The 141,000-nt window shown below is 46.5% G+C and overlaps 6 protein-coding genes and 1 long non-coding RNA gene across 12 annotated transcripts; 3 read left to right on the top strand and 4 right to left on the bottom strand.

Annotated features, from left to right (window-relative positions):
- Window positions 1-547: 547 nt before the first annotated feature.
- On the bottom strand, window positions 548-2,753 carry foxb1a (forkhead box B1a). The gene has a single exon (XM_076038111.1). The coding sequence runs from the start codon at window positions 2,599-2,601 to the stop codon at window positions 1,645-1,647; it is 957 nt and encodes a 318-aa protein (XP_075894226.1). The 5' UTR covers window positions 2,602-2,753; the 3' UTR covers window positions 548-1,644.
- Window positions 2,754-32,662: 29,909 nt separating this feature from the next.
- Window positions 32,663-42,531, top strand: bnip2 (BCL2 interacting protein 2). 6 transcript variants are annotated; one of them, XM_076037912.1, is made up of 12 exons: window positions 32,665-33,880; window positions 35,863-35,958; window positions 36,097-36,164; window positions 37,069-37,245; window positions 38,707-38,889; window positions 39,074-39,176; window positions 39,472-39,603; window positions 39,682-39,768; window positions 39,851-39,949; window positions 40,676-40,711; window positions 41,152-41,178; window positions 41,880-42,531. In XM_076037912.1, the coding sequence occupies exons 1-11, from the start codon at window positions 33,585-33,587 to the stop codon at window positions 41,162-41,164; spliced, it is 1,290 nt and encodes a 429-aa protein (XP_075894027.1). In that variant the 5' UTR covers window positions 32,665-33,584; the 3' UTR covers window positions 41,165-41,178; window positions 41,880-42,531. The 6 variants fall into 6 exon arrangements, with proteins under 6 accessions (XP_075894025.1, XP_075894024.1, XP_075894027.1 ...); XM_076037913.1 differs by lacking the exon at window positions 41,880-42,531 and adding an exon at window positions 41,300-41,408; XM_076037910.1 differs by lacking the exons at window positions 41,152-41,178; window positions 41,880-42,531 and adding an exon at window positions 41,300-41,409 and having other exon boundaries at window positions 32,663-33,880.
- A 264-nt stretch (window positions 42,532-42,795) lies between these two features.
- On the bottom strand, window positions 42,796-44,316 carry gcnt3 (glucosaminyl (N-acetyl) transferase 3, mucin type). The gene has a single exon (XM_076037915.1). It carries the CDS (start codon window positions 44,204-44,206, stop codon window positions 42,923-42,925), a length of 1,284 nt encoding a protein of 427 aa, XP_075894030.1. The 5' UTR covers window positions 44,207-44,316; the 3' UTR covers window positions 42,796-42,922.
- A 1,445-nt stretch (window positions 44,317-45,761) lies between these two features.
- On the bottom strand, window positions 45,762-58,611 carry LOC142896464 (uncharacterized). Its single transcript, XM_076038142.1, has 16 exons — window positions 58,135-58,611; window positions 56,149-56,352; window positions 55,971-56,039; window positions 55,785-55,827; window positions 52,934-53,079; window positions 51,792-51,986; window positions 50,536-50,622; window positions 50,244-50,442; window positions 49,909-50,132; window positions 49,584-49,826; window positions 48,352-48,597; window positions 47,557-47,752; window positions 47,151-47,356; window positions 46,975-47,075; window positions 46,567-46,738; window positions 45,762-46,483 (listed from the first exon to the last, which is right to left on the bottom strand). Exons 1-16 carry the CDS (start codon window positions 58,313-58,315, stop codon window positions 46,101-46,103), a joined length of 2,895 nt encoding a protein of 964 aa, XP_075894257.1. The 5' UTR covers window positions 58,316-58,611; the 3' UTR covers window positions 45,762-46,100.
- Window positions 58,612-61,009: 2,398 nt separating this feature from the next.
- Window positions 61,010-62,134, top strand: LOC142896389 (uncharacterized). Its single transcript, XR_012928343.1, has 2 exons — window positions 61,010-61,302; window positions 61,527-62,134. It is a non-coding gene; the product is annotated as an uncharacterized LOC142896389 (long non-coding RNA).
- Window positions 62,135-73,967: 11,833 nt separating this feature from the next.
- On the top strand, window positions 73,968-98,483 carry otud7a (OTU deubiquitinase 7A). Its single transcript, XM_076038008.1, has 12 exons — window positions 73,968-74,089; window positions 77,626-77,779; window positions 80,349-80,534; window positions 80,618-80,836; window positions 82,887-82,988; window positions 83,489-83,616; window positions 84,732-84,844; window positions 86,461-86,588; window positions 86,835-86,984; window positions 95,291-95,405; window positions 95,971-96,055; window positions 96,731-98,483. The coding sequence occupies exons 2-12, from the start codon at window positions 77,695-77,697 to the stop codon at window positions 98,411-98,413; spliced, it is 2,994 nt and encodes a 997-aa protein (XP_075894123.1). The 5' UTR covers window positions 73,968-74,089; window positions 77,626-77,694; the 3' UTR covers window positions 98,414-98,483.
- A 9,173-nt stretch (window positions 98,484-107,656) lies between these two features.
- On the bottom strand, window positions 107,657-132,619 carry klf13 (Kruppel like factor 13). The gene is made up of 2 exons (XM_076037889.1): window positions 131,562-132,619; window positions 107,657-115,283 (listed from the first exon to the last, which is right to left on the bottom strand). Exons 1-2 carry the CDS (start codon window positions 132,004-132,006, stop codon window positions 114,961-114,963), a joined length of 768 nt encoding a protein of 255 aa, XP_075894004.1. The 5' UTR covers window positions 132,007-132,619; the 3' UTR covers window positions 107,657-114,960.
- Between the last annotated feature and the right edge of the window lie 8,381 nt (window positions 132,620-141,000).

The raw sequence follows: 141,000 nt of genomic DNA, 5'->3' as shown, positions 1-141,000 counted from the left end.
AATAAAAATTCCGGACAGCCCACCGATGCAGGGTGACTGGAAGTTACGAAACAGCCCGGCGACCGATTGAATCCCTCTGGATGACACGAAACACTGAGAGTGTGTGACAGTATCAGTTGGCATTTTGCAAATGTTTATTGTGTTAAGCCTCGCAGCCCGATGAATGAACGCGGTTGTCTGCGCGGTGACCATGGCATCGCGGCTGCGCGCATCCTAATGCAGTGCACGATTCATTTCAGTGCACACTGGCTAAGTGCGGCTCTCTCTCTCTCACACACACACACACACACAGCGGAATCAAACAGGTCTCAATGGAGGAGAGAAAAATCCCATTTGTAAATGCGGTTTAATTAACTGTATTTGATCACGTTTGTACTTGGAATGTTTATTTTTTACTTTTATTTTTGTTGGTGTGGTTATGAAAGTTAGAGCGAATTTGGTAATAATACAATCAATTCATTAATTAAATAATAATAATAATAATAATAATAATAATAATAATAATAATAATAATAATAATAATAATAATAATAATAAAGAAATTAAAATCTTCACAAGCGTGGGTTGTTTACTTCACTTTTAATGAGAAAATATTTTGATGACCATTTTTTTAAATCCAATTCACTGCAGACTGCACACCTTTCAAAAGCATGCATGCTTGGGAAAAAACAACAAAAACAAACAACATTGATAACAACAACAATAACAACACAAATTGTTTATTTTTTTTTTTAGAATGCATGCTTTACCTAAAAAAAAAAGTACAAATTTACAGCATCTGATACACATGGTCACCACAGCCTTTTAAATTAAATGCTTCACAGAACATTTTTTTCTGGAAAATAGATATCTAAAACATAAAACTAAAAAGTGCATTTTACAACATTTCAGAATCAGTTATTTGAAATATTCACATCTTGCATTTTGAGAACTTCTCACAATACTACTTTTCCATTTTGAAAAGATTTCATAATTCAGTTTGCTTTCTTATTTTTCCTCTTCCCTTTTTTTTTTTATTATAACAGGACTGGTAAGAACCAATCTAAATCCTAATCCTATTTGGCATTACCTTACCCATCAATCCAGTATTTAAAGCAAAAGAAAAACATTACACAAAGCCATTGCCTCGCAATTTCATTGACATTACAGTGGTCACACAGAAACGGTGCAAAAGGGTGTTGTTGTTTGTCTGAACGAAGTGAGGGGGGGGAAAAAAAGCAGCGCCACGGGAATTAACGAGCATTTCCGAAATGTTTCTGACACCGAAAACAAAACTCGGCCCAGCTCCCTCCCTCGGTGGGGCGCGCATCGCATCTCACGGTAAACTGAAAAATAGAACTATCAAATAATATCATATATTCAAGAGCAATACTTTCGCTGTGCGATTCTGTGCTGGACTTTTTTTTTTTTTTTCATGACACGGTTTAAAGCGACACATTCAACACATATACACGAGTACATGGATATGCAACTGCAAGTCGCCTTGATAGTTTTCCGACGACTGAAAATAGAAACTTTGGAATTGATAAAAGTGAGGCGAGTCACGAGTCTTTTTTTTCCTTCCCCTCCCCCCCCCCGTTTATCCTTTCTGATTATTATTATTTATGCATTTTTCAGGGGGGGAGGGAGGAGGAGTCCGCTTGGTCAGTGCACGGCCACGGACTGCAGCGTGGAGGGGCTCGTCAGGTTCTCGCTGGGCGTCGCGGGGCTGCTTTGGCTGGTGGCTGTCTGCGGGGACGTGGGGCTCAGGGACTGCGGAGAGTTTGAGAGGAAGGCGGGGATGTGCGGCGGTAACGCCGAGAAACCCGCCATGGAGGTCGGCGTGGGCTTGATGGGCACCGGGATGGCGGGCAGCGACTGTCCCCCGTGACACAGCGACTTGATGGGCATGCCGTACGCGCCGTAGTCGCCGCCAGCCATGGAGATGGGCGCCGCCGTGTCGATCACGCCGCCGCTGTTGTACATGTGCGGCCACGCCGTCGTCAGCTGGTTGTGCAGCGGGTAGCCGGCCGACATGGACTGCATGGTGGAGAAGGCCAGGCTGCCCGGCCCGACCTTGTACTCTCTGGCGATGATGTTCTCGATGGCGAACGGGTGCTTGAAGGTGGACGACTGCGACACGCCCAGGTTGTAGGTGGACATCTGCGGCAGGTGCGTGGCCGTGCTGGCGGCCAGCGCGCTCAGCCGCAGCTTGGCCTGCTGCTGCAGGTAGTGGGCGGCGTCCGACTGCTGCTGCTTGCTGGGCGCCAGGTGGTCGGAGGCGAGGAGCACCTTGAACCTTTTGCGCCGCCGCAGGAAGCTGCCGTTCTCGAACATGTCGCCGCAGCCCGGGTGCAGAGCCCAGAAGCTGCCCTTACCTGGCTGGTCGGGGCGCCGCGGGATCTTGATGAAGCAGTCGTTGAAGGACAAGTTGTGTCGCAGGGAGTTCTGCCACCGCTGCGTGTTTTCCCGGTAGTAGGGGAACCTGTCCATGATGAACTTGTAGATTTCGCTGAGCGGCAGCATCTTCTCCGGGCAGCTCTGGATGGCCATGGCGGTGAGCGAGATGTAGGAGTAGGGCGGCTTCTGGTCGCTATACGTGTTTCTCCCCGGACGAGGCATCCTCGGAAACTTGAAAGAGAACTCGGGGGCGAAAAATGAAAGGGAAAAGAGGGAGTAGCTTTCCGATTAATTCCCGGGCGAAAGGTCGTCGCTCTTCGTGAAAACAGGCGGCGGGGAAAGTTTCTGCAGCTGCGTCGTGCGTAAAAAGCGGCGGTGCGGTGCGGTGCGCCTCTCCGGTGTGCGGCCGGGCCGACGGTGCACATTTATGGGAGGCTTGACGGCCGCTGCAAAGTCTCTCTGGCGAATCACACAAAAATGGAAAAAGCGGGGGAAAGTAAGTGAGCGAGTCCCCGCTAGCAGAGCTGAATGGGCTTCATCAGGCTGTCCCGCCGTAAGAGCAGCTAAGTGGACGCCTCCATGGCCTTCCTCCTGAGCGTCTGATAGTTTTATGTAGTGACATGAGCAGAAAAGACTCCTGTAGAGGCGCTCCATTAATGTGCCACCTCTTTGCTATCACATGACAATCGCCGTTGGAGGGGAGGGGAGGGGAGGAGTGAGAGGAGGTGGTGGGGGAGAGGAGGGAGAGGAGGGAGAGGAAGGCATAATCTGGTTTCATTTACACCTATTTACATGGACACCTTGGGCCAATGGAAAATCATTTCCATTTTAAGGCAGAAAACGGGGTGATAAAGGTTCGGCCAGTGGGATTGAACCGCGGTGGCACCCGTCGTGTGAAGGTATGCGCTGACTTCTTCACCGTGTTGTTTCGTTTTGATTATTAGTATTTGTTTATTATTTTTTTTTTAAATATTTACATTTTTTTGTTGTATTTGAATAAGCATGATTTGTTTTTATTAAGTAGAGATATTTCAATGGTGGCTATTGTTTGTATTTATTATTTGATTTTTGTTAACAATTATTTCATTAAGTGTATATTCTTATAAAAAAAAATAAAATATTGCCGTCTGTCTTGTAACGTGTGTTTGTCTGACGCCGCTTCTAATTAAAATATGCGCTTTTAAAATTTCACGCCACATTATTTTAATGATAATTTCCTTCCCCTCTATTTCTGAAATTTATGGTCTAATCTTGTTTGCGAACGGCAAAAACAATTTGCTGACAGCAAGATTTGGCGCGCACAGTCGACTGTTAAGAGTTTGTTTTTTTCTCCCCCATTTTTTTTTTTTTTTTTCTTTTTTAACCATGCGCTAATTTGGCGCAGAGCTGAGCGCAGGAAGTGGACGATATGAAAACATCAACACAATGCAAACAAACCTTTTATTCAAACCGAAACTTCATGAGGCAATCAGGTCCATTGTGTTTATGTAAAGAAGATCCAGAGGTACTTCACAAATGCAAATAAACCCTCGAGGATGGTGTGGCCAAAACTGTATAAAATATCCATAAGTCAATTATATGAATGTGAAACCCAAATGGGAAGCCTATTTTGAGCTATTGCTATTCAAGCTTTTGGGCCAGGGCCACCTTTCCGCTCGGAGGGTTCGCAATGGCCCGGGACCACACACACGCACACGCAGATTTGCTCATAATTTATGCTAATTTCCCCCCCATAAATCCACAATGCGCCCCATCACCAGTCTGACGGATTACGAAAAGAATCGCATTGCGGGGGGACACCGAGCTGTTTTCACCCGGCAAACACGCAGCAGTCAGAGAGGGAGAGAGGGAAAGAGAGGGAGGGAGGGAGGGAGAGAGAGAGAGAGAGAGAGAGAGAGAGAGAGAGAGCTGCTGCTGCACAAGTGAACAGTAACAGAGGGGTGAAAAAAATTACTCAGTGGCAATTTAGAAATTGTTTAAGTAAATGTGCTGAACGCATTCGTTTAATTGGATTTATCGCCGCGCCGTTCATTCGAAACAAACACAAAAAGCGCGTGAAGAATACGCCCGTTGACGTCAAGTTTGAGACTCGCAGCGCGCACCCTTTTCCCCGCAGAGTGCCTTTTAACACCTGTCATTCCCCATTAATGTTCCGCTGAAAGGGGGTTTTGTCCAGGAGGAAGTGGTCCAGCCGAGCCGATAATGACAACACACTGCCAACTTTTAAATATCTTCTGACAGCCCGGCTTTCCCCCTTTCTTCATTTTTAGAAAAAAGGTGTCATATATCTTATAATGGCCGGCCGATAGGCGCTAAAGCATCTGCATGAGAAAAAAAAAAGTAGGAAAATGTATAAATTAATTAAAAAAAAAAGAAAAAGAAAAAGAAAAGAAAAGGAAAAAAAAAGAACAAGCAATGGTCTTGTTGTGCGGACCTCCACTGCAGGAAGATTGAGCTTTTTTGCATTCATTTTGTGCAACAGTGAATCTGGCTTCCGGGACGTTACAAGTGAACCTGCAGCACCTTAACCAGCCGAACGAGACACACACACACACACACACACACACACACACACACACACACACACACGGTATGGCTTTTTGAGCTCCAGGGTTATAGGATATTGGTAGGCCCTTTTGTTTCCCCCCCCCACACACCCTCCGTCCAATGCACACAGTGAAAATACCACCATGACTCTGGGTCTGAATGGAGGTGGTGGTGGTGGAGGAGGGGGGGGTTCTCTCTCTCTCTCTCTCTGAGCTGCCCCCCCCCCCCCCCCAGCCCCCAGTTCAAGCAGCAGTAGATCAAGTCTGCACTATGTTTGGTCATTTGTAGGACGCAGAACAAAGGTTGGGATAAGCCAAATTGCATTGCACTTGTGAACCGCGCCTCAGCCTGAAGTATCCTTTATAGCAGGGGGTGGTGGTTCGGTTGGGGGGGGGGGGGGGTTACACACAGAACAATTTTGTGTGAGTCTTGTGGGGGGTGAGGGAGGTAAAAGAGAGAGAGAGGGAGAGAGAGAGGGGGGGGGCGAAAACAAAGAGCACTTTTCTGAAACATCTTAAAGTAGAGTAGTGAGGCGTGACATTCCCAGGGTGACGGGACACAAAAGCTGAGGTCATGGGGATGAAAAAGAGAATCAAACAGCCACTTTCACACGTCTGCCCTCCTCTGCTGCGACACCGCCGCAACCCCTCCATCACCCCCCCCCCACACACACACACACACACACACACACACGCACACACTCACTACCCTCCCCTCCCTCCCCTCAACACACAATAGGAAACAAATGTTGTTAAAAGAGGATCGATGCCATTCATCCCTAAAGCAGCGAATGATAGCCAAACAATATTGTCACACACTGCAGCGAGTTGAGATACGCTGCCACCCAGACCCGCCGACAGGAGGCTGTGTGTGTGTGTGTGTGTGTGTGTGTGTGTGTGTGTGTGTGTGTGTGTGTGTGTGTGTGTGAGTTGGGGGCGGAGAGAGACAGGGGGGGTTAATATGACAGCTTGTTATGCACAGCGCAAAGGGCTGTAACGGTTCACAAATTGTGATTGAGGTATTATATTTATAATGTTTTATATTTAATTGGCGAAACATGTAATATATAACACACATATGTACGTATAGATACACATAAGATAAAATTCTGTATATTGTATATATTATTGTAATATATACACATACGTATATAAAGACATATATATATATATATATATATATATATATATATATATATATATATATATATATATATATATATATATATATATATATATATATCCAAATTATATTTAGATATTTTTCCCCTATTTTTATTAAATTATTTATTTTATCAAAATAAAACAAATTAATATATGCAAACATACACACATATGTATATTTATAAATACACACAAACACACATACACATCTATACATATAAAATAATAATGTAAAATAACGTAAAAAAAAATGTAATAATGTAAAAAAAAATTCCAAACAATAAAAAATCAATTATGATGAGTAAAAATATTATGAACATTTCTATTTATTTCCTAAATCCTTCCCAATTTTCCAGCTGTGTCATCAGTGGTGAAAGGTGCACCTGCAGCCTCAGCGATGAGAAGCAGGTGAGGACTCGCTGCCTGCCTGCCTGCCTGCCTGCCTGCCAGTCTGCTGCTGCTGCTGCTGCGAACGGCCACTCTCCCAAAAATCAACCAATCGGTCCGTGCGACTAATTAAGTCCGTGGTGATTTTCAGCCCCCGGAGATGTTTTACGGTGCAATTAAGGACGCGCCGCTGATAAGGTATGAATATTCAGCAGAATGACAATTAATTAGCCGACAGAGGGCTCTCACCGCAGCCTCCTCGGCTGCAAATTTAGCCCATACGACGGGGCTACTCACGCCACTCAGAGGCCATCTTCACACGCTGCCCCTTGAATTTTTTTCATTTTTTATTTATTTTTTTTCTGCTTTCCCGCCAAAGCAAGACATAATTAAGCAGATCTAAATGCGCGTGTTTGCAAAACAAGCGGCGGTGTCGGTTGGGTTTGTTTATTTTGTCAAACAGCCGGATTACGACGGCGGCAGCTGCTCGCGCCATTAGTTCTCTCTGGGTAACATCATACCTGAGAAGGGGACCTCGGGGCATTCAAAGCATATGCTCGGATTATGCGTAATGGTCTAATTACAAAGCCTAAATTAGGCATTCATTATGCAGCACATCATCGGTAACGGATAACTCAATCGTGCAGCAGGGGGAGGAAGTTAAATTCAATTGGTTAATTGAGTAAAATACTTAAAAAAAAAAAGAAAAGAAAATCAACAAAAAACATATTATTGAAATATTTTTCTTTAACTCCGCATGCTTGGATTGAAAAATATTGTTATTGTATGATTAAACGTGTTTTTCTTCATTTATCAACGAGGCCTGCTCACAGCAGCAGTTTCACTTTGTGACCGTCAGATGGAGTCTCTTCATTCCTGCCTACTCCATTATGGTTGATGATCTTTTGCAACTTCAGGTGCCCAGAGCATAATCACATCCATCTTATTGTGGTTTTATAAATATTGTGCTTAAATTACTCACAATAGTTTAGGGGGAGGAGGGCAAAGACGGGCACGTTTATCCACTGTGTTACCATAAAATCGTGTCTGCGGGAGACATTTGTGCATGAAAAATGTGCGTGTGTGTGTGTGTGTGTGTGTGTATGTGTGTGTGTGTGGGAGGGCTGTGCCAGTTCATTGACTCCACATGGCGAGAAACAGCAGGAGTGATGAGCGCGCTACCTGAGGTCCGTGTTTGTGCCGTCGACTGTAACCAAAACAGGGGCCCTTGACCCCGTTGCATAATTCATCAGCGACAGGACGGTGCCGCTCAACGCTCTCATTCCATCATTTAGCTTTTGGTGACAGATGACACGGCGGCAACAAATCATCCCATTAAACTGCACATGATACTTAGCCGCGTGACAGATACAAAGAAGAGGGAGAGGGGAAGAAGAAGAAGAAAAAGAAGAAGAAAGTGGGCGCGAGGATGGCGTGATGGCAGGATAGAATATGAATGAGGCCCAAAAAAAAAGGGAGATGTGGGGACAAAAAAAGAATAATAACATAAGCCCGTTTCAATATTAAAAAAGAAAAGGCAGGAGGTGCCATTATTTTTTGCACGTGCCCGTATAATGAAGCAGCGGCAGGCGAACAGTTACCAAGGAAGTTTGCCGTCGCTGTGCACACATGTTGTTGGAATGGGAGAATAATGCAATATTAAGCAAAGTGAGATCATGATATATTTACGACAAATTCAACAGCCGAGCGAACTCTCACCTTGAAGCGGGGATGATGAAAAGGGCCGCCACACGAGAGGTGTGAATTAAAGCGGGGCCGATCAGACGGAGACGCCCTTAACGGAAGGATGAAAAAGAGGCGGCAGCCTTTGAGATGAATCGCTGAGCAAAAGGAAAGTGGCGACGGCGATGGCGGAGGGCAGAAAGAAAGAGAGAAGGAGAGAGAGAGAGAGAGAGAGGAGACTTTGCAGCCGGACTGTTATTTACCGCCGGTGCACGGCGCAAGTGACATGTGACATATGAGCAGCGGAGATGGATCAATACATGGGGGTCACTCCAAGTGAGTTTACAAGCTCTCGAGGTCAATGTTGTGTGCTTAACCCTGAACCTCTCACCCTTTCACATGTGATTACTTTTTTTATAGTGGATACGTGATACTAATGATGGGAAACAATTGGAGCCCTTGATAAAGTCCCACTGTTTGCCATTAACTGAAGGCCCAGCGCCTCATTTTAAAGATCTCAATTAGATAGGGTAGAATAGAAAACACAAGTATGTGTCTGCAGGTTGGCCACTGAAATAATAGAGTTAAGTGATTGTCTTTTCACTTATGTTAGGCATCTATATTTGCATAAAAAGGAAGTTGCTATCTTTCTACAGCATATAGTGCACGATGTGGATCAGCTCAGGTTTTGTGATTTCCTCTGGTGGTATCACAGCTGGTAGGAGAAAGACATGAGATCAAGTTATTGATCTAGTTAGAAAACAAGAATAAACATGTAGGTGCCTAAATGTACATTTTATTTCAGTATGTAAATAATTTTATGAATAATTTGCTTTAGAGAACCATTTCATGATTTATCTTTAATTTTATTTAATTATAAGCTGGAAAGGAAGTATTTTATTTTGAAAAGTGACCCGCAGCTATTTTAGGACGAACAAAAAAAAAAAAATGGCCGAAATGTTTGATTGAAAGTGGGTCAAGCCGGAGTGGTCGGGGATCCCAAAAATTCTTTTGACCTCATCTTGTCGTCGTTGCCTCAAATCAAAAACTCAAGATGATGAGATTATGAACGATGTAGTGGTGCTGGTATGACGGACGGACATCGAAGACACCTGAGCGTCAAAGGTAAAGAGCTGCTACGTGAATGAAAACCGTGGAACTACAAACATCAGGGTTTTTTTTTTGCCAGATTCAAAGGCTAAAAATCACAAGACATGTTAACTTGAAGAGCAGTCTGATTGCAGTTTATTATTTGATAGCTAAAGGTTCATGGCTACGATCATTAGTATAACACTTAACTACCGGTGTCATTTGTTTGCAAAAACAAAAATGCCACTAGATGCTGCTCAGCCTTTCACACTGGGCCTTGAATAAAGTTTGTGAAGTGGAGGTAAATGATAACAAAAGTAAAGCTTTGAACTTTCAGAATCAATTCAGGGAAAGTTGACATTGTTATTCATCCTGAGCAACAGCGTCAACACCGCCGTCCTTTGGGGGTTAACGTGCAAGGCGCACAACAGAGGCAAATTCCTTTTTTTCTTTTTTTTAATTGTAAGCTCGTGTGGTTGGAAGGCACGGCCCTTTGTGCGGCTCATGCTCATCCAGACCTTGGCAGGGTTCACAACACACTTGGCCAACTGGGAACAAATAAGGGGCATTTTGTCGCCGTCTTTTATCTTATGCATCGGGGAGCTGTGCCTGGTCTCCAAGGATGGCGAACGGAGCCAAAGACCAAGAGCTGCACAATGCGCAATAATAACAATACAGGGCTGTTTACAGCGCGCGTAAACAAAAACACACGGCAGAGGCCGGTGACGCCCACGGGGAAGGTAACGGGCTGAGGGAGACGGTGCCGCTGTGTTTCCGCAGCAAGCGGACATCTCGCCGTCACAAAAAACAAGGTGCTGCTTTTGGCAGCATGAGACGCTCGTGGGTTTCAGCCTTGCATGAAAGATAGTGAGCTCCACAGAACTCCTTGGAATTTCTATTCTATTCTATTTTTATTTTTTTTTAGTATATGCACCATAGAAAGTAGCCGCACTTCCATGACAGTTTTTCGAAAAATAAAAGCAATATTTCCAAAAAACTCCACTTTGAGGAGGATGAAGGCACAAAACATTTAGCATTTTCCCTTTAAGTGAACAGGTCACGTGACCCCGTACATCAAAAGTGTTTCCATGACACTTTTGCGATATACCACTATATCGATACATCTGAAAAAGCACCTCATGACGGCGTCAAAACATTTTAGCCATATCTGAGAGGTTCTTCGTTTAGGTGCTTCCATTACCAGTTTTCTATTGCGATATTTTGGTTTTGCGCAATCCTAGAGGTGATGGAAACGCAGCCATGGGTCACTAGGCCGAGTCGAGTTGTTTCAATGAGAATCTCGCCAAAGCCGTTTCCATGACAGCGACTGTTCGCAATGCCTCTTCTTCTGTGCTTTTTTTCAGAAGAGTTGGGCCCAATCTCTTGTCACCTCTCATACCTCTGGCCTCCATCTATGGCAAGAGTGTTAGAGAAGACAGTATGTTTTGTTGCAGAGTTGAAAAAGTTGTCTCTCGGAAGTTGCCAAGACGGACGAGCAACAGACCAGCGTCGAAGCGCGAGCGCCTGGCTTCCCGTGTAAGGTTAATGAGTTTTCCTGCCACCTGGAATTTGTATTTTTACAAGCCACCGCAGCCGCGTTAAGTCCTTTTGCCGGATTAACACAATGACCGATTGCCGAGTGCCACCTCTATTGATATATTTTAATTGCTGTGTGATATATGCAGCGGTACGGCTCAGATTTGCATTGCTAAGCATAAACGAGGCTCCCAGTAAATCAGCGGGCGCTTTAAAGAGGAGGGCAAACAAGCAAGGCGGCGTGGCACGGCGCGCCTCGCACCGCTCCTTTATGGTTGACCAGCTCAATGTGCCTCCTGCTGAAAAGGTAATGTGCATGACACATTTGCAGGCACTAATTCATTTGTTTAGTAATAGGGGAGCTAACCTGCGCAGGAAAACATGCGGGCACACTGAGGGAAAGCACAAAGTCCTGTTAATCCAGAGCTAATCAAAAGGGCACATACAGAAACCTTGCAAGAAGGAAGTGTGTGTGTGTGTGTGTGTGTGTGTGTGTGTGTGTGTGTGTGTGTGTGTGTGTGTGTGTATGTCGGGGGGTGGGGCTCTGTCATATTAATTGTGGCAGCGACTTGAATATTTGTGTACTTTGAAGCACACTCACAAGGCTGGGCAACAGAAGCGAGGTGGCGTCATTATCCCAGCGAGGACGGAAGACCCGGGCTGGCAGCCGAGGAGCCCGCAAAGCGTCACTAATGTCTGAAAAATATGGATCCGCGTGTCGAACATCTCCCGTCCGTCGACGGAGGAGATTGTGGCGGAAGCAGCTCGGCGGCCGCCGACATTCAAGATGTGTTTTTGAAGGGTGGCCCAAACTGGTGGACTGTGTTGTTGATTACCAGACACTCGAGAGACGGCACTTGAAAATAATGCTGTTGACACTGACCTGTTCCAGGAGCAAGCACTCCAGATGGGATAAAGCATTGGAATTATAGAATGGAGGGAATACACACAGGGGGCTGCGTGCATACAGACAAACGCAATTACATTCAGTGTGTGTGTGAGCGAGAGGTGGGAGGTGGGGGGGGAATCAGTCTGGAGTTGATTTTCTACACTGTTTTAATACACTGATGGAAACGCAAGGGAGGGATCCTATAAAATGTCAAGTGCAGCTGCATGCCAGCGGGGAAAAAAATGTTATTGGTCACAGTTACCGTCGGCGCAGACCGAGTATTAACAGCCTCGTCAGCTGGGGAGATGTTCAGTTCCCCTGCCTAAACCAAAGCTATTACAATCCCAAATAATTAACTTTCAGCAGAATGGCCAGTTGTCGTGACAACTGGGATGAGAGGATCTGCATATAGAGCAAATTCAGTTGGAAAAGGATCCCGGCGAAGATAATAAAGCCGCTTCCTGTTTCCTAAACTCCGCCGGGCAAAGTATTGTGATGATAAAAGACGCGGCGCAGGGCATTATGTTTTGATAGAAACAAGGCCCCGCTGATAAATACGGAGGCTTTGATTGAAATTATTCTCGCGCGGCCGACAGATATCTTGGATCTGCTGCGGCAGCAGGGAACGTGCCCATCACACTCTTGACCTTAATGCAACAGCCTGCGAATGATTTTTTTTCTATTTATTCCCGGGGAATTTTGCACCAGACTTTCTGTCAGTCTTTTTTTTAAGGGAGAATATGTTTTTGGTTTGTTTTTTTGTTCTTTCATTGTTCCTTAGATAAAATATCCCGGTAAACAAAAAATAATAACTGAACCACAATGTGCTTTTACAGCCACAAGATAAATACTGACTGCAATCCATTGACAACATCCACGCAGAGTGCTCCATGAGACATTATAATGCAACAAAAAATGTATCATTTTTAAGTTGAGAGACACAAAAATATCCTCTTCTCCCATTTTCTTTTTCAGCTATGTAAAGACCACCTTTTTTTATTCTAATTTAATGTAGGTTGGTAAAAACTGATTAAAGTGCTTTGCAAAAACAGGAACTATGTCATTAATTGGATGCCACGGCACACTTGCATTCACATCATTAAATTCATTCATTCATTCATTCATCTTCTATACCCGTTTATTCCTATTCAGGGTCACGGGGGTCTGCTGGAGCCTCTCCCAGCTGTCTTAGGGTGAAGGCAGGGTGACACCCTGGACAAGTCGCCAGTTCATTGCAGGGCCACATAGAAACAAACAACCATTCACACTCACATGCACACCTACGGACAATTTAGAATGTTTAATTGACCTCACATGCATGTTTTTGGAGTGTGGGTGGAAGCCGGAGAACCCGGAGAGAACCCACGCAGACACAGGGAGAACATGCAAACTCCACACAGAAAGGTCCCAGGCCCGGGCCCCGGAATCGAACCCACGACCTTCTTGCTGTGAGGCGGCAGCGCCAACCACTGCGCCACCGTGTCTCATTAAATTCAGGTTTTTTAATAAGACTTGTTTTTTTTTACCCCCTAGACACAGACGTCCCTCTTCCCGTGTCCTCACACTCACTGACAGACTTCTACAGGCGCTAAACCAACTCAGGTAATATCGCTTAATAAATCAGGACCAATAAAAAGCATTTAATTGCAAGCGTCAACATGATTAATTGTGCACTAAAAACCCATGTGAGATCTTCCCAGTCATGAGGGCAGTTTTGCATTTCAGCATAACTGGCACCAAGACAAGCGAGTCTGTCCGCCGACGAGTATGAATATCAAATTAATAATTAGTCATGTAATTTCTCCTCAGGAATTACTACGCCTCAAACTGCTTGGAGAATTTAATTATTAGCAGCCTTTTTGTTTCCATGTCCCTCTCATTACTGTCAGGATTGATGTAACATAAACTTCATTAAAAATTAAAGCTGGAGTCTTAATTATGAGGCTGTGCTGACTGAAGTTAGAATTAGCCAACTCAGTGATGTGCAAATGAGAGCATTATTTAAGAAACATGCTGGAAGTAGTTATGCTAATTTCAAGAGTTCACAGTAGCAGACCTTTTCACTCGCAGTTGCATATTCATTAAACACACTATGCAAATTTAATGTAGCAGTCTTAGTAATGCCTTGTTAATTTATTCAGATTTATTGAGTACGACTTGTAAAAAGTACCAATTTAATTACCCCATCTCCTTGGAAGGTAAGGAATGTGGCCAAGGTTTTAAACTGTGTAAATCAGGATTAGCGTGGTTTGATGGAGAAAAGGGAATGAAAGGACACCGCTGTTTATTTTCACGTTTGGGAGACAGTGTTGATTTACTTGAGATGCGATCCAAGTGAAAACAGCTAAAGCGCACTCGAGCAGACGGAACGGGCAACGGCTGGCAGCATGTGCTTAGCATCCTCGCTACACATTAAGGCAGGCTGCTGGTGTCATGTGGAGGAGATGCAGTTATTGTGTTATGGCATGAAAAAATGAGATATACTCAATCCAAAATTAGACTAGTCAATGCCTTGGAAGCAATGTCAGGAATTAAAACACTACTCTAAAGAGAATTTACATGTCCTATATTGCACCCAATCCAGAGCTTTTATTTTCACACTGGACTCCAGTAGACCAACCTCACACAGTCTTATTATACATAAAACCACACAGAGGTCCAGAAATGAGACATTTTTAGCACTCTGTTTACAACCACCACCAAAAATTATTGTTTTTAGCTTTGTGCTAAAACTGATATTTTCGCACATGCCAGGAAGACACAAATGAGGCATCAGTGCCCCATTTTCAAAGGTTAACATTTTGCCTAATTAAAGATTGAGTTAAAATGGCCCATTGTGGCTTTGATTGACTTTCTATAAACATTTTTTTTTTACCTCCATCCCTGGGTCCGCTGACGTAAGCGCCTCCTGGCGAGCGGCAGCAGAAGAATGGAGACATGAAGCAGGCACGGTGTAGGAACGATGGTGCCGACGCTGTGCGGGCTTGTCTGGACTTGACAGCATTTGCAGAACCAGGTGGAATTACACCGTCTGAAAAAGTAGAGGGTGAAACGTTTTTTTAATTCCCAATATCAGTCACACAATTTCATAGAGTCAGCATCAAGTGTGACTGCGCTGCTGTGGTTGTCACTTTTCTTGTGCAGAATAAAGAATTAATTCCACTCACTTCTGAAGACCCCAGCCGATGACTTTGGCTTCTCAGAAGCTGAAAGTTGCAAACAAACAAACAAACAAACAAAGTTAAACTTAAAAACAAAAATGTTTTGCCTCCCGAATTCAAAACCCTTCCATAATCAGTGAGTCACGGCATGCAAAATTCCGGTCAAGGTGACAATTAAAAACAACACGGCCATAAACATTTGCATGCGGAAGCGCGTTTACGGCATTGGATTAAATCCAAATGTAGAGATTTACTGCGTGGCGAGCGGGGCGTTAATTAATATGCACTTTTAATTCAATATGTAAGCTCCTAAAGAAGAGGGTAAACACGTCTGCAGACATCTGGGCATGGCTTGTTTAACAGAATAAACCTTTTACTTTATGGCCACACATCCTCACAGAGCAGGATCCCTCCAACGTACACTGGACTTTAAATAAAGGACAGACAGGAAATGGGAAGTGTCGTGCACTGTGCAACCAAGACCATCTCGTTAGTTTGACTGGTCAGTTGCCACTGACTCCACGCCGTGGTCCTCCGGGACTCCACTGAAGTGGAGAAAAACATCCTTGGGGTCCAGCGATGGAGGAAGCCAATCATTGCAGGGGGGTGGGGGGATGGGAGGGTGGGGGTTAGAGGGGTTGAAAACAACCTGCAGACAAGCACTGAGGGACTGTGACCGCCGAGGAGCAGAGCTCACTGACTGCAGTCGCCACTCCAGGAGATAATTACTCAGGCTGGGCGTGGAGCGCTCCTGTCTGCTCACCACCAGCTCGTCCCCATGAGGTCCCCTGGGGTGTGTGCATGTGTGTGTGTGTGTGTGTGTATATGTGTGTGCGCATGCACGCACCGTGGGGCCTCTATAAAAGGCAAGAGGTCTTTATGAAAATCTGCTCTTCTTAATCTGTCATAAGCTTGACGCTGGTCCCCAAACAAAAATTCAAATGAGACGGAGGATGTGTGAATAAACACTCTTGCAGCAAATACATACGGCAATGGAAACATTATGGTCTCCGTAATTAAAAACACAAAAAGGGTGGGTGGGTATGGGTGGAGGGGGGCAGCAAATGGTAAATTACGAGTGCATGAAATGGCCACATACACTGCAAACTATCGGCAAATGTCTCCTGCAAAGCCTTTTGCATGTTTAGTATTAAACCGAAGAGAGAGAGGAAAAAATATTTGCACGCAAAATCGCTGGAGTTTCATTTACTGCACGCAGCACGCATGAAACATATTGCTCTGCCTGCAAATGATGATGAAAAAAGGCAGAAAGACTATAAAGATAAATGAATGTTGTCTTTTAATTGCAGCACTTGAAGCTTTATTAGGCGTTAAGTGAAAAAAAATTATACATATATATATATATATATATATATATAAATATATACAAGTATGAAAATGCATTCTGAGTCTTTATTAGAATTTTATTAGGTGCCTTCATAGTTTTCAAAAGACATAATAAATATACATTTGTGTCCGACCACTTAACAGTGAGTATGAACGGCATACATGATAAAATAATTCAGCAAACTCGGTAAACACCAATATAAATATATTATAAATATGAATTTTGTATGAGGCGTTTAACTCATCCTAATTTCTAGAGCGAGCGCCAGCACACGTCCAGACGAGGCAGTTTCCTTCCCGCTCACTCCCGGAGCCTCAGCGCTGAGGTCAAAACGAGCGCGCTGACAGCGTTCATCCCCGCTGAGCCGCCAACCTGCAGATGACTTAATATACGTCCTCCATCATCTTGAGGGCGATCATTTCCATTCGTCCTCACCGAGAGTGACAGATGTGAACCATCCCATTGACCATAATTAATCTGTGTTTAAAATGAGCGGGCCAGGCGGGCGGGCGGGCGGGCGGGCGGGCGGGCGGGCAGGCGGCGGCGACGACGACGTAGCCCAGGGTTCTGAGGGCCCGTGTCGCGCGGCCGTGCGTCTGGCCCCGCGCGTCTCGCTGTAATTATCCCATTGCCATGAATAATGGGACAAGAGGGATCAGAGTGATGCTTTGATAGAGATGAGATTAGTTTAATCAAGTTCATTGCTTGGGCCGGCCAGTCGAATCTCATCATCCCAACCTCTCAAATCAGCGATCCCCCCTCGGCCAACCCCGGCAGACCTCCTTTTACACCTGCCACATTAGCCAGAACAATTTACGACATCGTTAGCTTTAAGTGCTACCTCCGTTAGGACAATGCATGAAGCAGAGCCCATTGTGGCACGGAGGGCGCAGGAGAAGAAGTCCTGAATATGTGGCTCGACTGATGTCATATGCTCCGAGGGCACATTTACAACATAGGATAAAGATAATATATATGACAATAATTATATATATTGCGCTGTAAAAGTGCCTTAAGCCTTTTAAATTCAACCTTAACTTGCACGTCGGGCATAGTCCAGGTACCACTTACATCTTGGCGGAGTTATTATTTTTCTATTCTGAAGTGCGTTTAAGGGACCGGTGCGTCACGTTTACTGGGAGGCGTTGGCATGAAAGAGATGCAAAACACATAAGCAGGTTTTTAGTTGGATCGACTCAATAACAACAAATGACTATTGTGTTTTCCCCTCAAGTAGTTGGAATTACATTAAGAGCAGCTTCATTTGTAAGGAGGCGGCCATGCTGCCAGATATGTACAGAAAAGAATCACACAGACAAACAGCCAAAACAAATCAAACAGAGGTTAAAATTAGCACCAGGAGACACAAATCTGCTGTGAGCAAAGTGTGCATAAGTGTGCACGGGCACATTTCAATCATGTGTTGTAGTTGTCATGTTGTAGTGTGTGTTTTTAGATTGCGCGTGCTTAATTTTCCCAAAAGTCAATTTGCAATTCCCCTGCACAGAGTAAAGAGAGTCTGAGGTCCTGTCCACACGGGAAGGTTTTTTGGTGGAAACGGTAAAGTGTTTAACCGTTACGGCGTTTTGGGTCCCCCGAAACTGTATTTTTTGAAAACGGGTCCCAGAGTTGTCACATCGTTGCCGTCTGGACAGTGAAAACGGCTTTTCCATGTAAAACAATGACGTCATCTCACCGTCACTGTCATGTGACCGGAAAAAACTAGGCAGGCAACGCATTAGCAGCGGCACAAACAAGTGAGCGGAGTTGTCTTTGTATCGCAGGCGCTTCAAGATTTGTTGGCAATATTACCACAAAACCTCAGACTCACCTTTTTCCCCACTACTCGCCGTTTTTTTGTTTTCTGCGGCCCTGTTTGCACTTGGTCACTTGTAACTGTTTTGGGGGATTGGATCACGAGAACGGATCTCGCAGCATCTGTTCGCACTCGGCCATTAACATGCGTCTCGAGCGTGCCATTTGTGATCGCATCACAATTATTTTCGGATCAACAGTGGCTGGCAAATTTTCGGATGCGACGTCGCACATTTAATCACATATGTGGGAAACTGCGACCGCTGCTCCGCTGACAAAATACGCTAATGCGGAATGAAATTTATTAGCATGCTAATAAACGAGTCCAACAAAAATGATTCGTTTTCGCTTCTTGTTTGTAACTTTGTAATGACGACGCCGGGAGGTGGGGCGCCAACCAAGTACGTACACGGGAGAGGTGACCCTAACCCTAAACAGGGCCTGTGTGTTTCATGTGTAGCGGAAACGCCCCCTTTCTAAATCTTGGGTCCGGTGGCTGTGTCAGCGTCTGTTAACAGCGCCACGTTTGGGTGTGGCATACGCATTACATCGTTTTCACCCACCGTTCCTTTTCCATCTGCCAGCGCGCGGACGCGACTTTTTTCGACCCCGGGAAAGAAAAAAAAAAAAAACGGTAACGTTCCCGTGTGGACAGGGCCTGAAGCGACCCTTCCTGCAGGTGCAAAATAGCAGTGCACAGCTAGCAGCAGTACTGTTGAGCTTAGCACCACGCACAGTAAATGCACTGCAATGAAGTGCCGTGCATTTAAGTATGCTAATTAAAATATGGGTTTTGGGACAGAGTCCCCACTTTCAAAATCTTCTTCCATTAAATGCTACTAAATCTTACACACAGGGCTTTTAAAATGAAAACTGTGGGTTTTTCCCTACTTAGCCACTTCTCATTAAGAAGCCAAACAAAGAATTCATCATGATAATGTGATGCAGCTCCCCTCCTCAAGGCAGATAGTCACGCACAGGAAAAAATAAAGGTGAAGGGCAGTGTGGGTATTGGCGGGCGACAACAATCATGTTTGTCAAAAAAACAAAAAAAAACTGACAAACCCGGCATGAGAGAAAGGCGAGGGACCCCCGGCGGTGATGTCGGCTATATGGGAGCGATGCGAAAACACACGTTGCCCGCAACTTTGCAAACAAAGTCCAGACACTCCCCAGTCGCGAGGTTGACTTTCTCCTCGCTCATGTGTATGCACGTAGTTTGGCCAGCGGCCCCCCTCCACACACAGACGAGACGAGAGATGAGACGCACAAAAAAAAAAAAAAAAAAACACTATTACAGCACAATTTAGGAGCCATTCATCAAATAAGACATTAGGATTAATTAAGCCTGAGGACTGAATTAGCCTCCCTCCTCTCTCATCAAGGTGTACCCTTGGCCTGCGGTTGCAGATGGGAAGGGTCCTCACACAGGAGGTGAGGCCGGTGGGGGCAGGGACTTTATAGAAATAACATTCATGCTGGGATTTAAAAAAAAAACAAAAAAAAAAAACACTCTCTTCATCCTTAATTGCCACACATCAATTTACATATGATGTGTGACGATAAAAATATCCAGGGGGGGAAACTGAACCCCGGCGCCGTTCATCAGGTATTAGCTGAGTGGCCTTGATGGGGGGAGGAGAAAGTCGACAAAGGAGCGTGCACGTCAAAGCGCACGTGCTGCCGACTTCCTTTCAAAACAAAACAGACATTATCCGTCTGGATCTTCCGAGTGGAAATCCATAACGAGACGGACTGGCCCCTCGGTAACCAAACTGCGTCTGCTTTATGTGTCATGACGGCTTGTAATAAGTAAAGACTCCCCCCCGCCCCTCCAATACCCCCACTGCCCACCCCCACTGTGTACAGAGACGGGACACGCACAGCGCGTCCGGCAACAAACACCGAGTTCATTAGTCCATAGCATGCTGTCCCTCACTGGAGAGGGTCGGCCGCTTTTGATGAATGGGCCGTGCAGCGTGTAGCTCGGGGGTAGGATTCAGCGCCTCGGCGGGGACGGAGAGAGACAGGGGGAGAGAGGGATGGAAAGAGAGAGAGAGAGGGGGGTGGGGGGGGAGCCACCTCTGGTCAGAGCCAAGAAAGAGAAGAAGCAACGAGAGAAAACAAGGGAGGGGGGGAGAAAGAGAGAGCTGAATTTGGATTACCCAGGAGTTCCTTCTCCCCGGAGTCCTGCATCCGAGAGACATTAGGAATCTAATGCGCTATTATTCTCCATCACCCCCCTAAGCCTGAAACATCTGTCCTTGGGGTGTCTCCGGTAATAGACAAGGGCTTTCGGACCCTTCTCCAAGACAGGATGGCATCCTCTTCGAGGGCCCTCGATGTCCCGCCGACTTAATCTGCGGGCACTTTCATAAAATTGACATTGCCTAGAGAGTAAAGCAATCAGCGGGCACAGTGCTACGAGAGCATTTATATTTCAGCCGCGCTTCCGCAGCCGGCGGCAGAGAGCTGACCTTTAGGAGGCCGAGCAAAGAATGACATTTCTCCCTCCCGCCCCTCTTTTTTACTTCTGTCTTGGCAAAGATTTTTCTGCCCTTTTCTCCAAGGTTAGCAGTAGTTGGCTCTCATTCCCTTCTGCACACTTGACTTTTAGAATTTTTTTTTTTTTGTCTACCTGTGGATGCTTTGTGCCTCAGTTCTACATGCTGAAATCCAATCCAATCCTTTTGGAGCTTTGGTTCAGATTGTGTACTGACAATTCCCCCCGTTGCATGTATTCCCTAAATAATGTTGTAAATCGCAAACGGCAATAAATTGGCTGGCATTCCGAGGCTGCAAAATAAAAATGCAATGGAAAACAAAATCTTTGAATGAAACGTAAGTAAAACAATTATTCACTACCTCCGTCCAGGTCCCTTTGGGGAGTCTACAGACTTTAAAAGTCAATTTTTAAAAGTACGTTTTGTAACTATATTATTCAAAACTACTGAACTGATCGCAAATATCAGATGAGAATGATTGGGAAATGTTATTTTCCAGGGAATCAGAAACACTTACAATTGTTCATTACAGGGGAAAACAAGGACACAGCTTTGAATGAAATCTTTTTCATGCAGTTCCATTCCTTATCATGCAATTAAATAAATGTTTCTTTCAAGTTTAAAGACACCATTGTAAGTGTTGTTTGCATCTCATGATAAACAGCCCTTTAAATGTAATTTTGTAAAAAAAAGAAAAAAAAAGAAAAAAGAAAAAGAAATGTAAAAATTACTATTAATTTTATTTTAAACTTTTTCTTGAACTCAATGCATTTTCCCACTTGGGTGGTTTATTTATGGGTAGTACAAAGGATCACACTTATGCAGCATGTGCTGCACATTGCGGGTGGTAATCATGCAGAAAAAAAATACTTCTGCATCTGTGCAGTGTCACAGAATAATTGTTTTCATATGACGGCAGATGTAATATTCATGATACTCATTTTTAACATGAAAGATCTGTTAATGGAGGCATAGTATTTGATGTTGTATTTTTACTAATTGAATTAAATCTAGTCAAAGAGCAGAAATATTTGTCTTAAAGGCTTTTGGGGCCGGGGGCTCTGATTATAAATGCACCCCATTAAACAAAAAGAACATATCTCCATCCATTAATTATTGATGAAGAGAAGAAAAGGAGAAGAAATACTACGGGTACTCATTAATTTAAGAGAAATAATTTCTCATGGTTACGCAGGGACGGCGTGGCGACAACTCCCAATAGATCCGTCGCGCAGGACAGCGGAGAAACTGGGAAACCTTAAAGAGGAAGTTTCTGTTGGGGAAGGGATGCGATGTGGGGGAAGGAACAGATGGCCAAGCCTGCGCTCCTCACTCCTGCTGCTGTTGAGCAATTAAAAGTTTTGGGGCTGTTTTTTTGCCCTCCCCCACCCCCTTTCCCAAAAGTACAGATTGCAAACATGACAAGAGGTCAAATATCTGCGAGGGAAAAAGGAGTGGAACAACTGTTCACCAGCGGGCCGCTCCAGCTTCAGCTGGCGCGCGAGCAGACGAGTTGTTCACCTGAACCAGGGGCCGGTAATCACACCCCACCACCCCCTCCCCTAGCATCAGAAGTGAATAATTAGTGCAATAATTACCCGGCTTAGTGTGAATATGCAAGGCGCCCTCTCTGGCGGTGCCATCCAGAATAACAGGTGCTGGAAGTGCCTCGAAGGGACAAAGATTAAAGATTATTTCGTTATCCCGGGTCTCCTTCAGGCACAGCGCCGTTTTATCCTGCCATCCACGGCGAGGGGGCCATGAGGGGGCTCATTTTCCTCTGGCGTGGCAGTTTTGGGACCTCAGCATGTGACAGAGAGTGAACGTTGTTTAATCTAGAAGTGTGAGGTGTCCTTGAGCCTTTTCCCGGACACTCCATGTCCACATAACCTCTAGCCATGTTGTAGTGCAGCTACAATGAGCTTTCATCATCGCCACATTGCTGTTTCCAGGTCATGAAGAAATATATTTGTTGTCAAAAAAAGAAATAAATAAATATATTTTGTGTGTGTATAAAGACAGAAAAATGTTGGTATACAATAAAGATTTTTCAATCTTTTCCAGCAATTTCACTACTGGGCCAATATGACCAGTTACTGCACTGCATGTGTGATTTCAGAAGCAGCCCATTGGCTGTATGTACTCTCTGTTTTGACTTAAGCAATGAAGCAAGTGAGCCCAGGGCTGTTTGTTCTTGTAAGAATTACTTAAAGACTTGTCAAGATGCCACAACTTGTGCTTGGGTTCCCAGGCTCTTTCCGTGTTTGTTATTCCGCCTTCCTGTGTGTTTTTGAAATGACTGCAGCAGGTGTAACGGAGCTTAAACGTGACGGATTAAATATTTGTTTCCAGTGCTTAACAAAGTGCCGTCCTGGTTCTAATTGCAGCGGAATCGTCCCAACATATCCAGCGAAACGGTAATAAGCCCCCCCCCCCCCCCCCTCAGCCCACCACCACCACCACCACCACCCAGCTGGGATATTACTGAGTCCCAAAAAAGGGATTCAGCAACATAAAGCGGTGGATTTGTACGGGATCTCAGACCAGAATATGCGAATGTCTATGCAAAATCAAGATGAATGTACGACTGAAACAGACATCGGTTGATTATAGTATAAGTGTGACATCCTGCACTTCATCTTTTTATTGTGCCCTGTTGTCTTATAATGTTGCATCATTAGTTTCCCTGACAATGATTTAGCGTTCAGCCATCCACCCCATTGACCTGCACTCTGTTTAAACGTAACCTTCTTTAAACCCCGGCCGTCATTTGTCACCTTTGAGCTGTCAAATACACGCAAATTGGACTGCGGCCGGAGGAGGAAGGGGTGGGGCAAAGATAGGGTGCAAAACACAAAGCGGGGTTGCATCGCTTCCATTTACATGGCCGGTGAAAGGTGAGTAAGTTGTTCCTGAAAGATTACCGCCCCTAATTTCTTTGGGGAGGATGGGACCTTGATACCGCTGCCAAGCCTGTTTTTCAGGTCAGGGCCCTTTGAATGTTAACTAAGACCCAGGAGCAGGTCAGCAGGCAGGCCAAGGGACCAAAGGAGTGTGTGGAGGGGGCAAAAAAAAATGCATCCTCCTTTGGCCAGCGAGTGTGCAGAATGTTGCCATCCATCTATGGCACAATGCTAATGACCCATCCCAAGAAAGGTCTGTGGTTAGAGGAGAGCCATCCAGGTACAGCTCTCCGCGGGCGCCTTCCTGCTGCTCAGCGCAACGCCAACTCTGGAATATGTGCCAGCAAAAAGATGGGCACACTTGCCAAAAAAATCCACTCCAGCACATCTTTGTAATGGGAGGTGAAAGCGCTGCGGATGCACTCACAACAGCCTGTCAACGGCCTTGTTGTCTGTGAGCTATGTGCTGCGGGAAACTACAGTGTGATGCCAACCAGGGAACCTGCTGCAGTCAGTTTTTTGAGGGGTTTTTTTGGTTTGGTTTTAATTTGTTGTGTTTTTTGTCGTTGTTGTTGTTGTTGTTGTTGTTTCGATTTTGTGCCTTTGTTTGTTTGAGTTAAACAGTTGTAACACACAGTCAAACTGGGAGAAACACGGCAAATGGACTGCCTCAACAGAGTAAGTCGGGTACAGATTAAATGTCACCATTACAGCATATGGTAATGTCAGTGTGAAAAGGATATAAAGCAGAGTGAATAAGAATTCATTTGAACCATTTCACTTTTAAAATCTTAAATATTATGTGTGTAATTTAAAGACAGACGGACAGATATTATATTATTTGTAGATATTCTATGAGCTACAAGAAGTTGGACCGTGTTTGGGGGCAGGGGAAGCAATCTAAACAACACCATGCTCAGGGTCTTGTTGCAAATATTAGAACAGTATCTGTACCAATTGTAACGCAAAAAAAAAAAAAAAAAACGCATGTGGTAACCTCCCGCATTAATAACATGGTTACTTGGTTTCATGTGCGCAAGACATTGGTATTGTTTGCATACTCGTATAGACACTTCAGTAAATTCACTCCGGGCCAGTTCATGTGACATAAGGTTAAAATGCCAGATGTTTGATTTTCAGAACATACAAATGAATTGATGTCAATGATGCACTGTACTCTGCACAAACGTAACCCATGTACAGACAATATTTGCTAGTCACAAGGAGATATTTTTTTTAAAAATGTTCAACTGACGCGCATGGATAAAATAGCAATACGGGTTCACTTCAATATTTATTCTTTCAGTCCACAATTGGAGCCTAATCTTCTGTGTCCGAATTAATTGAGTTGCGTGTTAAAGCCCTGTGCGTTCATGTCTCTCTGAGCTAAATGATGCTTGAACAGCGGTCGACATTGCTCAAAGTAACCATATGGTTTTTCTGCAGAAGGTCACCATTGTCTCTGAGAGGGGTTAATGCCAAGCGCCTAAACATAGTCAAGAGAGACATGCATATTAATGAGAGCCTATTCCCATCTGAAAACATGATCAGGTGGATGGGAAATTATTTTTCCATAAAGGCAAAACACAGGTTTTTGTTTTTTTTTTTAGAACTAGATAGTTCAAGCATTTAACAACGCAACTATCACATTCGACAGAACCGTGACAAGAACTAAACTTACATGTATAAACACTGGCGATACAATCTCATATGGACGCTCAAGGCCATTCTAACATTGTGGAAAAGTCTAAAGGGAGTGAGGTTTCCCCAACAAATGTGCACTTGATACCAAAACAACTATCACTTTATCTGAGAATTAGCAAACAGTGATCATTTGTGTGACATAAAAGGGGCCAGTGCCAACACACGCTGCAATGATAAAATATTGAACGGTCTATAAAACATAAATGTGAATTCTTGCTACATCTGTCTCTTGCTAATTGAGTTGCTACCAAGAATGTTAGTACTCTGGAGAATAATTTGTCAGTGCAAAACATCGAACGGACCAATTTATTGGTTGCTGCAGGCTGTGGAGTTCCAACAGTCTTTGATCAACCTTTTTAGGTCAGTATCTCTCGAAATACAGAGGGAAGAATTACATAGCAGAGAAAATATTTCATCTTTTTTTCCCTTTTTTTTCTTTTTTTTTTTTTTTAAAGACAAGGAAAAGTAGTTTCACTGTTTGGATGTAATGGCGAATACACTGTTCAGAGGGCTTAAAGTCAAAGCAGGGAATACAGCAGGATGACGTTTGTTGTTTTGTTAGGATGGTAATTTAAACATTTATCGTAAAAAAGAAGTGACAGAGTGAGTCATTATAAGTTTTCCTTTATCCTTGCAACTGGCTGGATCTGAGATGCATACGCTGACAGTGGCTGGTGGGCTTTTCACAGCAAATTAAAACAAGGCTTCAAAAGCTTTCCTGTTGACTGAGGGGTGCATCCGTGTTTTATTTTGAAATATCCCTGGCATTTTTGACAAAAGATGCACAAACGGTTGTTTGAAGGCCTACTCGGGTGTCAAAATGTTATTTCGCTTAAGCATTAGAACTCATACCGAGTTGTGAAGTGAGAGCGTCGTCAGTAAACCTGAAACTTGGCAAATCTTCTGTTTCCATGGCAATAGTATCAGACTTTGTCAGACACTGCACACGTTGGGTATGGGCCGTCACCACTTAATCAGACAGTAAAGCAGATGCAAAGAAAACGCAATATAGTTAGTTACACACTGACTCTAAATATACAATTACAAATTAATAGAACAATTTAGTGATTAGAACATATCACAACATATTGTTACGGTTCATTCAATATTGCAAATTATTCAAACTGCCATATTTTCTTCAATATTTATACATATTTTCTAGACCACAATAGAAAAGTGAGTAAATCTAATGAGTAAGTGAAACTCAACCCACCAATTATTTGTACAGTTATAACAAATACAATGAATTCTACTCTATTTTGAAGTTGTCAATGTCCTTTCTGAGTGATCCAAAACTAATTTAAGACTCTTTTGTGTTCTTGGGCACTGGCCACCCCTGAGTGTTTGCCGCTTCTCTCCTAACAACCTCTAAAAGACCATGTTTACTGTGTGTTAAATGACTGCTGGCACCCTGGGCCTCGTTCACAAAGGGACACACAACAGATCCCATTATGACTTTTTACAAGGACTTTTCTGCCCGTTGGCCCATGTTGCCAAGCCTGAGAGTAACAGGTGACATCTGGACAAATCAAACAGACGAGGGCTCCCGCCACTGGCCTTTCTTAAAGTAAAGCACAGAATGGATGTCCGTTGCAGAGAATATCTTCAAAGTGCGCAGGCACTTCCCTTATTAAGCACATTCACTGAGACAAATGGCAAAGGCTTTGTGCTGATAACCTCCTTGCCCCATTCATTACACCTATGAACGGTCCCTTGCCGGAAAGTGCAATTATACTGGCATTCATGGAGCCATAACTGGGACAAATAAAATGATGAATTGCTTGGACTAACTTGGAGGTACCTTGTAGATGTAGCCACAGAGGAGACCATCACACAGTCCGTCTTAAAGGGATAGTTCAAAGTTTTGCTATTTTCATATTCCTCATACAAGTCGGTACATTCCCTTTAATTAGGAATGGGGGGATGGCAGAGGTAGGAGGGTGTCAAGAGACGTGAGCTGCGCAGCAGTACAGGTCTACCACCCTTAAAACTCCTCAAACACAATCAAACCGCTCCAAAATGCTCTCATGGACGATTTATGACTTGCACGTTCACCACTACACAAAAATAATAATAATAATAATACTGTATAATAATGACACATGAAGCAAATACTGGAAACTTCTTCCTTGAGTAAACTAGTGGGTGGCGTGGCACAGTACACAACTCCGACAGTGGCGTAGTTACTTGATTTGTGGCCGGAATAAGTAAGGTTCTGGGTCAGAGTTTGTGGAGAAATCATTATTCACCAAGTCCAACCGCAAAGTCCACCACCGCTTCTTAACAAACATGCCGTTTAATGAGTAGCTGCACTATGCATGTGCTTTTGAAATCACTCTGCCCAGCAGATATGTCTGGAATGTAATTCCTACGATAGCAATGTCTCATTATGTTCAACGTGGTGACTGTGCAGATCTCAACTTGTCCATGAGAGCGTTTTGGAGTTGTTGGATTGTGTAGCGGTTGAGTTTTGAAGGAGGGAGACCTGTACCATTCACTTTTATTTTGCTGGCTGAGCAGCTTACGGAAACACCGGCAAATTTGCAAAAACTTTCAGCTATCCCTTGAACACCAGGTCATTGCATTGTTAGTTGATCGCTTAGCATTGCTTCATTTTATCAAGCAAAGCAATTCTCTTCCTATTGAAGGTGGTGTCCACTAAAATGTGGCAGGAACAAACTGACACTAATCTAAAACAAACTGCTTATGCTTAAAGTTGAAACCTCACCGCAGAGCAAACATCTGCATTACAAATCACATGAATGTAACACGCGCTGCGCTTTTCACTCAGGAGCCCTGAATTACTAGTTGACAACAAACGCAATAAACTAAAACATGTTTGCTTGGAATATATCCACACTGCATAATGGTGAGGTCACACAATTCATTTCTACTCAAAACATTTCAGCGAGGCTCCAGGTAAGATGTAAGGCTTCGGAGCGTGCCACATCATTAGCACACGCGTGTGCAGCATCTCCGAGGACCTTTAATTTGAGTAGGAGAAGTCTGTTCCTGCGCTGTGAGGTTAAAGAGTGGGTGACAAGTGAAGAAATTCACAGCGGAATGCATTAATTAGATAGACCTAAAAGCATATTTATCAAAGGCTAATCCGTATGGGAATTGTCTTGGGAGGGGATCTAATAAAGACAGGACAGGTTAATAGAATAAAAGGCCTTGAATACAATGTGTGCTTATACATAAAATATCAACCCGATCCCACACGTGGACCAGTCATTAGGATGTTACGATTAAATGTTATGGCAAGCAGATCCTTAGCGGGCAGAACGACCTTTATGAGGTCTGACTGTGACAGTTGGCTCGGCGTGTTCACTCTGATTAGAATGTCAAAGCCTCTGACTTCATTCATCTCGCCATTTGAGAGATTCCACACCAGACCGACGGGATACTTGCCCAGCAGGAAAAGGCCGGTTGCATTCATGGCCCCATATCATTTAAAATTCGCTGATGTTCTCCAACAATAATGAGTCTGTAGCCCGTCTACCCAGAAATGAGGAAAGCTCGTCCTTTACTTCTTTGGTTTGGTCCGTTTTGTTCCGAAAGCGTGTGCCAAATAAGATGGTTCTGGAAAGCAGCTCTTTGTGATGTCAAAAAGAGAACCAAAATCGAACTTGATATTGCCTCCTGGCAAGTAATGATGCCCCATGCAGGTGTCTAAGCCTCCCTCTGAAATATGTGGCTGCTTCTTTTTATCCCCTCCCAAAAATGTGAAAGGACTTTAGACTCTGAATCCGAAATTGCAGTTAAATACTTTTAGGGTTTTGTGAACATTCACAAATGCATTTGTTTTTGTGAGGGATTAATTGTGTAATTTTCCTCTAGTGCAATCTGGGGGGGAAAAGATCTCAAAATGGGGATATTAGGGGAAGAATAAATTGAATGTGCCGGTATAAAATGTAATAATAAAAAAAAAAAAAGGGGGTTGCGGGGGGGCATTGCACCATTGAAGAAATAAACAGCCCGGCCATTCTAACCGCTTCATCTAAGCGGTGTCAATCACAAGTGAACGCGTGGAAAGGCCCCCGTCCCGGCCGGCGGTGACTGATGGCCCGTCAGCGGCGACTGAGACGGAGCGAGCTGATTGAGAGAGATCATCTTTACGGGGGAGCCATGGAATCGCTAACAGGATGTGATGGCTGCGCGTCCGCCGAGGTTGAGCCGGGAAATAAAGCTGCTGGGCTCGGCCTGCCTCGCCATCATTCACGGAGGTAATGATCTCTGTCTGGCTCGGAGGTAAGTAATAGTCTGACTGTGTGTCACAAAGGGCATGACACAGCACCGCAGCAAAGCTGAGCTGGAGGAGACGGAGACGCCGCGTTTAATAAATCTTTGCGGCAGCTTCATAAAGATCTTTGTTTTTTAATCCGATGTTCATATCTGGATTTGTTACCAGGGACGTTTTTTTTTTTCTTTTGGCGGGGAGGCTGGAAGTGTGTGTGTGTGTGTGTGTGTGTAGGGGGGGGGGGGAGGTGTCTGGAGATTTTTTGGTGGAATAATGTCAGATGAGAATGATCGCTCCACCACATCAAGTATGGAGGAGACGTGATTTTTCCTGGAGAGCCAAACAGTGTGTTGAGAGGACGCGCAGTCGAAGATCCAACTCAATTATCTTTTGTAGGATAATTAATCAATTCAGTATGCACAACCCAGTCTCGGAGGCGTCTGAGATAATTGTTCTCATTGACTTGAATAATTATTTGTTTGCTGATTTAATTATTTTCGCATTTAGAAAACAAATGAACTGTGCCTGTACATAACACACAGCTTTTGTATTGTCTGTTGGTACAAAAAAAAAAGTCAGACTGAAACTGTGTCTAAAAAAATAACAGACGCAGGATCTTCTTCACAATTTATGACGTGTGTGTGTGTGTGTGTGTGTGTGTGTGTGTGTGTGTGTGTGTGTGTGTGTGTGTGTGTGTGTGTGTGTGTGTGTGTTGGGGGGCAGAGGTGCTCAGATTGCAAACATCAACTTAAAGGGAGGTCAATAAAAGATGAATTGTTTTCCGCCTCATGCCAGCGCTGCAAACTGCAGCGAATCAGAGGCTAATATTTCGCCACCACAAGGTCGGCCCCAGGTTACAGACACCCCGTCCTGCGGTGACGGCTGTGCCAGAAAAACAACCGCCTCTGAGTCCTGAAACGCAGGGCTTGACGAGAGACACGGAGGCCTTGTGACTTCTGCAGCAAACAGCACAAATTACTAGGGTCATTGAGGCGGCTTGCGCTATTTATCTCTCCGTTTTAAATGTTTTGCTCATTTGTTTCCATTAAATATTTCATCCTCCTTAAATATTCATTTAACTTCCTCTTTAAATTTTTTACCAGTCTCTTTGTGGTTGCTATCTTTTTGCCTCCCTTTTAGGCTCGGCAATCATTAATAATAAGTCATCTACACCCAGAAAGAGATTGCATAAAACATGCACTTGAATTCTTTTTGTCTTTTCTCATTAGTGATATACTTGGAGTAGCCTAAATACTTCCCGCTACCCCACTTATGGAAATTGGTTGGAGATCCCTCCTAATGATTGTGGTTCACAAATAGGTTACATCTTCCATCTGTGATCCCGACGCTCATTCCTCCTTTCATGGTGAGAGCACAGGTCTGCTGCAGCACTTCGGGAGCCTTTGTGTTTCTTTGAAAAAGGAGGAATCCAGACAGTAAATGCTTCTTCAGCTTCTGTTTAAACCAACTGAGAGGTTCAAGTATGAACAACAACCGCTTCTCACCGACTCTTATTAAAAAGAGATTTACCAAAGTGAACAATGTAGCACAAACATTACAATGCAGTGTTCTTTCAGTGCTCTGGGTCTACACAAAGTCTCCTCATAAAAGAAATTTTTTGCTTGAAATTTCCCAGAATATTTTTCTAGTAAATATACCTCGGAAATGAATACAAATTCAAAAATACAATTTCCTTTCCAAAATAATTTGAGGGTTATTTTTACATTTTTTTTTTTTTTTCATTACTTAAAATGTGGCACTGCTTCCACGGAAGTGTCTGTGATGAATTCTCTATCTGTTTTGCATGAGTTTTATGTGACAGCCAGGCTCAGTAGATTCCTCCCGCGCTAAAGAGGGAACATTTGTCTTAATTTGTTTGATAATTGCAAAATGACTCATTAGCAAACAGCACCACGTTGGAAGGTGGAAGGGTAGCATAAACTCGCAATTTGACTGGATTATCCTTTTGTGATGAGGCCTAATGATCCAACAGAGTAAATAGCAGTGTGTTAATTAGAAATTACACTGAATGATGTGCTGTGCACAGAGGAGGCATTAACCAGGCAGTATCATTAACAGTGTAAAATCTGAAATTGTCATTTCTTTTTAACCAGGCGGAGGTCTGATAGTGAAGTATTAATCACAAATAAAGTCAAAAGAAATATTATATTTTGTTTGCTGTCTTTATTTTGGATAACAATTGAAACTAAAAGCTGTGATGCCTGAAAAATGTACCAATATTATTATTATTATTATTATCATTATTATTATTATTATTATTATTATTGTTATTCATTTTTACCAAATTGTGAGCAAGAAATGTTATGTTGATAAAACTGAAAAGTAATTTGTTCTACATTTCATTTCATATGACGCTATAAACCATTTGTAGTAACTGTAAATGAAAACCTACTATATTATATAGGTACATTATATATTAGTCCGGGAGTTCATTCGGCAGCGCTGTCCTCGGACTCAAGTGTTGGGATCAATCATCTGCCGCCATCTAGTGGCTCAACCGAGTCACTGGGTTTACGCGAATGCGAACGACAGACAGACACAGACAGACAGACAGACAGACGAAGATGCACCTTACGTGATTTTTTGTTTGTTTGTTTGTTTTTTAATGCTTGTGTTGTAGTCTAATCGACTCTCCAGATATTAAACATTATTTTTATCTTCTTTGATCTACCTAATTTAATGCTAGGACCATATGTAGCTGATCAAGTCTGTTTTAATTGCAATGGGTCTGCCTCAACTGAGGGTGTTTTATGATATAATGAACTGTGTGTGTGTGTGTGTGTGTGTGTGTGTGTGTGTGTGTGTGTGTGTGTGTGTGTGTGTATGTGTGTGTGTGTGTGTGTGTGTGTGTGTGTGTGTGTGTGTGAGAGAGCGGGTGGTGGGGGGGGGGTAAGAATACTTTACTCAATTCAATTCATTATACACAAAATACAGATATGACATAAATAAAGACATTTTCACAATACTTTTAATGAATTTAATTTCCGATATTACTTTATTCATGTAGTTTTTCAATGTAATTTTCTTCTAAAGTATTAATAATTACCAGTAGAGGGCAGTAAAGCCAACAGTGACAACGTGACACCTTTTGCTAACAGCGAAACTGGCCGGGTTGCCAGGTTCGCTGGATTGTACGTTTTGTTTTGTTTTTAAATGAATTTTACAGCATAAATAATATGTTTTTGTGTGATAAGTGTTTACTTACCCAAGTCTCGGTTTGTATAATATTGTATAATACTTCATAAAGTTAATTGAAGCAAATCGTCACGCTTGGACGGGTAATGTTTCAAGACATCGAAAAAGTATTTCAATGTCTAAAATAAATTAGAAGCTCAAGGCGAGAATTAAAGACCACCATTGCCTGGACAGTTAAAGAAATGTATAATATATTGGCATGATTTACCGGCGAGTACTTGTGGTGTCAAGCACGTGTGCTTGACAAAAAAATAAAAGTTAAGTTCATATACAAACCAACATTGAAGGCAACTGGCAACTCGAGGCGGCCGATTTTGGGCAAAGGAACAACCCAAGACTTCTCTGGGGAAGTTAGCGTTGTTAGCAGACAACCGCTAGTTATGTTACTGAGATTGACACAGGAAGAGCCGGTGCGCTAATTCGAAAACAACAACAACAACAACCGACTTTATACTCACATGGATGAATGGAACAGTTGTCCCCCGAGTTACGCTCGCAAGTAACGGCTCGTTTGACTTTATGGAGAAACTTTCGCCGGTCTTTTAGCTGCGGCTGAGTGACGCTAAATGTAGCCTCCTGCGCTAGCGTGACTAACGCCTGGCCGCAGGAGACCATTCCGACTTGGAGGAAGCGAAGGAGGAAACTGAAGTCGGATCACTGCGCACTGTTGTCTATGCAACAACAAAAAAAGCCACCTGGGTCTTTTTGGAGGTCGCTTAATACAACTGCGACGCGTTCGGGAAGTTGAAAGAACGACTGTCTGCGATCCTTGTGCGATTTAATACGACTCGCTGGGAAGGATATGCAGTTAGTAGACAAAGCTAGCGGAGCTGTCAACAACAGCAGCCGAGTCGCTTAGGTGCAACTCGCAGCAGGCGAGGACTACTTTACATAACTGCGGAAGAAAGTGCGTTAGTTAGCCGAGCGACTTCTAGTCACGTTTTGCGGCTCTTTGGAAGATACGGTGGGAACTTATTGGCATCGGAACTTCTCGAGAGTGAAGCGGCGGTGAGGGCTGATATGAGCTCAAACAGTAGCACGGCGAACTACGTCCCACCCAGGAGGATCCATGACGAGGTGGGACAGAGACGCACGTCCAGTCCCTCATCCTCCGGAGTATCGGGGGAAGGGGACGAGGAAGAGCTGGACGACCTGCACCACAGGACGGCTCTCCCGCTTGAACCTTGCGAGGAGGCACAAGAAGTCCGAGCAAGTGGAGAACATCAGGAGCCGAGTGGCCCGGACAATGAGGAGGCACAGATCGGAGGACGGTGTTCTACCCCGACCAGGCTTCCCCAGTCTGGACCCGTTGGGAGGTCAGTGCGTGTAAAATCATAGCGTTAAGAACTCCGTAAAGGTCAAGTAGCTGATAGTTTGATAAACCAGATGCACGCATGTTTTCTTCCCCTCGGTGATCAGCTGCGTTTCGACCAGATGGTTGCGGTCATCACTGTTGTCCAGATCCACAATGATCACACGAATTGAATGTGCAACCTTCAGCTTGGTTTTACGTTCATGAACAGACTGTGAAGAAAGATTTGCACTAGTGCAAGTGTGTACAATTGTACATATAAAAGTGAACCGTGCATTTTTCATAAGCACATCAAGAAGTTGGTCTACTACTCAGACTGGAACCAAACATACCTGGAACGTGTTTCCTGAGTGTTTTTCAGGTGTGAAACACCATTGCCATTTGATACATTTCAGAATATGACACCTGTTCTTGGCCTTGTCCTTCCTTGATTGGGAATCGACCAAAGGTCTAATATTTAGTTGTTTTGTTTTTTTTAAAAATCACCCTTGCATTGTTTTCTGAAAATAATGTGTCTTAAGCCTGGCTGTGAATAAACTCCCCAGGACCGAGGAAAGATCAGCCTTGGGTTATTTTGCTTGCGCCACCTTTCAGAAAAACTGTGCAAAAGCCTCCAGTTGTGGGAAGGCAGCTCTTTGTGTTGTCATCTTGGGAAGTGATCTACTTCTCTCAGGTTAGTGGCAACACCCCCAGCCAGGTGTGCAGTCTGTCCATTGAGTCCACCTAGTGGCCACCTTGTTTCTTTGTTCCTGAACATGTGGAGGCTCCAACAAAGTATCAGTTTCCTCAGTTTAATACTTTAGATACAACATGAACTACACCAATATATCTGCAATGTTGCCAATGCTCTGTTGGTTTTTGGGTGAGACAGCAAGAGCTAAACATCACATACGCAGCGCACAGCATCTGTTTGGCCAACATGTTAAGAAGACGATGATGGAGCAAAAGGAGTCAAATGCCAACGTGCCGTGTGTGCACATTGCTGTGTGTGCGAGACTGGAAGACATCGGCTTGACAGCTAGTTGTCAGGTGCTATTTATTCATCTACCAGGTGAAAACAATTTATGATGTTGTGTGACATCCTGGAACTGGTTGTTGTGATGATCAGTGCATTTTTCCGCCTGACTGAGAAGATGGAACTCACCAAAACCAGTCTTCATTTCAGACGGAACATATTTGCTGATCCCATGCTGATGTTGAACTACTCATCATCTGCAAGCTAATTGAGCTCAGAGCTGATTTCATTTTGATAATCAAATTCACTGTACCACGGCTCATTTCACAAAACTGCAGTTTGCCACAGTGATTCCATTTTTGACATTTTTCTTCTGCCTTAGCTGAATTTTTCAAACGTGATGCCGAACGTCGTGTTATTCAGACGCAAAGAGCTAAACTTGGGAAATGTTGAGCATCAGATAACCCGCGTGCTTCTGTGTCTGGCTGCGTAAATACAGGCATGTATGTGATTAATGCATCAAAGGGAGCTCTGTATGTTCAAATGATCTGCATTAGTGAGTAGCTTTATGGTTTACAAACTTAGCCTTCAACACAAGTCTGTAAGCTTTTCAAGACGCCAGTGATCTGATTAGGGGGCCGCTTGCAAGCAGATGTGGCTGCGCTGTTCCTCCACCAAAGTGCAGGACTGTGGAGCACAAATAATGTCACGTCATAAAGTCAATGCTAAAGTATGTTTTTGTTTGCTTTTGAAGAGAAAAGAAAGGACTGATGTTATCATAAAAACTGCCGACTAGAACAACCTACTTTATCTTATATCTGATAAAGTACAGTGAGAATTTCCCAAATCACAAGCCACTGTTCACAGATTAACAGCTTTATGTTTGAATGTAGTAAGTCATGGATTTTCTTATGAGGCCCTGACCTTGTTTGTCAACATATTTATCATTTAAAGGCTTTTAAATAATGAATTCTCACGGTCTCTCTCAAAACACAGCATGTGAACTGATACATGTGTCTGTCAACTTCCAGCCTGGAGCGCCAGGAATCTGTTGCCACGACAGAAGCTCGTCTGAGGATGGAAGGAGTTGAACTCAAAGAGGAGTGGCAGGATGAGGACTTTCCGCGGTACGCCTGATCTTCTCCTACGTGAACAGGATATGTGGTTCCTGGTTCGCAGCTTTGCATCATCAGCATGTGCGTTGTGAAAGTCACTAGGACTGTGACCCAGCTGACAGTGTGAGCTCTTCCTGTTTTGGTTGCTAGGCCCTTACCAGAGGAGGAGGAGCTTGATGACGAGCTCTTTGCTGGAACTTCGGAAGAGGGAGACACAGGTAATTCTAGTTCAGTCTTAAAAAAAACACCCTAAACAGACCTCGTTTTATAGCCTACGTCATTGAGAGGATACACACACTTTAATTCTTAAAGTGTGTTACTGTAATTCTTTCAGACAGATTCAGATGAGGAAGTGGAGATTGGAGATTACAAAGTTTTTCTAGAATCAGCGACTTGTATGCATGCAACTTCTCGTGTGTGTGTGTGTGTGTGTGTGTGTGTGTGTGTGTGTGTGTGTGTGTGTGTGTGTGTGTGTGTGTTACATTGCATTACATTAACTGGATATTAGGCTGCTGAGTAACGTCTTCCACCCAGTCAGAAATAGCACACGCATCTGGAAGTGACTTGCCATTCACCAAACTGAAATTATTCAGGAAACCTTCACAACCCTCTGTCATTGGTCCCCTTGCATAGCTGAACAAACTGGCTCACTCTGCCACACTGCGGTCCTTATCACTGTACAGCAAATGTCTAAGTTGTAAGAGGCTGTCGTGTCTGTGGACAGTAAGTGACATGATGTCAAACCTGAACTACTAAGGCTTTTTATTGTGATTGGCTGAACTTCTGGAAATATTTGCAACCGTGGCAAATGAGAAACGCCAAGAACTTACAAAATATAGTTTCACAACTAAGTTGGCTTTTTTTGTTGTTAGATTTAATGATAGTTTGGTCAGGTTGTATCTGCTACTCGAGATTCTGTGTCCTTATTTTTACCATTCCGTTCATGACATCGTTTCCCACTTTATCATCTGTGGTGGGCCTAAAATGTCCTATCCCAACTGACTAACCACATATTAAAATGACCATGACCATTCAAGAGCTGGTTTTATAATGAGCTGCATTACAAAAGCCTTAGTTTTGCAAGAGACTGAAACATGAGTGATTTTGCCCTCTCGTAAACAGGCTATGCGATGAACCGCGGGAAAAAAACAAAGAAGCGACTCTCTGCCCCGAACATCAGCCTCAGACTGGACCGCAGCGAAGGCTCCCTTCTCTCCGACGAGCTGGACGAAAGCACAGAGCTTGACCTCGACGACATTGACACGCCATCAGACAACAGCAATGAGTTTGAGTGGGAAGGTAAGAACCTTGGGAATGTGCCTTGTTACCGTTTGTTTGAAGATCAAAGTTAAGATGGACCTAATTTGGCTCAGTCGACAGAATTTGCCACATGTGTTCATTACTCAGCTTTGAAATACTTCCATGCGTTGCGGGGGCCAGATAAGTGGCCGACTGCCATCAAAGCAGTGGCGAAAATGTGATGTAATTGTCCTTGTGTTTCCACACTGCTGCCCTCCTCTTTTTCGCTTGGAAGAAATGTTTCCATGCTCTGGCTGGAAACAGGTTGCCGGCCAGCAACAGGTCAGCCTCTGTCTGGCGGTAAGATGTCTGGAAACTTCACTTTATCTTCATTTATTTTGTCCATCGACCATTTGTCCAATCAACCCCTGTCACCCGATGATGGCCTGCTCATCACACATTCAAAGGAATCACGGATGCTTTTCAGTTTATTCCTTCATTTTCAGTTTGCTTGGCATGCCACTTTACACCCCCTCCCTTTTTATTATTGTGTCCCTTTATGTTAAATTTTGATATGTAATTGCCCGCGTCAGATATGAAGCGTTGGTAGCACTGATTCGTAACGAGCGTAGATATAATTGGTGCTGCTAATCAGTGTCAGTGTTATTGGAGGTGTGCTTGTCCTTTTACAGCCTCAGCAAGCACAAGATAAGCCTTTATTGCTGAGAAGAGAATTGTATGGAAGTGTGTGTGTGTGTGTGTGTGTGTGTGTGTGTGTGTGTGTGTGTGTGTGTGTGTGTGTGTGTGTGTGTGTGTGTGTGTGTGTGTGTGTGTGTGCGCGCGCGCGCGCTCTCAATGAAAACTGTAAAACTGAGGGAAATATACCATAACGTTTTATATGCTAGACATATACATGGGTGTATATATATATATATATATGTATTCATATACATATATATATACACAGAAAATGATGAGTTAAAGTTTGTTTTTCCGCTGTTACTTCAGTTGAGCTCGTCGTGCTCTTATCGTATCACAGAGATCTTGTCAAGTGTGACAGCTCCGTTTTTTTGTGCTTTGTTTTGATTCTGCTTTTTGCATGGATGATAATAATCATCCCCACTTCTGTACCCAATTTCACCCTGCAGCCTCCAGGGACCCAGCATATGTATATGTCTTTCTGCGGTGGTTCATTCTGTCAGTTTTATTGACACTTAATGATTGCCATAATTTGCAGAACAACACAACAGCAGTATTTTCTCTGTGAATATTCTTTTTTTTTTTTTTTTTAATGATTTGGGCACAAAGCATGACGTCAAATCAGAAGAAATAAAAGACGGCAGCACACTGCAGGTGCAGTTTGATTAAACTGCACGGGATGAAATTATTCTAAAATGAAAATGAGAAATCAAAAAATCTGGGAGTAGGTGGGCAATGAATGGATCGGAACGGATGTGATTCTGTCATTACAGAAAGTGGGTGCACTTTTCAAACTGTGAATGCCTCTGCTCGTGCTTTCAGATGATCTCCCCAAGCCTAAAAGCACGGAGCTGCTGCAGAAAGGCGTGGAGTCGATCCAGGAGTTCTCTGCCTCGGAGGAGCGGGAGGAGGGCCGACGCTGGCGGGTCTTTCGTATCGGAGAGCAGGAGCACAGGGTGGACATGAAGGCCATCGAGCCTTACAAGAGGGTCATCAGCCATGGGGGTCAGTGGCACGGCACTGTCAAATGTGCTTCATGACGCACACTCATCTGACTAGCTCCTTCTTTAAACGCTACGCTGCAGTTTACTAGTGTGCCCTGCAACGCGAGGCGACTCGGTCTGTAAATGAATGAAAAAGTGTTTTCATACTGAAACATCAATTTGTGACGCTTGGTTTTTCGACGCAGGTTACTATGGAGATGGTTTGAATGCCATCATTGTCTTTGCTGTGTGCTTTATGCCTGAGAGCAATCAGCCAAATTACAGATACATCATGGACAATTTATTCAAGTAAGTGTTTATTTGAATTCTCATCCAGCATGTGATCAGAAGAACGTTTTGCCGTGAACATTTCTGGTACTTTCCTAGAAGGACTGCGCGACATCCATCCAGTCATTCAACTCACTAGTGAGCTGTTTGTCTCACTGATCCAAAACTATGTGTGAACACAGTATTCAGGATTTTTCCAAACCCGTGATCAGCTTCATTCCGGACGTTACGCTGAACCCATTCCTCGTCAGTATCGTCCGAGGTTCGGGTACGACGGAGCCTCCAGGTTCACTCTAATCTAACCGTCTTTCCGCAGGTACGTGATTGGCACACTGGAGCTCCTGGTGGCCGAAAACTACATGATTGTGTATTTAAACGGGGCCACGTCCCGTAAAAAGATGCCGACGGTCGGCTGGCTCCGCAAGTGCTATCAGCAGATTGATCGAAGGTGAGTTTCAAGCCGCCGTTGTTAAATCAACAGGCAGAGACGCTGTGTGGAGTTTCTGCTCATCCTGTGCCGCCACAGGTTAAGGAAGAACTTGAAGTCCTTGATCATCGTCCATCCCTCTTGGTTTATTCGCACCCTGCTGGCGCTCACCAAACCGTTCATAAGGTGAGTGCGTCAAGTCGCGTCGGCGGTGTGAACCCTAAATCCTCAACGCGCAGATTTTCCCATTTTGTCCTTTCATCAACAGCTCCAAGTTCAGTCAAAAAATCAAGTATGTGTACAGTCTGACAGAACTGGCAGAGCTGGTCCCAATGGAGTACGTGTCAATGCCGGATTGTATCAAGCAGTGAGTACAATTCACTCAAAATGCATGTACACAGTGACTCGCGTCAACGGTCACATTGACTCTGACTTCTGACTTCATCACACAAGTGTTGTCATGAGCAACAGGGCCGTGTTAGAGCCCTTCTGTCTTCCCTAAAGAGCTCCTGTGCAGACAGGAATCTCTCTATGGTGTGTTTTGTGTGTGTGTGTGTGTGTGTGTGTGTGTGTGTGTGTGTGTGTGTGTGTGTGTGTGTGTGTGTGTGTGTGTGTGTTTAATTCTGCTCTTCTACCTCCAAATCGGTCGTACCGGAGTTTGACTCATTTCGTCTGTAGGTGGTGCTGCAGCTTAGCAGCTCAGTAGCTCAGTATTCAGCCTATTCAGTGTGACAGGTGTTGTTTTGTTTTAGGCTCATTGCTTTTATGATATAGTTCATAACCCACTAAAGCCCAGATTATTAAATGGCAAATTAGCCTAAACAGATGAAGTAGTGTAGTTTTTGGTCATAGCTGTGTTTTGGTGCAGGTCATTTTGTTTTACAATCTTCTACTCTCACCTTGGTCTTGCTGGCGGCCTGGCATGACGTGCTTTCACTGCACTCAGTCAGAGAACCTGCTTCTCTGTTGCATTTCAGGAGGTCTCACCGGAAATATCCATCAGATATGTTATTCCCCCGCCCCCTTTGGATGTTTGCTTGCTATTGGCTGTGTACCTCTCCCTCTCTAAATCCCAGTTTCCCCCCCTTTTAAGGTTTGACATGGAAAAAAATAAGAAAAGCCGGAAAAGGTACATGCATTTCCACCCGGAATCTGTTTCAGCAGTTTATTTTTCTTTTGCATTTCGCAAAACTAACAAGTAAGAAAAATAAATATCATAAAATAAAAAAGCAAAAAATGTAGAATAAATAAACATATTGCAGTGCAATTTCTAATCATTTAGTCATATGCTGTCACTTGCTTGCAATAAAAAAAAAAACATCTGTCAGATTTTTCTTTTTTTGTATCGCTCTTAAAACAAACCTGTACAGTTGCAGCCTAAACATTAAAATTTGCCCACTCCAGGTTATGGCAACAGCATATTCTTTATATTCTTTATTATTAAATCTCAAAGTGTACATCATCACAAATCTACAATGTTGGCAAAGTTTAAACTAATTTTGTTTTAGGTGATATATTGACAGTGCATGATACTGAAGTTTCACCAGGAAGCATTTACACTCATTTCAGGTTTACTGTTTGATCCCATCTATGCGGGTAAGTTGGTTTATAAGAATGGGTTGGAACTTACAAGGAAGCTGCTCACCTCTCAGTCACTATGGTGTGGTGTGTGTGTGCGTGTGTGTGTGTGTTGCTGTATACCTATTTCCCCATACAGACACTTCCCAAACACCAAGCTTGTCTCACAGCTCTCTGCATGACTCACATCCTGCTGTTGAGTAACACCAACCACCTCCAAAGAAATATCTGCCTAAGGATGACTTGCCCTCAGGCAATTCATTTGCAGACTTAAGACAATGTATAGCAATAAAAAAAAGAAACAAGTTGTCGATGATTTACGCAGGCTTTCAAGCCAATTGACATGCTGCAAGATGGAAATGACACCAAATAAACTTTAATGAATGCTGTTTGACCTTCAGAGAAACTGGTCCAATTGGCCAGTTCATGGAGTGTACACTTCCAAGACACCCAAATTGCATTTGTCTTCCAAGGTATAAAAAATGTACTAGGAAATTCACAGTATTGTTGCCTAATGTTGATCTTTGCACTTTTAAAAGTTGAAGTTTTTTTTTTTATATACATCAATAATATGGTCAATTAAACACTCGCCTGGTAAGTTAATGATTAATGGGTTCTCAAACTTGGTGATAATAGTCAGGACATTCATTTTTATTATAGGAGTTTGTTGGTCATCTGTCTCCACTCCCTGCTTTGACAGCAGTTTACTCTGTGTCCAGGATTGACCAGGACATGCATGGCAAAGTGGAAATGGCTGCTGCTGCTGTTCCGGAGTGACCCAACCGGCACGACACGTTGGTGGAGGATCACGATGGATGAATGTTTCAATCCGCTGCCACTTTTATGTTCATATTCTAGCCGAAGTGGCTGGAGGTTTTGCCATTTGCAAGTGCCTTTTTAAAAAACCAATACAAACAAAAAAATAGCTATGCTGCCTGTTACGTTGTGGAAGCTTGGTCATTAATGTTTTGTCCACCACATGCTGTCTGAGATGTTTTTAACCTTTTTAATTTCCTGGAGATATATCATGTCAATCCTAGTTTGTCTGTGTTTCCTAGTTACTGTTGTTAGCCACACGTTATCATAGGCACTCTGTTACAAATGGTTGTTGCATGTTCAGCTTTATTACATTTAAGTATGTATTTATATACAAAAAGGTGACAATGGAGAGAAATTAATATATTTTTACGATTGCTGATTTTTAAACCACATTATAGGTGTCCAGCCCATTAGAATGGCACTTAAAAGAACAAGCGTTGAAGGCACCTTTTTTTTTTTTTTTTTTGGTTGTTTTTCACTGTTCACTGCTGACATTCTGTTCAAATCCTGCCGGGGGGAGGGGAGGAATAAACCTTTATTTTCTATCCCTCACCTGAATGTGCCCTCTGATTTGTAAAATTCAATTGAAGTTTTTGATAGTTGAAGTGTGGGTTTGCAGTGTATTTAATTTCTTTAACAGGTCAACTCATGGGGTGAACTTTTTTTTATAAACTTGTACCATCCTTGCACCAAATGATTCAAGAAAAGCCATTTATTTACTTATTTGTTCATTCATTCATTTATTGCGTTTTACCCTGATCCCACTAGATGACGTTCCAAAGATTTCATTGAAATCAACATTAAATAGTAGAAAAAAAAGAATACCAAAAGGACACAATCTCAAACAGCATCAGTATTTTAAGGAATTCAACATTTACAAATATACACCCTCTCCCCCTCCCCTCCCCTCCTCCTGAGTGAGAAACGCTCTCGAGGTGCTATGCTACAGAGTGATGCCGTCATGACCCACCAACATTGACAAGTGGCCCAAAGCCTTGGCGTGTAAAAAGGCCTCCAGGCACCTAATGGCGACGTCGTCCACATCCGGGTCGAACTTGTTCGCCAGCAGGTGCCGTTGGCTCAGGAGCCACGGGATGTCGCCGGCGCCATACACGCACACGGATCTCCTGTACGTGCCGGTGCACGGCTCGTACGGGGCCCCCGTCCTCACGTCTCCGGCCAGGTAGCTCCACTTAACGGCGCGAGCGACGGCCAGCATGTCCGACGTGTCGTACTTGCTGTTGGCGGGCAACGAGCCGGGCACGGCGTGCATCCTCTGGAGGGTGGCCCACAGGTGCTCGTCGGGGCTGAACGTGTCCTTCTCCCAGTCCAGCAGCTTCCGCGCCTCGCCGTCGCTCAGCAGGTGCTCCACGAACTCCCTGGACACCACGAAGTACGCGTTTCCCGAGAACATGGGGCTGCTGATGGGCGGCGGGCTCTTCTTCTCCGCCGTGCGGACGACCGTGCCGGTGGCGGCGTCGTGGTGGTACTGCCAGCGGCCCTTCTTCGAGCCGCTGGTTTGCTCCGTCTCCATGCTGTTCCTCCCGTTCAGCAGCTTCAGCGTTCGCACCATCTCCCTGTTGGTTTTGATGGGGAAGTCTGTGCCGCACGTGTTGAGCAGGTACCTCCACCGGACCGGGGACTTCAGCAGGTCTTCCATGCAGTTCAGGTCCGCCTGCACCCGGGACCAAGACGCGTACACCACCTTCTCCAGCTTGGTGGCGATGAAGACGTTCGGGAAGCAGGAGGCGATGGCCTCCACGGCTGATCTGAACTTTTGGGGGGACTTCTGGTCCACGTGCACGCAGTATGTGTTCTGGGGAGCGTAGATGGCACGCAGAAGTCTCTCGAACATCTCCACCTGGTCGTGGATCACCACGGAGTACGCGATGGGGAAGTCCCTCTCCTCCGCGCTCAGAGTCTCCGTGATGAACCCCCTGCTGTCAACGTAAGTCGGGCAGTGCTTGGTCGCGTTCAGGTAGAACTCCTCGGATAAAACCCTTTTTCTCACCCGGGCTGCCAGGAGATCGTTTAACTCCCGCACACCCGGGTCCCCCTGGACGATGGCCATACAGGCGGGCAGGTCGCCGGAGAACTGCTTGGAAAGTCTGGGACCAGGCTTCGGCTGTCGGCGGGAGTCAGTTTCCCAGAGGAGCAGACACAGCAGAGCTCCCAAGAGGAGGAGAGTCAAGATCTTCGAAAGCCTCGCCGACACCATTTTACGCATCGTCTTCTCACGACCAATTTGTCCAACTGGCACTCGGTGGGAGGTCGGATTTGGACGTCAACCTGAACTGCGAGGGTGTGCCAACGTTGTCAGCCTTGCATCGCTGCCGTCCATCATACAATGATTGGAACCAGCTGTGTCAACAGCGCTCACTTATTTATTGACTTTCTAGTTCCATTTTCTTTCAGTTTAGAAAACTGAAATTTTGGTTTGCAATGTAAAATATAGAACTATAAAATATAACTGAAGGATGATGATACACAAAATTCATTTGGGAAACTGGTGTCCAAATGTGACAACCACTTTGAATAAAGTAACATTATTTTTGTGTCTTCTAGGGTTCTTTTAATCCAAGATTTTACCAGAACAACATCTTCGCCTTTGATCTGCACTGCCTTTATTAACCAGTCTCCCGTGTTCCCCTGTTGCCAGATTATCTGTTTTGCATCGCACCAGTAATCCAGCGCCTGTCTCCTTGTTGTACTCCTTCGTTCCCCGGTTGACAACAGCCCATCTCCGACCCTGTCTCCGCCTTGTCCTCGGACCGACTCCCCGACTCTTCAATAAACCTCTTAAACTGCATCAGTGGTTGTCGTGCATTTGAGTGCACCAACACCTGCCCTAGTTAGGTATTAAGAATTTAGTAACCCGTTTTATGAACGTTGTCACACAAGCACACACATCTGTTAGTGCAGACCACAGCTGAAGTTTGCGGAACTAAAGTTTAGTTCACAAAATTTAAAAATTCAATACTTCATTTCTTCATTTCATACATTTTAACCAAGATCATGGTTGCAAAAATGAACAAGGTCCGTTTTCTTTTCTTCACAATGGTTGCAAGTCATTTTTCAAAATTACTGCCACAGACGATTTTTAAAAATCAGTTTCATCATCAGATTTCTCTCTCATATCCAATTTTGAATTCTTATATTATCAAGTTTATATTGGCATTGAGGGGACAGCCCTGAGAATACAGGCATTTCCCAATTGTCGTCAGCACCTTCAGTTATAAAGACAATATTCATGGGTTAACTTATGTTGACGCAAAGATTAAAATAATATTAACCATAAACCAACCAGACAAGTGAACCACTCCTTGTGTAAATGCTAATGGTTGTTGCTGAACGCAAACAAAGCAGTTAGTAAGTAGAAACATACAAATGTTCACTTTTATACCAACAGCTAGCAGTGCGACTACCTTCAAGGATAAGTGTCAGTAAATATTTGAAGTGATTGCATGAGTAATTTCAAAATGTCAATGTAAATGCACTAGATGTGACTTTGGGGAGGCACAGCGGTGCAGTGATCAGCACTGGCGCCTCGCCGCAAGGAGGTTGTCGGTTGGATTCCCAAACTGAGGGCATTTCTGCGTGGAGTGACACGTTTCTTGTGACCACGTAGGTTCTCTCTGCTCCTCGCACTCGGCTAAAGTTTGCCGCTATGGACTCCCGCAGCCCTTGAGAGAGTACGCTGGGCACAGGATAAGGGGTGAGGGGAGACGGATGGATTGTGCATGTGTGGATAATCTTTCAGGAAAGAAAATGATCAGAAAGGCTTGTTTTAAACTTTCTTTTCACAGCAAGCAATGCAAATTTCACATATATGCACTTTCATTTCACATGTCATTTCACTGCTTTGCAAACATCTCTAAGAAAAAACAGGACAGGTTTTCAATTTGCTTTTTACCCACCAGTCTCTCCACTGAGAGAAGGCATTAAACAAATATAGGCACTTTGTAGAAAGACTCAAAAGCGGCAAAATCCAGAATGCTACCACACTCTCGTCTAAACATCAAAGTGTTTCGATCCTTTATGTCTGACAGGATATAACGTGGCTACAACAAAGTCCTCAGTTTATGCAAACCGTAAGTGGTGGGTTTTTACTCTCACTCCCTCTAAGAATGATTGAGACATGTACCCTCATTGGTGCCCTGGTCTGCATCTCTGTCCGGCTCGTGGATAAAACTGTAGCGTCGATACACCGTTCCGCCTCTGCTAGTGTACACCACGTCCACCTCGTCTCCGCTGTCCGGCTCCGGTACGCCGTGTGGCATGTTGCTGCTGGCGCTGCCACTCAGTCTCTCGTAGTGCTGGCTCCAGCAAAGCCTTTTCCTGCCACGGGCCTTGACTAAGGCGAACACGGCCAGGGCCAGGGCCAGGGCGAGCAGGAGAGCGACGGGCAGGGCCGCTGAAGTGTGTTTCAAAGCTTGCGACGACATATTCACACCACTCTCCTGATCCTCCCCGGGTTTGGAGTCGGGGATTTCGACACACAAATCTAGTAGGAAGACAGAGGAGGTCTTAGTTGGGCCTTACATCCACTCATTTTTTAAAATTGAATTCAATTCAAGGTTTCTCTACCCGAGCGGCTGTCGCAAACACAGCAATCTGTGCTGTTTGTTCCTTCCTGACAGCAGCGGGCACATCTGTTCTCCACCGCATGGAGCGCAAAGTCTTGGTGACAAGTGAGGCACTGGTCCGGTCTCAGGCCTGTACAGTGTCTACAGGAGCTGTCACAGGGCTCACAGGAGTCCTACACACAATAAAGGGGTCACTGACAGTGTGTGCATAAACTGTAAATTCATCAGCTGTTAGCACAGATAGGTCTTATTGACTCTAGGACTTTTATTAAGGCTTTTTACTGCCTTTATCTAGAGCGTTTCCTGGCAAAGGCAGAGTGCTGACAGAAAGCAATTGCGATGATCTAACCACTTTACAACACTACTTCCTTGACACTTTACTGACCTTTACTGAAATGGGAGAACTTACCTCCAGTGCAAAGTACAGCCCTTCCTCACATTGTGGATAGCAGACTTTATCCTTTAGAGTGCTGCCTCTATCGCAGGTCAAACAGTCCTGCGGTGAGGTGCCTGCAAGACAAACAATCGTCAGTCCCTCCTTCAACTCTTGGACCACCGGCGCGCCACGGCTCCCTTGATTCGTACCTGTGCAGGTCTGACAGCTGATGTGGCACTGCGCGCAGATGTCGTCGGCTTCATAGAAGCGTTGTGGGCAGCGTTCCACACAGAGATTGGTGCCCTGCAGCTCCAGGAGCGGAGGTGAACATACCCGGCAAGAAGAAGGGCCAGGTCCTGTGCACAGCTCGCACGATGGGTCGCATTTCTCACAGCGGGAGCCGTCTCTGTAATATCTACAAACACAAAGACAGAGAGACGTGTAACATTCAGACAACAATAATTTGCAAATGACTAAAGTGACACAAGGCAGACAAAGACATTACCACACATGGTCTTGTGTGTGCTTAAGGGGTGTGTAGAGGACTTCATAGTTCATTACTGAGGTTTTTTTTTTAACAATGACAAAGTAAACAGACAGCTGGCAGCTTTGTACCCTGTGGGACAGTGTGTAACGCAGAGCTCAAGCAGACGCAGGTATCCCGGAGAGCACGTGAGACAGTCTTGGCGCGATGCTCCGGTGCAGGAGGAACAGGCGCGGTCACAAGGCAAACAGTATCCCAGCTCTGATCCGTCAGCCACTTGACGTGCGGCGTATGTGCCGGCCGGGCACTCGCTCACACAGGTCATGTCTGAAGAGAAACACAGCCACAATCATTTGTTATACTTGGAATTCCTACACAGTGATGAAGTAATTTGTCAATGTGTAATTTTGCTCACTATAGGTGGAAAAACAGAGTGAGATCACATTGGGAGAATGTTGTGTACGGCTCAAGCAAAAAAAGCAAAACAAAAATAAAAACAGTTTAAATCCAATAAGAGATCACAAGAATCAAAGCCTCCATAAAATCTAACTTTTGACATCTTAATTTATTTAGATTTTATATTAGTAATTTCTATTTATACAATTTAAATTGTTTGCCAAGGTTAAGAAAAAAATTCAGACAAAAAGGCCTTGTATCAGAAGTTCAACATAACGTAGTTTCCATTTGTTCGTCAGTATCCAAAGTAGCTTAAAAAAAAAAAAGCTCTATGATCATATCAAGCTAAACGTTCAATTGAAAAGAATATTTTTCAAATGCTTTTAAACAATAGATTTTAAAGCCAATCGTAAATCTTATCTTAAAGCCACCACCGTCTGCCGAGACTGCTGAATGCAGAAACGACGCAGTAAATGCAGAAGAGCAGAGAGAGAGAGAGAGACGGAGAGAGAGAGAGAGAGCGTGCTCACTGTGGAGGAAGGTGGGGGTGGCGCAGGCCTCGCACTCATCGCTGCCTGGGCCCTCGCAGGAGTAGCAGTGCCTGTGGCAGCCCATGCAGGTGAAGCGGTCGTCGTGGAGGTAGGTCCTGGGCGGGCAGCCCGTGTCGCCCGTCACGCCGCACAGCAGCGTGTTGGGGTCCAGCACGAGGCCCCTCTCGCACTGGGTGCACTGGTTCGCCTCTGGGCCGGAGCAGCGGACGCACGTCTGGTGGCACTCTGCACAGGCAGGAGGGAGGGCACGAGCACAGCGTTCGTCATGGAGGCTTTGACTGCGACGCCTAGATGCTGTCAGTTTGTTACAATTTCAACCAGAGTTCAGTGGAACCATGCTGCCGTGTTCGCTGGTGGAGAAAAATTTGTGCATTTGAAATATGCTGGATTAAGAATCAATCAATCTATCAATCAACCACAACCCACATCTTCCCCTTCTGCACGTGTTCTGTTGCGTCCAGGTCGAAACTGGATCGCTCCCTCTGACAACCATCCAAATTTAGATGTTATTTTTTTTCTTGCCAACAGTCAACACAAATACTGTTTAACGTAAACTCACAACATCATACAGGCTGTAACTCATAATGCAAACTGTTTCAATTCAACATATGTTTTTTCACCTGATGGAATATGCTCTAGATTTATAAATCAGCAGCTTTTGAATTTGTGTGCTTGGTTTTTGCCATCATGGCATCAGTGTCACATTTTAAATGAGAAGCTATTTAAAATGCTCATTATTTGAAGTAAATTGTGCATTTGTCATTTAAATGTTTCATATTAGGCCAAATTAATGCAATGTCTTTGTCTGGTTTATCATTGAGAATATCCATGAGAATAAAAAAAAAAGAAAAGGTGTCATCACAGCGGGCGCACACGGCTCTCCAAGGTTACTGACAACACACCCAGGCAGGGTTTCATTCCAGCCTCCACAAACTTCCTTTAGTCTCCTTTAATCAAGGCGTGAGGTTTGGCAGGACAGTGAAAAAGGGCCTGAGATATGTGGTTACTACTAACAGATGTTCACTTCCAGACTTGTGTGTGCATTCACAGACTTTTCACACGTATGCAGATTTGCTTTGACTTGCAAATTGGAATACAGAAAAAAGGCACATTTGGTTACACACACAGATTGTGATACGATACCACGCCCGTACTTCAATATCATTTGCACCTTTTTTTCTGCCCAGCTGCTCTCCAGATTAACAATTTACCTTGGCATTCCAGAGCTTCGGTTGCGTAGTAAGTCCCAGTGGGGCATTCTTTAGAGCAGCTGCCTTTATAGAGTTCGGGGCTAAATGTTGAGCAGGTCTCACAGTCGTCCGCTAGGGGCCCTGAACAGCTGCCGCAGGTGGGGTGGCACTGGCCGCAGCGGCCCTCCTCCATGTCCTCATAGTAGCCTGCAGTACAGCTGGCCTTGCACGCCCCATTATGCATCAGGTACAGGAAAGTGCACTCTAAAAGAGAGCGGCCGTCGAGCTTAAACAAATATCGAGAGTTATTTCAGCGTTCGAGACCCTCGGCAGCCGCAGAACTCACTGAAACACGTCCTCTCGTCCGAGCACACTTCGCAGTGCGGGGAGCAGCGTCTGCAGGTGCCGTCGTCGGCGGGGAAAGTCCGCAGGGAGCAGTTGAGCCTGCACATCCCGCTCTCCAGGTAGTGGCCGTCGGCACAGGAGAGGCACTGGGACTTGTCGCCGTCGCACGTCAGGCAGGAGGTGTCGCAGGCGTCGCACGAGCCCTCAGCCGTCTCGTAGAAACCGCTGAGAGTGAAACACGTTTGTTCAAACCGCAATCCGATAAAATTCAGTCAAGGTGCGTCTGCGGAGGTGAGCGGTCAAAAAATTCATAATTTAGATATGACGATATCTTACTCTGGGCAATTGGACCAGCAGCGCCCCTGGTGAAGGTACAGTTCATTGCCGCTATTGGAGCAGCTGATGCAGTTATTGCTGTTCCCCCTGCAGGATTCACAGTTGGGCGAACATTCCTCACACAGGTAGGTAGCAGGGTTTCCATAGGAACCAGCCGGACACTGCACCACACAGGAACCGTCCTGGTCCAGGAAATATCCTGCGACGGAGGAAAGTCTTAACGTCGGACACCGAGAGACGGGACGCTTTGAATTTGTCAACAGAAATTTGCAACAGAAAGAATATGTGAAACCTTTGAAGCAAGAGGAACAATCCAGCGCTTGTGGACCAAAGCAGGTCTTGCAGGACGCGTCGCATGAGTGGCATTCAGCGTATTTACCTGAAATTAAAATGGAAAGTAACAGGAATTGAACACGTCTAGAGAGGCATCGTGGCCTCAAAAGGTTTTTGTCTCTCATTTGTACTAATCAATTATGATAAAAGTGTGATGGTCTGGGTTTTTTCTGTGTTCGATGGTGGTTTGCTCTTCTTATTTCCTCCTGCCTTTTGTCTCTGCAGGCCAGGCTGCAGCTGAGGCACACCTGTCGCCAATCCACACTAATCAAGCGCTCCAAAAAAAAAAAAACACCGGCTCAGGCCCCACGTTCGCTTCATTATGTTTGAACACATTCTTGACTTCTTATTGCACTATAAACACAGGTGACATACACGCACAGATTACTCATCTAAATAAATTGCCTCCCCAGTGTGGACACAGGATCCACCTGTGGCAATATACACCAACGACCCAAACGTCCCATATCATGGATGTCGATCCAGTTCACACAAATAGTTTGTCGGAAGATACGTTCATTAGAACAGATCAAGTTGGCAATTTATTTTGTAAAACAAATTCCAATTTGACAGCCAAGCCATTGAGTCAACAGGTGAGTTTCAAGCTCTACCTGCTTTCTCCTCTAGAGGGAGTCTGGTATAATAAAGACAATGAATCCATACATGCTTTACGGCTTTCAAGAACACAGCACTCTAAAGCTCAGCACAGTCAACTATTTTATTTGGTTTTGTGTAGTTTTCCATTGTGTCCTTTACGATGTTCGAGGCAATTTAATAAAAATCCATGATGTGCTGTAGACTGAGCCATGGCTTCCATATGGCCCTTGTTTCATCTGCCGGACTTGGCTGTCCTTAACAAGCAGACTGTGACCTTCAGGAAGCCCATACATTTCTGTCACATGGCCTAATCCATACGTTATATGGTAACTGCTGCACATACACCTTCCGAGGAGCTACTCTGTCCAGACAGCTGAGAAAGCCGGGTTGCATCAGTTCATTTTTCAGTCTCCTCCAGGCAGTCCACAGCTGGTCCACAACAAACAACTGTGACAGCCTAGCGGCGATGCTAATGTGATTCACATGTACATTTCAGTGCCGCTGCATGGAAAATTGTTCTGTGAAATTGGACAAACTGTGTGTTTATATATACAGTATTTGCATTTATATAGTGTTAGTTTTAGATCATTCGCTCATTCTTTAATTTACAACGCTTACCGTTGTAGTACTGCCCGAGCGGGCAGTTCACCATGGGACACTGCCCATGCAGTGGAGGGTTCCCACCACGACAGAGGTCACAGTCGGCAGACCGAGGCCCTCGACATGTCTGGCAGGAGCTGTGGCAAGGCTGACAGCGCCACCCGCTGGAGTCACTGAAGGTCTGCGGTGGACACTGTTTAATACAGGCTTTTCCTAACAGTGCAGAGAGACAGAGGACGAGTTGACAACACGCCACTTTATTTTCAAGATTAACTCCAACTCCAGCAGAACGACAACAATTAAATAGTATCTGTTTTGCTTGACCCTCTCTTTTTTCAATGTACACTGTTGCCCGTCAGGGTGGAACATTTGGCTTTTGGACACACAGTGTTTTTCACTTTCTCAAAATGTGTCAGTAATCACTTTTGACCAAGTGCAATGATTAAATTATGTGCCCCGATTACCCCAGTGAAATTAATTCATGCATATCACTAAAAAAAACAGGACTTCACATATGGAAGCTTAACTTAAAAACATGAGCAAATTTGATCAGCAACACAGGACTGTCTCTGTCTTACCTTAAGATTGAAAAACACAACAATACTTTGACGCCTTTTGTTTTTTTCATAAAGTGATTGCATTGTTGTTAAAAGTCTAGATTTTAAATCATTCTCCACTGACTCATCCTACACATTTTCTTTTCTTTCGCACCCAATCCAAATCCAGACACTTTGACGCCTGGCTGCAGTATCGTCGAGTCATTGAATCACACGCCAGCTGCTTATTTGCAAATGTCAAAATAAAATCACTGCTATATTCTGCTCCTACTTCTCCTTCCTGCTATTGTAGGAATATTTTTATGCTAAGGTCCTCATAGTGAACAGTCCTCCACCTGGTTTTGCACGAAAACAATTTTGCATATCTCGTGTTACAGATTTGCTGACATGGACATGATTTGCAAACCAAATGAGGGCTCAGAGTGCCCTCATTATTTTCTGAAAATAAGAATGATTGGTTCCCTTCGACACGGTCGCTCAGGGGTGCATTAAACGCAAACAGCGCAATCGGCAGTGGCATAAGGATGAAAGAATCATCTGATCTTTGTACAAGCTGGTACTACGCCACATACGCATACAAATCGCAATAACGGCTGCTGGTACCATTGAGGAAGTATCCCGGCTGGCAGGCGAGGCAGCGTGTGTCACTCCGGCAGTCCGTGCACGGCGTCGGACAGGCCAGACACAAACCCCGGCCCGAGTCCTCGTAGGTGCTCTGAGGACAATGCCTGCGACACTGGCGTCTGAAACTGGGAAAACAAAAACCAACAAAAAACTACTTTCGACCCAAGTTCAAGCATATTCAAGTTCAATATTGATTTCTCTTTTGGGACCGGGCCCAGTCTGTGCGCATGTGACATCAATCAAAGACAGATGACAAAGGGCTGAGTCACGCTCACCACTTAACAGAAGGGCTTTGCTTTTGTTCACAGAGCAAACATACAGAATAAAGCCTCAAAAGGTCTCACGGTGAAATTCACTTTTATTTCAGTCGGACGACCTTGACTGAAATAGTTGGAATGAAGCGGAAATGAATGAATATGTGAAATCATGCTGTGGAAATAAGTTTTTGGACACCCCTCGCATTTGTGTAAACTCTATTAAGAATGTCTGAAGAACTCTGAAGTCCAACTTTCTTTGACTGCAGCCACTCACAAACCCACTTGCACTCTACTGCAGTGCCCTATTCATTCTGCTTTACAGAAAATATGTGTTTGTTCTATCTTCTGAAACTACCTCATGCAGTCACGTGGAAGGTTAAACAAAGCAACCGTAAAACCAGGGATTTTATTTGCACATTTAAATCTGACGACTGATTTTATTGTTTGCCTTGTTTTTCAGTTTTGTTTTGGGGTTTTTAGATCTCTAAAGGTTTTACAAAAATGGGGCTTTGCATAACACATACAGAAAATAGATAATACGGGGAACAGATTCCGGAAAGCCTCTCTAAAATCCAACAACAAGGTTTTTGCGTGCCAGTCCTTCCAAAACCACAAGGACTGTAACCGGAGGAAGACGACAGAGTGCACTCTGTGAGCACGGCACACCTGCGCCTGTATTGTTGACTTCAATGGCGGCTCAGCCAAAGAATTCACTCTGTCAACATCAGCGGCACTTGAGTCACGGCCGAGCCAGTGGAGAAGAGAGACGCACGCTGCTTCTCTCCGAGTCCGACTTTGCTCCATTTCACTTCTAAATGCAGAAAGTTAATTGGTGTTTTATTTGTAGCCCTGAGGCACGGGGAGACTTCAGTCATTAACCTGTCCTGTCAGTCCCTCGAGGCTTCAGTAAGCTATTCAACAGAAGACGGCTGTCCTACAAAAAGCAGTTTAATGGGGGTCGGGATACTGAGGTGCAAAACTTTAAAAATGCAAAACACTAATTAATGACTGGCTGACTGGCTTGAATCAAACAAGAGACGACAGCAAGGAGCCGTTGTGTGTGTGTGTGTTTTGTTTTTTGGTTTTTTTTAAGCAACACAACATTTGTTGTCTCCTCTGGAAGTCTACAATCCCGGCCAAGCGAGCCGCACTTGCAAGCACGTTGCCGTGGATTTAGGCGGCGGCGGCGGCGGCTGTTTGAGAAGAGGAACAGCTGGCGGCGACACCCAGCGTCCATCAGCTCTCTCGCAATAGTGGCTTTTGCCATTGTGGGCTTGTCTCTGGTGTGGAAACACTAAAGTGCTTAGGAGACCACAGGGTGTCCCAGAACCCCCTCAGAGCAAATATTAGAAAATCCATTCCAGCACAGCGTATCAACACTGCCGAAGCAACTGTTGCTCACTGAAATGGGCGGCAGGAAAAAAAAATGCGCCGCAAGTGATCCTGAAAAGTTGAGAATGTCGAGGCGTAGTGAGAGCCGGGAACAGCATGTTTTAGTTCATAAGAGAGGAGCGTAAATGTCAGTAAATACCAAGCATCCGCCTCGCTGGGGCTGTTCTCAATCCTCTCGCCGTCTATTGTTAACTTTTATTAATACAGCCCAAACCAGAGCTGTGCGATGCACAGAGAGGTATTGGGGTTTGGTCAATGACAGTCTCATCCTGATTCATGTCCACCACATGCCATATTGGATTCATTTCTTATTGTTGTTAGTGTTTGCCTCACATGGAGGCTCTGATACAGCCAAACAGACACAGTGATTTCTGACATTTTTACTGCAAAAGCAGCAGCTGCGCCAATACACAGAAGAAGATGGACTATAATTGCATATATCTAATTGCACCTACATAAGAGCAGGGAAGTGCAGTGAGGCATTGCATTTTCTGATGTCTTCTATGCTGTCTCTCACACAAGCAGGCTGTGAAGTCAACATGATGCACTCTATATAATACCGCCAGTTGCTGGCTCTGCTGGCTATGCTGTCTTCCACTTTTCAGTCTTCAGTTTTCCTTTCTTGTTGCCTTTCTTCCCTACGTGCAAATACTCTGTGGTTACTCTTTGGTTAAATCTATGAAATAGTCCCCCCTTAAACTAAAAAAACAAATAAACAAAAAAAACAAAAAACAGGCTCAGGTAACAGCGCAGGACTTGGAAGAGAAAGTAATCTGTCTCATCTGATACCTACTGGACTAAACTCTGGGGGAAAGCAACACAATTGCAGGTCTGTTCCAGTGCAACCCGTGTCACAGACTGAGACCCACTGATGTAAATTGATCAGGTTAGTCATGAATATTTACTCCCAACATACATTCTTACTTATCTTTATAATGACTATAGAGCGAATACTATTTTTTTTGCATTGCCAAATGATTATAAAGAAAAAAACGTTTTTCAAAATCTTAAATATCTTATCAAAACTAATAAATATGTAGTTTTACAAAAACGAATAATAAACATACCCTTACTATTCAATATTAGTTATTTAAAATATGTGAGAATTTATATGAGTCCCTGGTTCAGGATGTGTGTAACCAGACGAGACAATAGGAAAGATAAAAGGCAGAAAAACTCACAGAAAGTAACCTTCAACGCAGCTGTTGCAGATCTCAGGGTCCTCTGCGTGCAAGTGACAAAGGGTGATTAATTAAAATTCAGTTCGAGGAGCAAACATGAGCCTCAGTGGCTCATTATTATTATTTTTTTTTATGTGCCACAGTGGAATATTATTACTGCAGCAGACTCGTCCCCTGCGCACTTACCTGTGGAGCATGTTTTGCAGCCCACCTCGCAATTAATGCACTCTCCCGTATCAGGATCCTGCACCTGTCCTGGAAGCAGGCAACCAGCAGAAGAAGGGGGAAAAAAAGTCAGTCAAGTCAATTCCGTCGGCTGTACGCACAAACTCACAGAGAGCTTTGTTTGGTTGCTCTCGTTTACCCATGTCACAAGACGCCGTCTGGCAAACCCCGTTCTGCAGCTTGTAGCGCTCACGACATTTGGCGCATATGTTGCCATCAGTGCAGAGTTCACAATTAGCGATGCAGGGCAGGCAGGCATAGTGACCCCTGTCAGGGTACAGTCCCCGGGGGCAGTGTGTCCGACAGCGACCTTGATGGAGGAAACGCTCCTGTCCGTTTTCATCTAAGGAGGGTGAGGAGGAAGAGGAGGAAGAGGTGGAGGAGGAAAAGGAAGAGGAGGTGGAGAAGGACACAACAACATGAACTGAACTCTGAGTTCCCTCTTTTAATGACAGTGCCATTAGCCATATGGAACCCCATATCCAGGTAATGCCTCTAGCACAAAAATGTGAGCCGGAAGCAAAAGAAAAATAAAAAAAAAATCCTAAGCTTCTTTTACGGAAAAAATAAATAAAATGCAGGGGACCCAAATGGGTCTGACGATTACATGAGATGAGGTGGGGGGGGAAGATGAAAGGACATGTTGCTCACCGTGTGGAAAGTCCATCACCTTCGGTGGCTAAATGACAGCAGCCATGCGCTGTGCACAAGCCACACAAGGCTGATTTGGGAGGGAGGGAAATCATTTTTTTCCTCATATCATTCAGAGAGTAAATCCCGAGATGATTATCGGAGGGGGAATTTATTCCGTTGGTTGCAGATGTTTTGCATGCTGGATTGAAAAGCGGCGGCGGTGCATTCGGATGTTGATCCGTAAATGGGATTGCTTCATGTGAGCTGGTTGGCTCCAGGCCTGCACACGGACGGATCACCTACTGGCTCCACCACGCTCCAAGTTTGTCTGCAAGAGCCGTGTGTCAGATTGTAGCGCTTCCGATTCATACACGCCAGCACCTGCCAAAGGGCCTGGCTGTGGCCCCCTGAGGCATCATGGGAAGGAGCTGAGTCGTGGTGTTGTCTCATCCGCTCAGAGGAGACTTGTGAGACACGGGCCGGGCGAAGGGGCAACAAGCTGTTCCTCCCCATGCCTTCCGGTTTGCTCGGCGTCAACGCCGCAACAAAGCACTCGAGCCAACGGGGAAGGGACCTTTGGCTTTCAATGCTTTGACAAACACCGCAAGGACACACACCGGGCTCCTATTCTGACTATTGTGGGAGAAAATCGAGGGCACCTGTGCTTGTTTGTGCGTGAGTGTCCGCGAAAAAAAGAGCCACGGGGGGAGATGCAGAGAGGGAGCGACTTGCAGGTTTGGCTGGTTCAGCCCACTGAGGTGCGACAGTAATACCTTCAGCCCCTGCGGGGATATTTTTTTCCCAACCTCTGATTAACAAAGGACCCATTCTGCCTTGATCAGATTACACCAGCGAGAAAAGGGATCACACCTCCACTTCTTACCTATATGACAAGCTAGCGTGCCTGCTTTGATATAGAAAAGCAAAAACACACATTTTGTGCAGCCGATCTGCATTGTTAATTGGTAAACGGTCAACCAGAGCGGAATACTCCAGCTCCTATGAGTCCAGAAACCTTGACTAACTTTTTTTTAAGCAGAAGTGCTTTGAAAGGAAAAAAAAAAAAAAAAAAAAAAAAAAAACAGATCCCTTACAAACGGATTAGTGAGTAGCATGGCATCCTTGAATGAGGCATTTGGAGGAGCTATAAAGGAGGTCTTATTCTAGGGTAGGTTCAGAGGCTACGCAAGTCCAAAAACAGAACACACAAATGTAGAGACGCGGAAAAATGTGTCATATGATGGCAACAACTTCCAAGCAGCTTCTCCTTCACCCTGTCCTTTGTCACCTTATGTAAAACACCAACTGCTAAACATGCAGAAAACAGAAACAATCAGACAAATAAACAATAAGTTGGAACGCAAATCACGTCCAAAAGCAAATTTGCGTTTTCGCCGTGATTGCTTTTAAAGCATTGCGAGGCTGATCCGATCATTTTTATAATCGTCATCATCATCATCATCACCATTATTATTATTATTTTCTTTCTCACCAACTCCACAGGTAGCGCATTCGAAGAGCTCGTGTCCGCTGCACTCGGAACAGGTGGGATGGCAGAGGACACACTGGCTCTTCAGCACAAACTGTCCGCTCGGACACGGCGACGAGGGCGGCTTGCATCCGATGAATCCGACGCCGTGGGCGAAGAGCAGGAACGCGGCGAAACATCTCATGGCCGTCTCCGGGGAATCGCAAGCAGAAATGCTGAGAGTAGTGGGGTTGTTTAGGGAGGGAGGAGGCGGCAGAGGAGGAGGAGGAGGAGGAGGAGGCGGAAGCGGAGGAGGAGGGGGGGACGACGACCGGGGCAAGGTGCCTGAAGACGCAGTGCCTGTGGCGGCAGGAGGCGCGGATGGAGACTGGCGGTCAGTCGGTCCGATCGATGTGAGGCACAGAGGCGAACACCCAGCCCACAACTTGCCGAACCAGTTTGTTCAAGTGAGACAGTGGACAATGAGCTGGGACTGCGGTGTGCGTTTAGTAAATGATCCAGCGAGGGGAGGTGGTGGAGGTGGGAGAGAAGAGAGGGCGAGCTTTGTTAAAGAATCCACACACTGGTCGACTGGCGATGAGTATCTCAACATCGGGATTGATCTCCAGTAACAAGGCCTGTTTGAAAATGTTCAGTGCCGTTTAATTGTAGAACTCGAACAGTGTCGTCGTCTTCCCCCCTCACTGGTTTCCACTTCATGTGATCCAGTGAGTGGTTGTGGCAAATTAAGGCACAACCACTACAGCTTGCACCACCAATCAAAAAAAAAAAAAAAAAAACTGCACCAACATTCCAGCACACACTTGAGCTTTTTCTTCAGGCACTTTGCTGGAACACTCGCTGGACCTTCAACATTGTGAAAATGCCACATTTATTTGTTTGTTTGTTTGTTTGTTTGTTTGAATATTAAACATTTACTTTAATTAGCAGGGGTATGTTTCCCAAAAATGCCATGTTTGGCACAACAATAAGGTAATAATAATAATAATAATAATAATAATAATAATAATAATAATAACAACAACATTTTTTTTATTAGTTTATTCATCTTTTGGTATCTGCTCTATGTTCTGAATTGTTGGGAGATTGGCTCATTAGCACCTGACTGTCATCGCCTGCTGATTGTGGGAAGCCTGAAGATACTGTGGGGATATTAATGGGCCTTGTCACTCGTAAAGGTCTTCTTAATGCAGCAACTCATGAAGATAAGGTTGATTGATGTTGAATTTGATATCTCAAAATAATACTCAAAAGCATTTTGACTCACAGTGCGCAGCAAAATTATGTCTGACCTTCTGAAATGGCTTTGACTGTCCGATTTAACTCAAATTATATCTTAAAAGGTTCTTAAGGTCTTCAAACTCATAAACTTTTTGCGGCTCGGACTTATGAACCTTCTGCAGGATCAGAACTGGACATCCCCTTCCTGTTTTTGTCAAGTCTTTGGCTTTCCGCTAATGCCAACTAACATCAAAACAAGCCTCAAAATGGTTTGGAGTTAAACGTTCAGCACACCTGTAAAGTGTTCTTATTTAATCTATCAGGGCAAACAAAGCAGGTCATTTGTCAATTTAAGTTTTGTGGTTTGCTGTCTTGGGTGTCGGATTGCCGAGAGATCCGGTAACTGCTGTGAGACATGAATTGTTATGACCTAATTGTTGAGCCATTCTCAACTTCAGAACCCATGTTGATTGTCATTCCAGATTGTGGCAAAAACTGCTACAGCAGGGCTCATTTAAAACAGGAAATGGTGTGAGCTAGATTTGCACTAAACCTAGCTTAACCTTTGTTTGTCAAAGCTTTAACCTTCAGCCTCAGGTCAAGTGATGTGAGTCTTGAAGGCTTGGAGCTTACAACTCTGAATAAACATGACGACATGAGCAACCCTAACATGATGTCTTTTTCCCTTGAGCTGTCTGAGCTGAGCTTTCTTAAGTGTGTTTATTGAAGTTTTGACCAGTGTTGATGATGTCAGAGGGAAACTGATGATTTGTAGTCACAAATCATAATTGCTAGCATAAGACGCTCTTAAAAAAGAGGGAAAGACTCAGCGCAGGTGTTTTGACCTGTGGGACTTACCCTTTAACAACTTTATTCATTGGCGCATTGATTTTCTGGTGTGTAAGACTTCAAAACATGCTGACTGTCAGGGATAGATAATTGAGATGGGGTGCAGCAATGCAAACACATCCAAACACAATCTTTGAGGGACTGGCTAATTTGCATATGAACAATATCCTCGGATTAGTAGTGTTTACTATCTTAACCATGCACATATCCAAAAAATAATGGGATCTTTTGTTGATCATTGCCAGGAAATTAGTGTGAGAACAAGAAAGGGGAAAAGTGACTGATGAAAAAATAAAAGTGATTAAAATTTCCAAGAAACTTCATCAGTGGGTGTTTCCTCTAACCGACTGAGCTATTGGTTCCACAAAGCCTGTGGAACAGAGTTTTTCAGCTTTACCTTTGTTAAAAGACAATGTAGACTTTTTAAACATCTTTTTTCCACAGCTTTTGTGTAAGGTGGCACATTAACTGTGAACTAAAATTGACCTATATACATTGTAAGAGAAATATTAATATAGCTAGTAAAAGCAGTCATGAATTGTGAAATGGTCAAGTGTCAAAAATTTCCAGACCGGCCAAAATCTCAAAAATAAGTATCCCTAGTTGTCCAAAGGTGTGTTACATTTGATTCATTTAACACGATTTGATTCACATTCTAACGGATACGGTGATGTCTGAATACAATTCTTGAATTTTTCTTATATTCAGTTTTTGAGTAGATCCTGAGGTGAAATGTCATCAAAGTTTGCTTTCCACTTTGAATTTACTTTCATTTCTCTTTCATTCATAGGGTGGACGCGAACGTAGGAGGGACTTTCCGAGAAGATACAGCGACCTCTGGCGGCCCTTTTTGCGAACTTCAAAATCGAGGCATCCGAGGGCGTGTGCCAAACGTCCCGACGCTTCAGACGTCACAGGCAGCGGCCGGCGGAGGAGGCGTGGCCTCGTTCTGCTGCAGCGGAGAAATATGACATGGGGCCGAGCGAGGAGGAGGGAGAGAGTGAGACAGCCCGATAGGAATTAACGGATCGTCAGAGGTCTGGACCGAAAGAAGGGGGGGAAAAAACCTGAGGATGGGGAGCAATGACTGAAAACACAACGGTAAGAGCCTGACGCCTTTTCCCATTTCCTGTTTTTGTTTTGGCCCACAAACACGGCCGCCGCGGGCCGATTCGTGGCTCATTTGACAGCGAGCACAATAGGCGACCACTGCAGACAGGTGCACCTGCTTTTTAAAGCGAGTACGTGCCTCGACGCCGTCAACTTCGGACTCCGACTGCGAAAGCCAAGGTTTTTTTGGCTTTTTATTTTTATTTTTTTAATAGGTCGAAGGCAAGACAGCGTCGAGGCCACGAATCTCGCCGACTGTTCGGCGTGAGACGCCTGGCTAGAGTCTGGGAGTTTAAAGGGCTGTGAACGTGGATGTGCTCCTGAATGTGTGTGTGTGTGTGTGTGTGTGTGTGTGTGTGTGTGTGTGTGTGTGTGTGGAAAGAGCTCAGTCACAGAAGCTTTTGGTGACTAAAAAAAATAATGATAAATAATGAAACATACAGCAGCTATGTAATGTCCCAGACAGCTCTGTTCATTTGGTGATGCTGGAAATATAATCTGCTATCGTATGGATGCCATAAAGCTCCTGCTTCCTCACACAGACGTGTAATATTAAGCATGTCTGTTTAGGTCAGCGAGCACCAAGTAGATGCCGTTGGTTGAAATGACATGCTACACAGTGTAAAACCAAACTAGCTTTCTTTCATTTGTACATGTATTTGTAATTGTTGATTTATTTGTGATGCCAGCAAGTGTTTCCTCCATCACATCTGCTCACTGTATGGCTGTGAGGCCACAGATTCGTCGCTGTTATTTTTTTCCCCCCCAAAACCATATTCATGCCTCCCCAACAATGACTTACATAATAAAAGCTTTAATCTGACATTAATATGAGATTACATTTGAGCCGGGTACAACATGAGGGGAAGGGGGGGGGGAAGCAACTCTGCCTCTGTGTCCTCCTGCCCATTCGGGAAGATGGCGAACACATCACATCAACTTGTTTGCTGTCTTGCACTGACAACTTATTTAGCTGCCCGCTGACCCCTTCAGGAAAGATTCTTCATTTCGGTGGGAGGCGGAGACGAGCGGCAGTCGGCTTCGGCCCGATTTGGTGTAGACTGAGCGGGACCTGTTTCCCTGCCAGGCCGAGCCAGGCCGAGCCAGGCTGTGCCAGCTCCACAGAGGGCTTCAGTGCAGCGGGGCACTGGGGGACAGGATGCTTGGCCCCGCATCAGTTATCACAGTGAATTCTGTTCTTGTCACTGACATTTAGCCAGAGGAAATAACGGCAGAGACAACAGTTGTCGTTACCGGCCAATACATCTTTTTATGCCTCTCTTGTTAGTGCTGCTTCAAGCTCCCATATTATATCCGTTTTTCAGATCTTTTATTTTTCCTCGCAGAGCAGCCTCGCACCGTTAATTATCCAAAACAAATTCTATGGATCTCGGAAAGACAGCCTGATTAGCCCTCTGTTTACTGTCTCCAGTGAAATATTCGGTTTTAGCCTCTTGCTGTAACTGACGCTTCTGGTCAGTTAGGGAACAGCAAGCTTTTCACTCGCTCAATTCCGGACGTTGATTGACGCGGGATCGAGAGACAAATATTATGGTTTCTGAAACATTAACAGACCTACTTTAACACACTTCTACTAGGATTCCCCCTTGCAGTCATCTGTATCAGTTACCTCCTTGGATAAGACAGGCAGCCGGACTAACCCATATAACGCAGAATGAAACCAGGCATGTAGTAGACACTGGTCCAGTGATGAATGCAAGAGAAGACCATGTGTTCTAGTGGGATTTGCCCAGACTGAAGTCCTGTGGAGGAGATGAAATCAGCCAAGAGCCCATGTTAATCACGACCCAATCATTGCACGTTCCTCTTCCTGTTCTTCAGATGATCTCGACAGGTGGGGTAGCGACATCAAGTGTCTCTGTCTGCTGGCAGTAGGGGGTCAGCTCGAGGCCACCGAGGCAGACGTAGGGGGCTCCTCTTAAAACACCACTGCAGACCAGGCTGAGCAGGGTCTTGTTGCCTATTCTCTTGTATCTGATGCGTTATATCCTGTATTGCAAAGTCAATAAGCCATACCTACATTTTCAGTAGCAAAATCTTGCGCGCTGTGTATCAAGCCAGTGCAGGTTAAACCATTTTCTGGGATATTAATATTCATCCCAGATCTCAGTGGAGAACCATCACACAATTAACTAGCCAAAAAGTTTCATGAATTGCATATTTACATTGTTTATAGCCTCCAGCTCAAATTCTTTGGTTTAGCTTCCTGACAAACTGATGCTTTGTTGGACCTCCCACTTGTTTGCAAGGGGACGTAAACAGGCCTGGGAGCTTTAAAGTGGTCTGGGGTCTTGGCAGACACCTGGCTGGAGGCGTTGCCACCATTCTGGGAGTGGTATAAGTGGGGGTCTCTGGGCCCTTTGTGACATCACAAAGACTGAGATATGCTTGCTTCAGCAGACACAAAAGAAGTAGAAGCTGGATTTATTTATTAATAGGTTAGAGCATTATTCATCATCATTATCATCATCGTTTCATAGAATATTCTTGTCAGAAGCAGTCCGTAAAAATGAATCGTACTAAACATGGGACCTTTAAATGAAGGTTTGTTTAATTTGTCCCCTTTCTCAGCCATGAGACACAGTCGGACTGATGAGAGGAGGTGTTGCAGAGCCATTCTCAGTCACTAAAAGTAGCAGCAGGACTTTGAGACGGTGGTTTGCGGGTTTTCCACCTCCTCCGTGCCATAGCTGACATACGCATGCGTGTGTCTGCACCCGACTTCACCTGACTGCCTCTGGGTCTCGCCGTCCTGCTACTGGTTGTTCAAGACACCCGCAACCTAACGCACTCTTCCCCGAAGGGCCCTGACGTTCACAACGACCAACGTCCTGCCCGGATTCGGCACGGGAGCAGTTTCTAAATCAAAGGGAGTGCTGTTGCACAGGATACCCTTGGTGACTTCATTTAGATTCACGCAGGCCCACAGCGTAGGTCATTTTCATTCATTCAGAAAAAACAGGTCACCCTTCCTCCCCGCTTCTGCAAAACGGAGCTACATTGGATGGAAAAACTCCAAGCACCTCCATTTTATCTCTCACAGAACAAAGCAGATGCTTAAAAGGGAAAAGCAGGTTGGTGCATTCTTATTAATTTTGTGACTGTCAGCCAATCGTTTTTTTTTCCTGTTTGTTTGTATTTTCTCAGAAGCACCACCGCAACTATCAGTCAAACGCTGCCATCTCTCTTTTCTCTTCAAGCCTTTAACAAAATCCATTCACAGATCCAAAGCATAAAAAACATTTTGTCCCGTCTTTGTTTGGTTTTGTGTCAGGTAAAGAACTTTAGTATAATTCTGGGGGGGTTGTTGTAGTATTCCATATGTTTGATATGTAGGGAAATGATTTTCGACGTCGCCAGTGGCTACAAGCATGGAGTTGGACAGATGCTGTACGTTGGTGTGTGGTGTAGGTCAACTCTGATCATTCACCCTGCAGCTACTTCCCTCCTACCGCTTTAATATTCCTCTCCCACCTACAACACATACGCTCTCCGCTGTAGGAATCAATGTCACGTCCCCTCAGTATTTGAGGTTCCAGCGTATTTTTAAATATCTGTACTCTCAGTTCTCATAGCTGCGCAATAATAAACAACAAAACTAGGCTAAATTGCTGAAAAATTGCGGCGTGCCTGCTTATATATATATATTATTACATAGCTACATATGGCCAAAACATAGACATTTATGGCTAACTTTTTACGACTAGTCAGTTCTGCTGACTCTTAACTAAGACCGGTAAACTAAATTCATATACCATTCATATTTACAGTATTCTGGAATACAGGGAGGGGCGAACCACAAGCAATTTGGGGCTGAAAATTTAAAATTGACATAGTGTACATACTGTATGAAGCATATGTTTAATAATTGTATCCTCTAGGTGAATTCACCAGTAATATTGCACAATCCTCAACACTCAATGCACCGTACGAGGCGCGTTGCATGCGGAGGAACGTGTCACGCTGCTATTTTGCCGTCTCCCCTGACTTCCTTAAACAGATTGCAAACTGGCTATTATTTAGTGTGTTTACATCAAAAACCTACACACTCAAGTGTTCATTAGCGGATACGGTTCCTCCCAAAGAGACAATAAAAGAAATCAACAAATCAGTGAGTTTTGCCCTCCTTCACCCCCTGACCAAGTTATTCCTCTTTGGTGCATTAAAGTAACAGTTAGTGTCGTTGACACTGTTAACTCATAATGCCTTCAAAGAGTCTTTTATCATTTTTAATAATTTCTCTGTCACGACGGAAAGGCTTGTATTTATTTTACCTCATCAGTACGTATGTATTTCAGCCGTTGGCTCTTTGAAACAATCGTGCGACCTCGAGAAGGAACTCTGCTTTAAACTTCCAGTTTACGGATTAAGACGAAAGAGGAAAGTGCTTTGGTAAGAAAAACCCCCCCAGAAAAATGACCGCCTGTGAAACAATGCAAGGCTCTTTCTGGTCAGAGCGCTTTGACCTGCGCTGTGGCATAATAAATGTTGGCGCTGGTTCAGGTATGCGCCGCCGCCCACTGACTGCCCCGATTTTGGGCGGATTCAAGGAGAGCTTTCCCAACGGGTATCAGCTCAGCTCGGCCCTCAGCTTTGTTTTGACTTTAGAAGTCGCTTGACGGTAAAATATCAAGTCGAGTGTGTTATAATTGTATAGAATCTGTACGACAAGTGACTGTGGAATTACCCGATGTCTTTTTTGCAGACATATTCAGTTATTTTTCCCTGTACAACAACCATAGAAGCACACAGGCCAATAAACGTTCAGTGTGTCTTGAAGTTATGCGTCTTATTTTGCTTTTCATCCATCCAGCAATCCTTGTTCTGTCGCCACTCTTGGCACCGTTTAATTTTCCTACAGAATCCCGTTCAGCTCAGGAGTTTAGAGTGACTTTTTTCTGTCCTGAGCAAATTTAGAATGAGACAGTGTGAGATTGTTCTCGTTCGCGTTCACGCACAACTGTGCAAGCGCCCACACTTCCAACAGTGGCACCACACAATACAATACTGCTATTGTGGTAGACTTTTGGACGTCTCCTCCAGTGTCGGCGGGATGCTGGTGGCTTCAGATCTGGTCTCCAGGTCTGATTAGAGCGGCGTTTAACACCAATGTGGGAGATGTGATATATTGCAGCAGCTCAGATGGCTGTTTCTGAACAGCTACAGCTGTGAGCTGTTCATCCAACATCGCGCTGTCTGCTGCTTTACAGTAAATGCAGTTTCCTTGTTGACCCCCCCCGCCCCCCTTATAAATGAAATGATCAGGTTGACAAGGGAACACATAGTACTTCATATCTGCTTAGCTTAGGTGTGTGTGTGTGTGTGTGTGTGTGTGTGTGTGTGTGTGTGTGTGTGTGTGTGTGTGTGTGTGTGTGTGTGTGTGTGTGTGTGTGTGTGTGTGTGTGCACATTCTATCCCTGGTATTAAAATACGTCTTTTTTGCCATTATAATCTACTGTACTCATGCACTAGATTAAAAATGTCTATATTGACGGCACCACAGCAGCCTCCCTTTCGCTTCTAAAGCTTGTAGTTTAATGCGCACTATATATGCATTTGTTTTTTCCGAGGCAACGTTTCACCACCAGCTGGAGATGTGTGTCTGCATGTGAAGTTTCCCTCGCTGCAGCCAAACACCAGCTTGCTTTATGGACGAGTTTGTCTGTCTGTCTCGCTAAGGTCAGATAAGTAGCGAGACAGTCGGCCAAAGTCGTTCTTTGTTGGTGCTTCAGCGTGTTAAATCCTACGTCCCGGCTACCTGGCCTGAAACGCCTCCACCCCCACCCCCACCTCCACCCCCACCTCCACCCCCACCCCCACCGCCTCCCGTCCTCCCAGGCCATTAATAATGCTGCCACTGGCTGCTTAGTGTACTTTTTTTCTTTCCTCCTTAGATTGCATCTTTTTCATATCTACAAAAAAGTCAGGAACCTTCTGCTTTGGTCTCCAGTCACAGCTGTCTGCTCGTGGCGCAGTCTCCCAAAAAAAAAAAAATGGGCCCAGTCAGGGGGGAAAAAAAGAAAAGAAGAGAAAAAGAGGTACAGGCTGCTTCAGCGAGACGGGAGGCTGCAGGAAGTGACATTTTAAGGGGTTGCGGTCTGGTTCTGTGGCCCTCAGCTACTTGCTCTTTGTTCGGGTGCGCACGCAGCTGAGCTGTGCCTATAGATTCGACTTGACTGTAAGGTCAGGCAGTGGGATCATCCTGGGCTTTTTTCTAGAACGGTTACATGCTGGTATTGCCCAGTTCGACAGTTCTCTCCTCAGTCCTCACCCTGCGCCCCCCTGCAAGAAGAAATTTCATACGGTGTCATGGCCCTAAACTCTTTCAAAACTTCTTCTTCTTCTTTGAGGAATGCTGATGTCAGTGCAGCCCTGATGCTGTCCACGCTGCAGCTTCTACCGAACTGCGCCTCAAATATTAATGCAATAATGCGTTTGCCGAGAACTGACAACAACCCTGGCGCTATGCGCGCATTAGGTGCGAGCAGCGCGAGAAAAAAGGCAGCAATGAGATGCAAAGTGACATGACTGCTTTTGGCAGCATCTTCAAGGCCGGTGCACGTTGAGGCTGATGAACTTTTCCCCTTTCTCCCACCCACCCACCCCCTGAGTTATCATTAGATTTAGAACCCCATGACATGTGTAAGTAATGTGCGTGGCGTCGTTCAGGGCTGTCTACAGCTCAAGACTCACAAAGCCCCGATCTGTCTCCTCCCCTCGCCTTCCACGAAGGGTGCGAGCGTGTTTGGGAGACACACGTCACAGTTGGGGTCGCTGAACCTCCTTCACCCCGTCTGCGTTAGTCTTGCGTCTGGAGGTACAGGGTGCCATTGTGCTCCGAGGTCACGGATAATAACTGCTGTCTGCAGGTCCCCACGGCAGGCGGGGGGAGTCCCGCTGGCAAGCGGTGTGTCACGCAGGGACGGGGAAGGACTCGACGCGCTCCCCCTGTGGCCGTCTGAGACAAAAAAAGGCATTGATGAAGAGAGTGTTGCGAAATTCAGTGTACCAGTTGCTGTCTGCCAAGTATGTGTCACTGGCCTTTTGGTGAACCCCTGGCAAATGAGGCAAGTCCCCTTGTGATGTCACAAAGGGCTTTAATGTCTTGTCAGCGTTGTGAACCAGTGAAAGATCAGGGTTTTTTTTTTTAGGTCAGTCAGTAAACTGTCAGGAAGGAACAAAAGTCCATCCAGGACAGGAAAGGATGGTATCTGATGTACTCAGTATCACATACAGTACACTTACAGTAAACGTTTACATTTTTACGTGCTAATTTTTATGTGACGACATGAAATTATCACATTATTTTGTGAATGTTTCACATTTTATGGGAGAATTTTTTTTTTTTGTATGTATACGTCATTTCACGATAAAGAAACAAAACAAGAATCCACATTTTGAGCCATGGCGAAGTGGCTGGAGCTCAAGTGGCAGTTTAGTTGGAGACGCCTGAAAAGACGGTGCCTTCCCTTTTCTTTGGTTTTGATTCATTGTCATGAAATAACATGAACATTATCACGTAAAAACAGGAAACCTTCACAAAATAATGTGGTAGTTTCGTGCAAAAACGTGAAAATGATCACGTAAAAAAATGTGAAACTTTCATGTAACTACGTGTTATTAAATCCCTCCCCCCCCCCACCCTTTTTTTTTTTGAGTATGGTAGCATGTGCATGCACCGTACGCTAAAATCATCCGTTGTTCGTATGGAAACATGCCGCGGTGAACGTTTTCTGCTCACACGCTCCAGAGACAGGAGTCAGGGCTAGGCAGGCTGCTCGCCCACTGGTGCTTAACACAGCTGGGCCCTGACGGCAGCAGGTCAGCTAACAGGCCGGCGATACGGTCGGCCCAGCGGAACGGCTCACTCAAATCAAATGTGACGCTTTATTCCACATTCGCCCTTGACAAAAAAAAAAGAAAAAGAAAAGGGAAATTCCGCCAGGCGGAGGAGGAATCGAACTGACCGAGGTCTGAACAACTTCCTTTGGGTTCAAGTTCCGAGTGTTCCGCCCTCCTTTTGCTGGATGGGTCTCATGCTGCTGATTCGTCAAGCAGACTTTCAGGATTCAAAGGTTGCATTGATTTGTCAGTATACAGTGCACTCTAGTGTGAGGTCGTGAACGCAACCTCTGAAATTAAAATGTCACATCAGTTGTCTACTAAACACTTTGTACTGTGGGCTGCTGTGACGAAATGGCCAGATGTTTTTTTGTGTGTGCATGGCTTCTTTCCAGCTAAACAAGCCGCCCTCGACTCCACGGAACTCCAAGTAAAAAAATAATGTCATGTTCCAGCAGTTTAATATTTAAATCTAGTGCAACTTTCTACAAATATATCTGACTGTCATTCTCTGTTGTTTTGGTCAGAATAACCAGCCTTGCCGACGTGACAGCTGTTACATGCGTATATTTGGGGGATTTTGAGGATGGAACATGAATATGGAGACTGTAAATAAAAGATAATTTAGGAGGAATATAAAAATAGAAATAAAAACCTGAAGATATTTAAAGGTGGCGGACGCAACGTTTGAATGGAACTTGCATTGCAAACAATACATCCAGAAAGCTTTTAGAAAGGTGAAATGAAAGTCGTTCATTTTGTTCGTAATAAATGTATTTGGCAGTAATTATGCTAACATATTTTTTTATGGGGGCCAAAATGTTCATAGTATTTACATTTGGACACGTTGGCTGGCAAACCCACAAGGATCTCTGAGCCAGCGGCACCGCTGCATTAAGATCAGTCGTCTCTGACTACACAAGCTCAGGAGTTGCCAGCTTTTTGCATGAGCTTCATTAACAACCTGTTATTTGTTAAATGTTACAGTTCACTGAAAGTTTTTCACAGTGATGCACAGCAGAGGAGAATTTCTTATCTTGTCTTGTGACCGCTGTTCCGACTGTGGCTGCGTGTGGTTAATTGTGTGGCATCCAGTAACATGAAGCAGTGAGACAACAGTAGGTGTCAAACCCCTTCTGACTGACATTTTTGTGCCATTGTTGTTTTAGCGTTGGATGCTGACCAACTCAAGTTTTCAGTGCGTGGAAATCTAAGTCGCGTTCATACACCTCTGGATGTACCGGCTGCCGTGAACCCTGCTGCATTTCCTGCGCTGTCCAACCGTTTTCCAGCCGTGGAGGAGATGCTGTGCGAGGAGAGGAGCGCGTGTTTGTGCAGTATGTTCACCTCCCACCTGCTGTGTGTGTGTCTGCCTCGGACGTGGGCGATCACCGCTCACTATGGAGACAATTATCTCGGCTATAACTTATCCTATTTCTTGCGAAAAACGTCGACGACGCTGTGTGCGCATCACGGAGCGACCAGCGTGTGGAAAAAAACAAAGTGCCGCTTTCTCCGACGAGCGCGTGTGTCTTATAGGAAACGGCTTGTGCATCACATTTGCCACGATTATCGCTGCACGTTTTGTAATCGGCCGGCTGCTTTGTTGTTGCTTTTTTTTTTTTTTCCTTTTAAGTAGAGAGGGCGCAAATGGTGTTCATGACAAAAAGGAAGTGGTGGGAGGGGAGCAGGGTTGGTAGTGTTACAGTGAATACTGTCTGTTGGTTTTGCATTCAACTACTGTTGGTGTGGGGGCTAGACGTAGCCGTCGTCGTTCTCACTGACTGAGTTCACTGCTGCTGTTTCTTCTTGGAGAGAAAGACGCTCCGGACAACTCACGCAGGTATGAGCAGACCAACCGCTGATTGAATGATATTAGAATGAAAAGTGTGTGCTCTGGCTTGTGGATTGTAGATGTATTGAGTATATGGATTGGAAGACTGTATTGAGAACTAAAGAATTGACCAACATAAAGCTCAAAGTCACATCATGACCAAGGCTCTGGTTCTGAAGAGTGAACTAGGAAAAAATTGCATTGTCAGGATGAATTGAAATAAGGTCAAATAAGGTCATCAAATGAAGTAGTTCCTAGCCAAACAAAGGTACCCGACATATGGCAATAACTTAAATAATCTACAGGTTAAATAAAATACCAAAACTTTAATATTCAAACAAAGTCAATGAGGTCAAAGCAGCTCACTGTGAATGGAACACGTGCCAGTAGAAACTCAGAGGGAAGATGCAGAGCTTACCACATGTGCCAGACTGATGAGCACAGGTGATTGAAATGAACGTTAAATTTAAATGTCCGCCTTCAAGGTGAACTGGCCTCTCCACCCCACGGGGGGCAGCAGTGAGAGCAGAGGAGCTGAGGAGTAATTCACAACAGACATGTTTCTGTCTTTTTAATCTACTGAAAGCAGCGGTTTTCCTCTCTCAGCAGGGCGGCAGGCTGATTCTACGCGGCGCTCCAAATAAAGTAGTTTAAGGTTTTCAGGCTAAACCGCTGCGACGTCTCCGCCTCGCGATGTTCGCCGGCTGACCTCCGCCGGTCGTCCGGTAGATGTGGACGGTGCTTTCAAAGGTCAGCGCTCCAGTTGAGACACGGACCAGAGAACAAGTAGCTCGGTTCCACTGCTGCGCCGCAAGAATAGGAGAGGGTTGGAATGTGTGAGCAAAGGCCACGCGTTTCCACCGCAGCGTTTTAACTTGTTGAGACCAGAGGATCTAAGCTTCAGTCTTGAGCAGAACCTTTACCGTAATACTGTGGCAGCAGGCACACTCTGACACTGGCTAACCACCAGGTGTTGAAATGTTCATGCTACTAAATTTAAATTCTTAAAAGGCCAAAAGAAGAAAAAATTAAATGAAAAAGAAAATGGGGAAGTGGCAACTATTACAGAAATGTTGATAAGAAACTTGAAGAATTTCACCCACCCACCTCACTGACCTACAGTAGGCGGCGTTTTCAGTCATCAGTCATCTTTCTCCACGGGCACCATAGCCAGTCAACTTCTTCTCACACATTAAGAAGTGGGAGGAATGATGTATTCAAGTTGTGAGGAAAGAGAGAAGTGGCCAGTGTGGGCTGCTCTAAAGCACACGGGGCGATACCATGAAGAAGCAGCTGCTACAACTCATAAACATCAGCTGCTGCTAAAGAGGTTAGCGTTGATGCTAGTGTGGTAGCGGTTTTAACACAACTGGATGACGTTCTCATTACTTACACGAGAACAGTTAAAAATGGAGCTGAAGGCCTTTAGCAGTGAGCCACAGTGGCGGTGATGTGCGGCTAAGACAGCTACAGCTAAAGTAGCGCTAACAAATGTGAGTTGTTTGTCCAATCGCCTTCCGAGTTTATTCCTTCTATTTCCAAACCATGGACTAAGTCCAAAGGACGTAGGAAGCAGTTCATCTGGTGCGCTAGGTTAAAATATATTAATGAATACATTTTTACAGATCCTGTGTGTTCTTTCAAATGTTAAAGCGGGTTATTATTTTATTATTATTATTCTTTACATTGATTTATGAGATTTTGCTGCTTTTGCAGCTAGAAAACAAACTTGTGTTTCTATGTGGCTTTGTGATAAGCTATTCCCGATGGGAAAAATGGACTCCAGCAACCCTCATGACCCGCAGTGCAGGGGAAGCAGCTGTTGAAAACGAAACAAGACGAAGCTACACAATAGAAATAGTCAAGTAACGCTCTCGTGCACCGTACACGCGTTCATAAAGGAGATTTGACCGTTGGTCTAGCAATGTACTGTTCAAAGTGTCATTAGGCAAGTTAAATAAATCTACAGAGCATCAGGTCACAAAAGTTATGTGTTCTCATTCAACTTGAAATGAGGAAACATAACTGTGTCATTTGACTGAGTTTAGTTGATGTTGTCCCATCATTTGAAGACAAGGAATTGAATTTAATGAGGTCAAGATGCTGTCTGCATTGAGGGGGAGCTTGGCTTTTCAGGGGCTATCATTGAAATTTTTATGAAAGCATACTCCGTGAGAGTGTGTGTGCGTGCGTGCGTGCGTGCATGCGTGCGTGCATGCGTGCGTGCATGCGTGCGTGCGTGCGTGCGTCCGTGTCCACTGCATGTTGTATTTGCCTCCACCAGCCACTTAATCACATCTCTCTCCACTGCATCAGAGCGGCTCAACCATCTCCTCGTCACCCGGTATTAGCCTGTTTGCATTTGGTCGTGTGAAAGCCATGAAGGTGCTGCTTCTGCACTTTGTTCACCGCATTGACGTTTGGGGGCGGCTCAAACAAACCTGCGTCTTCGTGTGAGACCTGAGACGTGTGAACACCTGATTACATCCGAGGACAGATGGTGGACTTTCACGTGGACAGATGCCGCTAGCAGAACTTGTTAGCCTTAGCCGTTCTACAGATGACAAAATGCATTTTGCCTCATTGCAGTGTCGGTATGACCAGAATCCTTCTGTTGTGTTTAGTGTAGCACTTTTTTTTTTTTTTTTTCATGAAAGAGATCATTTGGATTTCTTTTCCTATAAATATATTTTTTCCCCCCCCACTTAATTACCAGCCTGTGAAATCAGTAGTTTCTCAACGACTCATAATGAAAGCCACGGTTAGAGGGTGATTTTTGATTTTTATGTTGCTTGATGCAGACGCAGGTGTGTGTCAGTAGGGTGTTTCCCAGCAGCTTCAAATTAAATCAGTCATTTGAAATTGAAGACCACAACATTCTATTTTACATCTCTCTCTCTCTCTCTCTCTCTCTCTCTCCCTCTCTCTCTCTCTCTCTCTCTCCCTCTCTCTCTCTCTCTCTGTGTCTTCAGGGTTGTCTCCCCGTCCTCCCCTGAAGCCATGGACTAGAGCTGCGTGTGGTGCCGACAGTCCCGCGGTCATCAGATGGCTTCACAACAACCCGCGGCCAAACTGCAGAAAGTATGTGAGACAACCAGTGCAAAGTCAAAGTGCAAGCCAGGTCGAAATCCTCCATTTCTGTCACCACAACTCCCACACTCAGGGTTGTAGGGTGATCATTATTATTATTATTATTATTATTATTATTATTATTATTATTATTATTATTATCATTATTATTATTATTATTATCAAGTCAAGCTTTTAATCGATTGGAGGGCTTTTGCTCAGTCTATGTTGAATAAAAACACTATATAATTAATAGATTCACAAACAGTATATCTAGCAATTTGTTTTCAGCCGCCTGCAACTGCTGGGTTGGCTTTGGTGGACCTATGAGGAGGAGCCATCAGTGCCCTTTGTGACATCACAAGGGTGGAACTTTCATATTTCTAGAGTTGGAGTTTGGTGACAATGGAGACGTATTCTATTGTTAGAGAAGAGTTAGATTGGAATTTGAACTGCTCACTAGTGAGTCACTGTCTTTTATATTCTATGTGGTGATCACACAGGTGCGTGTGACTAGTAGAACAACTCTGAACTTTTGTGCTTATTTACATAGTGTAGTACTATTAAAAGTAATTAGCAATGCACACCTTTCTCAAAAAGCATTGCAGTTGTATTAGAGCCTTGTCAGAGAACTTTTAGAAGCCATCTAAAAAGGGGAAACGGCTCTCAAGCTGTTCAAACATCGCATATTTAGTTGGTTTTGATCATCAGATAATGAACGGAACTGTATTATTTTTAATGTAGTATTTTTGCTGCGTGCGGTCACGGTGGATTTCATTTGTGGCAAACCTGTGCCCGAGTGCGTGCGACAAATATGCAAATGCTGCCATCATGATTAACAGGAAGCTGGGCAGTCTCAGTTTCCTGTGGCCCACAGGGTGTTACATCAGCGCCAGAGAAGAACATGCACAAGGGTGTTTCTGAGTCATAATTACCTCCCACAGGGAAGCGATCTGAATAGGGCTTATCTTGAGGGAAAATAAGGGTCACGACTTAAAAAAAGAAGCAGCTTGTTACATCAAACACATCAGGCTCCTCGTCAACAGACTGTTGGTCCGATCAGTCCGCCTCTGATTTAACTAACGAGCGCATAAGCGTTGCTGCTGCTGCGTCCAACTGCTGTGCGTCTCCTGGAGTTCACAGAAGTGGCCGACGGTAACTGGGTCGCCTCGAAGTATGAAGTTGTTGGTTGTTGTGCGAAGATTGTTCTTTTTTTTGTTTTGTTTCTTTTTTTTCTATGTGATCCCTATAGATCAGATTTGAGAACATCCGAGTCAGTGGAACTCCACCATGATAACCTGTCCGCCCTCCTAACAGTAATCCAGCTGCTGTACCTCAGCCTCAGTAGTTGGACCGCGCTCCAAGCAGAGGACTTCCAAATGGAAGGCAGCCAGTTCATTTAGATGATACTATAAATAAGTTTTTCAATTATTTATTTTTTCTGAACAAATCTTTATTTCAATTCTGTTGAATTGAAATTCTTTTGAATTGATGCAATGGCTCAACAAAAGGACTATAATTGAAAATTTGGCTTTTTTTTGTCAATTGTAGATCGTTGAGAAATAAAAAAAAAGTGGGGATAGTCAGGCTCACACCTCACCCCCTTGGTTGCCATTTAGCCAGTTCCAGGGTTCATCTGCCACTGCGTTCGGCTGCAGTCAGACTTAAAGGTCCAGTGAGTAAAATTTGGCTTGATTTAGGATTTTTACATTGGTAAAAGCTTAACATAGTGCCAATAAATACATTCATTAAAGTGTATACTCGGGGTACAACAAAAGTTATTTGGTTTTCCAAACCTCAGAACGATTCTCATATATTTAAGAATATACGTACAGCAATAAGGTTCTCGCTCCTAGTTGGCTGCCATGTCATTATTGAAGTAAGTCTGCTTGACAGAGCCCTAAAATCCAAACGCAGTGTCAGTTTTACACACTGGGCCTTTAACGAGGAGTGAGCAGGCTCTCCGTACATACGCCTCCGCTTTCGCAACAGCTACTCGTGTCACGTGACCAGGCAACAGAGGTGTGGGCAGAGCATCTGAGCATCTCCGGCCGGCTCTCTCTCTCTCTCTCTCTCTCTCTCTCTCTCTCTCTCTCTCGCTCTCCTCCTACTCGGGTCAAAGGTCAGGCCTGAGCCGGCGGCGGCAGTGGCGGCGGCGAACCTTCGTCCCAGAGAACAGAGGGTCCGCTGTCGCAGCTGCCGTCCTTGTGGGTGCGTGCTTCTTCCCCGACGCCGCGCCGCTCCTCCGTCACCCCACTCAGCCCCCGGCGGAATGTCGGCGACGCGCGCGCTCGTTTGTCTTCCCGCGGACGGAAGGAGGCCGCCTTGTTAGTGTTGTTTATGACCCGGCGCGGCGGTATTTGTTGATCGTTAGGGGGCCGAGTGCAGAGTGGCTGCCGCCTCCAGTCGCAGGATGGCGTGAAATAACCCGCACGCTGAGTCGCCAGGCCCCTCGTCCTGGCCGCGGCCGGCCGGCTCTGGGTGCCGAGATTGGAACGTGGCCAGAAAGCCTGTGGTTGACGCTCGGCGGCAGGAGGAGTGTTGTTGTGATCGTAGGCAGCCGGCCAAAGGTGTCGGAGATTGTCACCGCGCCACTTCCGCTGGCTGCTAACCCGAACCCTTGATGTTTATTATGAGTGCTGCCTGGCTGAGAGCAGAGACCAGCGTGCACAGGAAGTGCCCGTCGCAGCTTCACTCGTTAGTACGCAGTGTTGGGGAGATTACTCTGTTCATATCACTGGTTACATTTACAGGTTACCCTGTTGAAAATGTAATAGTTGTGTAACTGTTTTTTGCTCTATCAAGGTAATGTAGCTGATTAGATTTGATGGCATTTGATTTTTTCTTCAAAATTTTGATTAAATGTTTAGACCTGACAGTGTTGAGCTTCAAGCAGTCCTCAAAACAACAACGACAGCAAAAAATAACAGCCATAAGGTCAAACTTTAGAACCTCTTTCTACTGTGAATCACTTTGAGGTGCAAAATCAGGGCAGCATAACCTATTATCTTTTAAATCAGCAAAATCCATCACATTTTGCCTGCTAAAGCAACCACTTCACATTAAATTTAGCGCTGAATTAACCCCACTGAAAATGCAACCGTCTACATTTTGGCACAATTTCAAATATATGTGTGTGCTGTGTATGTGCGCGTCTCTTTTTGCCAACTTTTGCTGCAGTTCCGAACTTGACAGGAGAACCAATCAGAAGCATCAGAATAGTATCAAACTTTTGTTTGTGGAGGGAAACAGAAAAGGAGCCAGTGCAAGAGAAAACCATGCAAAGCAACAAAAAATACAATTATTAAGACAAAGTCCAGTCTTTTTTGTGAAAATTGGTCAGATGTGATGAAAATTGTTATTATGAATAATTCCACAACTAACTGTAATTTAATTACAGTTACTGTTTACAATTCTTTTCATTTTGTAAATAAATGATAAATGAGTGAATGAACAAATAAATAAATAAATAAATAAAGGAGAGGAGTCTTTTGAGCAACCGCGCTGAACGTTGACCATCGTCTTGTGTTTCTCCCTCTGGTTCCCAGATGAGAACGTGAAGGCTGGCGTCCACCAAGGCCACCGCTGCACCTTGGGCAGCGCACACACATGATCACATGACTCTGGACATGGACGCGGTCCTGTCAGACTTTGTTCGGTCCACGGGGGCGGAACCGGGTCTGGCAAGAGACCTGCTGGAAGGTAAGGGAACCGCCGGGGCCCCTCGGCCCAGCTGGAGTGCTTTGGTGGTGGGTGGAGTGAAGGGTGGGCGTCTCCCTGTTGTGTCAGGGCGGGGGAGAAAGGAAAGGAAAAGGAAAAAGGGACAGGAAAGGCAGGAAGGGAGGAGAGAGGAGCGGCCCGCTGATTTAGAGCTTTTGAGAGAGCGAGTTTGTGCCTGTTCACTGAGGCCCATTGGGGAGCCGAGAGTCGCTGGCACTCTGACAGTGGACGAGTGGTTCTCCGTGTAAGAAAACAACTGCGGAGGAAAGGAAAAACACAAAGTGCGCACAGGAAACGGCACTTGACGGTCGCTGAATGGGCAGCCGCGTCCACCTGTTTATTCCAGTTTGAACGGAGCCCCTGATTGGATAAAGAGACGCCGCACTCTAAATACACTTTTGCCTACTTTGCGTTCTAAAAAGCATGCTTCACGCTAATCAGACCTCCATTAGGGGGATGAAATCCTCGCAGAGTACATGCAGGATGCGTCCTGGAAATCTTTCTTTTTTTTTAATTTATTTTTTGGTGGTTGCAAAGCTACGCAGCTGCCGTCTGGCCCGATAACAGAATTAAAGTGTTGGGCGTCTGCCTCTCCCTCCTATCAACCTTTTTTTTTTTTAAACCGCTTATTCTTTGGCACCGGGCCACCGGGTGCAGACTGTGACATTACAAGAGGCGTCAAACAAGACAGTGCACTCAGACAGAGGCAGACGAGAGGAGGGGACGTCCTCTTCCTCCTACTTCTTTTCTTCCTCCTCCTCTTCCTTCTGCTCCTCCTACTTATCTTCTTCCTTCTCCACCTACTCCTCCTCTTCCTCCTCTTCCTTCTCCTACACCTCCTCATCCTTCTCCTACTCCTCCTTCTACTTCTCTTCTTCCTCCTCCTCTTCCTTCTGCTCCTCCTACTTATCTTCTTCCTTCTCCACCTACTCCTCCTCTTCCTCCTCTTCCTCCTCCTACTCCTCCTTCTACTTCTCTTCCTCCTCCTCCTCCTCTTCCTTTTCCTCTTCCTCCTCCTCCTCTTCCTTCTGCTCCACCTCCTTCAGCGGTGAGCTGGCTCTGCTGCTAGGCTAGGTTAGCTCTGCTTCTCAGGGCTTCACCTGTTAGCTGTGCTGTGACGCTGTGCCCTGACTGAGTCACAGGTGGCGCCCTGGAGGTGCCCCTCTGGGGCCTCGAGGCTTGTGTGCGCACTGAAACTTGTGTGATTTTTCGGCAAAAAGCTAAAAGTTTTAGGATCGTATCAACAGTGACAGTTGCTTTGTGGGCTGGAGCTCGTGTCTGGAAGGGCGTCCAACATAAAAACCAGTTGACGGTGGCGACCCCTGAAGGGAAGAGCCGGAAGGATTTACTCACCTGAGCTGCTTTGACTAGAAAGCCATACACAGGAAATTCAAGTTCAGCTCTTTTCCCACTAGACGCTGCTGAAGCACTTCCATAATGGGATGCTGCCGGTGCTCCTTTTGCTGACGACAGCCCACAACAAATGAACGCGGTGAAACGATGCCTCCTTACTAACAGCAACAGCAACAATAATAATAATAATAATATTAATGATAATAATAGCGCGGTAATGTAAAAAGCACTGAAGGCCACGGAGGGCGCCAAGTGAATGATGGCGCCAAACTTTAAAGCCGTGTTCCTGGATGCGCGCAGCTCCAGCTGTGGAGACCCGCCGGGCTTGGATCGCTTTAGCATTGATTGGCGTGAGAGCGATTAGCGCGGCGGCGGTTTCATGTTCGGGGCTGCCGAGAATCGTTAGGCCTGCGAGTCTGGAGGAGGGAGGGAGGACGACTTCCTGCAGGTCCCTCACACAGGGAGTCCATTAAGGGAGCCTGTCTCACAAACACGCTCGGGTTACAGGCAGGCGCCCTCAGAATGTTTGCAGTCGGGGCGGGGGCGGGGTGGGATGGGGTGGTGGAGTGGAGGTGTGGTAGGGTAGGGTAGGGAGGGGAGGTGATGTGAGAAGTGCAATAGCCAGTTCCTGTCGTTCCTGTCGCTGGGTTACAGTGAGGCTGGGGAATCGCTTGTGTCTCTGAAACCTGGGAGGAAAGTGTGTGTGTGTGTGTGTGTGTGTGTTCACCGAACATCAGGATATTGCTGTCAGTTGGCTAAATGATCCGTTCCTCCGCCGCTGTCTCGATCGAGGCAGCAACAAACTCTTCCTTCGCTTCCAGTCGTCGACCTCACAATGCATCGTGTTTGTTGACTGGGAGCTTTGCACTGTAAGGTCGTCACGTAGTTCAAGTGCATTTTTTTTTTTTAATGCCCGTAATTTCAGGATTTTTTCAGTATGGAGAAGAAGGAGGGCATTAATCACAGTTAATGACTTTTTAAAGGTCCAGTGTTATCCCCTTTACAGGTCTTTATCTTTCATCCCAGATGGTGGTGGAGCAGATTCATGTGACTTATTATAAAAAAAAAACCACTTAAGGACAGCAAAGACTTCAAATTGAAGACAACCAGTCACCTCTTAAGCTCTCGCGGGCTGCATAAAATGCGGCATAAATCTTTACCTGGCAATTAACGTGGAAGTTTCTCTTGTGTCCTAAAGGTAAAAACTGGGACCTCAGTGCTGCTCTGAATGACTATGAGGAGCTCCGGCAGGTCCACACTGCCAACCTGCCGCAGGTTTTCAACGAGGGCCGCTACTACAAACAGCTGGAGGCACGTGACACGCCCACCCACGTCAGCAAGATCGACAGGCCGTGCGCGCCGAAGCAGGAGGACAATGCGCAAGGTGCGGCGGCGAGGAGAAGCCTTTTATTTCCAGCAGGTCCCTCCTTCCTCCCAACGCTCATTCTGTCCCTCGTCCCCCTACAGAGAAGCGTCTCTCCCGCGGGATCTCCCACGCCAGCTCTGCCATTGTCTCCCTGGCACGGCTGCAGGTGGCCAACGAGTGCACCAGCGAGCAGTTCCCTCTGGAGATGCCCATCTACACATTCCAGCTGCCCGACCTCAGCGTGTACAGCGAGGACTTCAGGAACTTCATCGAGAGGGACCTGATAGAGCAGTCCACCATGATGGCTCTGGAGCAGGCCGGTGTGTGACGCACAAACAAACAGAGTCTTTTTGGTTTTGTGGCTAAGGTAAAAATGCAGCAGCTTATGGGTCCAGTGTGTATAGTTTTTAAGGAAGTCTGCCTGACGGCACGTTTGGTATTTAGGCCACTGCCAGGTGGGCTTCCTTAAAAAATGGTGGCCCAAGATGGCAGCTAGCTAGGAGCAAGATATTTGCTCTGTGTATTTTCTTATATGAGAGAAGTTTTAAGGGTTGGAAAACCAAATAACTGTTGTTGTACAGTGAGTATACACTTTTATTTATGTATTTTTTTCAGCAGTATGTTAAGCTTTTACTGATATAAATCAAGCAACATCGCATCAATCATAAATCATGCCAACTTTTACACACTGGAACTTTAAGTCCGCATCGGTGAGAAATGCCAGCAGCGTGCGAGGCAGAAGGTGAGTCGGGGACAGAGCAGATCAGAGGGGCGGAGTCATGTGCATCCTGGATCCCTTAAGATTCATAGCCCCCCCACTTCTGCTTTGATCCAAATATTGAGAGAAGCTTGTTAGCACGCTTTCAGATTCTAGCAGCCGGCTGCTGCTGCTGCTGGTGTACACACACACACACACACACACACACACACACACACACTGCCTCCCCCACCCTTCACCTGACTCAGAATGAACACTGGGATACTTCATATATTTAAGAAGCGCGTGGCAAGTCTTTAGGATATTACATTCTAGTGGCATTACCGAGCGCATGACAGCGTGTGATGTCAAGTGTGAAATCTGGCATTAACCGCCTCACGTATGGCCCTCAAAAATGTATGGAATCTGAACGCCTTGCGTTCCTTAAAAAAATGACCACACCTCGCTGCTGCGTCAAACGTGTCTCTGTGGCCTCGAGTACAATAAAGCACAGCCGGCGGTTCCGAATCGACGTGCAGATCCGGACACTGAGATCGGACCACGATGGTCCTCGTTAGAACGGAATTAAAAAACGTGGAGAGAAAGTTGTTCACGTTTTGATCTCCGTCTAAGCCGGAGCGAATCATTCTGAGCTGTACTCAGCTTTACTGTTGTTAAATAAATGATGCAGTCGGGTCTCGGAGCAGTATGGCTGCCTTGCCGTACTCTTCCGCGCCGCGCCCCGCGGCTGCGATGCAGTTAGCAGCCCCTCTGGGAGGCAGGCAGGGTGGTGATGGAGCAGAAAGTGGAGCTGCCGTAAAGAGAGAGGCAGTGAAGGGAGACGTTCCGCCTCATTTTGATTGTTGCCTTCAAGGCTGATTGCGCTTGTTGGGACGGGCGGGAAGGCTTCTACATCACTTCTCGGCCTTACTCTGCGCAACCTTGCATGTCGAGAGAGATGGCAATAAGACATGTTTGGAGACTGACGGGCGCGGCCTGCACCTCTCTGCTGTCAGGATATTCTATCCTTCTTTTGACTAGTTAGTCTTAGTCGACCAATTGCTGTGTTTTGTCTGCATTAGAAGGGAAACAACAGGAATTAAAACTTGAGGCTGATGAATGGTTATAGAGCAAAACCAAAGCGGTCAGGAAGTAACTTTACCTTCAAAAAAAGAAATTTGAAGTAACTAGAAAATAAGACGAAATCAAAACAACCAGATGCAGCAGTTTCACTAATTATTGTTTTCAGTTTTAGAAAGCTCTCAGATTGTCTCATTGACGTGCAGAAGTGTAAAAATGATAGATTGGGTTGATTCTACCATCAATTTGGAAACTAAAATGACCAACGGTGATTGCACTCAGCTGTAACAAGTATTGTAAGTTAATCATTTTCAATGGTTAAACATTTCTGTGGTGGTTCAAGCCAAGAGAAGAGAAAGGAGCTATGTGGATTATTACTGCTATTCCACCTCAATGAGTACAATACAACAGTGAAACAAGAGTGAGAGTGACACCTGCTGACTGGGGGGAATTATTGCTACCCGTTTTGCCTTTAAAGGATCTTCTATTGTTTTACCATGATGCATTTTCTTCGTCTGTGTTGATCTTTGGGCAGACGTGACGTTAACCTCCCCGTGTAAACAGCTACCATATCCTTCCTCTGCTGTTTACAGGTCGCCTGAACTGGTGGTCCACCATGTGCACCAGCTGCAAGAAGCTGCTTCCTCTGGCCACCACCGGCGACGGGAACTGCCTCCTCCACGCTGCCTCTTTAGGTGAGCTGCTCCATATTTATCCATACACATATTTATCCGCCCAGTGACGAGGAACTGTTGACCTGAAACGACTGTTTGTACGTTCAGGCTGTCTGCTGACAGTGAGCTGACAAACATAGAGGAGGAGGGGGAGGAGGAAACAGGAAGTGTGGCAAGAATGGACACTTCCTATTTTCTGGAGAGGGAGGGAGACTTCTGACCGACTGCAGGAAAGCGGCGTCAGCTGCAGGGTGGCGAATAGCAGCCTGAACAGGGTCCCAGTGTGCACAGCTGTCAAGACTTTGAAGCATCAGATGTAATAAAAATCCAGCCTGACAGCTAGACAACCGAAGCCTTCCGATGGGCCACAAAAACAATATAAATAAAAAATTAAGACATGAGGTCATCTGAGCAGGGGTTGGGGGAGGATTTTTTTTTTCTGTTTTACAGGTGCTTCTCAAAAATTCAACCTTTTGTCTGTGCAGCACATAAAAGGCGTTGTTGTGTCTCTGGCTCGGCAGGCATGTGGGGCTTCCACGACAGAGACCTGATGCTGAGGAAGTCCCTGTACACCATGATGAAGAGCGGGGCGGAGAGGGACGCTCTGAAGAGGAGGTGGAGGTGGCAGCAGACCCAACAGAACAAGGAGGTGAGGGGAAGGTTTTTTTGCGAATGGCGCCCCCGACGTGACCACAGAAAGAAAGGACATGCGGTGCGTTTTCGGTAACCTCGGAACTGCGAAGAGAGCGCACGGCTAAAAAGAAAAAAAAATGTGCGTACATCACAAAAGCGTTTTTTTACACCTGCGTAAATCAGTAATTTAGGGGGAAATTCTGAAAAAAGTTGCATGAGGTGTACCAGGAAGTCAATCAGTTACATTGACATTAATCAAATTCCGCAGATGAGCGCTGTGACAGCTGTAATTCAGACAGCCAGAGGAGGAGATTCAAGACAGTGGAAAAGTCGAAACAGAGATATGTAATGGAAGAAAAACCCTCTCAGTTATAAACAAAACTGCAACATCCACCCCCATGCTTCCTGAAATGACTTAATGCAAGCTGTGAAAACACAGTTTTGATGCACAGCATCACCTGGCATTCATTTCAGTGCTTATATTTTGGAAGCTTGAAAAATACTGCTCAGGTTTTCTACGCAAACGTGTCACAAAAAGTGCTGATTTCCAATTCCAGCCCGAGTCGCTCCTTTGGGTTTCCGCTGTGAGGGAAAAACGCTCCTTTCCGTCGAGCGTCGTATTAGCAATGGCGCTAACGCTGTCAAATCCCCTGCACTTCCACTTCCCTTCGCTCGATGCCCGCGGATTAAAGCGTTCGCCGATCTATTCGTAAAACGGTGTCACCAAAAGATGACTCAGACGAAGAAGTAGCCCAGATGCTCACGCTTTAATGAACGCCCGTGGCACTGCGGCGGCCCCGGCGATCTGAGATGCGCAAAATTAGAGTCCGTCTTTAGTCGTACGTCTTTCCCCCTTTTTTTTCTTGTGCGTATTTCATCTTTGATCAAACCGTCGTTCGGCAGAGACGTACGGTGAACCGCCACAGGTTGGGCGAGTCAGGAACCTTGTAGGCGCAGATGAAAGCAGCCAAACAGCAGCAGCTGCCTCACAGAATGTCCTATTGTGCGTTTACGTGTGTGTGTGTGTGTGTGTGTGTGTGTGTGTGTGTGTGTGTGTGTGTGTGTGTGTGTGTGTGTGTGTGTGTGTGTGTGTGTGTGTGTGTGTGTGTGTGTGTGTGTGTGTGTGTGCAGTCAGGGCTGGTGTACACCGAGGAGGAGTGGGAGAAAGAGTGGAACGAGCTGCTGAAGCTAGCCTCCAGCGAGCCTCGCACTCACCTCAGCAAAAACGGCAACACCAGCGGAGGGTAAGCTGTTTGATAAACGTTCATCCTGACGCAAAAAAAAAAAAAAAAACAACAACCAAAGGAAAGGACAAAGAAAAACAAGAGGGCGCCCGTGGGCCTCCTTGCTCTCAACTCCCCAGACGCAGCAAATATTGTTTTCCTTTAGCTCTGAGTTTTGGCGACTTAGTCACGGTGAGAGGCTGTGGGAGAATGCAGTAGCAGCAGCAGCAGCAGCAGTAGCAGCAGTAGAGCAGTTGAGAGCCTCTCATTGCACATCGCAATCCTCCAGAAATGCTCCAGGGGGCGCCACCACTTAAAAACAAAAACGGCCTTTTTGGGCTTGACGAGAGCGTCCGGGTGAGAATCCCCGCTCAGCAGCTTCTTTCAGTTTCAACAGGGTTGTTGCTGAGTTGGCGGGTGAGACTGTGCCCTCTACTGGCTGCCGTCGGTATGAAACGAGTCCGTGACCCGTCGTCCCCACCCCTATTGCACACAGAGCATGTGGGTTCCCCACCGCAGGCTGAGGAGGCATGTTGGAAACTCACTGCGGTTTCCTCCTGATGTAAACTGAAAGCTGGTTTTCAGTACATGTACACGTGTGTGTGTGTGTGGGTGTGTGTGGTGTTTTATTTTTTTCCATCTCTCGTTTGCATTTCTGCAGAAATGCGCTCGTCTCAGGTTCACTTTGTTGTAATAATAATACGCTACACAGAGTTCGGTTCCAATTTGCATGAGCGTGTTTCTTTGGGTTTTCTTTTTTGTTCTTTTTTGAGGGAGTGACTTTATTTTTATAAGTACAGGGACAAGGTACAATCAACGTTATTAACCATATTAAATAGGGAACGATGCACTAGATGGTCTATCTATCTATCTATCTATCTATCTATCTATCTATCTATCTCTCTATCTATCTATCTATCTATCGGCATTGCACCTGTGCTTACCTGCACACCCGCACACTCCTCCTACACACACACTGACTACAGGTGCGACGACCAGTGTGTACAGCATTGCAGTGTGAGCATCCACTGCCTTTGTTGCTGCTTTGTTGTGTTTGACAGTGATGTAGGGATTCTCTCCTGTGTCCGCTCCTCCTCTGCAGCGAGCGTCCCTTTAAAGGGCATAATTGGCTCGTTTAATCCGACGGTTTTAACCTCTCGTCGAGTCAGACTCACAAACGCGGTAATCAGGTCGGGGATGTCTGATGACCCTACTGTGAGATGAAGCCCCCTGAACGGGGTGCGTGGGCCTCACATATTAAGAGCCTCTTTATTAGTGAGTTTGGCAGCGCTGCTGTTTGACAACTTAATTGTTCCGGGTTTCCCCACCACCACCACCACCCTCCCTCCGGTGGATGCGCCACGGCTGAGGGATCTGCCTCTGCTGAATCGTCTCTGGTATCCAAACACAAGTACAAGCAGATGGTTCTGTGGGCGCCACCTTGTCCTTGTCTGTTGAAGATATCGGCTGGTGGGAGCCCGGGAGGAGGGGTGCGTTAGATCTTGAGATCACATCTTTTTGGGGGCTTTAGTGGGGATTTTTCACCTTCCTCCTCGCATCCCGTCGCACCAGTTCAGGAAATTTGCCCGATGATCCCACAATGTTTTCTCACCACTCGCCCCCTCCTTCCCCTCCAGGGTGGATAACTCTGAGGATCCCGTCTACGAGAGCCTGGAGGAGTTCCATGTGTTCGTGCTGGCCCACGTGTTGCGCAGGCCGATCGTGGTGGTGGCCGACACCATGCTCAGAGACTCAGGAGGAGAGGGTAATTTAAATATAAAAAACTACAACGTAAACTCCGTCCTCTGTGCTGAAGGAAAGCAAAGCACCGGCTAATGTAGAAGGTGTTCAGTTGAGGCAAACCGGGCTGCTTTTATTTTGATAACTTGAAGACCTTTCGGCGAAACCAGCCCGGTTTGAATCAACTTTACGCCTCCTCTATGTAGATGACCCGGACAACTGAGATCCTTCACAGTCGAAGCGTCCATGCTAACCTCCGCTGTCATTGCAGCGTTCGCTCCCATCCCGTTCGGAGGCCTCTACCTGCCGCTGGAGGTGCCGCCGAGCCGCTGCCACTGCTCGCCGCTGGTCCTGGCGTACGACCAGGCTCACTTCTCGGCGCTGGTGTCCATGGAGCAGAGGGACCAGCAGAGGGAGCAAGGTAAGGAGTGGGTGGAAGGATGGGGGGGGGGGGGGGCTGTTTTTGTCGTTTAAACAGGGGAGGAAAAAGAGCAACGAGGACGACGAGGAGGTTTTCACCTGCTCGAATGTTTCACGAGTTAAGTCGGGTCGTCGCTGCTCTTAAGTCGGAATGGGCGGATTTGCCAGAGTGCAGGGCGAGTGGTCCGCCTGTCCTGCTTTTGGGGGTGAATAATGTATGAGACGGCGGTCTAATTACCTGTGATCCATTATTAAAGCGGGCCGCTTGGCAGCGGGGAGCCAGGGGGGAGGAGCCCATCTTGAGACGGAGGGTGGACAGCGGGCGCCTTCCGTTTTGACTCGAGCCTGCATTTAGATAGATAGATAGTTAGATAGATTGATACACTAGATAGATAGATAGATAGATAGATAGATAGATAGATAGATTGATACAATAGATAGATAGATAGATAGATAGATTGATACACTAGATAGATAGATAGATTGATACACTAGATAGATAGATAGATAGATAGATAGATTGATACACTAGATAGATAGATAGATAGATAGATAGATAGATTGATACACTAGATAGATAGTACTTTATTTATCCAGAATGAAATTCAGTTTCTCAGCTGCACAATCATTCAGCAACTCAGTTCATAAAATAACTGAACTGAGATAAAGACAAAGAAGTGATTTGATTTAGAGAGTGAGAGAAGAATTGAAATGCAGAATGAGAGGTAATAAATAGTAAAATGGAAAGAAGTGACAAATAGCCAGTGGTATTCAAATGAAGATTTGCAGGGTGTGAAGTGCAGAGTGCATGCATGTGTGACGTCACTCCACTCACCCCTCCCCGTCCTCCCACTGCCCCACCACCAGTTCGTGCAGTGGGTGGCTGCTGAGAGTTCTCCTCTATTCTATTCTATTGTATCTCTTTTACCAAATAACACCCAGCTGCATATGTTGCTGCGTGGCGCTCCCACTGAAAAGCACTTCTGTTCTGGCGTCCAGAGACTTTTGACCGCTGAAGAGTTTTTTTTTCCCCCTCCCTTCTCCTTCCTATCTTCCTGCCCTCGTCTTGCCCGCTCTGCGATGCCCGGTTCTTCCCACGGCGGGCGCACGTCGCTCAATGGCAGCGCCGTCCTCGCACGGGGTTTCCTTCAGTTAGCGGACGACCGAGGATCTCCTTGACAACCGGCCTCAGTAGTCGCAGCGTATCTGACTCAGTGGGCGGAACTCGCTTGTCAGCGTGGGCAGCGAGCCAACTTTGTCTCTGTTTTCCGCTCTAAAATAACAGCACAGCGTCCCACTTCCTGCTTCCTCTCTCCGTCTTCTTCCTCCTCTTCCTCCTCGCACCTTTTCTTCTGCTATGCCGAGGCCTGGAAGTCTAAACTGTAGCTGTTGTGTCCAGTGCAGTGCAGTGCAGTGCAGTGCAGTGCAGTGCAGCAGACAGACCCATTTTCACATCTTCTATTCTTCTGTTTTTCCTCTTCCTCCATGGAGACTGCAGTGGAGCAGGCTCACAAATACTTGCGCTGTTGTCACTAACCTGGTGGAGTTGGTTGGTGCCCTTTCTGATGTCTGATTTTCCAAACCTTCTTTTTGTAAGCACAACTTTTCTTAAAAAAAAAAAAAAAAAAGTGGAGCAGTAAAAAAAAAAAATCAAATCTGAGAGTGCCGCACTTTTCGGGAGTTCGTTTGCAGACCAGAGAGAGAGAAGCGTGTTTTTCTTTATTTTAATAGATCGTTCTGCCGTAGATGGCATTCTCCCTTTCGTCCAGCAGGTGGTGCGTTTGTCCGTCGAGCTTGCAAACCTCTGCTGCATGACTCCACTTCGTTCTGTTGGTACACTGTGTCCTGTGGGTGGGTTCACAGCCTGTTTTGTCTGCAGTCTCTCCACAGGATGTTATGAGGACTTAGATTTGAAGGGGGGGGGGGGCGCTTTTCTCTGCGATCCTCTCAACTTACAACCATGGCTGAGGTCTCCTGCATCTTTACAGTCACAGCTTAGAAGTGGTGCTTTTTCTTTCTTTTTTTTTCCACTACTAGCACGAGCCTGATGTGTATTCAATCTGCCTTTAGAAACAGGTTGGTGGTGGTTGTGAACATTTCTAAATGTTTGAACAGATGCCAGACGCTCCCTAATGATCCCCTGCCAATTAGGAATGAGTGTCGCCCCTGCCGGCCCCCTAAGCCCCCTGACCACATCACCACATATGGGCAGGGTCCCGGGTATTTGGGCCCCCTGACAAGCTGCCCCTCCCTTCTGACAGTCCCACCAATGTTTGGCCTTCTTATTTCTCTCCTTTTTTTTTTTTTCTTTCTCCCTCCCTCGTTCTCTCCCCTCCCCCGGCGGGGCGAAGAGCGCACCGTCAGCTCGGTGTGTGTTCAGGTGCTTCCAGTTAGAATAGTGGCTCTTTTTGTCGAGGAGATTATACAGTAACCTAATTCTAACTCACACACACACACACATACAGAGGTCTGTTTTGGGGGCAGTGTGCAAAGTAAAAAAAAAAAAAGACAAGGGTGACTGAGGTTATTTTGCATTTCTCCCTTCTTTCTGAGAGCATCCCTGTAAAAGTTAGCATTTTATTCTGTCTTTTCCATCAGCTGCTCACCTGCTGTGTGCGGCAAACACTGGCTCCTCAGTCGCCGCCGCCGGCCTCGACTTTTACCAGCGTGTTTGCGCTCCCGCGGTAAAGCGACCGTGCGAGTGCAACGCGGGGCCCTTTGCTCTGCGGCTATTTCCAGCTCTCGTGCGCGGAACCAAAACTCTTCCAGGCTTTCTTTGGCATCGCGTCCGAAACCCCCTCCGACGTACATCTTGAATGAAGAGCTTTTACACCTTTCACACGCAGACCACCTACGAAGGAGAGCAGCGAAGCCCTGCAGATCCGATCGAGAGACGTAGTGGGCTACGCCCCGCGCTGTCAGCGTAATTAAATCAATGTGGCAACGGGAATTTCACTTCTATTTGTTGTGGGGATGTTGTTGTCGTTGTTGTTGTTGTTGTTGTTGTTGAATTAAATGTGATGTTCTTGGAATTACCGTCCAATTAAATTCCGTGGGGGGAGAAAAAAGAAGAAGCTCGGGCTTATTTATATGCATGACTGCTGTTTACTCGGCTGAATTGAGCTCTTTAAGTCTGCAGCTGTGCAGTGACCAAAGTCAGGAATTCAAATGTGTGCCTTTTTCCAGACCGTACAAATAGTTCTTAAATCGCAAGTCAGAAGAAACTGTTTGGCTCGGTGTCGCTGCTGCGAGTCAGAGCCGGCGACGGGCGACTTTGTCTTCCAGGAAGGAAAACGAGGAGCGAGAATTTTCTCTTCTGGCACACAAACAAGGGGGGCGATGCGCTGGTTTATTTAACTCAAGCCTAAACAAGTGCGACCACATGAGGGCTTCTAGAAGACTTTTGGCCGTTTTTGTTTCCACGCAGGTTTACGGGTGCCCGTAACCCCCCACCCCCCCGCCGCCTCTCCCTTGCAGCCCGCAACCCTCCCGCTTAGAATGAAAGATGCAAAGTGGCTTTCACGTTGCTGAGTGCACAACTCCCGCGCGCCGCGGAGGGCGATGATGTCATCGGCGCACAAGCTGTGGGAATCGGTCATTCAAGGACAACAAAACAAGGCTGCCAACAGGGATAGTAAATACATTACAGCACACTTTAGTCCCCCAGAGCTCAATTGGCAGCGTCGAAACTCTGACTCTGGACCGGGCCCAAGTGGGAAACAACAGTCTCTCTCTCTCTCTCTCTCTCTCTCTCTCCCTCTCTCTCTCTCACACACACACACACACACGCGCGTAACTTAGTAATGGAAAGGAAAAAAAAATGCATCATTGGGCCTTCAGGACGCCACCTCCTGGTCCTCTGTTTGCTTCCTTGGAGTGTTTGTGATTATGGCTTCTCCCTGGGTGGGGGTGGGGGTGGTACTGGTAAGCACCACCACCACCACCACCCTCCCCTCCGCCCAGTTTCCTCCGCTGCCTCTCGATTGTGGGTAGCCGGTGGTGCAGAAGGCGTCGCTGCGTGCCGCGCGTGACCTTAGGCGTGTTTCCGGACGCAGCCTCAGTGGGTCAGTAGCGGCAGCGCCGGTAGCGGCGGCGCTTCCATCCACTCCGCTGATTGAATTCCGCTCCTCCTGCGAGAAACGGTGTCAGCGCCGAGCGTGGGCGTGGCGGCGCTAACGCCGTCTGGCACTCTGGAGGCGCCTTTGAAAAAACAAAGACAAAAAAAAAACCAAACCCCAATGCTCTCACAGTGTTTTGACACTTAGCTCACTGGTGGACTATGCAGTTATATGTGGGAGGGTGGAGTGGAGGGCGGTGCGGGGTTGACCTGCAGTCCCATCAGGGGACACAAGAGGGGGAGGGGCCGTTGCTGCTGGTGACTGCGTCTCCGCGCAGCAAACAAAAAGGCTTTACTCCCATACAACACAACAGTGGGACACTTCTTCTTCTTCTTCTTCTTCTCTCCCAGGTGGCTCCTTCTGTGACACACGAGCCTCCTCTTCACTCTACTCCACGTCCACACGCACCCTCGTTCTGATCTGATCATCTTCCCAGTGGGGGTGGAGTCATTCAAGCCCTGCGCCCCAGTACAGTGTGACTGCATGACACAATTTCTTTTTGCTTTCGCTTCATTTTACTGTGCTAATTGTTGAGCGAGGCGACACGGTGGCACAGTGGTTAGCGCTGCCGCCTCACAGCAAGAAAGTTGTGGGTTCGATTCCGGGCCTGGGACCTTTCTGTGTGGAGTTTGCATGTTCTCCATGTGTCTGCTGAGCTCAGGAATAAGTGGGTACTGAAGATGGTTGGATGGATAATTGTCTAGCGGATACACTAGCTAGGGTTGCCACCTCCCAGAGTTACAAATCCGGGACATCTCGGGGGGGAGGAGATGTCTCAAGTCTGTCGACGGGGGGGGGGTGTCACCGAAATATATACGGGACAAAGTGAAGTGCGTCCTGTATCAGTTCATTACGGGACAGGTTTTTTAGTTGCCAAATACGGGACAATCGCGTATTTTACGGTAGTAGACCACAGACGGAAATCAAATGAGGTTTTGTCATTTTCCCTAAAAAACGGGACAAATTCCGTGGTGAAAAAAGAGAACAATTCTGGGAAAAACGGGACGGGTGGCAACCCTAACACTAGCGCTGTGCCTATAACCTGAATTACTGCAAAAAGCCCCCCAAAAAAACCAACAACATAAAGGTGAAAATCTGAGGTCAGTTTTTGAACAGAGATGCAGAAGGCAGAACAGGTGAGAGTGAGGACGAAATCTCTGCTGAAGTGGAAGTGGACGCGAGGGCTGTTTGTGACACAGGAAACGTGTGAACCTTTTTCTGTTACTTCCCCTGATGTGTCCACAGGTCTGCGCACGTGAAAGTGGTTCTCATTCTCATGGACCGCTCGACGTGTTCAGACGTACTTCAAAATAGAGATCAATCATCTTTTATCTCCTGCGTGTAAAATAAAGTCTCAACGATCCAGGAGGTTTGAACTAAACCTGCTGGCAGGCCGCCGTGGCCACGCCCATCTTCAGCTCTTCTCCTCGTGCTGTTGGAACAGCAGCATCGGCTCCAACCTGAAACACAGAGTTATTCATTTTTTACGATTATTTTTATTGCCCTTGTGATCAGAGCTTTGAATGCTGCTGAAGCCAGTAAGTGATGAATATACAGTCATTAGCCACATTACTAGGAACACTTCACTGGGAGCGGCCTGGGGTCCTTGTTGCCTTCAGAACTGCCTCCATTCTTGTGGGAACAATGTGGATTCAGTGAGGTCGACGTTATACGCACAGGCTGTTTTTCAACGTCGACATGACGTCATTGGGAATATTTCCTCGGTTGCGTGTATCCTCCCAAAATGCTCCTTAAGATGGTGGGCTGTGGGGGTCATTTGAGTTCAGTGAACTCGCTGTTCTGCTTAAGTAACAGCTCAAAGGAACTGTGGCTTCACTTTCTTTCTCACTTGGCTGCCGAACTTCTGCTGTCGGCTTCACGGCGACCGCCATGTGATTGGCCTGTTAGGCGCTTTGGTTATAATGTTCAGCTGACTAAAAAGCAGGCATGGACAAACTATGGCCCGGGGGCCATATGCAGCCCGTTAAGCTTTTTATTCTGGCCTGCCGAAACGGAAGAAATAGTAAGTAATGAAATAGCTGGATTTCATTAGTTATTTTTTTTTTAAGAGTCATTTCAATAAAGAGCTAAACATCGCGTGGCTTCAAAGACATGATATTTTGTACTGACTGAGTGTTGGTTCATTTACACAGATATTCTGCATTTCTCGTTTCCAGTGCAGCATTTTACAACCAGGGTATTAGTCCCAGACATTTTCTTGCTAAGCTATCGATTACCTGTGAAACTAAACTTCCTTTTTGGGAGACATAAAGATGTCTGAATCCAAAAAAGAGGGAGATGGAGAATCCAAAGAATGATTTTTAATCAGCCTGGATTTTGTGCTCGTAAATGTGGCTCGTGTCCTCCATCTGACGCTGACGGCTGGAATATCTGTAGCCCCCTGAAGTGCCCGCCCCTTCCTGCTGTCACGCGGGCCGGCCTAGTCCAACCGCTCCTCCTCCAGCCCTTGTTTTGATAGGCAGTCATGCACACACTGGCACCGACATGCTCGCACCCCCACTCCAGCCCGTCTCCCGCGAGAGGAAGCCCGTGTTGGTGTCCGCGCCTCGCTCGCCGTCCAGTGATTAATGTGGGAAACCTTATCGCGCTCGCGAGTGCTTGATCAAATCAGCGGCGTATGAATGAAGCCACTTCTTCTGCTGCTCCACTGTGTCTAATTGCGCCGCAGCATTAAACCAAACGCCTACGAGGCGCTACGAGTTTTTCAAGTGAAACGCATCGCTTTTAATGCGACCTTTTAGCTCTTTCCCTCCCTGGGTCACTGGAGACTTGTGCCATAAATTCCCGCTGGTTAATGAAACACAGGCAAGTGATTTTCTCTGAGCACGTGCCCAAGGTTGGCTAATCGAACTCACAAGAGAAAATAAGGACGTGCAGTAAACATTTATGACCCCGGCTGTCAAAAGGTAAACAAGTACTTTGGTTTCACTTTGACCCCATAAACTCGGCGTTGTTGAGCCTGTACAGTTTGCTTGTACGTGTTGTTTTTATGGCCCGCGAGCAAAGACAAGTCACTCTGAACACGGTTATTCATACAGTTAGGCTACAGGCTTGACGACTTTCCCCCCAGACCACAGGGATATCTTTTGTGTGTTGTTAATACTGGTCGGAAAAATATAGACCTGTTAAGAGAACCAAAGAGGAACCCTAAACACGATCTGTCAAGTACAACTTGTTCTTCTTCTGTTCTCAGCCAGAAAAAAAACTGTTTGGGCTTTTACTTAAATTCTATATTTTAATGAGCATGTGTTGTAGTATCATGTAGTTATTAGTTACATTTTTACATTTTCACGACTATTTACATTGTAGATTGTCACTCAAGGCATCAAAACTGTGATTGAACACATGTGGAATATGTATGAAACAAGTTTTATATTTTAGATGATCTAGAAAAAACACCTCTCAAAAAATATATTTATAACATAACATATTTAGGTATTTAACTGGTCATATAGCTGGTCATATAGTTGATGTCTTCAGTATGTACAGCAGGCATGGCCAAATGGGCAAACTACGACCCGCGGGCCACATCCCCCCCCCCCCACCCCCCCGTCAAGAAGACTTTCGTGGCCCGCCGACACGACGCAGTTCTGTCATGTGGCCCATTGCAAATAAAGTTTGGGCCACCCCTGATCTACAGTTTAGACAGTAGTAAAGATGAAGAAGAAGCAGGTGTGTCCAAACTTGGACTGGTAGCGTAGATATCCAACATAACAGCAAAACGGCATTTGTAGCCCTCTGTTTGCAGCATCCGGGAGAAAAAAAAAAAAGAAACAGAACAAAGCTTTGTGGGCTTATTTGGATCCACTCGACGAGACGCTGTAGCAGAGAAGCTCGGCTCTGAGAGAAGCAATTACCTCAAAGCTTTCAAGAGGCGGCAGAGGCACCGCTCTGTCACGTCGACACGCTCGTCCGTCTGCCTGAAGAACGGACGGCCAAATCGCACGAGCCCACGTTTATCCCGCACCCCCGCGCTGACACGCACGCGGGATAATTAACTTGGCATTATTCTGGTGTGTCATTATGGCGTCGCCTAAGCTCTTCCGCTGCCGGTGGTGGGAGAGAAGGGGGAACGAGAGGGGGGGGGGGGGATGGCGTGCGACGTGGTGCGCTGCGCTGCTACCACCAGGCTAACCTCCCGATAATCTCGTCCCCCCCCCCCGTCCAGCTGTTATCCCTCTGACCGACTCGGAGCACAAGCTGCTGGCCCTCCATTTCGCCGTGGACCCCGGCCGGGACTGGGAGTGGGGGAGGGACGACAACGATAACACCAAGCTCGCCAAGTAAGTCCCGTGCGCCATAGGCCATAGGGTTGATGCTTATCGTTAGAGTACACAGCAGCACTGGCTGTGCAAGGGGAGGGTTAGGGGAGTGGGAGTCGGGGGGCGGGGGGGGGGTTAAATCTGATTATGGACTGCAGACTCAGGTGACTTCAAAGGGGGAACACACAGGGAACAAATTGCGAGTCACGTCAGTCACCCACAGGGTTTCCCAGGAGCGGCCTGGCTGGAGCAGCCACGCCCCTCCCGGGGTTTCTGCCAGGGTCTCTGTTTCACATTCCTGCAGCTCAGATGCTTCATTCTGCTGCTGCTGCTGCTGCTGCTGCATTATGAACGGGTGCGGTCAGTGCTGGGAGAAGATGCTCCCAACAATCATGAATAACTCTTTTTCAAGCTATTCCTAATAGATTTCAGGCTGTATTTTCTTTTTTTTCCCCCCAAAGAAGTCAATAAGGTCTGAAAAAGGCCAGTCCCACAAATTGTGCGTGACACACCGTTGCGTTCCGGTCACGTGTCGACTGTTTGCGAGCGCTGCTTCTTCCTGACCTCCCTTTGTGTCCTCCTGCAGCCTCATCTTGTCTCTGGAGGCCAAACTCAACCTGCTGCACAACTACATGAATGTAACCTGGATACGAATTCCATCTGAAACAAGGGTAAAATTTCATCACGCACAACCAGCACACACACACGCACACACACGTGTGTGTCTCGCTTGTCATGTATGATTTGTACCCCGCCGGGCCAGATGTTATCACAAGCAGACGTGCAATCAATCCGTTTTATTAACTGTGAGCAGGCAATATGAGCTCCAGCATTCATGTGGACGTGATGATGATTTCTCAAGCGATTTCTTTGTTAAAAAAAACAAAAAGAAACAAGGCGAATCCCTCCTAAAGCTCCCACATTGTACGTTGGATTCCTAGTTTTCCACATCTGCAGATGTTTTGAGGTATCAGGGCTCAGGGTTTTCTGTCCTCCCATCACTGCCCCACAGAGGTGGGAGGGAAGAATTTGAAAATACCAGGTAGATTTTTCAGGTACTTGAGTTTTTTCTGACCCGAACTCTTTACTTTTACTCCATACATTTGGAGCTGTTACAAATGATCCAGACGCTCATGTAAGAACTCTGGTCAGTCCAGATTATTCTGTTACAACCTCATTTTGCAAATCAACAAATTTGTTGTTGCATTCATGGCACTTTTTACTTTAGTCCATTTCAGAAGCTGTATTTTCATACTTTTGCATGAAAATACTGTTACTCACGTACAGAATGTGAACACTTTTATCACCTCTGCTGCCCCGTCTGATGCCTGTGCGTCTCTGCGCAGGCTCCCCTGGCTCAGCCAGAGTCCCCGACAGCCTCGGCAGGCGAGGACGTTCAGTCTCTGGCCGAGTCCATGGACTCGGACCGCGAGTCCGTCGGCAGCAACTCCAACGTCAACAGCGGCAAGCCGGGCAAGGAGAAGGACAAGGACAAGCAGCGCAAGGACAAAGACAAGAGCCGGGCCGACTCGGTGGCCAACAAACTGGGCAGCTTCAGCAAAACCCTGGGCATCAAGTTGAAGAAGAACATGGGCGGCCTGGGCGGCCTGGTGCACGGCAAGATCAACAAGTCCAACTCGGGCTCGGCTCGCGGAGGGGAAAACGCAGGCGACAAGGCCAAGAAGAAGGAGTCCAAAGCCAACAAGGGGACCAAGGAGGAGTCGGGCCAGTCGGGCCAGTCGGGCCAGTCGGGCCAGTCGGCCAGCTCCACCTCCTCCGAAAAGGCCATCAGCCCCTCCCCCACGGACCGGGAGCGGCCGCCCAGCTCCTCGCCGGCCGAGAGGCTGCAGCAGCAGCTGGACGGCAAGGCGCTGGAGAGCTGGCGCTACAGCACCGACGTCAAGCTCAGCCTCAACATCCTGCGCGCCGCCATGCAGGGCGAGCGCAAGTTCATCTTCGCCGGCCTGCTGCTCACCAGCCACCGGCACCAGTTCCACGAGGAGATGATCAGCTACTACCTGAGCAGCGCCCAGGAGCGCTTCAGCCACGAGCAGGAGGAGCAGCGGCGGCGGCGCGAGGCCGGCGAGCGGAGGCCTCCCGCCGCCGCCACCGGCGCCGCCGACACCGAGGCTGCCGCCGGGCCGCCGCCGCCACCGCCGCCGTTGCAAGCCTCCACCGCCGCGGAGCGCTCGGACGGCTCGCCGCCGCAGCAGGGCGTGGACGGCTCCTCCTCCTCCTCCTCCCCCCCTAATGGCCCCGCCCACTCTAACAGCCACAGCCACTCAAACAGCCACAGCCAGCAGCCGGCGCTCAGGTTGACGGCGGCGGCGGCGCAGGGCAGGAGCAGCCCCACCCCTCTGGCCCCCTCCCCTCCCGCCGCCGCACCTCCCCTCACCCCCCCACCGGTTCCCCCACCCACTCCCGCGCCTTACCTCTCCCCCAGCACCGGTGCTAGGAGGGGCCCTGTCCCCGTCTCGGCCCACTACAGCCATACGCCGCCCATCCAGAGACACAGCGTCATCCACCTGCAGGACGTCCGGGCCGACGAGCCCTACAGGCCCACGGCTGCGGCCGCTCCGGCTCCTGCTACGGTGGTGGGCACCCTGAAGACGTGCGCCACCTACCCGCAGCAGAACCGCACGCTGTCGTCCCACAGCTACAGCCCGGCCCGGCTGCTCTCCCTCGGCCTGGCCGGCGAGCACAAGTCGCACACCTACACCAACGGCTTCGACGCCGCCGACATCCGCGACCGCCTGGAGTTCGCCGACGAGGACGGCTCCTCGCCGCCGCCGCCGCCGCGGCAGCCCGGCCAGGCGCGCCGGGCGGGGCGGAGCTCCGGGAGCCCCCTCTACCCCCGCTTCCAGCTGCAGCAGCAGCAGCTGCAGCTGCAGCAGCAGCAGCAGCGCCGCTGCAAGCGGGAGAACTGCTCCTTCTACGGCCGGCCCGAGACGGACAACTTGTGCTCCTACTGCTACCGCGAGGAGCTGAGACGCAGGGAGAGGGAGGGCAGAGCGCAGAGGCCCGCGTAGCCATCGCGACCCCCAGGGGGGTCGAGGGGTAGTTGGGGGCGGCCAGCAGGGCGGCGCCACCGCCGCCCACGACGAGCGACACGCGGGGCAAAAAGAGAAAAAGTTTTCCTATTTTCCCTCGCCGCCCCCTTTTTCCTTCTCTGTCAGCTCCAGGTTTTTACTTTAGCGAGGGGGAAAGCGGAACTTGAAACAGTGAGCAGCTTTGGCCAGAATCTGTGCTCTTTTCTTTGTTTGTTTGTTGGATTGATTGATTTCCGACCACTGGTTTCTTCCATCTCATTAAAAGAAGATTAGTCTTTTACTTGTTTTAGAGTAAAAGTCGTCTCGCCGCGATGTAACTTCTCTGACGTGAAGGAAGGGGGTCTTCATTTTGCACCGAAGTCCAAAGGACTCGCGTCTCATCAGAAGGGAACATTGTTATTACTATTATGATTATTTTGAGCTCTTCTAATCAGTTTGAATGCAATACCTCTGCTTGTTTTTTTTAAAAAATCATTTCTTTAAAAGTACACGTGTAAAAGTTCAATTGATTTTGCAATCGAAAGAAATTTATCGGGAGATCAATATTAGACTTCAAAGCAATAAATTGGTGACTATCGCTACACCCTCTCCCAGTTTTGTCTATGCACCAATAATATCGCTACTGTAGGTTAACTGTGTCTCGTAATTTGTAAAAGGATTGTCAAGAGTGTGCTTTTCTTTTTTCTTTTTGTAAAACCAATTTGAACTACAGGAAAATAAAATGTGTAACCATTACTAGATTGTAATGTTGATTAGGTTGAAATGTAAAACTGATCTCATTTCTGTCAAGTGTACTTTTTGTTCTTGCCATGGCGCTCAAAGGGTTTGCTGTGTCAAAATTGGACTCGACCCGAGATCACGTGAGGAGCTCTTTTGCCCTCCTATTGACCACACACACACACACACACACACACACACACACACACACACACACACACACACACACACACACACACACACAAACACCTCCAAACTGGCTTCCGGGGGCAAACAATAAGATCCTTTGCTTCACCAATATGCAGCGTGTGTCGGTGTGTGTCTCCGAGTCGCCTCTTAACGCTATTGGGCCGGCATGCTGTAGACGAGGATCGTGGGTAGCGAGAGCAGGCCGACGCCTATTTGTCCAAGGTGTTGATTTCATGTCCGTCCGCCCCCCCTCCCACCACCACCCTGCCCCCTCCCTCCTCCCCCCAACCTCGTGCACACACACAAAAAACCCCCACGATATGCAGTCATGCTGTTAGCACTATGTGGTGACCCCGCAGTGTAGACGTGTCACCGGTCCAGTGTGAGATTGTCCGTTCTTCCTCCATAACACGGGGCCGTCAAAAAGAAGCACCTGCCGCTGCTACTACGAGCACCTCAAGCCTTTGTGATCATCAGTGCTTTAAACCAATCAGAGGGTTTTGTACGAAAAGAGAACAATAATGATAATAATATTAATAAAAAAAAAACACACAGGCCTCCAAGTGCTTTCTGCCCTGTCCGACATGACTACTGTAAACGACGCAGTGTTTGTGTTTTGTGATGCTTGGATAATGTACCATGCTGTCTTGAACTAAGTGTGTCCTGGCCAAGGATGTCCACTGCTCCTCGGGTTCGCTTCTGTCTCCCCTTCCTGTGCACACTGCAGTGTCCCACCTCCCCCGTCCTTGTTTCTATGTGACCAGTCCATGGACTCTCACCATGTGTAGGAGTGTAAGATATGATTTTGTATTCCTTTCAGAGTTTTACACTACTTTAAATTATTGATTTGCACATTAGGTACAGATGTAAATATGGAGAGAGAGAGAAAAGAAAAATAGTTTATTGTTACAAACATTGTGTGTCTGTGTGGTTCTTCGCGGGGGGGGGGGGGGTTCTACTAATGTGTGGGAGCTACTCGGCTTTGATTTGCTTTCACAAAGTCAGGAAATCAAATGTAAAACGTGGCGTCGCACACATCCTCCGTGTTGTTTCTCCTCTCTTCTCTTTCTCCCTGGTCACCTGACCTGGGTCAGTTTGTGAAACTGCGGCGAACGGGCGAACGCCGCCTGCTGCAGCCGTGGCCTAAATTGTAATTTACAGGGCGGGGGGGTAGGGGGGGGGGGGACAACACAGAAAAGAAATATCCTGTGTAATTACTGACATTTTCTCACAAACGTTTTTACTGTCGGTACTCGCCACACTGAAGGCCACTGAGGACGTGTTTGGACAAAGTTGTTGGGCACAACAATGACATCCAGTGATTAAAGGTTTTATATATCGTGCATATAAAAATTATACCAGAGCAATCCTAAGCCTTCATACAGTGGTACAGTGTGAAAAGGATTCCCTTTTAACTACACAGTACAAAGTTTCCACCACCGTCATTGTGTTCCAATTAGCATATGTCTGCTCTAAAATAATAGAAGCCTTTATAAAGAAGAAGAAGAAGAAGAAAAAGAAGCCTTTACACATTGGGGAAATTTCCATAATTACAGCAACAATACAGTAGAAAACATGAGATTGTATTGATAAGAAATATCATCTGAAATAAATAAAATGAAATAAAGAAATAAATATTTATAGACTAAGAAGGAACAAACAAGATATTAACATTACATTGAAAGCTGGATTTTTTTTTTTTGTACACAATGTTATGTACACAATATTGACGTACATACAGTATGTCAATACTACTGGCTAATGCATTGACCCGAGCTAATAGGACTTTGAACTGAGGGTTGTGGTGTGTTTGTTTTGATTGTGTAAAAATGTCCCCTTTACTGCCAGTGTGCAATGATAACAAGAAGAACAGGTTGTAGGCAACGTCAACAGGAAGCAGAAAAATAACAACGGTACTTGTGTCAAGATCAGTGCACTGTGCATGTGTGCAACATCAAATTTGACCCACTTAGCTTTAGCTATTCCTTTTATTGCAATGCTAATCGCTTCTCATGCCTCATCATTTGAATTAAAGTTTTTTTTTGTTTCAACAGCCCTCTGAAAGAAAGAAAACAAACAAACAAAAAAAAACGTAGAGCCACAGTTAAAGTTGATGACCTCATTATTATTGCCGAACCCTGAAGACAAGTGGCCTTATGTTTTGTCTTGAAACGATTGTGGTAACCCTCGTAAACACAGCGCGCATTTGATTATTATTTTTAGGCTCGTCATGAAACAAAAACTTGTTTCTTCTTGAGTCGGCATCTTTTTAAAAAAAAGTTAAACAAGACAGCATGAGAGGAAAGTTTTAACCAAAACAATTTCTGAGGTTACAGAACTGAGGTTCTTTGTGAACTGCCAAGTAGGACAGGATTCCAGACTGAGTGCATCAACCCCGTCTCTTTCCAGCAAAGACACTCCTACACTGGCAGGAGGATCGATGCCTGGAGCTCAGTCAAACTGGGCTTCAGGTTGGCCGCTGAATGAAGTCACCGCCTTCAAATCAAGTTCACTTCGTGGCTGCTGGGGTCATGAAGGAGGACATACTGGACCGGACTACACCGACTAGACTAGACTGCATCCCATCATTCTCCTAGATTGTTAGAACATTCACAATGTTGAACACGTGTTGGATCAGAAGCTCAGTCACTAAATTGTGTGATAAATTCCCGAAAGAAAAAGTAGCGCGGTAGTTTGTGTCATCGTCGGCGTGGTAGTTGATGCAGTAGTTGGTGCTGAAAGTCTTCAGGTGTCATGAGCTGAATACAGTAAAAATCCACGCCTTATCTTCCAAAGGGGATGACACTGATGTTTATAAGTGTAAAAGAAATTTCTCTCACATTCTGCACAAAAATTTGAAGGCATATTCAAGAGCAAGCGTCTGATCTGATTCCTTCTCACGCAGCCCGTCACAACACGAAAACCAGCCAGAAAGAGCTGTTTAAAATAAATGAATAAATTACCGGCGGCACTTATCAAAGCTCCCACCAGCCAGCTCCACTGGTGGGACATGGAATGGATCGGCCTGCATTGAATGAGACTGACGGTCGGCTCAGTCAACCTCCATGTGATCTTTGAAGGGCTCTACCCATTGCAGACATTGTGCCCTAAATACATGAAGAATTCCAAGTCTCTTGACTGAAGATTGTGAGTCGCACTGTCTTCTCTGTTCTCACACGGGTTTCTCGGTTCCCCCTTTCGCTCAGAATTTCTTTGAGGGTGCGTGAGGGACGTCCCCCTGCTTTCAGAGAGCGGTGAAGAGCCGGATCAGGCCGTTCATTTGAGCAGCGCGGCCTCGTGTCAGATTCACTGCTCTCACATCAAACCAAGACTTGAACACACGCGCGCCTTTTGTTTCACCCCCGTCTCTCAAGCATCTTCCCCATCCCTCACATAATTACAACCCATTAGGGGCCTTTAAAAAACACAATAGTTCATAAATATTGATTTTTTTTTTTTTTTTTTTCCGTGGGAAGCAGTTGCCCCATAAAGACGGTGAAACTAAAACCGTGGGACGATCACACGAATCCACGAGGACCGAAATTGAATATTCAGATCCACTCCGGCTCCGTCGTGGCTGCTTGTTTTTCCACACAACTTCACCTGGCGGTGTTTCACCGCGCCGCTGTGTGTGCAGGGTTTTTCAAGAGGGTTCGCCGGCTTTGATGCCTCTGCAGCGTGCAAGCGCTCTCCCCGCCCCCAACTCCCCCCTCGCCCCCGCCCCCCGCCGGCTAAGCCTTGTTCTCAGCCTTTGCCAGCCTCCAGCATCATCCCACCCTCTCTGCAGGATGGAGCGCTGGCCCTGCCGAGCGCTGCGCTGCGCTGCGCTGGAGAGTGGGTGGCATCACATGGACCTTCCGAAAGCCTGCCTTCTGGGGTTTGGCATGGATGGAGAGGGACATAGCACACACACACACACACACCAATGCACAACACATGCAGGTCTGACAGATTTAGGGCCACTTCATTTAGGATCTCTCCCTCTTTTTCGCTTCACAGCGAGCCTCAAAGTCGGCTCACACCTCGGCGGAGCAGGAGACCCTCTTCCAGCCTGCAAAGACTCCCACGCTCCAGACTCTTCCAGTGAGTCGAGGTTGGGTGCACCAATGAGCGGCTGCTGTAACGCCACCTACCCGCCCACCCACCACCTCCTCATCCTCATGATCCCATCCCTCCCTCCCTCTCTCTCTCTCTCTCTCTCTCTCTCTCTCTCTCTCTGTCTCTCTCTCTCTGTCTCTCTCTGTCTCTCTCTCTCACACTCACAGTGCTGCATGTATGCTAAAGCAGTGGTGGAGCCAGAAATGTTTCTTTGGGGGGGCCACAGGGTGAAATCATGACTCACATGGGGTGGCAGTACCTGAAATGTCCACATGGCTGTAGTTGTCGATTTTCTTTTTCAGTGTGACCTTGTAACAGTCGGCCTGTCAAAATTCCGATGAAATAGAGGAGAGCAAATCTTCACCAATGTTGATCAACCTGTGTCAGCTTGTTCCTACTGTCCTAGGGTCAGGGTTAGTGTGCGTGGCAGCTTGTTCCTACTGTCCTAGGGTCAGGGTTAGTGTGCGGGTCAGCTTGTTCCTACTGTCCTAGGGTCAGGGTTAGTGTGCGTGTCAGCTTGTTCCTACTGTCCTAGGGTTAGGGGCTAGTGTGCGTGTCAGCTTGTTCCTACTGTCCTAGGGTCAGGGGCTAGTGTGTGTGTCAGCCTGTTCCTACTGTCCTAGGGTCAGGGGCTAGTGTGCGTGTCAGCTTGTTCCTACTGTCCTAGGGTCAGGGTTAGTGTGCGTGGCAGCTTGTTCCTACTGTCCTAGGGTCAGGGTTATTGTGCGTGTCAGCTTGTTCCTACTGTCCTAGGGTCAGGGGCTAGTGTGTGTGTCAGCTTGTTCCTACTGTCCTAGGGTCAGGGGCTAGTGTGTGTGTCAGCTTGTTCCTAATGTCCTAGGGTCAGGGGCTAGTGTGCGTGTCAACTTGTTCCTACTGTCCTAGGGTCAGGGTTAGTGTGCGTGTCAGCTTGTTCCTACTGTCCTAGGGTCAGGGGCTAGTGTGCGTGTCAGCTTGTTCCTACTGTCCTAGGGTTAGGGGCTAGTGTGCGTGTCAGCTTGTTCCTACTGTCCTAGGGTCAGGGTTAGTGTGCGTGTCAGCTTGTTCCTACTGTCCTAGGGTCAGGGTTAGTGTGCGTGTCAGCTTGTTCCTACTGTCCTAGGGTCAGGGTTAGTGTGCGTGTCAGCTTGTTCCTACTGTCCTAGGGTCAGGGGCTAGTGTGAGTGTCAGCTTGTTCCTACTGTCCTAGGGTCAGGGGCTAGTGTGTGTGTCAGCTTGTTCCTACTGTCCTAGGGTCAGGGGCTAGTGTGCGTGTCAGCTTGTTCCTACTGTCCTAGGGTCAGGGGCTAGTGTGCGTGTCAGCTTGTTCCTACTGTCCTAGGGTCAGGGGCTAGTGTGTGTGTCAGCTTGTTCCTACTGTCCTAGGGTCAGGGGCTAGTGTGCGTGTCAGCTTGTTCCTACTGTCCTAGGGTCAGGGGCTAGTGTGCGTGTCAGCTTGTTCCTACTGTCCTAGGGTCAGGGTTATTGTGCGTGTCAGCTTGTTCCTACTGTCCTAGGGTCAGGGGCTAGTGTGCGTGTCAGCTTGTTCCTACTGTCCTAGGGTCAGGGTTAGTGTGCGTGTCAGCTTGTTCCTACTGTCCTAGGGTCAGGGGCTAGTGTGCGTGTCAGCTTGTTCCTACTGTCCTAGGGTCAGGGTTAGTGTGCGTGTCAGCTTGTTCCTACTGTCCTAGGGTCAGGGTTAGTGTCTTGTTTCCAACAAGAACACAATCAAGGCCAATTATCAAGCTAGAATTACATTATACACACAAATTATATAAACACATTAAAAAGATGCAGTACATCAATCAACTAGTATATGACTTGAGAGGCTGTGGTGTGGAAGTGTAAGGCCTTTTGTCAAATTATCCCCATATTATTATGGGATGGCCACGACGTAGCTCCGCTGCTGTCCTCAAATAATGCATTTTCAAAAAATAAAAAAGAAGAAGTAGAAATTATTCTGCACACAGACCTTCAACTTCAGCTGAGGGAGGACTCAGAGGCTGCTAATCCAGAGACGAGGTGTGACAGAGGAGATAAATCAGTCAGAGCGAAACCGCCTCCTCCACCCCCGCATCCTGTCGTAGCGTGGAAAAAGACGAGCTCTCTCTCACGCGACGGGCTGCCTGCACCTCGGCCCACATCTGCGTCGATTAAACTCTTCAGGGAGGGAAATTCTATCATTTTGAGAGTGAAGCACGTGACCGAGAGGCGCGCACGTCGCGCAGAAACCGAGCGCCTTCCTGTAGTAATGGAGAGAGATAAGTGTGAACTGGCTCAGTCTGCGGTCTGCAGAGAGGGACTCTAGCACCGCTCCCGCATCACGTGGGGGAGGAAAGATCCATTTTTTCCTTTTTTTTCTTTTTCTTTTTTTTTTAATCTTCGTAGCTCAATTTTCCCTGACAACAGCTCCCTGCCCACATTCAAACACAATCGCACAACTTCAGACGATTGCTGAGAAAGTCCCTGATGATGCTGCGGACAAACATGGAAAACACACACATACAAGCGCGCACACACACACACACACACACACGCGCGCGCGAGCTCTCCGGGAACAGGCCGGCTGCGATGGCACACCGAGTGGCGTTGCGGTGCCAGGGGCCGGCAGCTTGTCAGCGTTGCCGCTCGCTCCAACCTGCCCAGAGACAGGAGGTGTGCAGATTGAGTGGGGAGAAAACCACCAGGCTCCTCGTCAAGAATTTTAACGCCCTCTTCAACCCCCGGCTCTCCCTCTGCCACCCTCTCGCTCGTCGTGATTCAGCGATAGGCCACGCCTGTGATCTCCGCTGGTGCTGGTGGGCTGCACTCGGCCCAGGAGGAGGAGTGGGAATAAAAGCTAAAAGATTTTTTTCGGTGTGTCACAAGGGCTTCAAAGTGTGCACTTCACACGGGGGCGAGCGAGGGGCGGGGAAGCTGCAGTTTATCCGGAATCATCCATTCTTGTGCAGCAGGAGCTGCTGCAGCAGCAGCAAGTGCGGCGCCTCTGTGTACAGGAAACTTGACAGTGTTTATCAGTCTAACTGGCACGAAGCACAATGAGGAAGGAAGGAAGGAGTCCCCGACGTTTGGCGCCCCACCCGTTTCTGCACTGTAGAGGCTCTTACTGGAAACGTTTGCATGGTGGCAGCGAGGGCAGGGAAGTGTGATTTCTGTTGCTTGTTGCCGGGACACCGGCAGCAGTTCCGAGCTCACACAGCTGTCTGCGGTCAGTCAGCTTTGAAAAAGGAAAATGCTTCGTTTCTCTGTGAGGAACTTCTTTTATAGAAGATGGAAACGAGTGGCGTTGAGAAAAGGAAACAAAAAGTTCCGCTTCTTTTGTGATTCAAAATCTTAACAGTCAAACACATCACTTGTTTGATATAAACTCCTCAACCGTCAAACTGTGGCCCCCCAGTAATTTCCTACTATGGAAGCCTCCTCGCTGAAGTCTTTGTGAATCTTTATCATGTGCTGTAATTTCACTGACACTTCCCCCAGCTGCCCTTTCCTCCCTTTACCAAGGTGTTCTTTTTTTTTATTTATTTATTTTAAATGTGCTTCTTGCCTGTGACTGAGCAATTGAGAAATGAGAAAAGATCCTCCTTTGGTCTTGCCAGCTGTTAAGAAAATATTTTAGAAAAGCAGCTTCCCTCTGTGTCAGGAAGGACACGAGAGCGTCATCGGCATCTCTCATGAGTTAAGTGACAGCACCCACTGCGAAGTGTCTATTCTGACCTGTGAGGCTGCATCAATGTCGCTTTCTGTCTGGCCACTTCCAAACAAGCGGAAGGTGCAACAAGGATCAGTTTTAACTGGAAGTGATCGTTCTTTTGCTTTTTGTGCACGGGGCTGTGATTAGAGTGGCAAATATGCTGTTTTCTGGAGAGAGTTTCGGGAGCAATTATTCCCACAAGGTTGCCTCACTGGCCTCGAGGATTAAAAGAGAAATCTGAGATGGGTATACTACGGTCGCTTTAAGATACTGACTAAAGAAGTAGGGATAAAGGTTCCAAACAGTCATGATTTATTCTGCCCCTGGGGAACAGTTTCTGGGAGGCAGAACATCTTCAGCTCGGCAAGTAAATAAACAGTCTTTTCCAGCTCGGCATCGTTCAAAACCCTTGAATGACTCTCCACTTCCTGCATATCTCTCTTGTTTTTCAGCCTCTGGCACTGCACGTAAACAAAAAACAAAAATGAGAAGAAGAAGAAGAAGAAGAAGAAGAAGAGGAAGAAAGCAACTCAAGACAAGTGGAGCCTGCTTATTTTATGAATTTATTTCCAAATGTAAACTTCACTATTCCATGCATACGAGTTATGACAACATACATTATTCGACAATCTGTTATTTTTCATATTTGCATAGGACATGGTCACAATATATTGTCTAACATGTAAAAAATAATGCCATAAAAAGGTACAGCAGAGCAGCTAAGACCAGCACATCAAATGTGTGTGTGTGTGTGTAGAACCCGAGGAACTGTACAACTGTAATACTTGGATGTAGTGATTTTGGTTTGCTGAGAGAGAGAGAGAAATGAACAAAAGGACACCTGAAAGTTAGAGTGAGGTCACAGGAGAATGTACTGGCCATAGCTGAGTCGAGAGTTATTTACAGAGTAGATTATATCGGCGCTGAGAGGGGAGACAGCACCATGGAGTCACTACAACAGGCAACTGATGGTGATGGGCAGAGGAGAAAACGCACAGAGGTATCAAGAGAGCGACGTCACACTGAGGAGGTACATCGAGGACAAACAGGAAACAGAACCAGAGACAGTCCGCGGCAGGCGGCACTGGGCCACCTGAAACATGTATCGGGCCAAAAATATCCACAGCTTTTAGGAAGAAAAGCAAAAAAACAAAACAAAACAAAACAAAAAAAACATGACCACTTTCCGCAGGTGTGCCTTTTCTACAGCAACAGACCCTACAGTGTCAGTTCAGGCAGTGGAGCGAGACCTCGCGGTCAGCGGAGGGCGACGACGGATACACAACGCTGCGCCACCTGAGCCGACTCTCTCAGTCTCTTGTCTTTACCACTCATTCAGAACGTGCTCTCTACAAGATTGATTACAAGGGTTCTGTTCATTCAAGTGATTGAAAAAGAAAAAATATATATATCTATATATATATATATATAGAAAACAAAAGGTTGAGTTTGAGGTGTACAAAAAGGTCCGTATTAAGCACAACATCCACCGATCAACACTTACAGCATCTAAAATTTGAACTGTCCAAAACTTGGAGGCGTTCAAAATCAATGCAACATTCATCACCTTTTCCCGTCAAAGCCTTTGGTAACAATTTGTCGGTGAGGAGCCACCCACGAGCTACGAGAACTCAAAAGCTCCTTCTTACCACTCAAGGTCCCTTCTCTTTTTCCGTCATGGCTGCGTCTTCAGTCATCCTCCCTACTTTTGAAGCAAAGAAAAGAAAGGAGGAAAAAAAAAAAAAACGCCTTTTGTCCCACTCACGACTGAAGCAAAGCTCTCCGTGCTTGCTGTTAATTGACCGAGCTTACACAGGGATCCAGAATGGAGAAAAGGACAGATTCATTCTGGAGGGGCGGGGGGTCAATGATGAGAAACGTACCTTGTGCACAACTCACGACGTGTAAAAACCTCACAGTCTTGACAGAGCTAGAATCAGATACTACAAAAAACATGTTGGCTAGATGTAAGCAGCGCATTTATAGTAAATGCAATTATAAGTCCTTTGGAATGGTCGGGCTTTTCATTATCATTAGGATTGTTTCTGTCCAAAAAAAGAAGAAAAAAAAAACCTGTAATATGCCATTATACACAGCATTATTGTACAGCAAAAAAGGAGGGGAAAAAAAAAATTAAATAATAAGATCCAAATGAAAACAGCTAGGCAATTAAAAACGTTTACATAAAGCAGAAAAAGAATTATTACTGTACATTACATTAAAAAAAACATGTCACACCTTATAAAACTGTACAAGTCTGTTAAATGTCTGATAGTAGCTTTTCTTTGCCCACAATATTTGTATCATCTTTATAAAGTTACAATTATAGTTTTGGCACACAGTTGTTTTGACCATGCTTTGCTTGTATGTTGAAATCGATTGTGACGATTCCCGTTGAGACGGTCTGATCAGCGATATATTCTTGTCATTTATATATAGCTTTTTAAAATAAGATTGTTAGTTTATTCTTACATACTCGTCACCCTAATAACGTACTTTAGGCTACTATAGGCAGGAAAACAAAGAAAGTGGTATACTGTTAGCAGTTCCATTACGTCATTGTTTAAAGCTTCTCTCTCTAACACACGCTTAAAGTCTGTAATCTTACTGGGATTACAATCATAAATAGGATTTTTTTTCTTTTTTTCTTTTTAAATGCTGACACTAGGTTTTATAGTAATATACAGCTGACATCATCCACATAGAAAAGGTTTAAACAAAGACAAACAGGCTGGACTCAGTAAGGAAGGGGTGCTTCAAGAATACCTTAAATAAAATAACAAAAATAAGGTTTTATTTTTACCTGGTAAGTTCTTTTTGGATTTTTAAAGGATGTGCAGGACCCTGGCATGGTTAAATAAAATGTAGCCCAGTGTTTTTTGTTTTTCATTCTTCCTTCCTTCCATTTTTTCCTTTCTTGATTCAAGTAGAGACAAATAGTAACCATCAATTATTTTGTGCTACTAATCAAGTAAAATGCAAGCTACATAATGGATGTTTGGAAGAGGATGAAAGAAGGTGAGGGGAAAGATGCAACTTGTAAAATACAGCCAGAATTTGAAGGTATCTCCAATAATCCAGAGCACAGCGTCACCAGAGATAAAACTTGAGCAGTAGCGCTGCTTGGCTAGCATCGTAGCATTTCCTGCTTCCTGATGAGACCTGCCTTTTGTTTGTCAGTCAGAAAAATCAGACCAACTGTTGTCCTAACGCATGAGTTGCGATGAGGTGATGGATGATTTCAGGCCGGTGCAAAGACTGGCCAAGGACTGGCCAAACTAAATGCTTGGCGCGTTAGCCTGTTAGCATTTCTCATTATCTTTGCTATGAGAAGCCTTTGTTAGGATGTAAAATACTGTTGTGGCCATATTTTACAAACTGCATCTTTAAGAGGTATGGATTTTGAAAACAAATATGCTGAGATGTTTCATGAAACAAAAAAAAAACAAACAATATTAATAGAACACAATATGACTACATTGCTAACTCACAATGATGTGGTCTCTATTCTGATGGAACAAATAAGAAAAAAAAATCTAAGTAATAATAATTAAGTAAAATTAAACACGCAATCCCAAATTCTTGCACTTAGGCATCAGAAAGACTCATCACCCCAAGCAATCCTGTCAGCCTCTGACTTAGAGGAACTTTCCTGGATAACAGGCCAACTGGAAATAGCCGCTACCCTGACATCAACAGAGTTTGAACTGCTTCTGAGTCGACCCCCTTAGAGGGGTGGAAACTATGTCCTGTTTAAGTGAGTGAAAATCACACCTTGATTTCATGATGAATTTGAATTGGAAATCGCTGAGGTGACCTCAAAGAAAAATCTAGGAAACAAAAGAATAACGTGCTGTACACCTGCCTCAAGAGAGGTTCAGAATTATTTGACAACAATAGCAGGTACAGTTTAAAAAAAAAAAAAAAAAAAACAGGGGGGAAAAAAGAAAAAGTACATGTACAGAGGCGTGTTCAATGGCCTTTTATGTCAGAAGTATTCAAGTAGATGTGGTACAGTGAGAATAAAAGTTGCAAGACAGCCTGCCTGCCGAGGCCTAAGCAGTCTGGATGGATTGACGGACACACTGAGGCTCTTAACGCTGCCACAGCTGCTTTATTTTCAGATGCTAGGTGCTTCCTGTCCCCTACTGTAATTCCAGTGAGGGGTCAAAGGGTTGAAGTGGGGGGAGGGGTGTCGCTATTTAAAAAGAAAAAAAAAAACCCAGCTCCGACGTCCTCGCTAAGGCCTAAGGGAAGCAGGACCATAGGACGTGATTAAAGGCAGGAGCTTGGCCCACTTATGAGAGCGCCGCTGTGTTTCCAGCGCGGCCGGACACACTGACCAGCAGTGAGCATTAACCACTGGGGAACGACGTGGAGGGGTTGGCGGGGTGGGGGGGAGGGGTGTTCAGGCAGCGACCAACGTCAACACAATAAAAAAAGAAAACGCACAAACTGTCCCATATCTGCTCTGCGGATGTTAAACCCTGAGGTAAATGTGCAGATCGTGGAGTAAAAGTGATTGGTGAAAACGTGCTTAAGGGTGAGCTACCCGGTTTGCTTCTGTCAAGAGAGAAATATCACAATGCAAAAAAAAAGAAAAAAAAAAAGAAATGACAAATAAAAAGTGATGGAAAAGCGTGAAAGAGCTGCTCGGCGGTAAGAATTTGGAAATGGTTTGGTGGAGCGCGTGTGTCTCCTTTCAGTGGATGGCAAATGTGAAACGATGTGGCACCGCCTCTGGCGCCAAAGAGCCGCTAACTGGTGGCATTCACGCCGACGCACAGAGAGAGGGGCTGTTTCATTTCAAGTGTGGCACATTGAGGAAACGACTGCATTTGATCTAAATAATGAACGTTTCTCTCTCTCTCTCTCTCTGGAGGATGTGACAGAGCTGATTCTTCAGAGAGGGAGAGAGACGGAGAGAGACAGAGAGAGAGAGACGGCCTGACAAGGCCGGCCATTGATGAACTTACACCTGCCGCACCAGCACAGAAAAAAAAAAGAAAAAAAGAAAGAGAAAAAGAGAGCTGAGTTGTTAACATGCGTGCGGCGTGGCGGCGGCCGACTGCAGGGGGTGGTGGTGGGGGGGGGGTACCATTTCCGGGCCGCCCATGCATTTGAGAAAAAAAAAAAAAAAAGAAAAAAAAGAAATGCAGGCATAACACAGACTGGGCCGAGCTGCGGCGGTTTGGATAGCGGTGCCTGTTGCCGGGGAAGGTTTGGCCGCGGCCTTTTCGCCCGACTTATCGAGGCGTGTCTGTCTAGAAACACACGGGGGGCTTTTCTCACGGGACGACGGCGAGGCGGGTGAGAGCTGCTCCGCGCTGATATGTTCGTTTTTTCGGGCTCGCGTGTTTTGACAACGGTTTAAAAGGGCTCACAAAGCCACCCCGCCCCTCCCCCGCTGTCGTTCGCAGGGCGGTGGGGGAGGTGTCGGGGTCGGGTGGGTTTTGAAAGTGGCTGTTTGAGTGCTGGGGAATTTTCTTTGCCCCTGTGCTTTAGGATGGTAGGCGGACATGTTCCCACACTGCGAGCGCCGACCGGTTAGCGCTTGTTGCTGTAGCGCTAATTGCTGTGTTTTTTTTTTTGTTTTTTTTCCCACTGACTCACAGTTTCTACAGTTGGTGGGAGGTGGGTGGGGAACAAGAGGGTGCGTCTCTTCCTCCTCCTCCTCCTGATAAAACCTCTCTTCTTTTTTATCACCACCTGCCCTCTCTGCGCTGCGGCCTGCAGATTAGCTCCCCGCTAACAACGTGACAGCCATGCCGCCCCTCCCCCCCCCCACAACCGAGATCCCGCGGCCGGCATTTAACCCGAGAGTGAAGCCGCGCTCGTGCAGTCTGGGAAACACTCGGAAGCTTCAAAGCCTTTTCTTTTCTTTTCTTTTCTTTTCTTTTCTTCTCTTTTCTCTCAGGTAGAGCCAGATGGCAGCGGCGAGCTCACACACCCAGACTCCAGGATGGCGGCCCATTCGTTTCAATGAAGTTGCTCAACCAGCTCATACGTGGAAACGTTTTTGACATCAATGGGCCCATAGAGCCTGTATTATCAATTCCCATCATGCCTCTGTAACTCACATGATCTATTCGGCCAATCAGAACGATCCTCCAGACATGTCAGGACGCAGCCAATCAGAATGGGCTGAGATACGGCACACACAACGTTGTGACGTCACGCTGGGAATGAACTATCGGCCTTTATCGTTTTTTTTTAAACAAATGAAAGACCATAACTGAAGTGCTGCAGTACCTCGTGTGGCCACTGGGAACGATCCGCATATTGCCAGGCTGATATTGAGTTCTTGTAGTACATCCACGGGCGTGCTAGCACTCTGTGAAAAGCTTCTTGTGGGGATGCAGCTGTTTCCTCCAGGGTGTGAGGTGAGCAGGCTGCCTGGCTCTACCTGTGCTACTCCCAAACTGCACCACCAGCGACCCTCCCCGCCCCCGGGGGCCTCGGTGAAGGGCGGCTAAACAAGACTGAATAGAAAGCTTTCATTCACTCTTGTCTTTGGTGCTTTCCCCCCCTCCCCCTTATGTGCTTGACTGCGGGATGAACATTGTTTTCGGATAAAAGTCCCTTTTTGCGTCCGTCCGGCGTTAGGCAGCGGCTGATGATGCGGCGCTTCCTGTCTTTATCGCTTTATTTCAGAAGAAAAGCACTGAGAGCTGCTTTGAAACTTAACTTTGAAACTTAACCGCCTCGGTTTTAAAGGGTCTCCGCTATATTTCTGAAAACTGCCAATCCAACTCCGGCTGGTCCTCCCACAGAGCAGATTCACACAGCCTCTATACTGCATCCTGCGCTTCAGCTAAACACACATTTTACCATAATGGTGATTACGGTGGCGGCGGAGGAGCAGGTGTGTCTTTGCAACGCCTGAGGTGGGATTTCTTTTCTCTGACATTGCATTTACATCGTCAACGAATGGCCGGGAAGCCGCGGGAGACGACTTCTGGGAGCGACCGAGCGAGCGACTGCGTGACTGTAGTTTCCTCGAAAAGTGAACACCAGCGAAAAACACAAAAGAGTGCAAATTGTGTGGAGTGTAAGGCTGCAATATAAATGTACTGGATGCTTCTCTCCATCTCCGTTCATTCTTTCAAGCTAACAAGGCCATCCCTGAGCAGGGCTGCAAAATTCAACTCCCGTTGAACTTCAGAGTAAAGTGATGAGTATATTGTGCAGTAAAAATGAGAGTACTGGTAACGTACTGTGGTATTACAGAAATAGCAACTGTCTTCAATCCTGAGGTGTGTATGTGTGTGTGTGTGTGTGTGTGTGTGTGTGTGTGTGTGTGTGTGTGTGTGTGTGCGCCTGTGTGTTTGTGTACCCCCTCCTCCTCACTTATTAAAATCAAAAAAATCAAAAAATCAAAAAAGAAACAAAGAAAAAGAAACAAAATCAAAAAAGAACCACTTTGATAAGACTTGTCAGGGCGTCTGTTTTTTCTTCTTCTTCTTCTTCTACAACACGTTGTTCAGCTGACTACAAACGTACATCAGACATCTAGCCATGATCAGAAGCTGAAAAAAAAAGAAAAAAAAATACAGACACATGGTACATAATGTGAATATTGCCATCTGGAAAAGGCATTACCTTCTTTTTAAGGGATCACACAAGTAATTGCACTAGATTAAGCAGTATGTACAGTATGGTACACCACAGCAAGCGCAGGAGTAGCGGAGGGGGGAGGGCGGGAGCTGCTGGAGAGGGCTGGGTGGGGGGAGGGGCACCGACGACTGTGCAACACGAGTGTATCATGACGGAAAGAACACGTGGCCTCCCGGGTCAGAGGCAGAAAAGTGCGGCGGGGAGGTCGGGGTTTTCTCTCTTGGGGGGGGCGTTAAGGCGAGTTGGCTGGGCTGAGGGCGGGGCTGAGGGTGGGGCTGGAGGCGTCCGAGCGGCTGTAGTCGCTGAGGGAGCCCGGACGAGCGGCGCCCACGCCCACGCCCACGCCCACGCCGGGCCTCTTCAGCATGCCGGGCTGGAAATCCGAGTGGCGGCGGGCGTGCTTCATCAGGTGGTCGCTGCGCATGAAGCGCTTGTCGCACAGCGGGCAGCCGAACTTCTTCTCGCCCGTGTGGGTGCGGTAGTGGCGGGCCAGCTCGTCCGAGCGGGCAAACTTCTTACTGCAGTCGGGCCAGGTGCAGGGGAAGGGCCGTTCTCCTGCAAGACACAGAGAGGGAGAGGAGTCAGCGTGAAGCAGGCGTGGGCAAACTACGGCACGGGGGCCATATGCGGCCCGTTAGGCTTTTTGAATCTGGCCTCCTGAACTTGAAGAAATTATATCAATAGTAAGTAAGTCACAAAACATCAGTATTTCATCCATTTTTCTAATGTTTTAAGAGTCATTTCAATAAAGCTTTGAGAGTCATTTCAATAAAGCCCGAGGGCCACTGCCTGGTGTTCAAGCAGGAGGGAATAACAGCAGTGGCAGCGGAGCCACGTGGTGGCCAATTAGCCCCAAACTCTTGTGCTTGAAAGTCAGTTGTGTTAGCAACTGAGCTATCTGTTGACTGAAGCAGCACCTGGCCAGTATATTCATCTGTTCTCTGATAGCTTCCATGTCATTTATCAACATGTCCGAAAATGGGAAAAAAAACAAAAACAAGATAAGTAGATTGTTCCAATTAAAAAAATCATGAAAAATAGAAAAAAGGCCACACTCCAATCGTAGCTTAGCACCAGACCAACCTATTCCAAGCAAAATCTCAACATGGTGGAAAATCAGAAAAATGTACATACTCGGCTATGTTTTTTTTCACAACCATCTTTTCACAGTTCTCATATAGCCCACGTATAAAGCAAAACCCCAACTCCAATCCTGACTATCTATAAAAAACAAAACAAACCCAGATACCAAGTGATTGGAACCAACATCTCCTACACCACAGTCAGAGGCTTAACACACTGAGCTAACCACCTTGTTAGCCTGGAGACTATGGCGGTCATGAAGTCACCTTATTAATACAGCCAGCCTCCATGTCAGCTCTCTGCTTCTGATAAACATATGACTATAAACTGTATCATTGTATTACACAGTGACCTTTATGGTATATTGACTGTATCATTTGATCTTCCTGATTTGATGGTGATATGATGTTCTGTTATTCATAACTTCTGAGGAAATAAGTTGAAACGTCTTTTGTTATGTTATTTATTGTCCTTAGTTGTGTGTCTGTGTAGCGACTCGATGTCTGTCAGTGTGTCGGTCACTGTTTGTTTGTCAGTGTCAGGTGAAGCACTGAGGCCTTTCTAGTTCTTTGCTTGTCAGCGCTGAAGACGGTCTTGTGGGGAGCAACGATGACTCCCAACGCGGCGGTCACAGTGTCGAAACCCAGCATACCTGTGTGTGTGTGTGTGTGTGTGTGTGTGTGTGTGTGTGTCCCAAAACTTGCGGTGCCTTGTTCCGCGCATTTCAATCTTCCGAGCATTTGGAATTTACTTCAACTGAGCTCAACAGGAAGCAGCAAACAGGTAAGTGGAGCTACTTCGGTAGCTCCTCCTTCCTTCTTTTCAAACTCTTAATTTAAAGAATAATTATAATTCAATTTTAAAAGAGTAGGGAGATTTTTTTTTGTTTGTTTTGTTTTATGTTCCACTTCTACAAAGTGACCAACTGTTTATTTCTCCTGCAGCCGCAGTTGATTCAAGAGTCCAGTGTTGAAACGTACCAATGTCAAATCATGACATCATCCACAGTCGCCAGGAGCCTAGTCAGCAGGTCAGCTCAGTGGGATAGACTTCTGACTCTGGTGTGGGAGACCAGGGTTCGAATCCTGGTCTCCACCTTTAGACATTTATCCATCTTTAAAAGTCAAAGTGAGAGAGTAACACAACAAAATAAACCCCAAGCACATCAGGACAGACAGCTCAGGCTGGAAGAAGCCGGACTCTGGTTCACAAGGCGGTCGGTTCAATTCCCCCCCCCAACACAAAAGGAGCATATTTTTAACAGCTGAAACTCACTGAAATGACCATCCAATGATAGTTTAGAATGAGACCGAAAGGTAGAATGCAAAAATCAACGTTTCGTTTTTTTTGTTAGTTTTTTTGGGGGTGAAGAGGTGCAAAAAAGGTAAAAAATGAATAAATAAATACTTAAAGCTTATTATTTCAGGTACCTACTTATTACAACTCGCCACCAACCCTGCCACTGGCTCTCACGCAAAATATATCCACTGAAAAAAACACCTGGAAACAGAATTTAGAGGCTGTCCAAACGCTCGGACAAGTTCGTCAGTAGGGGTGCAGTTAACCTATGGTGTGGTTTTATCCAAACACGACAGGCGTTATTTGGAAAGCTTTTGGAGTTTGGTCTCCGTGTGGGCCTGAAATGATAGTAACTGAAATGGCACATGATAATGGAACCCTCTATGATCTTTATAGAACCAGCGGGCTGCCCCTCAGGTGCGAACACACAGCGGAGGGCCGCCTGGTTCAGCAGAAATTCTTAACTGCAATGACCGTGATCGTGCATTTTTGTTTTTTCCAGCAGAGTCAATGCAAATGTCTGCTGGACCACACCGACAGAACGCCCACTCCAGTTGCTTTCAAGCTGAAAAAGAAGCCAGCCACAACAAGAACAGATTACACACGATAGTTTACTGTAACGCAAACAAAGGCGACGTTGGTCCCTTTGATTTTTTTTTTCCGGGAGGGCAGATGATAATTGTGAACATGCACTGGATACTCCAGCTGAAAAAAAGCCTCTCAAGCTCTCTTCTGTTGGTTTTTGTTTTGTTTTCGCAGACTAAGAGTGGGACGCTAGAGAAACCTTTTCGAAACACTCAACAATCTTTGCATCTTCCTATAAATTAGACAATGGAGTGAAGTTTCAAATCCTCTAAGCTCTAAACCGCAGCTCGTTTCACTATGACTGCACAACTGAAGCGGCATTTTCACACACGTAATGCAAATATATAACATCTGCTCAATCAAAAGCTGCTTCTTTTTTTTGGGGGGGACGGGATAACCAAAGCAGCATCTTATTGAACACAAGTTCATCATTATTTTATCTTTGGGTCCGGTTGTCAAAGTAGAGCCCTTCCATGCCCCTCAAGAAAGCCTCTCGGTTTGCGTGACAGGTGAAAATGGCTGATGACTCGTTTGGCGCTCTGACAGGTGATCTGGCAACCACAGAAGCGCTCATGCAGCGAGAGGGTTGTGACTCATACCGTGTATTTACCGGTGCGAAGAGTTCCAGAGTTGCTGACAGACACCTGTCACGAGCGCAGAGCGCAGGCCCCGTCGAACAAGACTGATATTAGACCATGAGTCACCCAGGATTAATCACTGCAGGGTTATCGATAGCTGGGATATGGCAGGAGAAGGGGAGGAGATGAAAATAGCACGTTCGGCCTGAATTAAAGGCCCAGTGTGTAACGTCCCAGAGGAATCTATCTATATATGTTTTCAGTTAGACAAAGTCACGAGAAAGAACAGAACTGTTGTATTTTGATTTGCTAATAATTGTTTATTTCGCCTTCACATCAAGAGCTTTCCTCCCTGTAAAGAGGCGGCAGCCAGATTGTGGCCACATGCATCTCCTGCAAGTAGCACAGAGTGTGAAATCTACTTAAGGCGTCATGATCTGACCGTGACATCACGGCTTGTACAAGAGAGATAAGAGAAAGATTGAACAGGACATCAGGAAAGGGGGATGAACCGCGCGCTTCTTGTACGGTGCCACTGAAATTTACACACTGAGTCTTCAAACGGTGCAGGCAAAATAAATAAATAAATAAATAAATAAATAATTTTTTTTTTAAATTGCCTCCAAAAAATTGGTGGCGTGCTCATATAACAGGAGCCGTTTAATTATTTAAGCTCCAGATGCTAATCACAATTACGGCGGTTAATCCAGCCCGTTTCCCAACATGCAACCATCAGTGATTCGGCACATGGGAAATGACACCCTTCCTCCCCCTCCGCCGGGCAATAAAAGTGGGCTTTGACACAGATCTACTCAAAGCCAGATGGCCCTATACATCTTGCGGGTTCCATTCATTCTCATGCAAAAAAAGAAGGAAAAAAAAGCAGAGCGCGGAACTGAAAAACGCTGTGTTCTTCCTCCTCCGCTGATACTGGATCCCATTTAGTTCCATTTCAGCGACTTTCTGCCTGACAATAGCTACATCTAGCTTCTAATTTTACCAGCGTGACATTGCAGCGCTATAGCGAAGGGCAGGGCACACACTCCTCTCATGTTGTGCTTCTTCTCCTCCTCCTCCTTCTTCGTCTTCTTCCGAGAATTATCATTTATTGTGCGGCGAGCCTTTGTAGGGGGGGGGGGGGGTCGGAGGCATGAAAAGGGAACGGGAGACGGATGAATGTTTATTGGTGGCATGACTAATAAGCACGTGAGAGCAGGGCCTGCCCACCGCGACTCCTTTGTTCTGCGGTTTTCCCTCAAGGCCGCCATGCAAACGGTGCTATTTAGCATGAAGCCACTCCTGCGCTACCTGACGCTGCCACCGAGTCTACACACAAGCAGAAGTTTGGCGCTGTCCTCGTCTGGGTCCCTCCCTCCTGCCTATCCCGCATAGTTACAAAACCCGGAGACAGACGGAGCAAGTCTAGACAACCCGCTCTGTGTTCCTGCCCCTGACGCCTTACCTCAGCCCCAGACAAACTCCGTCTGCCCTGCCCACAACTCTTCCTGCGGGCCTCACGCATAGCTCAGAGTGCGTGTGTGTGTGTGTGTGTGTGTGTGTGTGAACCCCGTGACTGACGCAGAGGTATGTGCATTGGCTTACGCACCAAAACGCAGAGGTGGCAAAAGTGTAAAAGCAAGAAAGTACAGCTTCTGAAATGTACTTGAGTAAAAATGAAAAATTATTACTTTTTTTGCCACTAATAAAACAAAACTTTTGTTGATAATTCTGCAAAAAGCTTTTACTTTCAATACTATAGTTTTCTTTTTCTTTTTCAACTGCAGCACAACCAAACTGTAACCAGGAATAGTTGTGTCCATTATTGAATGTTTGCACTTTTAATAACAATAACCAATGTTATTTTCTACATGTTTATTTTTCTCTGGACTGAAAACATACTGAACAGTGACCTCAAAGCTGAGGTACTAAAATAATCTCTGTTTAAAATATGATCCGGTTTCATGTTTAGCTACACAACAGCGTGGTCCAAATAGCTTCACTTCAACCAACAACACCTAGAATAATACACAAGAAGTGAATGACTTTAAACAGAATTTGTAACTTTTAAACCCAAAAGTAAGCAGCGTGTTTTTTCAATGTAAGAAGTAGAAAGTGCAGATATTTGTGTCCAAATGTAGGTAGTAAAAGTAAAGAATCGTCAGAATGATGAATACTCAGGTAAAGTGCAGATCCCCGAAAAATCCACTCAAGTACAGTAACGGAGTGTTTGCACTTAAGTGGATTTCCAACCTCTGCCAAAATGTCCAGGCTGTTCTCACACCGCGGACCGACCTCAACACACAAAGAAACAAAGCATCTTCTCGACACAAAGTCAAGCCTTCTAAAAGAAGGCTGTGGTTGCTCGACCTCGTTACACATTACACACACCCGGAGGAAAAAAAGGGATGCAGTTCAACTTTTGAGGCACTAATCTCACCGAGGAGACCCATGATAGTCTGATTTCATACCTTATTAGTGAGAGAGAGAGCGAGAGAGAGAGAGAGACAGTGAGAAACAGAGAGAGGGAGAGGGAGGGAGAGAGAGAGAAACAGAGAGAGGGAGAGAGAGAGAGAGACAGAGAGAGGGAGAGAGACAGAGAGAAACAGAGAGAGCGAGAGAGAGAGAGAGAGAGAGAGGGAGAGAGAGAGAGAGAAACAGAGAGAGCGAGAGAGAGAGAGAGAGACAGAGAGAGGGAGGGAGAGAGAGAGAAACAGAGAGAGGGAGAGAGAGACAGAGACAGAGAGAGGGAGAGAGACAGAGAGAAACAGAGAGAGTGAGAGAGAGAGAGGGAGAGAGAGAGAGACAGAGAGAAACAGAGAGAGAGAGAGAAACAGAGAGAGGGAGAGACAGAGAGAAACAGAGAGAGAGAGAGAGACAGAGAGAAACAGAGAGAGAGAGAGAGAGAGAGAAACAGAGAGAGGGAGAGACAGAGAGAGGGAGAGAGAGGGAGAGAGAGAGACAGAGACAGAGAGAAACAGAGAGAGCGAGAGAGAGAGAGAGAGGGAGGCAGCTTGTGCTGCCACCTGGCACTGCAAAAACCTGGTTATCGGCTAAATAAAAAAAGAAAAGAAAGAGAGTGAGGCTAAGCTCGGCGGGCTGCTTAAGGCTCAATAACCAGCGTAACGGATCCAACGACATTAATATTTAAGCAGACACCAGAGAGCTGCGGCCGAGGTATCCACAGCCAGCCTGCGCTGACGGAGCGCCGCAGTCGCAGCGAGAGCGTCAGGTGTCCCACAGCAACTCCCCGAGACGCGTCAAATTATTTAGAGCTCCGCTCAGCTTCTCCTCAGCGAGAGGCCAGTAAACAGACGCACTGGCCGGTTTTTCAACCCCCCCCACCCACCCACCACTCCATCCTCTCAACCCCCCCACAGCTAAACTGCTTTTGGCATTTAGGTCACCGATATGGAAATGGATTTAAAAAAGCCTGCAGCTTTTAATGACAGCCTTGAAAGATTCACTTACATAAAGAAAACACACGCAATGCCCCAATTAATTGTTGTGCCAGTTTCATAACGGGTGGGATTGGGATTTCCATGAGGGCAGCGCCCGCAGTTTCTGGTAACGGAGCTTTTTCTTTTTTCTTTTTTTGGGGAAGGAAGGAAGGAACCCTTTGATGCTGGCGGTGGAAACGATGATGTGTGGGCTGTGACCCCGGCGGAGGAACGCCGACTCTCCAATGTGTTCCAGCGGACTGCGGCTATTACTCAGCAGCAGCGCCGCTGTTCAAAGAGGAATGCTGTGCGCTGCTGGTCTCCTCCGGCGCTGCTGGTCTCTCAGTTGCACTGCAGTGGCTGCCAGCAGGGCTCCGGGACCGTCGTGACGCCGGGCCTCGCCCATTGGCTCTGCCGTCTCTGGCAGACTCCACGTCCAGGGAGTGGCCTTGTCTTTCTCAGAATGTGTCAGTCGCGGGAGAGCAAATGGGGGAGTTGGGGAGTGCTGATCAATGAGGGAGGATTTCTTTTTTTTTTTTTCTTTTTTTTACCCCACCCCACCCCCAACGAACACAGTGACCCAGTTACCCGTTAAGTGACTTACATCATGCACACAAACTGTACCTCTGCTAAGCGCCAGTGTCCCTCCTCCTCCAAGGAGATGTGATTATGTCACAGGTGCTATTGTTATATAACTGTTCTCTCTCAGGCCACTGGGTCAGTAAATAAACAGCTCATCCCGACTCTTCTCCCTCCACCCTGATCCCATTCACATCCGAGAAGTTCCCACTTCTCGGTTTCTGCAGAAAGGGCTCAGGGGGATTGGAAGCCCGCTTCCATTCATTGGCTGATTTTATAATTCAATGTGTTTACTTTAACGACCCCCCTCAGAGGTTAGTTGCACAAAATATTGTCCAACTGACCTCTAACTAACAAATCAGACAATGCACTCAACTTTATTTTTCCGTTCCAAGTACAAGTAATCAATTTGGTAGAATAGCATTGAAATCCCCTTCCTGTGGGTGTTTGATCGTCTCCAACCTGAAGCTGATTTAAACAAACAAGTTGGAAACAACTTGTTTGTGCTTTCACTGAATCTGTCAACAACTGTTATTGACATTTTGTGCAAACTGAGTTTGAAACTTATTTAAATGATCGTTGATAGTTTTTTTTTCCCATTTCATTGTCTGTATTGTATTGTTTCTTATTTTATGTATTCTGCCTTATTGCGTTTGTCATTTTTGTGTTTGTTTGTTCTGAAAGTGACGTGTGTGTGTGTGGGACCCCCTGGAATACGGGTTGTGACAACTCAAGTGCTTTACCCACTGATTAAAACCTTCCTATCCTTTCCTCGCTGCAACGGATTCTGTGGATTCTGAGGCCAGATCAAATCTCTCCTGCCGACGTGACCGTCGGCACAGGGAAACCCGAGGCAGTCACCTGCTCCAGCGACTTTCAAACCAGGGTAGATAACATTCCTGCTTGGTTCTCAGGCATGGGACAACTTCACACGCACACACGAGGCACACTCTACTATGTAAGAACACTCTACTATGAGAACGCCTTCACAGAGGAATTGGGTAAGTTTAAAAAACAAACTGCAGGAGGCAGGGGTGGGGGGGCGGAAGGGGGGAACGTAAAGTTCATGCAGAACCGTCACCTTGAAGTCGACTTTGCTCTGCACGGTGAAGAACCACAACAGGAAATATCTTTAACAGAAGCTCAGAACAAAAACAAGGTGCGCGCTTAACCTTGACAGAGAGCAGAGCCGGAGAGTGACTGCAGATCACAGCTCCTCGCGGCCGGGGCTCGCTTGCCCCAGCTTAGCGCCGCAGTCTGCTTGGCAGCAAGAAATGAGAGGGGCACCGCTAACGCCAGTTGCGGGGGCCCGGCGATGCCCTGTAATTTGGCTGCGTGTTTACATCACCAGCGTCCAGAACAGGAGCCGCGTCGCGGCGCGCGGTGCCAGCAGACATCCATTCATGGGATTCTGGGTAATACCAAAATGACTGCTGTGGCCCCTCGTTAGCATGAGCCACCAGAGAAGGACGTTAACCCTGTGCATACATCACCAGTCACATGCGTTACAAGAAGAAGAAGAAGAAGAAGAAGCCTTTATTCATCCCACTTTGGGGAAATTTGCATTATATTTTATTTTATATGATTATATAATTATAGCAACAAAACAGAGCCAAGAAGGGAAATTATGTAAATATTTATAGACTAAGAAAGGAAAAAAACAAGAATTTTACATTATCTGGCAGTCGGGTTATTTTACAAGTTTTGTACATAAGTTGACTTAGTTGAAGAAAAAGTAGAAGAAGGAAAAGAAGAGGAAGCGCCTCGTCTTTTGATGTCCTGCACAGTAGAGTGTAGAGATTTTAGTGGGACAAAAACAAGACTTATGAGGGCTGCAGGAAGATTTGGGGGCGGGAGGGCCGGGGGGGAGGCAATGCCTGATTTGAACCATCTGAGATCCGATCCACTGTTTGTGTGGCTCGTTGTCCGCGAGACACTCAGGCCCGGAGGAATGGGATTTCCGAGCAGCTCGCAGCTCAGTCGAACCACATTTTTCCTCTGAGTCCCCGTCGCCGCGAGCTGGTCGAAAAACAAACTGGAGCTTAAGTCTCCGACGGACCCCTGGGTGGGTCACCACGCGGCCGCGTGAGGAAACGTTTCGATCCGTTATCGTCTTTTGTCTTTACCGAGTGGGACCTTTCTCGCCGTTGAATGCGACAACCCCTCCTCGCTCGCCCGCCCCCCCCCCGCGTGGCCCTATAGCTGTCGGGCCGTGAACAATAGCGACAGCCTCGCTCCCAGCAGGAGAGGCACTCCTGTAATGCATTTCAATCAGACAGGGCTGCGCGTACTAACCGTAACTCACCCCCCCCCCCCCCCCCTTCCCCTCCTCCACCCACTGACATCCACCCAGAGACATGCAGCCAGAGGATCGAGTGTGGCCATCTGATTCCATCACATACTTAGCTGCGCATTACTTCATCCCCTTAACTCTTTAGGGTAAAGACAGAGAGGGATGACCACCTCATCACATTTGCTTCAATTAGTCTGAGTGGGGGGCACTCTCCTTCAGCCTTGAGCGCTAATGCTGAAGCGACCTGCAGCCTTGATGCGTCGCAGACGGCGAGCTCTTCCCTGAAAACCTGGTTAACCGAGCGGCCGCAGCGGCAGTTTGCAGGAGCGTTCAGGAGCGGTGGGCTCTGACTCGAAGGTCTCTCTCGTCCTTACTGTGCAGAAAGAGTCGTGGATGCACCAAAAAAATTAGGGCTGCAACGGTTAGCTGACGATATGTCGACAACATAAATTCATTGACGCGAAAATGTAAGCGTCGATGTGTCGTGTTAATGTTATTGTAAATTGCTGAATAATAAAATTACACTCTGGCCACTTCATGCTCATTTGCACCTGCGGTGCAGCACTGAGGGTGGCGGTGTCACTCGTTGGTTACATCCTGCAAAAAACAGGGAAGAATAACGACTTCCTCTCTGAAAAGGCTCGGACACTCCGACCCAAAGTTTCTAAAGTTTAGGAATATTTCACAGAAAATTCAGCAGCGAAACACGTTCGTTGGAAACTCTGTGGAGCTCACCGAGCATTTCATGGTAGCACGACGGCAATATGTGAAAACCTTAAACGGCGACGCCCCGGAGTCGCTGCATCATTACGCACCGCAGAGAGAGGTTCCCAAATAACTTCAAAGATACATATTTGGTGCACGTTTTTTTAAATGACATGTTTATTTGTTAAATAATCATCAGCCTATGATGCAAGTACATATTACGTTTTTTCGCACGTCGGAAAATCATGGAACAGGCTAGCTTTGCTCAGTTATTCGTGACTAATCAACTAATCGAAAAAATAATCGATAGATTAGTCAACAACAATGATCATTACTCAAAACCCTGAGAGCCGATATGAGCGGACATGGCGCCGGCTGCCCTGCGTGTACCCAACATGCGGGAAGTGACCGTTGGACAGAGAAATATTTCCACGTCTCATGGAAAATAATCACACCCTCCTTCCTCTAAAAGACTCCTCATCTTGTGCAGAGGGGGCGGACCTGCGCCCCCTGCGTGTCACGGGCTAGCACGGACTGATTTATCACGTGGAGAACGGGGGGCAGGTGGTGGTGGTGGTGGGGGTGGGGGGGCACACCTCACATACCAGCGGGAACAAAAACAAGGCCGGCAGCAGACACAACACCCGGCTCTGACATTAGCTCCGCGCTCCATTCCTGGGGCGGCGTCTCCTTTCCCTCGCTCAAGCTGAACAGCAAACATCCCAGCGTGAACACGGTCGCAGCGGAACGCTGCGAGTGGCTGGACCGTCGTGGAGGGGGAAGGGAGGGGGGGGGGGAGGGGGGGGGGGGGAGTAGTTCGCTCCTGCAGAGGTCACAGCCCTTCTAACGCTAATCAGATTAGCTGCAGATGCAGCTGAATAAATGACCTACATCAATGGAGGGCATTGACAGTGCATATCCTGGTGTCCATTCCCCGCCCCCCCCCCCCCGCACTGCAAACGCATGCAGCCTTGGCGCTACCTTTGCTTGCATGAGATGCGGCCAGCGGCCTGTCAGTCTTCCACCGGTCTGTATCTCCCTCTCTTCCTGCCTTCCTGCTTGGCAACCGACACCGACACCACAAACTACGGGCCGCCTCTCGGCTCTTCAACACTACACACTGCGGCACCTCTTAAAAACACTCCTTTTCGTATCTTATCTTGACTAACTTTACGTTTAATTGTTTTAATTCAATGATTTCCTGTATATTCTTATTTTAAATTTTTTTTTTTTTTTTTATTGTACATGTACGATTTCTGTAACACTTTTAATGTTGAAGCACTTTGAATTGTCCTGTACATGAAACGTGCTATGCAAATATAATAAAATAAGCCTTTGAAAGTTGGGAAGGAATGGGGGAAGGGGGGGTCACTGGGGTAAAAGACAGAGCTGCTTTTATTGGCCTACTCCTGAGGTAGCTGAAGAATACATGAGCCCCGTGGGCCATTGAGAAGCACCGCCTCCGCCGTCCGCCGTGCATGCATGGCTGCTTAATCACAGTTGAATCAGCGCTATACTCCACCGGGCCGATACATCCCGCCGCTGGCGTCACATGAGCGCACACAGGAAGGACATATGGACAGTACGGGTGGTGGCGCACGCCTCGGAGACGTCTTCTTTCACGTTGGAGGCAACGCTGCGCCCGAGGATTAGAGGAGGGAAGATGGTGGCTTTGCCATGGTTTTATTTACATCCCGGGGATCAACTGGATTTAAGCAATTCTTTGTCTCCGCTTGACACTCACAGCGTAACGCGACAAACTCCCCTTTCAGGGAACGGCCAGATGCGATCCGATTCATCTGACAGCGTGAACCAAAGGCTGAAATAGATACGACAAGCATCGAGAGTCGGTGGAAGCAATTAAAAGTTGTCTGCTCAGGCTCGACAACGCTTAACAAAACTGACATGAACAGATAACATGCTAACAGTCATACTGCTCGTGATAGGAATTTTGACGTTAGCGTGTTAGATACTTTCATTATGAAAAACAAAAATTAGACCCAACTGCACAGCCATTGAGAAAAAAATCTCAGACAAATCAAAATATACATTTTGAACAATGAGGAATTCTGGGATAGTAACCCTTTCAATACATCCGAGTGACCCAGCAATACATTTTTGCTTATATCTCTGCTGGTGTGATAGATCAGGAAATCAACATATCTAACAGGCTTCATCCGGAGGAAAAACCACAATAACCTGAAACCACGATGCGCGCCCACATCGGTGTTGGCCGACTGTCGACTGGCAGACGCATCAAATGGAGCGCCGCATTTAAAATGAGCGGAACAAGCACAAGAACAAGGGCATGTGGGGACGGCTCGGCGTCTCTCGGAATGATGACTCATTACTTTGTTTGGCATCGGGAGGAACGTGGCTCATCTGGACGCTGCGCTGGAAATCCTGCCGTGCAGCAGGTAGACAGACTGACCTCTTGTGCCTCGCTCAGGTTTTTTTTTCTTTCCTTTTTTTCCCGGTGCAGTGCCACGGTCGGGCTGAGGCGAGGGCAGGAAACCCCCATCTCCACCCTGCTACCTCATCACTGCCACCAGCCACACAGGAACACTGTGTACTCTGTGTGGTAGCGTAACCAAATATATAACCACAGGCAGGGATGAGGTGTATATAATCAGGAAGATTTTTTTTTCCATGTGGAATTTGGGGTAATTTCACATTTCAAACAGTGCCATTAACCGCAGTTATTTGGGGCAAAAATAGAAGGCGTACATGAATAAGTGGGTCTATGTGGCAGTGGAGCTGCGCTGCCAGGTGGTGCCACTTCTTTTTTTAGGGCAGCGACCGACGGTCATCTCACAATTTTGGAAGTACCCCCAGCAGAAGACAAAAGGAGCCGAGACAAAATGCCAAACCAACTGGAAAATATGTCATTAGGCTCTTTGTCTAAGGGAAACATTGACCCTGTTCATCACGGTCATTTGAATAGTTTTCCAATAGGACTTGGACACTGACAAGATGGCCTTTTGTGAAGCCCAGCTGTAGGGGGCACAAGAGGCCTAGGCCCTTCTTTCTGAAGGAGACATGACCTGTAATGAGCTTGTCAAGGGGGACATCTTTCCTCTGGAGCTGGCAGTATATGCACGACATGACCGCAGCAAAGTAATGAGGCTTCAGTGAGAACACTATGTACTCTTTGACCACGGCACCCACAGGTCTTATTTGTCAAAATTGGCTGTGAGTCTTTGTAACGGGTAATCAACACCCTATGGATGAAAGAATCAGAGTGCTGCCAAAAGAATCGCTTTGAAAGTATCTCAAACGGCTTCATTGCGAGGACCTTAGACAAGTGCAGTTTTCAATTTTGCCACAGAAGCATATGTGCGGAGGAGAAGCCCCACCTCCCGCATCAGGAGATCAGACAAAAGCCGTCTGCTAACCTTAGACCCCCTAAACTGCGCTGTGTTCTTCACCATCCAACTCTGTGCTGTGTAATGAGCCATTTAAATTCAGCGTATACTCTCATGTCTGCTGCTTCCCGCCGTTTGTCTTACACAAGAAACGGAGGCAAGAGAAAAATGTGTGAAGTTATCAGAAATAATCTTCACAAAAAATTCACCGTAGTCAAGGTCTGCGAGGCGTCATGCACAAAATGTTGCATGACATAAGGCAGCCGTTAAAGTTTGTTCATGCATATTACAAAGTACTTGGCACTGACAGCAGACTGTTATTTGCCTTTGCTTGAGCAGAAAGGTGTCAGAAAGGTCTCATCAGTGGAGCAGCGCAGGCAAACAAAGCCGTGGCCAACTTCATCCCTCGGGAAATATTAGCGAGGATTATGTTGTTTGCATTCGCCAAAATGCAATATCCTCGGGTTGCAGGCAGTTCAGCTCATGTTGAGTTGGTTATACTGGAAGATATCCCAATCATCTATCAACATTATTCAGACTTCAGCACTGAGAAGAAAACGTCTGAAGATCGTTCTGAATAAATGTCAGGCTTGATAAATTTCATGAGCTTGAAGACATTGTGTACTGAACACAATGTGGCTGTGGTTTCAGATCCCCTTTGAAAAAAAAATGGCAGACAAAGAAGGACTGAATAAACGGGGGTGGATGAGGTTTGGGGCGTAGCAAAAGTCAAGTGAGGATGTCTGGTCGCTGGCTCTTTGTTGAGTGTCAATAACAACTTCTTCCCCCCTCATTTAGGTAGCGGCATTTGTCCCAAAATGACTGAGCCGGCATCCATTCTCTCCTGGCTCTGCTAGTATGGGCTGAGGGGAAAGGCACACACAACCGGAGCCTGGCTCTGTAAAGCACTGCGAGGAGGATGGCTGAGGCAGCCTGCGTGAACTCAGATGACCCACATTCTGGGACTATCCAATCAAAGACGGGCAGGGGCGAGTCATTATTATACGAATTTATGGGACGCAGAGCGACTGTGAAGCCAGATGCGGGAGCAAATGGCAACAGAAAAGGCCGGCGAAAAGGAAACTCTTAATGGACATAAAAAACAAGGGCAGGGCAAACACAGAGCAATAAACTGCACTGGAAACACATGGTCTGGGCGGAATAAAGGCACGCGCAGGGGACGGAGCCTGGCTTGGCACCGCCGCGAGTTTGGCTGCAGCCGAGCTACATCCTGCCATTGGCCAATCGCATTTCACAGAAGTGGCGCTCGTTATCAGAAATTATAGGACACAGTCCAATCTGCCTAGTGCAAAAAAGATGGCTGCAGACGGACAGACAGACAGAGAGAGAGAGAGAGAGAGAGAGAGAGAGAGAGAGAGAGAGAGAGGGAAGGGCTGGTGGATGTAAAACTACTCGGGCTAGGATGGGAGCTGTTGTGGAATCTGAAGGGTTTTTACCAAATACCCAGATTCCAAAGCGTCACTGAGCCCACACTGTGTTGATCATCTCAAACTGCCACGATGATCACAGATGGACAGACGCAGACGAGACGTGACGACAGTAAATCTGCTGACAAGGAGACACAAAGCCTTGGAGGAGTTGTATCCTCTCACAGAGGTCGTTAAAGAGGAGGCGGGAGCCGGGAGAAGAATTCAGCCCTCGACTGCTGGTGGACAGTGGCTGGAATACAGATGCACATCACACAGATCAGGGCTGGGTTTTTGTTCTGTTTTTGGCGGTGGTGGTGCTGGTTGGCTAAAACGCTGATGACTCAGGCATACTGCAGTGGCAGATTTCTGAGGCTTGTATATAGGTCATGCACATGCAGGGTATTTTCTAAATAAAAATGCACTTGTTTTTCCATCTTATCCGAGAAAAAAAGGAATGAGTGTGTTGTATTTTTGTTTCTGAGCTGTCAGGATGGCGCGTCACACGCAGGGTTGGGCTGTTGGTGGGCGCAGGAGCGCAGAGCAGTGGGAGGGAGGGAAGGAGGGAGGCGGGAGGACGCGCTGCTCGGTCGAGGCTCAGCTAGCTGAGTCTGTTGCTGGCCAGATCAGCTGGCGTGCGCACTGTCTGGCGGGGGGGTGTGGCACATCACAACAAAGGGGCTTGTGGGCAGGAAGGCGACTGCACACGCGCGCGCGCGCTCACGCACGCACACACACACACACACACACGACCGAACCGACCTTTTAGAAAATCGTCTCACGGAGGAGGTGCGCACGACGGGCGCGCAGCGTTGGGCTCGTGTCTCGACCACAAAAAAAAAAAAAAAAAAAAAAGTTTGCGCACAAAGCCTTTAAGCGACACCCGTCTTGGAGGGGATGCACGAGGAACTCGTAGGCGTGCACGTTACAGCTGACTTTGGTCGGAGGGGGAAGCAAAAAAGCTCGTCTGATTAGCGCGTTCGCGCCGCAGCTCCCGTTTGTGTGTGTGTGTGTGTGTGTGTGTACGCGGGAGGGGTCGCGAGAGGAAAAGGCAGCAGCAGCAGCAGCAGCGACAAAGCTTCGGTGACTTGAGTGGGAGTGGCACTGTTTTCGACCCCCCCCTCCCTCTGCCCCTTCTCCCCTCAGAAATTCAAAAAGAACATTTAAGTTCAAAACAACTTTCAAAGACCGAAATAACGATTTGAAGGGAAAAACACGAGCACCAAGTGCTGCTTTTGCTGCGCCGCGTGTTGCTGATTATTTCCTGCTTTGGGCGGATCAGTGAACGCTACAAGGCAGCGCCTCCCTTTGTGCAAAGTGGAGGTTGATTTATTTCTTAAATGCATGCACATACACATGCACAAGCCTCATCACCACTGACTGGTTTTAATCGCCGACACCCAGTGAGTTAAAAAAAAAAAAAAAAAAAAAAAAAAGAGAGAGGAGGGGGGAGAGAGACATTGGCACCCCGGCGGGACTGACCTGTGTGTGTCCTTAGGTGGGCTTTGAGGTGGGATGATTTGCCATAAACTTTGTCACAACCCGGGTAGTTGCATTTGTGCTTTTTCTGGGGTGACTCCTGCTCAGTCCGAGCCCGCTGCCTCTTGCCTCTTTGTCTGAGCGCGGGGTCGGAGACATCGGCGGTAGGTGTGGCGGAGTTCCCATCACCTCCGAGCTCCGGCGGCGCGCACCCATCCCTCATTCTCGCCTGCTCGGCGACGTCGTCGGGGCTCTGCTGGTTAAAATCCGCCAGGATCCGAGCCACCACGAAGAGAGACGAGTTGTCTTTGACCAGGGGCTCTCTGATCTCCTCCGCGCTCCGGGCGGAAGACGGGTTCTCTGGCTTCATCTCCCGGTTCCCTTTAGGTGCGTGGACGATCGCACGGCTGGACATTGAAACAAGGCACTCTGCTGCAAAGTGATCCATTCTCTTTTGGAAGCAGCCCCGTCTACTTCTCGGCGCTATTCAATTGAACAAAAATGAAAAATAAATAAAAAATTAAAAAAATAACGAGAAAGAAAAATGACGGCGGCTGCAGGGGTGAAAAGTAGTACTAGTTCCGTGGTTCCCTTTGTGTGGAGGTGGTGGTGCTGCTGGTGGTGGTGGTGAGGAGGAGACGGAGGAAGAGGTCGTTCTCATCAGAGAAGCGACTTTATGATTTTACCCCGGCAATCCAGTATCATCAACATCCTGTGGGAGAAACGCCTCGGACACACACAGAGAGAGACATAAAAAAAAAAAAGAAAGAAAAAAGGACAGAAATAAAAATAAAATTAAAATAAAAGACGCAGCTAGACGAGGCCCCCCCCCACCACAAAAACGCACGCCTTCAAACAAACAAATGGGGCAAAGTCTCAGTTGATTGCAGCGACGCAGGAAGCGGGACCTCCACAGAACTTGCGTGCGTTAACTCCCATCGCGGCTGCAAACACTCTCCGGCATAGTGAGCGCGTCTTCTTGTGCGCGCCGCGGCCCGTCCCCCCGCCGCTTGTATCCATGCTGGGGGCGTGTCGAGCAGCAGCAGCGGCAGCAACTCGGCGAGCCGTGCGCGTCACAGCTGCCCGGCCATTGGCCGCCGCGTGTCCCCGAATGCACCGCAGCGTGCACGAGTTGGAGTCCACTCGTGAAGTTTCAAGCCCTACACACACGCGCGCGCGCGCTCGCGTGCGCGTATGTTCGGATGATGCGTTCGGTGGGACGCGGCAGATGTAGGTGTTGAGGTGGAGGTGGAGGTGGTGGTTGTTGACGCTGCAGGTGGATCGTTCTGCAGCACCCCCAAAACACCCCCACTCCTGCCTCCACGTGCACGGAGCTCCATGTGCTCTCTATTTAAAGTCCCCCGTTGTTACAATATTGTTGTCCAATATTCTGTGGCCGTTTCAGCGTCTCTGTTAGCCCACCGGGTTCAGCTGCCTGGTTTGACCAGTGGCGGGCCGTGCATTTCACACCTAGACCATCTGCATCTGTGTTTCCATCATCGCAAAATAAAAGCTATATTTCTAAAATTTCTTTCAATTGCCATTTGCAGGTGTTTCCATTGAATGAGTGTGAAGCGCAATTCTCGTAAAATCTCATCCCGGTAGATTTTTTACGAGAATTATGTCTGCACAACTTAAGTCAACACAACGCTGGCAACAGCAACCGCTTCATTCCACCGATGCCAAAATGTAAAATTCTACAAGTAGGCCATTTCAAAATGCTGATTTTGGTTTTTTCGTTGAGAAGTCGCGCTCATCGTTTGTCAAAACTCCCTGACCTGTGTTAAAGTCACATTTTGGTCCCTCCTTAGCTCATTTGCAACCTTTATAATTGAAAGGCCTTCAGATTTTTTCTTATTAGAAAGATTAAAAGTCCATGATTTCAAAATCTACAATAGAAAGATTTCTTACGAACCGCATTTCAAGTCACAGCTATTTTATTTTGGGTTGCATGGCATTTTTGGCTACAGTACCTCGAGTGGCCACTGGAGAGAAAAAAAAATTGCAGCGTCGCCATAATACGAGTCTCGTTCTTATAATACACCCACGGTTATACCCTGTTGTCACACTGGAAAAAGGCGGATGGCGATGGATTTTATGTCTTGTTTCCATGCTGCTCGTGCTGGAGGCACACCTTCAAAGTGAATTTCTCATGCGGGGTTGTGAACGCAACTGCTGCTAACGGTGGTTGTTGGGATTACAGGGGAGGAAATGTTAAAAAGCTGCTTGCTCTGTCTAAAGAATCAGACCGGCTCTCCTGCGAGAGTGAATGCACACTTTTCAGCAGCGCGCACAAAAGGCCGGCGCACTAGAGAGTTCCCAGTGTTCGCTGTGAACAAGGCAATGTGGCATTCATGAGGCCATCTGGCTGTATTATTTTACATATTCTTTCGCCACAAAAACACGGTGTTCTTCTCTCTCGCGCCGCTCGGCGCTCTGGAGACGTGCTCTGACGGCAGCGCCTCGTCAGGGCTTGCTTCCTCTTTCAGGGGGTTATTTCCCCTCAAACTGCAAGTGTTTATCAACTCCCGCTGGGTGTCAAGCTTGAGAAAAAGAAGAAAGGCGCGGTGAGGAAATCAGCTACAGGCTAGTTTTTTCTTTCTTTTAGTTTTTTTTACAGCCTCGCCACTTCAAGTGTAACAAGCGGCCGGGGGGGAAAAAAAAGGTGATCATTTGTAAAACACAATCTCACGCGGAGGGAGATGGTGAAATGTCTCTCAGTCGCAATGTGACAATACAAGAGAGCCTTTTGGTACATTTCCACCATCCCCCGGTGCTGGGTGTCCAAACAGCACGCTGTCTGGCACTGACAGCGAGTTCTCAGGCAGGAGCAGCATTTTGATTGGCCTCTTCACTTCTGTTTGTAATGCGAGAGATCCTCTTTCAGCGCAGGACAGCCTGACCAACGTAACAGCCAGACTGCACTGTCTGTGTGCGGGGACAGGGCACCTCGTGGTATACAGGCGAGAAACCAAGGGGGGGGGGGGGGGGATCTATAAAACAAATGAAACACTATCTGTGGAATTACAAAGTTGTTTTTGCCAACTGTAGCAGGTAACGCTGTTAGTAGCATGAGAGCACTGACCTCAGTGTTGTGACCTGATTGTTAGCCCGGCTCTGTTACACACTGAGCCAGACAACAAGCTGGCTCGTTAAGTTTTGGCAACTTGTCGTAAGTGTGCAGCTAGTTTAGTTCAGCTAAGTTCAGTTCAGCATGCCAAGGTTAACAGGTGTCATCATTCTAAACCAAACGAGTGCTAGTAAAAGCGCTAAAAGTACTAATGCTAGCACACGAAATGCTGATTTTAATATGTATTTTTTACTTTTTGGTATGTTTATTTGTAAGGCTGATTAAAGTCTTTCAGATGAGTAAAGACTGGTAAAAGGCCCCGCGGCTGTCCAGAAAACGGAGCCACCCTTATACCAACTCCCAGCTCACTCTGAGCTAAACACTGTACAACCATTAGCCAGAAGACCAACAGCACCCTGGTGTTTGACAGCCACACTATTTATGGTGGTCCCCTTTATCATTTCGTACGGCGGGGTGGTTATGTTTGCATATTTCTAATGGCGACAAAGTCCAAAGAGCCCCACCACTTTTGCATCTCGCCGTAATTTTAGGCATGAAATCAAAGACATTTTGACCGAACATCAGCTGTAGGTTAAAAATCAAACAGTGCTGCCAACCTTTTCTTACTCTGAGCTCACTGCAAAACCCATATCATTTATTGCAGAACTTCGCACTTGTGTTCCATTAACACGGTTAAGCAGGTGTGACTTGAAAAAGAACCTTATCAGCAGAAGGAGCAAAGTGCTGAAGGGTGCTTCGGTGCACAGAAACTCGTTGTGGTGCTGCCCGTTATTAAATCTGAGAAAAACAACCTCAGCTTTCAGTTTCACCGACCTTGTTGACAGATGTCGATATGCTCAACCTACACGAGTGTCAGGGACAGATGGGGAGCACGGATCTGGCTTGGTTACCGACCCTGTTTGTCTTTGTCGTTACTCTGCGGCGCTTACTCATTCCGGTGGGCCCCATGACTAATGACGAAAAACAGGTTACAATTTCACTTCTATTGAAGAACAGAGGATTAGTCAGAGCGAAGACAGTGCGTGTCTATTAAAGAGTAAACACTTTCTTGGAAGTCAGGTCAACACCCACATAGCAAAGCCTCTCTCTGCAACAGACGTGCCAGCTTTTCACTAGGCAACAGGTTAAATATTGCTCCTGTGTTCCTCCCTCCGAACCGTGGAGAGTCCAACAGGCACAGCAGGTGTGAGCGCAGCGTTCACGTGAAGTCAAATGAGTCAATCAGGTGTAACCGGCACAACAAAACAAGTCCAAACGGCATGTCACATTGACCTGGCAGCCGTTTAGCAGGATGTGCTAATTTGAGCGTCACTGGACTTACCGCCGAGACCTTTAACTGTCATAACATTCCAGGAAGACGCGCTGCAGACATGAGATGGGACAAAGCGACAACACGGCTCGGACCAGCTCCTGCGTGTCTCGCACTGGCACATGCCAGAGTCAAGTTGCAAAAAGTCAGAAGGCCTTTCCGTTTCCACTGTTATTTGGTTCTACTTGATTGCAATTTGACAGAAGAAGTGTAGATCCAAAACTTTCTCAGTGACCCAGCGCTCTGCAAATATCCAACAGGACCGCTTGCTAAACTGCCACATTCTGCCGTTGGACTTGTTGGACTTGTTCAAAAAGTGTTTTCACTGCATTTTTTTCAAACTATGTTTGCAGTAGTACCTCATGTGAGTATTAAAAAGAAAGGATGAATAGATTTTTTTATATGTTGTAGAAGGATATTTTCTATTCACAAATTCAGTTTTAAAACGTTGTGTTTGGTCCTGTAACAACGACTGCTAAGCATACCTAGCAGGTATTTGGGATGTTATTTCACCCAGTTTGATAGCGCTTGATGTTCAACAACCTGTTGCCAAAGCTGCAAGGCTATTCCCCAGAAACATCCTTATCGAAAACATTCCTCCAACAGTTCATGTGTATGTTCTACAAAAGTTTTCTCCTTCCTCGGCCTTTACACCGGGAGGATCCAATCACATATGTAAAAAGCAGCGGCGACCTTGTACAAGTGAGTCGCAGTTGAGATAACATGGAAATTAGCCTTGAACTGTTCTGTGGGGCAACTTTAAAGGAAGGAGGTCGAGGTTGGAGAAAAAGGGTGGGGAGGTGGGGGAGTCACCATGACGGTCTGGAGACGGGTGGGAGGTGTTTAAAATGTAATTCAGCTCGGAGGCCATTCTTCCTGCTGCCTGTGCCTCCAGGCTGGCCACAACAGAGGCAGCCTTTTTTCACCAGTATGCAAATCCTGCAAGCACAGCGGTCGCAACGCTCACTGGTCGGCCTGTAGCCTGTTGCATAATTGGAAAAAGCCCCCCTTCAAGACGGCCACTGTAACTCATGACGTGATAGCGACAAATACCATGCGGTGGCACCGTCCAGTTCGCGATGGCAGGACAGACCGACGTCACTCACTTGACCCCGGGGCTGATGCGAAGCAGCATGGCGGCTTTGTCCGCGCCAAACAATGCCGCTCGAAAAGAGCAAAGTGAAGCGGACGCAGTTTTGTTTTTCGCACCCATTCGCCGGTCAGTAGTGGCCCCATTCAGAACGCAACGCATTGATCTGCGAGGGATGTGCCTCGCAGGCACCGGCGAAGGCAGCCGCTGACGGAACACAGCATTCAGCTCGCTGATAAAGTCTGCAGGGGTTGCATTAGCGCTCTGCGTCGAGGCTGAAGGGGCGGCAGAGGGTCTCTTTTAGTGAGGCCATTCAACATATGCACTTTAACGGCAGGTCACACACAACCAATTCTATGGAAGAACCCTGCGACAAAAAACAATGAACGCTAACGTCTTCGCTGTTAAAGGGGCAGCTGATATACCTCTGTACAGAGAAATAAAAGTGTCACATTCATTGGGCCAAATCTATTGATCTCTTTGATCAATGTTTTGTCATCAATTCTTCAAAATTCGAAGATATTCGGCATTGCACATGCACTGGCACCAAACAGTGAAGTTACTAAGTAACTGCAATTTTTTTTAGGGGTAGCTGGAAACTGAGCGTTTTACTTCTTAGCATGGTTAATAAATGACTCACATCAGTTGAACAGGTGTGGCTGAATGGAGCTCATAAACGAATTGTTATTCACCATAAAACCTATTGTAGCTAAATCATCTATCACTGTCTATGGAGAAGTGAAGTCAAAAAGAAACCTGATCTTTCAGGCCTAACTACAATGATCATTTTCTATTACACCAACTGTTAAAGTTTGTTTTGTAACCTTTGGGAGGGAAATAGGAAGAAAATAAAACCTTGGAGTTTTCTTTTTGTGCAAGATTGTATTGGTTTTACAATAAGTTGAAATTCCGAGATAAAAAAAAAAAGTCTAAATAGTGAGCGAAAAAGTTGCAATTGTGATGTAGTGAATGTGCATGTGCCACATCGGAACGGCAGTGCACTGCTATGGAAGCATTGTGACGATGCAACACTTGTCACGATGTGAAGTGTAACTATGTGTTAAATAAGAAAAACCAACAGCAGCGACTTTATCTATCACCTTCTGGTGTTTCCACCATAAAATCCCTTCAGCGCGGTGCTTCCTCAGCACAATTTGTGTGAATCAGCAGACTGACACATTTCCTCTCTTGTAAAGGCTGATGTAGAGTGGTCCTCAGTGGACTAAATGCCACTTCGGACGTTTTTAACTTTTAGCACCAGTTAGGAACTTTCAGTAATTTCAACCTATCTGTGCACGAGCAGGTCGGGCATTCAAAACACTGAAGCTTCGGCACATTTGCTGCCTTTTCACATTTTATCTAATAATAACGACTCAGACTCTTAACCTATGCTGCTTCTTTGGAACTATAATAACATTATGGTTTATAGATATATTTTCCTTTTTTCTTTGTTTCAGACATAAGTTTTGCATATCTAAAACTGAAGACATAATGAACACCATTGAACATTATGGTTCAGGTAAGGTTAAATCAACTGGGACTGCCATAGATCAGAGCCACCTCCTCAGAATTATTTGTTGTTGTTGTTGTTGTGTTTACATTAGTAATGGATACTTCTGAGCTTGACTGTGGCTCTGAGCTCCTCATCAGCGGCCTTGAAATTGGTCCACCGAGCTAATTGCTACTGGCTAGGGGCTACTAGCTGCTACTACTAGCGGCAAGTGCGCCTTTGCTGAGCAACAGCGTATCCTAAGTGTTTTCATGTGTCAGTGGTTTTCATTGGGAAACACTTTTTTTTTTTTTTTTGAACCTTCTTTAGAAAGGTGCTTCATAATTAAAAGCTACTCATGTTGTTGTTAATGTTGCTGTTGTTGTTCCTGATCTCCCAGACTTGCCTGTTGCTTCTTCTCCTCTCCTGGCCGCTTCAACTTCCTGGCCGCCGCGGTGAAGGGTGGAGGGTGGAAATAACGGGGTTCGGTTTCAAAACACATCATTTCCAAACAGGCCCTCTGACATCACATGACCGCTTTTCACCGCCTCGCTCGGCCGGGGTGCGCGCTGAAGTCACTGGGTTCGCCGGTGGGCGCGGCCCCTGGCGCTCTCAAAGGCGCAGCTCTCGTGCTGTGGTAGTGGGCGGAGGGGGAGGTGGAGGGAGGGAGTGAGCGGGAGGCTGAATGGGGGTGGGGAGGGAGAGAGAGAGAGAGGGAGCGAGAGAGAGAGAGAGAGAGGGGGGGGCAGTTGCAAGCGGGTCTCCCCCCAACTCCGATACTCGCTGCCGAGTAAGGTGGGCAACTGTCAGCAAATTGCTTGTCCTCCTGTGACCCCCGGCGAACCGAGGCTGGAACGTCCCGTTCCCGAGTTATTAATAGCGGCTCTTGCGTCACGCCGAGTCGTGGCGGACCCGCTTTTGCTACTAGACACGCAACGGAGCCGTGAAGTGTGCCAGCGACACATCCCTCCCTCCCGTGCAACCACGTTACCAAACAGGTAGTCATCGCCATCCGCCAACAGCAGCGGCTGCGGTAACAGCCGCCGCGATCACCGCCCGTAGGTGTTACGCACGCTGTTATTAAGTCGGCGAGAGCGCACCGGCTGACGATGGACGGGGGAGGTTTTTTTTTTTTTTTTGTGCGAGTGTGTCAAACTGAAGGGCGTGTGATCGATCTGTGTTTACGCACGAAACAGACTGTCTGTCGGGCTCCAACGCAAATTGCTGCTGCAGAAATCTCACAATCCATCGTGGAGGAGTTGCCAGGGTTGAATGCATGAAGCCCGACAATGCACAAGAAGCCATATGTTAGCACAGTCCCTTCCCCCAATCCACTCCAGCGAGGCTGCTGGAGCTGCCTGCTGGAGAGCCTGGCCTGCATAGCTCCAGAGGGAGGGAGGGAGGGAGGAGTGGTGGGAGGAGAGTTTCTGTTGCTATGTGCCGTGCTACTCTGGAGGATCTATGGGCAGGCTGAGTTTGAGGAGCTGACATGGCAGCGTTGTATAGGTTCACAGCAACAACACAGGCGGTGGCTCACCCTCCTCCAAAAAAAGAAGAAGAAGAAGAAAGAACGAAAAAAAAAAAAAAAAAAACCCTGAAGCCCGTCTGCAGAAAAGAGCCCTTGTGCAAAGCCTTTATTATGGCTGAGCTGCTTTCAAAGTGGCTATCAGGGAACCACCAGAGCTTCTTGAAGGGGATTCAGTGGTTCCCAGACAGAAGGGGAAAAAAGTTGAATCATTTATGTTTACTGCATATCGTGCTCACAGAGACATTAAAAACACCCATGGAGAAGTTCAGCTGTTCTTGGCATGGAAATGTTTGGGAAATACTGCGCCGGCCTGACGTAAATCTGCACAGACCAAAAGTTAGTGCCGGAGGGGGGAAAAGGCTGACATTTTAAAGAAAACATTCTTAACACCTGCATCCTTGAGTGCAGTCAGCGTTCACGGTCATATGTGTGAGGTTGTGCAGCATCAAAGGCTTGTTTTGAAGCGAGGGGGAAAGTTAAGAGTTGCAATAAATTACAACTCCAGACGGACCAGCCGCTTTTTTTTCTGTGCAGCTTTTGCCTGCGTTACATCATCTGCAGCCCGACAGTTTTTTGCTGTTATTGTTTCCCGATGTGGAAAAGGGGGAAAACATACACACAGCTGATCAACAGGACGACAGTGTTAAAAGTCAATCAAGTTGTTGTTGTTGTTGTTGCCATTTCACTTCCCGGGTCAGTGGAAACTGAGCTGTGAGCACCTTTTTTTTGTAATCCCCCTTTTGGGACATTTGAGTTTGAGGGGTTTTGAGTTCGGTTTGTTTTGTTGCCTCACACTGAATCAACAGTTGCATGTTTGGCTCCAGGAACTGGAGCAGGTCAGCTTTGTCTGTGACTGAGGAAACTGCTTGCCTTTAGGGAACTAGTCTGTAGCAACCTCAGCAAAAAAAGCAAAAAAACAAAACAAAACACACACA

The sequence above is a fragment of the Nelusetta ayraudi genome, unplaced genomic scaffold (assembly GCF_046127955.1).
Source record: "Nelusetta ayraudi isolate G7.1 ecotype Tasmania unplaced genomic scaffold, CSIRO-AGI_Nayr_v1 ptg000053l, whole genome shotgun sequence".
NCBI lineage: Eukaryota > Metazoa > Chordata > Actinopteri > Tetraodontiformes > Monacanthidae > Nelusetta > Nelusetta ayraudi.
The sequence above is the reverse complement of the archived record's forward strand: the minus strand, read 5'-3'. Positions and strand labels throughout refer to the sequence as shown.

Excerpts from the sequence above, each read along its gene's own strand:
- foxb1a (XM_076038111.1), bottom strand. The coding sequence starts at position 2,601 with ATGCCTCGTCCGGGGAGAAACACGTATAGCGACCAGAAGCCGCCCTAC.
- bnip2 (XM_076037909.1), top strand. The coding sequence starts at position 33,585 with ATGAGCTCAAACAGTAGCACGGCGAACTACGTCCCACCCAGGAGGATC. Across the intron at positions 33,881-35,862 it reads CAGTCTGGACCCGTTGGGAG|CCTGGAGCGCCAGGAATCTG; the intron begins GTCAGTGCGTGT and ends GTCAACTTCCAG. Across the intron at positions 38,890-39,073 it reads GAGGGTCATCAGCCATGGGG|GTTACTATGGAGATGGTTTG; the intron begins GTCAGTGGCACG and ends TTTTCGACGCAG.
- gcnt3 (XM_076037915.1), bottom strand. The coding sequence starts at position 44,206 with ATGCGTAAAATGGTGTCGGCGAGGCTTTCGAAGATCTTGACTCTCCTC.
- LOC142896464 (XM_076038142.1), bottom strand. The coding sequence starts at position 58,315 with ATGAGATGTTTCGCCGCGTTCCTGCTCTTCGCCCACGGCGTCGGATTC. Across the intron at positions 50,443-50,535 it reads TTGTTCCTCTTGCTTCAAAG|GATATTTCCTGGACCAGGAC; the intron begins GTTTCACATATT and ends CCTCCGTCGCAG. Across the intron at positions 47,357-47,556 it reads GTTACACACTGTCCCACAGG|ATATTACAGAGACGGCTCCC; the intron begins GTACAAAGCTGC and ends TTGTGTTTGTAG.
- otud7a (XM_076038008.1), top strand. The coding sequence starts at position 77,695 with ATGACTCTGGACATGGACGCGGTCCTGTCAGACTTTGTTCGGTCCACG. Across the intron at positions 80,837-82,886 it reads GATGGCTCTGGAGCAGGCCG|GTCGCCTGAACTGGTGGTCC; the intron begins GTGTGTGACGCA and ends TGCTGTTTACAG. Across the intron at positions 86,589-86,834 it reads CAGAGACTCAGGAGGAGAGG|CGTTCGCTCCCATCCCGTTC; the intron begins GTAATTTAAATA and ends CTGTCATTGCAG.
- klf13 (XM_076037889.1), bottom strand. The coding sequence starts at position 132,006 with ATGGATCACTTTGCAGCAGAGTGCCTTGTTTCAATGTCCAGCCGTGCG. Across the intron at positions 115,284-131,561 it reads CCACCTAAGGACACACACAG|GAGAACGGCCCTTCCCCTGC; the intron begins GTCAGTCCCGCC and ends TGTGTCTTGCAG.